At 49.1% G+C, this 135936-nt stretch overlaps 11 protein-coding genes across 24 annotated transcripts; all 11 read right to left on the reverse strand.

Annotated features, from left to right (window-relative positions):
* Positions 1-15816: 15816 nt before the first annotated feature.
* On the reverse strand, positions 15817-20201 carry LOC149919412 (E3 ubiquitin-protein ligase PHF7-like). Of its 2 annotated transcripts, none has more exons than XM_090134401.1 (9): positions 20065-20201; positions 19657-19748; positions 19464-19565; positions 19081-19205; positions 18768-18930; positions 18570-18676; positions 18238-18351; positions 17964-18082; positions 15817-17798 (listed from the first exon to the last, which is right to left on the reverse strand). In XM_090134401.1, the coding sequence occupies exons 1-9, from the start codon at positions 20105-20107 to the stop codon at positions 17155-17157; spliced, it is 1509 nt and encodes a 502-aa protein (XP_089990527.1). In that variant the 5' UTR covers positions 20108-20201; the 3' UTR covers positions 15817-17154. The 2 variants fall into 2 exon arrangements, with proteins under 2 accessions (XP_089990527.1, XP_089990526.1); XM_090134400.1 differs by having other exon boundaries at positions 19657-19751.
* A 3658-nt stretch (positions 20202-23859) lies between these two features.
* LOC149919413 (E3 ubiquitin-protein ligase PHF7-like) lies at positions 23860-27942 on the reverse strand. Its single transcript, XM_090134402.1, has 9 exons — positions 27844-27942; positions 27436-27527; positions 27243-27344; positions 26860-26984; positions 26547-26709; positions 26349-26455; positions 26017-26130; positions 25743-25861; positions 23860-25577 (listed from the first exon to the last, which is right to left on the reverse strand). Exons 1-9 carry the CDS (start codon positions 27884-27886, stop codon positions 24934-24936), a joined length of 1509 nt encoding a protein of 502 aa, XP_089990528.1. The 5' UTR covers positions 27887-27942; the 3' UTR covers positions 23860-24933.
* A 4484-nt stretch (positions 27943-32426) lies between these two features.
* Positions 32427-36384, reverse strand: LOC149919414 (E3 ubiquitin-protein ligase PHF7-like). Of its 2 annotated transcripts, none has more exons than XM_090134404.1 (9): positions 35623-36384; positions 35215-35306; positions 35022-35123; positions 34639-34763; positions 34326-34488; positions 34128-34234; positions 33796-33909; positions 33522-33640; positions 32427-33356 (listed from the first exon to the last, which is right to left on the reverse strand). In XM_090134404.1, the coding sequence occupies exons 1-9, from the start codon at positions 35663-35665 to the stop codon at positions 32713-32715; spliced, it is 1509 nt and encodes a 502-aa protein (XP_089990530.1). In that variant the 5' UTR covers positions 35666-36384; the 3' UTR covers positions 32427-32712. The 2 variants fall into 2 exon arrangements, with proteins under 2 accessions (XP_089990530.1, XP_089990529.1); XM_090134403.1 differs by having other exon boundaries at positions 35215-35309.
* Positions 36385-40110: 3726 nt separating this feature from the next.
* LOC149919415 (E3 ubiquitin-protein ligase PHF7-like) lies at positions 40111-44163 on the reverse strand. 2 transcript variants are annotated; one of them, XM_090134406.1, is made up of 9 exons: positions 43402-44163; positions 42994-43085; positions 42801-42902; positions 42418-42542; positions 42105-42267; positions 41907-42013; positions 41575-41688; positions 41301-41419; positions 40111-41135 (listed from the first exon to the last, which is right to left on the reverse strand). In XM_090134406.1, the coding sequence occupies exons 1-9, from the start codon at positions 43442-43444 to the stop codon at positions 40492-40494; spliced, it is 1509 nt and encodes a 502-aa protein (XP_089990532.1). In that variant the 5' UTR covers positions 43445-44163; the 3' UTR covers positions 40111-40491. The 2 variants fall into 2 exon arrangements, with proteins under 2 accessions (XP_089990532.1, XP_089990531.1); XM_090134405.1 differs by having other exon boundaries at positions 42994-43088.
* Positions 44164-47319: 3156 nt separating this feature from the next.
* LOC149919416 (E3 ubiquitin-protein ligase PHF7-like) lies at positions 47320-51942 on the reverse strand. 2 transcript variants are annotated; one of them, XM_090134408.1, is made up of 9 exons: positions 51181-51942; positions 50773-50864; positions 50580-50681; positions 50197-50321; positions 49884-50046; positions 49686-49792; positions 49354-49467; positions 49080-49198; positions 47320-48914 (listed from the first exon to the last, which is right to left on the reverse strand). In XM_090134408.1, the coding sequence occupies exons 1-9, from the start codon at positions 51221-51223 to the stop codon at positions 48271-48273; spliced, it is 1509 nt and encodes a 502-aa protein (XP_089990534.1). In that variant the 5' UTR covers positions 51224-51942; the 3' UTR covers positions 47320-48270. The 2 variants fall into 2 exon arrangements, with proteins under 2 accessions (XP_089990534.1, XP_089990533.1); XM_090134407.1 differs by having other exon boundaries at positions 50773-50867.
* Positions 51943-55098: 3156 nt separating this feature from the next.
* Positions 55099-59721, reverse strand: LOC149919417 (E3 ubiquitin-protein ligase PHF7-like). 2 transcript variants are annotated; one of them, XM_090134410.1, is made up of 9 exons: positions 58960-59721; positions 58552-58643; positions 58359-58460; positions 57976-58100; positions 57663-57825; positions 57465-57571; positions 57133-57246; positions 56859-56977; positions 55099-56693 (listed from the first exon to the last, which is right to left on the reverse strand). In XM_090134410.1, exons 1-9 carry the CDS (start codon positions 59000-59002, stop codon positions 56050-56052), a joined length of 1509 nt encoding a protein of 502 aa, XP_089990536.1. In that variant the 5' UTR covers positions 59003-59721; the 3' UTR covers positions 55099-56049. The 2 variants fall into 2 exon arrangements, with proteins under 2 accessions (XP_089990536.1, XP_089990535.1); XM_090134409.1 differs by having other exon boundaries at positions 58552-58646.
* A 3156-nt stretch (positions 59722-62877) lies between these two features.
* Positions 62878-67494, reverse strand: LOC149919418 (E3 ubiquitin-protein ligase PHF7-like). Its single transcript, XM_090134411.1, has 9 exons — positions 66739-67494; positions 66331-66422; positions 66138-66239; positions 65755-65879; positions 65442-65604; positions 65244-65350; positions 64912-65025; positions 64638-64756; positions 62878-64472 (listed from the first exon to the last, which is right to left on the reverse strand). Exons 1-9 carry the CDS (start codon positions 66779-66781, stop codon positions 63829-63831), a joined length of 1509 nt encoding a protein of 502 aa, XP_089990537.1. The 5' UTR covers positions 66782-67494; the 3' UTR covers positions 62878-63828.
* A 3439-nt stretch (positions 67495-70933) lies between these two features.
* Positions 70934-75862, reverse strand: LOC149919419 (E3 ubiquitin-protein ligase PHF7-like). 4 transcript variants are annotated; one of them, XM_090136451.1, is made up of 9 exons: positions 74526-75862; positions 74118-74209; positions 73925-74026; positions 73542-73666; positions 73229-73391; positions 73023-73129; positions 72691-72804; positions 72417-72535; positions 70934-72251 (listed from the first exon to the last, which is right to left on the reverse strand). In XM_090136451.1, the coding sequence occupies exons 1-9, from the start codon at positions 74566-74568 to the stop codon at positions 71608-71610; spliced, it is 1509 nt and encodes a 502-aa protein (XP_089992577.1). In that variant the 5' UTR covers positions 74569-75862; the 3' UTR covers positions 70934-71607. The 4 variants fall into 4 exon arrangements, with proteins under 4 accessions (XP_089992577.1, XP_089992576.1, XP_089992573.1 ...); XM_090136450.1 differs by having other exon boundaries at positions 74118-74212; XM_090136447.1 differs by having other exon boundaries at positions 70934-72535.
* Positions 75863-76797: 935 nt separating this feature from the next.
* Positions 76798-83653, reverse strand: LOC149919420 (E3 ubiquitin-protein ligase PHF7-like). Of its 2 annotated transcripts, none has more exons than XM_090136459.1 (9): positions 82317-83653; positions 81909-82000; positions 81716-81817; positions 81333-81457; positions 81020-81182; positions 80814-80920; positions 80482-80595; positions 80208-80326; positions 76798-80042 (listed from the first exon to the last, which is right to left on the reverse strand). In XM_090136459.1, the coding sequence occupies exons 1-9, from the start codon at positions 82357-82359 to the stop codon at positions 79399-79401; spliced, it is 1509 nt and encodes a 502-aa protein (XP_089992585.1). In that variant the 5' UTR covers positions 82360-83653; the 3' UTR covers positions 76798-79398. The 2 variants fall into 2 exon arrangements, with proteins under 2 accessions (XP_089992585.1, XP_089992580.1); XM_090136454.1 differs by having other exon boundaries at positions 81909-82003.
* Positions 83654-85819: 2166 nt separating this feature from the next.
* LOC149919421 (E3 ubiquitin-protein ligase PHF7-like) lies at positions 85820-92258 on the reverse strand. Of its 2 annotated transcripts, none has more exons than XM_090136465.1 (9): positions 90139-92258; positions 89731-89825; positions 89538-89639; positions 89155-89279; positions 88842-89004; positions 88636-88742; positions 88304-88417; positions 88030-88148; positions 85820-87864 (listed from the first exon to the last, which is right to left on the reverse strand). In XM_090136465.1, the coding sequence occupies exons 1-9, from the start codon at positions 90179-90181 to the stop codon at positions 87221-87223; spliced, it is 1512 nt and encodes a 503-aa protein (XP_089992591.1). In that variant the 5' UTR covers positions 90182-92258; the 3' UTR covers positions 85820-87220. The 2 variants fall into 2 exon arrangements, with proteins under 2 accessions (XP_089992591.1, XP_089992595.1); XM_090136469.1 differs by having other exon boundaries at positions 89731-89822; positions 90139-92249.
* Positions 92259-93637: 1379 nt separating this feature from the next.
* LOC149919422 (E3 ubiquitin-protein ligase PHF7-like) lies at positions 93638-98953 on the reverse strand. Of its 4 annotated transcripts, none has more exons than XM_090136488.1 (9): positions 97957-98953; positions 97549-97640; positions 97356-97457; positions 96973-97097; positions 96660-96822; positions 96454-96560; positions 96122-96235; positions 95848-95966; positions 93638-95682 (listed from the first exon to the last, which is right to left on the reverse strand). In XM_090136488.1, exons 1-9 carry the CDS (start codon positions 97997-97999, stop codon positions 95039-95041), a joined length of 1509 nt encoding a protein of 502 aa, XP_089992614.1. In that variant the 5' UTR covers positions 98000-98953; the 3' UTR covers positions 93638-95038. The 4 variants fall into 4 exon arrangements, with proteins under 4 accessions (XP_089992614.1, XP_089992609.1, XP_089992607.1 ...); XM_090136483.1 differs by having other exon boundaries at positions 97549-97643; XM_090136481.1 differs by having other exon boundaries at positions 93638-95966.
* Between the last annotated feature and the right edge of the window lie 36983 nt (positions 98954-135936).

A 135936-nucleotide genomic window follows, 5' to 3' on the forward strand; every position in this document is an offset into this window, starting at 1 on the left:
GTCTCTAGGGAGACCTTATTATGACTTTCCAATACTTAAAAGGAACTTATAAACAGGAGGAAGATTGACTTTTGTCATGGTCTGATGATTATAGTACAAGGAGGAATGGCTTTAAACTAAAAGAGGGGAGATTTAGATTAATTTTTAGGGGGAAATATTTTACTCAGAGAGTTTTTAAGTGGTGGAACAGATTTTCCAGAGAAGCTGTGGATGCTCTATCCCTGGAGGTGTTCAAGACCAGATCTGATGGAAACCTGGCAGCCTGATTTGGTGGGTGGCAACCCTGCCCACAGCGGGGGGATAGGAACTAGACAATCTTCAAGATTCCCTTCAAGCTATGCCATTCTATGATTCTGTGATTATTAAGTAGACAAGGTTGATGACATTTTGTAGGAAAAGGTAGATGTCTGATTATTTTCAAAGAGCTAATAAACACAAACACTCCATAGTTTTTCACAAATGACCTTTTCAAGAAATAGCCAATTCTGCACTTATCGCTGACCAGAGCTGTGTGTTGGAATCAACCTGGCTTTCACTCCCTACCTCTCTGTTTCTGAATTACTTGTGGGTCTTGGTTTGCCAAAACTGTTTGCATGGTCTCAGTAAATGCTCCTGGGCACCAAATCTCCTCCTCCAGAATGATACAGACACATGTATATTACTTTTATGTCCTGAACCTTAGACATAATCATTAAAGAAGTTACATGCAATAAAAGAAAAAGGAAAATACAAAGATTTTAAAATTCAAATGGCATGAAAGTATCAGATAATGTTCATTACATTGTTAGATGACAGGATAGGAAAATAGGTACAACTTATTTTTGTAATTTGAGTTAAAGAACATGAACTGTAAGAACCTAGCTAATTGATTAAGCTCTTCTCATTTGCCTCATGTGTAGTAAGCCTTTCCATCTCTTCAGATTTCCTGCTCCCTGAACAGGAAAATAAAAGTATCAATCTTTTTCTGGACACCTTTTCCAAGGAGAGGTATATTTTCTGAGACAAATAGTTCCTACCAGGCTTCTCTTTATCATACTTGACAACTCTTCTGAATTTAACTGTTTGGGTTGAACCCACTTAAGGATACTTCTCAGGCCAATCTTAAAACTGCTTATTCCACAGAATTCTGTGTAACACTTAGCTTAATATTTTTCAAAGCATCCTATCTTACTGCAGCAACAAACAGCACACAGCATCCTTTCTCTCCATCTGTGAGCTTGTCACTCTGACCACAATTTTTTCAGATTTGTTCTTTGAAAATTTATTTCAGCTAGGAGGAGATACTTTGCCCACATGGTGAAATTGTTCATCTTGAAAGCACTGTCAGGTTGTCCAATCTAGAAGTATGAAGACACTTTTCAGGGATCGGTGGGCTCAAGTCTTGTCTGGTCCACATAGGGGCAGTTGTATGTATAGTAGCTGTCCTAGACCAGATCTTGATAGGATTCAGATGAGAACTGCAAGCAAAAAAAAACCCAAAAACATAGGTGCTGTGAACAGTGAATACATCCTTGCTTTAATGAGAGACAAGTGCTTAGTAACTCATTCTGATTTAGCTCTACAGTAGCAGAATTATTTTAACTTTATTCATAGTGAGGATACATTATATAAACCTTTGAGGTATGTGGATGCTCAAATGATATTAAATTAATCTATATAGAAAAATCAAGTTATTGACTTGAATATTTCTGTGACTGATGGATGAATCTGCAATGCCTTCATTTTCAGATACATTTTTGCATTTAGAAGATAAGCTGCAGACTCAAAGACAGATTAGTTGCATTTTCAGTATTGTGTCCCTGAACTTAGAGGCACCTGCAAATACACGTTTATTTCAGTTGTGTTACTCACATTTTCCTGTTTCTATGCCATTCCATTTAGTACTTCTATCTGAAAAAGGCACTTCGGGGAATTTCATTACAGTATTGGAAAGCCCAATGTACTGGAGCTGAACTATATTCCCAGAACTATTACCAATCTGTCAGTGACAAGGTTTCCTGGAATGATATCAAAACCCCTGCTTTTAATGGCCAAAGGAATGGTGTTAGTCTCTCTCCAGCAGATTGTATTTAAGTATAGTTCACTGGGAAACAATTGTTTAGGAAGCCCACAGGTGTACGTACCTTATTGAAATTATAGACAGCTAGACAGATCCGAAAGCTAAATATTAGGCCTTTCTGGTAGAACTGCAAATATGAAATTTGGGTATAGGAAAGACTGAAATGAGAATTATAGTAAGACTGCATCTCTCCATGTTTCAATATAAGAAAAAATTGGAAATACATTTTTTTTTTCCTGTAAAATTTATAGGCATGAACCTATCATAAATAGAGCAATACAAACATCTGCATTTGTATCTCTTTTTGCTCCAAATTAGAACAAAGAGATCTAATTGAGGCATTTTGAATACAATGAAATTTGCAACAAAAATGGTCACTTTCAATGACTGAAATGATATTGAAGTACTAGAAGACTCAGGCTGGATGTAGCTCTGGGCAGCCTGGTCTGGTGGATGGTGACCCTGCCCATGGCAGGGGGGTTGAGACTAGATGATCTTTGAGGTCCTTTTCAACCCAGGCCATTCCATGATTCTATTATATTCATAATATTAAATGAATATGAAATAATGAACATGAAATAACATATTTTGACATCAGTGAAATGAAAAGTTTCACACTTTCACACTGCTGATGAGAAAGTCAGAAGGTTTCCTTTTGACACTGACTTTGTTAAAAAATATCAATTTCACATTCTTTCAAGACATTTATGTTATGGGAAAACAGCATTTTATACAGCAAACAACAACAACAAAAAGATATATATATGTATATGTGTGTGTATATATATATATTACCACCTCTGGCTTAGAAATTCATAGGTCACTATGGAAGTAACCCATTGTAGCCTCCTATTTACTTACACAGAAACTATAACAGATACAAAGAGCACAATAACACTATTTGATAGAATAAATTCTCAGCTACAAAACAGTGTTTTTCAATGTAGTCACCACCATTAGCCATGCATTTTTGACTGTGATCAACAAAAAACTGCATGCCATGGATGTAAAAATCTGCACCAGTGGAGGTAACCCACTGTTTCATGCAGGGAATAGGAAAGTGTTTCCCAGATAATCCATCTTTCATGGGCCTGAAGAATGGAAGTCAGAAGATGCTAAATCTGGACTATATGATGGGCCTGGTAAAACAGTCCAGTCAAGATAAGCAATGTGCCCCAAGGTCCTTAAACTGGTACAGGGCCTGGTGCTACAGTCTTGCAGGAGAAAATTTTTTTCCTTCTTTGGCCTGGCTTTGGAAGTCGGAGCCATCGCCTTAGTCATTGTCAAAATGTAGCAGGTTGAGTTATTGTTCGTCCTGGTTTCAGGAAATTCAGGGTGATTACCCCTTTCCTTTCCCAAAATCTAGCGCACATCACATTACCCACTAAGGGCTGTGTCTTAAACCTTTTCTTTGATGAGCAATGAAAGTGTCTCCACTCTGTGGACTGCCATTTTGACTCTGACCCGAAGTGGTGACACCATTTCCAAACACCAATCACGATACACTCCAGGAAACAGATATCTTTAGCCTTGTATTGTTTCAATATGTTCTGACAAACTTGCATTGATACTCTTTCTGTTCCTGTGTGAACATCTGTAGGACTCACTTGGCATATACTTTGCAATTCCACCATTATTTCTAATATACTGAAAACAATATTCAGCTCCCCACACAGTTCCCTATTTGTAATCTGCCAGTTCGTTTGGATTCGTGTGATGCTCTTCATTTAGTAGTGAGACAACTGTTATAGGCATCTGGAACACGACTTGTCTTTTATGTCACTGCTGCCATTGCTGAAACACACCTCATTGTGCTCACATTCACTCTTTGGTCTCTATAAACATTCAGCAAATGTTGATGAATGTCAATGAGTAAAATGGTTTTTTTTTTGTTTGCTTGTTTTTTGTTTTTGTTTTCTTTTTTTCCCCTGCATGGAAAAACTGCTTACACACCTTTGCTTCATGTTTGCATCCATGTCAGATGTCATTCGGTCAGCCCGCCCTTCTGTTGCCATCTGTCACATGGCAACAAAACCTAATGGAATATAATTGGGAAGGTTCAACCTCTACCAGCAAGATCTGCTCCCGATTTTGTGGAATAGCATAATAAAATAGTAGAAGGCATTACTTTTCAGAGCAGCTCCTGTATATTTTTTTTTTCTGTAAATAATTATGAAAATTATTCTATTTACCTTATTAATTCCTGAAAAATAATGTTTATGTGCTAAGCACCAAATTAAGTCAACTTTGAGAATGTTGGAGAAGCTTTAAAAAAAAAAAAAAAAACAATGAGAAAAATATGCAAGATAATGCTGGAAGATCGTTGAAAACACAAAGCTGAGTGGTGCAATTGATACAGAAGAAAGAAGGGGTGCTGTCAAAAGGAACCTGGATAAGCTTGAGGAGTTATCCCATGTGAACCTAATGAGATTCAACAAGGCCAAGTGCAAGTTGTTATACTTTGGTCAAGGCAATCCCAGATGTGTTACAGACTGTGAGAAGAGCTCATTGAGAGTGTCCCTGTAGAGAAGGCCTTGTAGGTTCTGTGGGACAAAAAGTTGGAGATGAGCCAGCAGTATGTGCTTGCAGCCATGAAGACCAACTGTATCTAAGGCTTCATCAGTAGATGAGTGGCCAGCAGAGAGTGGGAGGTGGTATTCCCTCTTTGCTTTGCCCTTGTGAGATCCCATCTGTAATACTGTGTCCAGGACTTGACCCCTCAGCCTAGTCACGAGAGCTGTTGGAGGGAGTCCAGAGTAGAATCATGAAGATAATCAGAGGATTGGCGCACCTCTACTACAATGAAAGGCTATTGGAGCTGAGGTAGTATAGACTGGAGAAGAGAAAGCTCTGGGAATACCTCATTGTAATCTTCCAGTACTTAAAGCGAACTTGAAAACAGAAGGGAAATAGACTTTTTATATGGGCAGATCATGAGATGACAAGGGAGATCACTTCTAAACTAAAAAAGGGGATATTTGGATTAGATATCAGGGGAAAGGTAAGGCAGTAGAACAGGCTGCCCAGATATGTTGTGGATGCCCCATCCCTGAAGGTATTCAAGGCCAGATTGGATGAGGCCGTGGCCAGACTGATATAGTGACTAGAAAGGGTTTTGGAGCTAGATGATCTATAAGGTTCCCTCCAACCCAAGCAATTCTATGATTCGGGTTCCGTCAACTCTGTCATTACCTTTGTTTTGCATAATTTAGCTATAGAGATTCATGCCAAAATAAGGATGATGTGCAATGAGTCCAGTAATTGTACTAGTTGCATTTATTTTCATACTTCTAAAGCACAAATTCATTTTGGATGTGATTTTTTTTACACCTTCTTTAACTGCTATGATGGCTCTCACATGGCAGAGTATAATCACACAGAATAAACACAATCTGTGCACCAGTTTGTTTTCTTCATGGAATTTTTTTTTCCTTCTTATTCCTTAGAGGGACATTTTTACTCTTAAGATGTTTAATGTTAAAGTATACCCTCAGGTTCTAAGATACTTGATGCTAGTGACGGTTTTTAGGAGTCAAAATTGCCCATATTAGAGGAATATAAGTTCAAGAATCACTTTAGCAAAATGAGAAGATGCAAGTCCATGGGTCTAGTTGAGATACACCTAGGAGCATTGAGTGATCTTATATAATCATAGAGTGGATTTGCGATTGGAGGGAACCCACAAGAATAATCAAGTTCAGCTCCTCATTCCACACAGGACCACCCAAAAATCAAACCATATTTCTGAGTGCATTGTCGAAATGCTTCTTGAACTCAGGCATACTTGGTGCCATGATTGCTTCCCGGGGGAGCCTGTTTCAGTACCGGTTCTGTACTGAAAAGGAAGAACCCTTTCCAAATACCCAACCTGACCCTTTCCTGATACAGCTCCCTGCTGTTCCCTCAGGTCCTGTCACTATCACCATCACTGGGATGACAGTAGTGTGATATTGACTGGAAGTCAGTTTATAGTGCACACTCACTTCCGTATCATTCTTACTAGTCTTTTCTTTAACCCTTATCCATAAACTCTCAGTTAGCTCATTATCCATTCTAGGCAGAGGAACTAATTCTATGATTCTACAACTCAGCATATGCTTTATATTACACCAACTTTGAACTATGCAACTCTTCCTCAGACACTGGCATGCGATGATGCAGTGAGTTTATTCCCACCCTCCCACTTTTTTTTTTTCTTTTTTTTTTTTTCTTTATGGCTGTTTTCTTCATCAACTTTGTTTCTAAATCCTTCTAAATCCCTCCAAGTAAATTACTTCATTTATTTTTGTCATCTGGTTTCAACTCAACGTTTAACTAATGAAAATGTGTTGTTGACATTGATATAAACTACAACTCAGTGGAAGGAAGAATTGATGCATGTCCTCTGAACCTTGGGTACATCACTTTTATATGTGTAGGTGAATGACCTACCATGTGTAGCAGACTAAGGCTTGGTGAATAAATTACTTTCTGCCATTTATGTTCTTTTGATAGTGAGAACTTCTTGTCATATGTGCCATGGAATTTTATGCATGGAATCCAGAGAAGTTTCAGTTAAATTGTTCTTAAAATAAAAGGCAGCTTTCAGATGAATGTTTGTGGAGTTCCAAATCTCCATCAGAGTGGCATAAAAAAAAATGCCTCAGGACTTCCTAGTTATATTTAACTAGAAAAAACTGACTGATTAATTGAAATGCATATATATTGCTTAATTCCACATTAATCCTTCATTAAATTTTTGTTAGGAGATTATAATTGTTTAAATGCTTTTGTATCTAGATGGCTAGATTAGCAAAGCAACTGGTCGGTCTGACTGACACCTTGGCATCAACATAGACTGAACCCATGATTATTTTGAATTGTAGTCCTAGTCAGACATCTCTTTGTTTCTGAAATCCAGTGAGGGTCCATTTTGTATGAAAGCACTGAATTACAGAATGCGTGATTACCTTTTCAGGTTGCTAACATTGAAATACCAATTGTGCTCAAAATAGTAGACTGTTTAGTTTCCATAACAAAGAATATCATCACCGGGTAGAATGAATCATGGTTATGAGTCTGTGTGCATATGTAGCTGTATATTTATACAAAATCCAAAGCTATGATTTAGCTATATCAAGGGAGAAAGCCAGAAAGAAATATAGGGAATTGTAAAATAACTAATGGAGATATCAAAATGAGTAGTGAATTAAGAAGTCATTTAAATTTGTTCACTCTTAAATGTGATATTGTTTCTATCCTGATACTCTTGTGCCACATTTGTAATTACATGGAATATTCACCAGCGGTTTACTCTTTGACATTTTTGATTGTGCCACAAATTGGCAAACTTACAACTTCTTGCACAAAGATTTGTTTTTATTTTCTGAAAATCACTCTTGAAGCAGAAGTGTTCAATATCATACTTTTTTTTTCTACGTGTAACAATATTCTCAGACATCATCAGCAGTACAATGTGTTTAACCACTTCTCTATATGCAAGGGAACAAGGAAGATAGCAGGAACGTGCAGTGATTTTCTCAAGGTTGCAATAGATGTTCACTGTTTCTGACAGTATCTTAAAATATATAATGCTTCTACTTTTGTTACCTTTTTTTAAAACAGAAATTTTTAAAGAACACCTTTGATTTTAAGCAGCCTATGAGAATAAATGTTTTGATTCAGCATGATATTTACCTGATCGCTGCAATTTAGGCAAATATTTGAAAACTGCTGAAACTGTGTACTTTCAATTTCATTTCATTTTAGATGTAGTACTGTAAAAGAAGAATAAAACAGCAACAAATGAAGCCCTAAATAATAGTAGGCAATTGGCAATATCATTGTAATATGTAAAAAGTAATGTGGTGCTTTCCAAATTGTGCAATAACAAACCATCAGACTAATTAATCTTAAATATGCTCAGTTTCTCAATTTTTGCAAAAAATTCAGATAATGCCAATCCTTCACCAAATGTGAAAGAACATTTTATTAGATCTGCATTTGATTTTAGAAACGTACATCAATCACTAGATAGAAAAAGCACAACAGGTATTCTGGGAATTATAAAACTCCATAGGACTTTCTGAAATTTTAACAAAATATCAGCAACAACACAGTATAGTATTGTCATAACATAACTCATGGTGATTTGTATCCTTCTGTCCCACTTATTCCTCACATGAAACACATGAGTAAATATATACATATATAAATATGTATCTGTTTATAAATTATAAAGATCCCTGCACCCAGATTTTATGATATGAAATCTTGAGGTATTGCAAGTTCATATCATTGAAATTCTGAACTTTGTAGAGAATATTTACTGACCTAATGGGAGGTAATTTTTATATTTGCTATTGTTAATTTGAAGAATAAATTAATAACAGTGCTAATGTGTTAATGAAAATATACTTTAAACAAATAATCTAATGTTATTAGTTTAGTAATTTTAGAATAGTTAATTCTAATATTTTCATAGTGTTGTAAATCTGTTTCAATGGTTTAAGCCATCTGCTTGCAGAAGCTGTTATTTTCAAGCTTTTTTTTTTTTTTTTCTTAGCCTCTCTGGTTGAATTAGTTTTCATTTATTTATTTATTTGTTTGTTTGTTTGTTTGTTTGTTTAAATGTTAGAATATACTTTAGTATCCATCATCTTGTTTATGCCAGTAGATAACATCCATAGTCTCATCTACTACACATATCCATAGCCCATTTGTTTTGCAATTGTACAAAATACATTATTTTATAAAGTAAAGTAAATGAACAGCAATTTCCAAAATTGAATTTGAATTAAGAAATTGCTATGTGAGATCTAGGGAGATTGTTTAAAATTGGGGAAGTAATCATATGTACTTCACATGCATAAGAAATTGTGAGAAAAAACTATGAATACCTGAGTTGATATCAAAGATAGAATCAGAGAGAAAACAAAAAGTCAAAAAGTCAGTGTAAAGATAGAAAGGAGAGATTGAGCAAACAAGCAAACAAAAACAAAAAGACTTGAACTAAAGAGGATGAAAATGAAAAGATTCAATGAACATGATGGAATCAAATCAAGGCTGAGATACACTTGATTTAGCACCTGGAAAATTCAGAACACCATTTGGTTTGAGCTTTTGACTTTTGGGAAGAACACTGTGTGAAGGATGTTTTTCTAAATAAGAGAGAAGTTGAATGAAAGCATCAGCTCAAAGATAAAAATGTTGATTTTAAAAATGTTGTTAAAAACAAAGAAACAAAAAGACCAGTCATTTAGATATACATAATTTACAAGAGCTTAAAATATTTTCTGAGACTGTAGAACAGTGATTTCAGAATCTTACTGTTCAATACTATTGGAATAATTACGTCTTAGGCTATATCTGGGTTTAATATGCCAAATACACAAATTAGGTGATGGTTTGCTATTTCTGTAACAAACACTGAAAGCATCTGTGATTCAGACATCTATATCTGAACAAGTCTACTGAGTTAATATAGTCAATGGTGTTGGGAAATGATACATCTCTTAGTAACATTGGCATTTTAAATAGACTTGATGAATCACAAAAGACAAAAATCCCAAATTTTTCTTCCCCAACTCCAGGGAGAACATAGAGTAACTTTCTGGAAAAGATTAAGGAAGTCATGGATTCAGATAAAAATTTGTAATTAATCACGTATCTAAGTAAAATGATTAAATAATTGTAAGTATGAGATACTGAGTTTAAAATAACATCTCTCTTTAGTGCCTTTAATTCATGGGAAAACCAAAATAGCAAAATGATAATGTATGTTCAGTAGTACATTCTCAAATTTGGTAAAATGAAAGGTGAAAGAAATTACATTCATATGGAGAAAAAAAAAAAAGGTACCAATACCATGATAACCTGGAAGAAGAGTTGCTTTTTCTAATTACTCCTGAAAAATTTCAGTGTTGCAGCATAGCTTTAAGAAACAGATCATTTACTATTTAATATGCTTAAAATGTTAACCTTTTTGTTATATTCAACTCTTGACAAAAATAAATAAATAAATAAATAAATAAATAAAAATCAGTGTAGATATAAAAGGAAAAAATATATTAGACAAATTTTTGTATTAACAGATTTTTTAACTGGGTGCATTTGGGGAAGTTTTGATAATGGGTGAGGGGCTGCAGAACTGACCTCTGAGCAGAAATCAGCAGCTGCTCCGTGTCAGATCAGAGCCAGCTCCAGATGGCTCTGACCCACTGCTGGTCAGAGCTGAGGCAATGAGTGATGCTGGTTGTGCCTCTGGGAGAGAAGATTTAAGAAATGGAAAAGCTGATGTGCAACAATAGATGGGAGAGGGGAGAGAGAACAGGCAGTCCTGCAGACAATAAGGTTACTGCAGAAGGAGGTGTTCCAGGTGAGGACCAGAAGCTCCCCATAGCCTAGAAGAGGACCATGGTGGAGCAGGCTGTCCTCTGAAGCCCATGAGCACTGCATGGAGCAGAGATCCATGGCAGACATGGAGGACACCACAGTGCAGCAGAGGATGTGGCCTGAAGGAGGTACAGCCCATGAAGAACCTCTGCAGCAGCAGGGCCCATTCTGGAGATGTAGCCAGTGAAGAGGAGCCTGTGGTGGAGCTGGAGGTTTAAGGGAGCTGCTGCTCATGGGAGACCCATTCTGCAGCAGTTCATTTCTGAAGGATGGATTCCATGGTGTGGACACATAATAGAGCAACTGATGAAATGATGTATGTGGGAAATTCATGGAGGATCAGTGTAGGAAGGATAGCATCCCATAGGAGGGACCCCATGCTGGAGAATGGCAAGGGTGTGCAGATGAAGGAGCAGAAAAGACAAAGCATTACAAACTGATTACGGCCCCCATTCTCTTGCACTACTTGAGGAGGGATAAGGGAGGATGGAATGAGGGAAGGTGTTTTTAGTGTGTTTTTAGTTTCTCACTGGTATAGTCGATTATCAGTAGCCAATACATTGCTTTATTCAGCCTATGTTGAGTCTGCTTTTCTCATGGTAGTAACTGGTTTGTGACCTCCCTGTCCTTATCTCAACCCTTGAGCCTCATGTTTTCTCCCTTTGTTCTTTTGAGGAGGAGGAGGGGTGAGAGACTAGACACTCTACTGCAGTCTCATTTCCTCTGTAAATTAAGGTATGAAATTTCTTGGATATTATTCCCCAAGTTTATCCATTTTATCTCCACTGATTATACTAGAACCTACTCATATCACTAAACAGTAGTTAGTTGAGAGGTATAGAAAATGGATAAGTAGTGCGCAGCAAATTAGTTGAGCTTAATCTATCTGGAAATAGTAGGAATATTTGGCTAGGATTTTTACCACAATAAATAATCCTAAATGAGAAAAATTATCATTATATACTAATTCCTGATTGTTGCTCCTACATGAGTCACATTATCACAGAATCACAGAATCACTAAGGTTGGAAAAGACCTATAAGATCATCCAGTCCAACCATCCACCTATCACCAATGGTTCTCGCTAAACCATATCCCTCAACACAACATCCAAACGTTCCTTGAACACCTCCAGGGAAGGGGATTCCACCACCTCCCTGGGCAGCCCATTCCAGTGCCTTATATATCTCTAAATATGAAATATCTTGCTTTTAAGCTTTCTCAAGCTGGTAAGAATTAGAAATGCAAGATACCCAAAACATTCAGTAATTACAAGTGGACTCCATCCAGAATACTCTCTGTAGGAAGGCATACACAGTCTGCTGAAATCACAGATTTATTTGTAGCCAGTGGGAGGTTTGATTAGGAGATTTAAACTAAAATTTTCTCTAGATAAAGAACTTGTATTTCATTTCTCAAGTGAAGGCAATAGTTTTACACCATCATCTATTTTCCAGACTCAAAATAATCCATCATGTTAGCTTGCTAACACATCTCATTGCAAATACTGAGAGGACTGAAATTCGTCTGCATCACAAACAAGGACTGACATCTTGCTATGTGTCTCTCATAGTCAAAGGGTTGCAGTATGTCATTTACAAGCGAGTAAAACCCAACCAGCTGGGTGAAGTTGTCATATTTTGTGACACTCTCTAGTTTGACAGAAAGGGGAGTAACCTGAGGTCTTCTTAGAAAATGATCTATTTACAAGTGCTTTTTCTTCTGTTTCGTTCTAGAAACCAAGCTCACTGTGGTCTTCAATGAGGTCTTAATCCAAGTGCTATTCTATTCGTAGAAATAAGGCTGCCTTGAGTGGCAAAGATGAGAGACACAGCGAAGAAAGGCCCTGATGCTTACCTTACTTCCTTCAGTACAGTGAATTATTGAATCCAGACATGAGCGAGACCCACAGCTGGATTCTTTCCTGCAGCACCTCTCCCTTTTAAAATCTAGATTGCAATGAATTTTTCCACGTTTCAAATATTTAAGAAATTATGTGTTCTAGAGTTTAAAGACACATACCAGAGAATGTCATGGAAAAGATACTGTGTGGCATAACTAAGTGTAAAATTCATCTGCACTATCTGCCCTACAAAGCCACTGAAGATGAGTCTTTTTTTCAATGCAAGCAGTGCCCTAATCAGAATCTGTGTGTGGGAAGAGATGATGTAAGAAGAAAGGTGAATCACATCCTTTATCACTTTATACCTGCTTCACATAAGAATATTTTTTTTTGTTTTAATCTAAATTAATTGGTGCCCTTGGATTTTGGATGTTGTAGACAGAATCAGCTAGAGTTTATTAATAATTAGTGATCTTCCAGTGGGACACACCTCTTGTATTGTATGTATAAATAAGCTACTATTGTGAGTCCTGAATATGTTTCATTTCACACCTATCAACTTAATGATATTTATTAGTGTCTCTTGTAATTGCGTTATTGTTCTCAAAATATCATGTCCTTTTCCATCCTGCAAGCTATTTGCCTTTTTACAAAGATGTTTACTTCCTAGGAAATATTTCCTATTGTTTTGTTACAGTCTTGTAAAGGCTCAGATCTCTCCCTGCACCATCACTTGTAGCTGACATTCACAAGAGTTGATAGTAGCAGTCAATAACTTCATCAGAATCTTTGCTCCTTTCAGGATTAATCCTTTTGTTTCCTTTCATCTTATTCCTGCCATTTACTTGCAGCTATAGAGCAGAGAAGGGTCAGCTCTGCCCCCTGCTTATTCTTACTATTCCCAATTTGCCAGGGATAAAAAGTTCTGCAAAAGACAGAAAAAAGAACTGTATAATGCAGGACAATGCTTTTTTATTCCATATGAACCTCCACTTCACCACTTGTAAGATTCTCATCTAAGGGAATGTCTGATCACTGAATACTACCACTTTCTTAGAGGTGAACACTTGTCCTGTAGATGAATGCAGACCAATTAAAAATATCGAGAACTTTAGCATCAGATGATGTAGTCTGATTTGTGATTGGAGCTCGAGAGGAACCACAATTTTTGAAACAGTCTATAAGTATTTTTTGCTTGATTGCAGACATCACACCCTGATCGAGTTTGTGATCTCAAGGACTGTGGACCTGGCAAAGAGTGGAGTCAAGAGCCTGAACTTCAAGAAAGTGAACTTCAGGTTAAATGAAATCTCCTGGGAAGAAGTCATTAGAGACAAAGGAGTGGAATAAAGCTGGCTACTCTTTAAGGATGCCTTTCTGAGAGCACAAGTGTTCTTCATCCCTTGGAATAAGAAAGCAGACAGGGGAGGCAGGAAACCAGCATGGTTTGGAAAGGACCCGTTGGTCAGACTGAGAGAAGGTCAAGTACAGACCGTGGAAGTACAGGCATGTCACCTGGGAAAAAATACAGGGGTTCTGTCTGGACATGCAGAGAATGGGATTAGGAAATCCAAGGCACAGATGAAACTGGTCTTGGTGAAGATTGTTAAAAACAACAAGAAGGGATTCTACAGATACATAGGTCAGAAGAGACAGGCTTAAGAAAGTGTACCTCCTCTGCTAAATGTCTCAGTGTAAAGGCTCTATGTCCAGGTTAGTGGCTGGTAATGAGTAGCGTTCCCTGGGGTCCACCTTGGGTCTGGTACTCTTTAACATCTTTATCAGTGATGTAGATGACAGGATTGAGCACACCCTCAACAAGTTTGCTGATGACACCAAGCTAAGTAGTGCAGCTGATGCAGCAGAAGGAAGAAATGCCATCCAGAAAGACCTTGATGAACTTGAAAGGTGGGCCTTTAAACCTTTGAACTTAATGAGGTTCAACAGAGCAAAGTGACAGGTTTTGCACTTGGATTAAGGCAATCCCAGATTGTATACAAACTGGGAGAAGAACTCTCTGGGAGTAACCTGCTGAGAAGAACTTAGAGGTTCAGGTTATTGAAAAATTTGATATGAGACAGAAATGTGTGCTTGCAGCTCAGGAAGCCAATGGTATCCTGGATTCCATCAGAAGAGATATGGCCAGCAAGGACAGGGAGATTGTTGTCTCCCTCTATTCTTCCCTTGTGAGGACCCATCAGGAGTACTGTGTCAAAATTTGGGGCCCCCAACAAAGGAAAGATGTGAAGTTGTTGGAGTCGGTCCAGAGGAGGGCCACAAAGACAGTCCAAGGGCTGGAGCACCTCTCCTGTGAAGATAGGCTGAAGGAACTGGTCCTGTTCAGCCTGGAAAAGTGGAAGCTTTGGGGACTCTTTGCAGCCTTCCAATATTTAAAGGGAGTTCATAAACACAAGGGAAATAAACTTTTTACAAGGGTAGATTGTAATAGGACAACGGAAATAATTTAAAACTAAAGGAAGGGAGATTTAGATTAGATGTCAGGCCAAGTTTTTTGCTGAGAGGGTGGAGAAATGCTGGAACAGGTTGCCCAGAGAGGCTGTGGATACTCTGTCCGTGGAGGTAGTAGAGAACAGGTTGGATGGGACCCTGGGCAATCTGATCTAGTACTTGACCTAGAGGCTGGAAACCCTGCCTGGTCAGTGGAGCTGGAACTTGATGATCCTTGGGGTCCCTTCCAATCCAAACCATTCTAAGATTCTATGATTCCATGACCACAAGCACATGTGTGAACTCCAACTTACATTAGTATATTTTGTCATTATGTATCTTTTGTCTCTAGGCGTAAGACTCAATTTCGTGTATTTCACATTTTATATTCAATGTATCTCATGGATATTTTAGGAAATTATGATCATGCCTGAGTTTATGGTGGTGTTTTTTGTTTCTTTTTTTTTTCTTTTTTCATTTCACTGCAGTAAGATTTCTTTTTAATTTTTAAAGAACTGAATTATATTGCTGTGTACTCAAAAAAGTGAACGTTTAAAGTTTTCACTCAATATCCAAAAGATTCTTAGCTTTTTCCTTCATTTAAAATACCTGCTGTTGTACACTGTTATGTGAAATTTCCATATTGAGGAACACTAGAGGGAAGACTACCAGCATTTTATTAATCCTGGTTCTGAAACGTGGATTTGTACAAGTGTAATTACCTACTGCTACGAAATATAAATAACATCTTGATGGTATAGATTAGCTGCAAAATTATCAAGACCCTTTCAAAAAGAAGATGCCAAGTTTGTCATACTAATACAGAATTCACCACGATTGTATGCATTATTCTATCTCTTGCAGCTTGGATACCAAAGGCATCCTGGACTTCATCAGAAGAGGAGTGGCCAGCAGGGACAGGGAGATTGTTCCTCTGCCCTGTATCCATGAGAGGCCCCATCTGGAGGCCATCTTGCAACAGCTCCCTGCAGCGTGGGGACTTGTCTCCCTCCAATTTATAGGAGGGAGATGAGGTTCTTTTAATATCTGTATACTCGGCGTGAGATTAAGAAACAACGGTTCATAAGTTAGTCCAACCAGTTTATTATAAATCCTAATCAGGGAGACGGGGAAGGGAAGAAGGGCGATAGAAAAGGTAGGAATGAAGCAAGAATCGCGTAAAACGGGGATAGTCACCACCAGGATCCAGAGCAGTCCCGTTGCATGACGTTTCGAAGGTCGGAGGCAGACGCAGCAGGGGGGGAGAGCAGCAGTGTGGCTGGCCTTGGGCAGCAAGCAGGTGGCAGAAAAAAGTAAGAGAAGCAGCAGGACTCAGGTAGCAGGCCCAGGAGAGTCCAACAGCATGCAGGAATTCCGCAGTGAGGAATCTGATGGCAGACACCTATCCTCATAGTTTTTGATTCCTCTTTTTATCCTACTTCTTCTCCTGCCAACGTGACATCCCTGGGCACTTGAGCAGGAGTCACGTGAGTACCCCGAGATGGCCATCTTTCTCGAGATAAGCCCACACAAAAGACCGTTCCACGACCATTAAGCTGCAGCTTCTCTCTCTCTCTTTGCCCCTGGCCTTGTCCATCTGTGTTCCTCAGACAAAGGATTTCACAACCCTTCCCAAGACTTGCCTGAATTTGTCCATCTGTGTCCTTCAGCCAAAGGATTTGACAATCCTTGCCCAGGACTTGCCAGAACTTGTTCATCTCTGTCCTCAGCAAACATTGAGACAATAATGATGCAAAATAATAACCTCTTACAGGACTGAGGCTGCACCTTGGTGCTACAGAGGAGCAACAGCCTGTCAAGTGATTGCTCTTCTCCAGGGTGACCAGGTGCCACGGGCTGTGCTAACTGTGTGCCTGCACTGACTGCCGTGTCACACCCTTCTGACGTGCCACACTGGTTTTGCCCATCCAGTTTGCTGGGAAGGTGGTGAGGAGGAGAAAACCCTGTGATCCCAGCGCCTAAGTCTGCCCTCCTCAGGACAAGCAGAGAAGAAGAAGCGGACAAAGAAATGTGTGTGGGATGGTGGGGTTTATTGTGTTGACACTAGGGACTAGAGCCAGCAGACGGCGTTGGCACACGGCTGTTTTCATGCCATAGTTTTGGGGGCTGAATGTGTGGGGGGATGCTGTCTTCGACACTGGGCTCAGAAGCGACTTCACGCCTGGGATACCCCCACTGTTGGAACGGCTATCCATGCCATCATTTTTCTGGCTGACCTCGGGGGGATGTTGGCTTTGATGTTGTACCCGGGAGTGACTTCATGCCCGGGATAGCCCCCGCTGTTGAAACTGCTTCCATGCCATCTTTTTTGGGGCTGACTGGAGGGGAAATGCTGGCTTTGATGTTGGACCCGGGAGTCACTTCATGCCTGGAATAGCCCCCGCTGTTGGAATTGTCTCCTGCAGCCTCCTCAGGGCCGGCTGTGGACATCTGGGACTCGATGTGCCACTGAGGAACGGCTTCGCATGCGGGCCTCCCCTGGCTGCGTGGGCCGTTCCCCAGTGTGTGAATGCAGGGGAGCCCTCGAGGACCTCCGTGTCACCGGTCTGGTGGTGCTGTGGGTGCTGTTCTGAGCAGCTGGAGATGGTGTTCGCCTGCTGCCCTGAGGCCTTCTGGTCCGGCTCTGGGAACCCGGGGCCTGACCTTGCAGCGGGGAGCGGCTTCGTGTCCGGCTTGTTCCCCGCTGCCTGGAACGCCTTCTGCGTGCAGCCACTGTGGCTGCTCCGGAGGATCCCGATGTGCCCTGTCTGGTGGATGGGTGTGAGCTGCTTTCAGCTCTTGGGGCTGCTGTGCGTCTGCTGCCACGCTGTGCTCGGTGCAGCTCAGATGCATCCTGATGGTCAGGAAAATGTGAGCGGATTGTCCCATGTTCGGTCCCCAGCTCACTGGTCTGACTGCTGAGCTCTGGCAGCTGGGAACTGTGTGATGGCCCCGATGCTACCTGGCTGCTGGGGCCGGACCTGCTGTCCTCTGGTTCCTGGGGGCCGTGGGATGGTTGCAGGCCCCCCTGGCTGGCAGTGCTGGGCCCAGCAAGCTCCGAGATGGTGCTGGAGGCTGTAAGGGGAGGCGGGAAGGTCAGCAGGATGAAGCTGTCGCCCTGGGTAGGGACAGGCTGCCATCCCTCCTTGGGCAGAGAGACTCTGGCAAAGCTGCCCTGAGCACTTGCTGCCAGGCCTTGCCGGGGCCCAGCGCGCTGCCACGCAGCCGATTGCCTCTTACCGGTACCCAGGCCAGCACAGCTGTTGCACTCCCATGTGGCTGTTGTGTTGCTCAAGTGGGAGCACCGGCGGTGAGTGCCCTCAGCAGCACAGGAGCTGCACAGGATCAGCTGCCAGGGCCTGGGGAAGCAAAGGGGTTGTGGCTGTGAGGACCAGATTCCCAAGCGAGGGAGTGCCCGGCACAGCACATCTCTGGTGCTCTGCCCTCGCTCCCCCAGCCCGTGCTGAGGCTGAGATCCCCCGCGGAACCTCAGCGAGCTGCTGTGGTAACTCACCCCCTTATATCTGCCTGTCGTCTGCCTCTAGGGTAAAGGCACCTGCTGGCATCGCAGCGCTGGTGCCTCTGGAGGAGTGGTGCGTATGCACGGTAGTCGTCCCATGATGGTCTTCTACAAGAGAAGGGAGGGAAACTGATGAGAGCCCAGTGTCCCCAGCATCAGATCCAAGGTTGTCCCATCTCATCCACCCCAACGCCATTTTTAGCTTCTTCACGAAGCTGAGGCACGTGCCCATGAGACAGCAAAGGGCCAGGCCTGCCGAGACAGTGCCTGGGCAGGCCCAGCGCTTGCACCTTGTCATCTGCATGGTTTGGCAGAAAGACACCAACCTGGCTGGGATTTGGATCCCCATGGTAGACATTTCGTCACAGAATACTGCATTGTCTCTGCAACTGGGGCACCGGAAGCACATAGTGCCAGCATTCAATGCCTGTTTCTGCAGAAGAAGCGCAAGCAGGGTGAGCGTGAGCAGTGCCTGGTGTTGCTGAGCACTAAGCATGCCTGCAGGGTGAGGAGAGGGCTCCTACTTGGATGCAACCCCGGTGGAACCAGGCATGTGTGCACGCTGGGCACACCATGGTGTGGTAGGTCAATCTGTCCCCCACGGTCTCCTGGCAAATGACGCAGATGGTGTCTTCTGCTGGAGCTGTCACTGCTGTCTGTCGAGGGCGGTGCTCCCAACAGAAGGACCTGGGGGAAGATGGAAGGGATGGGCACAGTGAGAAGTGCTGTGAGGGCAGTGGAGGAGCAGGAAGGAGCCCCAAGCCCTGGCTCTGGCAGGCTGCTGGGAGGTGACCTTGTGGGTTCCTCCCTGGCTTGGCTGCTGCGGACAGCCCTTACCTGTGCTCTCCAAAATACTGTGTGATGCATTCCCCATCTGCAGCGCAGGGCAGATGGAAGCTGCGTGCACAGCCACTCTCTGCGCATGTGATGGTCGCCCCCCTCTCACCGCAAACACAGCATTGCTGGAAAAAGCAGAACAGCCCCATCAGAGGCAGGCACAGGGCCTCCACAGCTGGCCTCACACCTTTGGGCAGGGCACAGGATGTGGCCACTTCTGGGTCACACTCTACAAAGCAGCTTGGTGGACAGGGCTGATCCCCTATGGGCAGGCCTTCGTCCCGGAGGTGGTTGGAAGGGCTGTGATTGCTTTCCCTGGGTTCAGACTAAGCTGGTGTGAGCCCCTCCTGGCACAGATCTGCCTGCTCCGCTCAGGTCCTCACCTTCTTGTTTGCCTGCTTGACCTTGCGTGCGAGGGCAGCAAGGTCAACGGCCATAGATTGCTCCTCTGGGGGTCTTTCTTCCAAAGTGATGTGGGCAAAAATCTGTAGGAGAGAAAAGAGCAGGAACTCATGAGGACAGGGAGGAAGGGAGTATCCCGTTTGGAAGCAGACAGGATCACCGGGGGGAACTCACCAAGCAGAACTCATGGATAGACGTGAAACTGTCGCCAATAGTGCGCCCAAAGATGTCCGGGTCATCATCTGCCCGGCCACACAGCATGCACACTGCTGAGGAGAGAGCAAACGTGAGCAGCGGTGAGCACCTGGTGAGGCCAGGTGTCCCTGAGGGCTGTCCCCAGGGTCCTGCTCTGTGCCTGCCGTGCTGGCTGGAGGCGGTGGAGGGGAAGGGGCCATGGCAGGCCCAAGGCAGTCACAGCCCAAGCTGGGCCCCCTTTGCCAAGGAGCAGAGGGGCCCTGCTCCATGCCCGCCTGGGAGCTCCTGCCTGCCCCTTCCTCCCCTCTCAGCTCCCAGCCGCAGGCAGAGCCCCAGCACCCCTCTGCCCAGCGTTGGGAGCCGTGCGCAGGGATGCTGTGCTCTCACCTGGCTCCTCTGAGCTGGAGGCCTTCCTCTTCTTATTGGACATGATTGTGCGTTGACGGTGAGCACTACGAGAGTCCCTGTTCTCTCCACGCCTCACCAGGCCGCACTGACACTCGGCCTGAGCCCGACAGCCTTTGCTGTGCTCCAAGCCTCACGCGTCACAATGGCTGCTCCGTGACACCCATTGTGACATCACGGTCACTGCCTCATGGCGACTGTGGGTGCCGGGCCCTTGGCTTCCAAGCAGGAGGGTGGCAGCTCCACAGCTTCTCTGACAGAACTTTCTTCCAACAACCTGTGTCAATCTCCCCTCTTTTTGTCAATATTTTGCATCACACCCAGCACAGCTAATTCTCTCGTTTGCTCGACTTCTTTCTGCGTGGTTGTCCTCTTGCCTGGGTAACATACCAGATCTTCCACGAGGGGATACCTCTTCTTCTCTGCCGACAAGGATCACCCTCACCGTAGAGAATTTCTTCCTAATATCTGGTTTAAATCTGCCCTCTTCCAGTTGAAGGCTGTTTTCCGTCGTCTTGTAGCTACACGCCCTTTAAAAAAGGCAGCTTTCCTGTAGGTCCTTTTCAGGTACTGGAAGGGCTCCGTGAGGTCTCCGCTGTGCCTTCTCTTATCTAGTCTGTACTGCCCCAGCTCCCTCAGCCTGTCTTTGTAGGGGAGCTGCTCCAGCCCCCTGATCAGATGATTTTTGTGGCCCTTCTCTGGACCCTCTCCAACCCTGTCTTTCTTGTACTGGGTGCCCCAGACCTGGATGCCTTAGTCCAGATGGGGCCTCACAAGAGCAGAATAGAGAGGGACAATCCCCTCCCTGTCCCTGCTGGACGGCCCTCTTCTGATGAACCCCACGCTTCCATTTGCTTTCTGAGCTGCAGGAGCACATTGCTGGCTCATGTTCAGGTTTTCATCCATCAGGACGCCCAAGTTCTTCTCTGCAGGGCTACTCCCAAGGATTCTTCCTTCCCGTTTGTATATATGCCTGAGATTCCTCCGGCCCAAGTGCCAAACCTTGCACTTTGGTGTGTTGAACCTCACTGCATTCACCTGGGCCCACCTTTTGAGTTCGTTGGGGTGCCTCCGAATGGCATCCCTTCCTTCCACTGTGTCAACTGCAGCACTCAGCTTGGTGTCATCAGCAAACTTGCTGAGGGTGCACTCAATTCCATCATCGATGACATCGGTAAAGATGTTAAAGAGTAGCGGTGCCAAGACAGACCTCTGGGGGACACAGCTCGTTACCGGCCTCTACCAGGACATAAACCCTCTATCACCACCCTTTGTCTGCAGCCTTTCAAACAATTCCTTTTCATAGAATCATAGAATCACGTGGTTGGAAACGACCTGCAAGATCATCTAGTCAACCGCCTTCCCATTCCTATTAGTACCACAAGCTACTAAACCATATCCCGTAGCTCCTCATCCAGGCGCCTCTTGAACACCGCCAGGGACGGCGACTCCACCACCTCCCTGGGCAGGCCATTCCAGTGCCTGACCATCCTCTGAGAGAAAAAGTTTCTCCTAGTGTCCAACCTAAACCTCCTCTGGTACAACTTCTGGCCATTTCCTCGGGTCCTACTATTTGCCTGGGAGAAGAGGCCAGACCCTTTTTCATCACAACCTCCCTTCAGGAAGCTGTAAAGTGCAATGAGGTCTCCCCTGAGCCTCCTCTTCTCCAGACTAAACAATCCCAGCTCCCTCAGCCGCTCCTCATAAGACTTGTGCTCCAGACCCCTCACCAGTTTCGTTGCCCTTCCCTGGACTCGTTCCAGGGCCTCAATGTCTTTCTTGTAGTGAGGGGCCCGAAACTGAACACAGTACTCGAGGTGCCGCCCTCCCTGCTCCTGCTGGCCACACTATTTCTAATGCAGGCCAGGATGCCATTGGCCCTCATGGCCACCTGGGCACACTGTCGGCTCATGTTCAGCCGAGCATCAACCAACACCCCCAGGTCACTTTCCTCTTCACAGTCATCCAACCACTCATCCCTAAGCCTGTAGCGCTGCATGGGGTTGTTGTGGCCAAAGTGCAGGACCCAACACTTGGCCTTGTTAAACCTCATCCCATTCACCTCAGCCCAGCGACCCAACTTATCTAGATCCCTCTGCAGAGCCTCCCTACCCTCAGGCAGATCGACACCACCTCCCAGCTTGGTGTCATCTGCAAACTTACTCAGGGTACACTCAATCCCTTCATCTAAGTCGTCAGTAAAGATATTAAACAGGATGGGCCGCACGGCCCTCCAGCCAGTTCCTTATCCAACGGAGGGTAAAACTGTCCAAGCCATGGGCAGCCAGTTTCCGCAGAAGGATACTGTGAGAGACCAGGTGGTCTACCACCAGGTGGTCTACCCGTCAAATCCCCATCTCTCCAATTTGGAGATAAGGATGTGGTGGGGGACCATCAGAGGCTTGGCAGAAGTCCAGGTAAATTACATTGGTCACCTTCCTTTTGTTCACCAATGCTGTCGCTCCGTCATGTGGAGTGATGTTCCTAGTGACATGTCACCCAGGCCCTAGGCAGGCAGCAAACCTCCCTGGGGGGGGGATCTGAGCGACATGTGTGACCCTCTGTACCCCTCAGGAGGGAGTCCTCCATGATGACATCTCTTCTTTTTTCTTGATTGATGATGTGGTGACACAGGGCAGTCTGACTTGCCCAGGGCAACCCCTCCAACGTGGAGGGACCTTCATCCACATGTCCCGTCCGTCCAGCTCCAGAGCCTCATACCTATTCATAGAATGGCTGGGGTTGAAAAGGATCATCTAGTTTCAACCTCCCCGCTGTGTGCAGGGTTGCCAGCCACTAAACCACGCTGTCCAGAACCACGTCCAGCCTGGCCTTGAATGCCTCCAGGGATGGGGCATCCACAACCACTCTGGGCAGCCTGTTCCAGTTTGTCACCACCTGCTGTGTGGAAAGCTTCCTCCTAATATGTAACCTAAACCTCCCCTGTCTCAGTTTAAAACCATTCCCCCTTGTCCTACCACTCTCCACCCTCGCAAACAGTCGAGTTTGAGAAGGACCTGGGTGTCCTGACGGATAAAAAACTTAACATGAGCCAGCAGTATGCTCTTGCAGCACGGAAAGCAAATGGTATCCTGGGCTCCATCAGCAGGGAGAACAAGGTGATTGTCCCTCTGTACTGTATCCATGTGAGGCCCCGTCTGGAGTACTGTGTCCTGGTCTGGAGCCCCCAGTACAAGAAATACAGAGAGCTGTTGGAGACGGTCCAGGGGAGGAGCATGAAGATGATCAGAGGGCTGGAGCAGCTCCCCGACAAAGACAGGCTGAGGGAGATGGACTTGTTCAGCCTGGAGAAAAGGAGGCTGCGAGTTGACCTAATTGAAGCCCTTCAGTACCTAACGGGAGCCTATAAACAGGAGGAGGGTCAACTCTTTGAAAGAGTAGATAACAGCAGGACAAGGGGAAATGGTTTTAAGTTGAGGGAGGGAAGATTTAGGTTGGATGTCAGGGGGAAGTTCTTTACTATGGGAGTGGTAAGGTGCTGGAACAGGCTGCCCAGAGAGGCTGGGGATGCCTGGTCTATCCCCGGTGGTGTTCAAGGCCAGGTTGGATGTGGCCCTGGGCAGCCTGGTCTGGTATTAAATGGGGAGGTTTGTGGCCGTGCCTGTGTTGGGGCGCTTGGAGCTTCATGATCCTTGAGATCCCTTCCAACCCAGGCCATTCTGCGATTCTGTGAAACAGTCATACCCCTCCTGTTTATACGCTCCTTTCAAATACCAAAAGGCCACAATGAGCTCTCCCTAGGAGAGCAAAGGGCACCTGGGAAGGTAGGACAGACTGCGAGGCAAACTGCTTGTTGCCCTGAGCAGGCACTCGTTCCCTTCCCTTGCAATCCCTGAGGTCCCCTCCTCATGTCAGACTGCTAGAGGGTAGGTCATCCAGTGCTACTTGTAGAGCGTCTCCTTGTGCCTTTCCTGCTAGGACGGCAGAGTGTGACTCCAGCAATCTATGTCCCTCTCACAATCTCAGATGCTCCCCAACCTCTCCAGCTTTAGCTCCGCCACCATTCTGAGCAGATCATCCACTTGTTCACACGGCACACAGGCGGTATTTCCGTTGCCCTTGTGTAGCAGTGACAGTGTCAGACACTCTTCGCAGCCTGAGACCTGAATCGCTGCATGGACTTAGGTGCTGAGTCACCACGTTCCATCTTGCAACAGCTCCCTGCAGCGTGGGGACTGTGGCTGCACCTTGGTGCTACAGAGGAGCAACAGCCTGTCAAGTGATTGCTCTTCTCCAGGGTGACCAGGTGCCACGGGCTGTGCTAACTGTGTGCCTGCACTGACTGCCGTGTCACACCCTTCTGACGTGCCACACTGGTTTTGCCCATCCAGTTTGCTGGGAAGGTGGTGAGGAGGAGAAAACCCTGTGATCCCAGCGCCTAAGTCTGCCCTCCTCAGGACAAGCAGAGAAGAAGAAGCGGACAAAGAAATGTGTGTGGGATGGTGGGGTTTATTGTGTTGACACTAGGGACTAGAGCCAGCAGACGGCGTTGGCACACGGCTGTTTTCATGCCATAGTTTTGGGGGCTGAATGTGTGGGGGGATGCTGTCTTCGACACTGGGCTCAGAAGCGACTTCACGCCTGGGATACCCCCACTGTTGGAACGGCTATCCATGCCATCATTTTTCTGGCTGACCTCGGGGGGATGTTGGCTTTGATGTTGTACCCGGGAGTGACTTCATGCCCGGGATAGCCCCCGCTGTTGAAACTGCTTCCATGCCATCTTTTTTGGGGCTGACTGGAGGGGAAATGCTGGCTTTGATGTTGGACCCGGGAGTCACTTCATGCCTGGAATAGCCCCCGCTGTTGGAATTGTCTCCTGCAGCCTCCTCAGGGCCGGCTGTGGACATCTGGGACTCGATGTGCCACTGAGGAACGGCTTCGCATGCGGGCCTCCCCTGGCTGCGTGGGCCGTTCCCCAGTGTGTGAATGCAGGGGAGCCCTCGAGGACCTCCGTGTCACCGGTCTGGTGGTGCTGTGGGTGCTGTTCTGAGCAGCTGGAGATGGTGTTCGCCTGCTGCCCTGAGGCCTTCTGGTCCGGCTCTGGGAACCCGGGGCCTGACCTTGCAGCGGGGAGCGGCTTCGTGTCCGGCTTGTTCCCCGCTGCCTGGAACGCCTTCTGCGTGCAGCCACTGTGACTGCTCCGGAGGATCCCGATGTGCCCTGTCTGGTGGATGGGTGTGAGCTGCTTTCAGCTCTTGGGGCTGCTGTGCGTCTGCTGCCACGCTGTGCTCGGTGCAGCTCAGATGCATCCTGATGGTCAGGAAAATGTGAGCGGATTGTCCCATGTTCGGTCCCCAGCTCACTGGTCTGACTGCTGAGCTCTGGCAGCTGGGAACTGTGTGATGGCCCCGATGCTACCTGGCTGCTGGGGCCGGACCTGCTGTCCTCTGGTTCCTGGGGGCCGTGGGATGGTTGCAGGCCCCCCTGGCTGGCAGTGCTGGGCCCAGCGAGCTCCGAGATGGTGCTGGAGGCTGTAAGGGGAGGCGGGAAGGTCAGCAGGATAAAGCTGTCGCCCTGGGTAGGGACAGGCTGCCATCCCTCCTTGGGCAGAGAGACTCTGGCAAAGCTGCCCTGAGCACTTGCTGCCAGGCCTTGCCGGGGCCCAGCGCGCTGCCACGCAGCCGATTGCCTCTTACCGGTACCCAGGCCAGCACAGCTGTCGCACTCCCATGTGGCTGTTGTGTTGCTCAAGTGGGAGCACCGGCGGTGAGTGCCCTCAGCAGCACAGGAGCTGCACAGGATCAGCTGCCAGGGCCTGGGGAAGCAAAGGGGTTGTGGCTGTGAGGACCAGATTCCCAAGCGAGGGAGTGCCCGGCACAGCACATCTCTGGTGCTCTGCCCTCGCTCCCCCAGCCCGTGCTGAGGCTGAGATCCCCCGCGGAACCTCAGCGAGCTGCTGTGGTAACTCACCCCCTTATATCTGCCTGTCGTCTGCCTCTAGGGTAAAGGCACCTGCTGGCATCGCAGCGCTGGTGCCTCTGGAGGAGTGGTGCGTATGCACGGTAGTCGTCCCATGATGGTCTTCTACAAGAGAAGGGAGGGAAACTGATGAGAGCCCAGTGTCCCCAGCATCAGATCCAAGGTTGTCCCATCTCATCCACCCCAACGCCATTTTTAGCTTCTTCACGAAGCTGAGGCACGTGCCCATGAGACAGCAAAGGGCCAGGCCTGCCGAGACAGTGCCTGGGCAGGCCCAGCGCTTGCACCTTGTCATCTGCATGGTTTGGCAGAAAGACACCAACCTGGCTGGGATTTGGATCCCCATGGTAGACATTTCGTCACAGAATACTGCATTGTCTCTGCAACTGGGGCACCGGAAGCACATAGTGCCAGCATTCAATGCCTGTTTCTGCAGAAGAAGCGCAAGCAGGGTGAGCGTGAGCAGTGCCTGGTGTTGCTGAGCACTAAGCATGCCTGCAGGGTGAGGAGAGGGCTCCTACTTGGATGCAACCCCGGTGGAACCAGGCATGTGTGCACGCTGGGCACACCATGGTGTGGTAGGTCAATCTGTCCCCCACGGTCTCCTGGCAAATGACGCAGATGGTGTCTTCTGCTGGAGCTGTCACTGCTGTCTGTCGAGGGCGGTGCTCCCAACAGAAGGACCTGGGGGAAGATGGAAGGGATGGGCACAGTGAGAAGTGCTGTGAGGGCAGTGGAGGAGCAGGAAGGAGCCCCAAGCCCTGGCTCTGGCAGGCTGCTGGGAGGTGACCTTGTGGGTTCCTCCCTGGCTTGGCTGCTGCGGACAGCCCTTACCTGTGCTCTCCAAAATACTGTGTGATGCATTCCCCATCCGCAGCGCAGGGCAGATGGAAGCTGCGTGCACAGCCACTCTCTGCGCATGTGATGGTCGCCCCCCTCTCACCGCAAACACAGCATTGCTGGAAAAAGCAGAACAGCCCCATCAGAGGCAGGCACAGGGCCTCCACAGCTGGCCTCACACCTTTGGGCAGGGCACAGGATGTGGCCACTTCTGGGTCACACTCTACAAAGCAGCTTGGTGGACAGGGCTGATCCCCTATGGGCAGGCCTTCGTCCCGGAGGCGGTTGGAAGGGCTGTGATTGCTTTCCCTGGGTTCAGACTAAGCTGGTGTGAGCCCCTCCTGGCACAGATCTGCCTGCTCCGCTCAGGTCCTCACCTTCTTGTTTGCCTGCTTGACCTTGCGTGCGAGGGCAGCAAGGTCAACGGCCATAGATTGCTCCTCTGGGGGTCTTTCTTCCAAAGTGATGTGGGCAAAAATCTGTAGGAGAGAAAAGAGCAGGAACTCATGAGGACAGGGAGGAAGGGAGTATCCCGTTTGGAAGCAGACAGGATCACCGGGGGGAACTCACCAAGCAGAACTCATGGATAGACGTGAAACTGTCGCCAATAGTGCGCCCAAAGATGTCCGGGTCATCATCTGCCCGGCCACACAGCATGCACACTGCTGAGGAGAGAGCAAACGTGAGCAGCGGTGAGCACCTGGTGAGGCCAGGTGTCCCTGAGGGCTGTCCCCAGGGTCCTGCTCTGTGCCTGCCGTGCTGGCTGGAGGCGGTGGAGGGGAAGGGGCCATGGCAGGCCCAAGGCAGTCACAGCCCAAGCTGGGCCCCCTTTGCCAAGGAGCAGAGGGGCCCTGCTCCATGCCCGCCTGGGAGCTCCTGCCTGCCCCTTCCTCCCCTCTCAGCTCCCAGCCGCAGGCAGAGCCCCAGCACCCCTCTGCCCAGCGTTGGGAGCCGTGCGCAGGGATGCTGTGCTCTCACCTGGCTCCTCTGAGCTGGAGGCCTTCCTCTTCTTATTGGACATGATTGTGCGTTGACGGTGAGCACTACGAGAGTCCCTGTTCTCTCCACGCCTCACCAGGCCGCACTGACACTCGTCCTGAGCCCGACAGCCTTTGCTGTGCTCCAAGCTTCACGCGTCACAATGGCTGCTCCGTGACACCCACTGTGACATCACGGTCACTGCCTCATGGCGACTGTGGGTGCCGGGCCCTTGGCTTCCAAGCAGGAGGGTGGCAGCTCCACAGCTTCTCTGACAGAACTTTCTTCCAACAACCTGTGTCAATCTCCCCTCTTTTTGTCAATATTTTGCATCACACCCAGCACAGCTAATTCTCTCGTTTGCTCGACTTCTTTCTGCGTGGTTGTCCTCTTGCCTGGGTAACATACCAGATCTTCCACGAGGGGATACCTCTTCTTCTCTGCCGACAAGGATCACCCTCACCGTAGAGAATTTCTTCCTAATATCTGGTTTAAATCTGCCCTCTTCCAGTTGAAGGCTGTTTTCCGTCGTCTTGTAGCTACACGCCCTTTAAAAAAGGCAGCTTTCCTGTAGGTCCTTTTCAGGTACTGGAAGGGCTCCGTGAGGTCTCCGCTGTGCCTTCTCTTATCTAGTCTGTACTGCCCCAGCTCCCTCAGCCTGTCTTTGTAGGGGAGCTGCTCCAGCCCCCTGATCAGATGATTTTTGTGGCCCTTCTCTGGACCCTCTCCAACCCTGTCTTTCTTGTACTGGGTGCCCCAGACCTGGATGCCTTAGTCCAGATGGGGCCTCACAAGAGCAGAATAGAGAGGGACAATCCCCTCCCTGTCCCTGCTGGACGGCCCTCTTCTGATGAACCCCACGCTTCCATTTGCTTTCTGAGCTGCAGGAGCACATTGCTGGCTCATGTTCAGGTTTTCATCCATCAGGACGCCCAAGTTCTTCTCTGCAGGGCTACTCCCAAGGATTCTTCCTTCCCGTTTGTATATATGCCTGAGATTCCTCCGGCCCAAGTGCCAAACCTTGCACTTTGGTGTGTTGAACCTCACTGCATTCACCTGGGCCCACCTTTTGAGTTCGTTGGGGTGCCTCCGAATGGCATCCCTTCCTTCCACTGTGTCAACTGCAGCACTCAGCTTGGTGTCATCAGCAAACTTGCTGAGGGTGCACTCAATTCCATCATCGATGACATCGGTAAAGATGTTAAAGAGTAGCGGTGCCAAGACAGACCTCTGGGGGACACAGCTCGTTACCGGCCTCTACCAGGACATAAACCCTCTATCACCACCCTTTGTCTGCAGCCTTTCAAACAATTCCTTTTCATAGAATCATAGAATCACGTGGTTGGAAACGACCTGCAAGATCATCTAGTCAACTGCCTTCCCATTCCTATTAGTACCACAAGCTACTAAACCATATCTCGTAGCTCCTCATCCAGGCGCCTCTTGAACACCGCCAGGGACGGCGACTGCACCACCTCCCTGGGCAGGCCATTCCAGTGCCTGACCATCCTCTGAGAGAAAAAGTTTCTCCTAGTGTCCAACCTAAACCTCCTCTGGTACAACTTCTGGCCATTTCCTCGGGTCCTACTATTTGCCTGGGAGAAGAGGCCAGACCCTTTTTCATCACAACCTCCCTTCAGGAAGCTGTAAAGTGCAATGAGGTCTCCCCTGAGCCTCCTCTTCTCCAGACTAAACAATCCCAGCTCCCTCAGCTGCTCCTCATAAGACTTGTGCTCCAGACCCCTCACCAGTTTCGTTGCCCTTCCCTGGACTCGTTCCAGGGCCTCAATGTCTTTCTTGTAGTGAGGGGCCCGAAACTGAACACAGTACTCGAGGTGCCGCCCTCCCTGCTCCTGCTGGCCACACTATTTCTAATGCAGGCCAGGATGCCATTGGCCCTCATGGCCACCTGGGCACACTGTCGGCTCATGTTCAGCCGAGCATCAACCAACACCCCCAGGTCACTTTCCTCTTCACAGTCATCCAACCACTCATCCCTAAGCCTGTAGCGCTGCATGGGGTTGTTGTGGCCAAAGTGCAGGACCCAACACTTGGCCTTGTTAAACCTCATCCCATTCACCTCAGCCCAGCGACCCAACTTATCTAGATCCCTCTGCAGAGCCTCCCTACCCTCAGGCAGATCGACACCACCTCCCAGCTTGGTGTCATCTGCAAACTTACTCAGGGTACACTCAATCCCTTCATCTAAGTCGTCAATAAAGATATTAAACAGGATGGGCCGCACGGCCCTCCAGCCAGTTCCTTATCCAACGGAGGGTAAAACTGTCCAAGCCATGGGCAGCCAGTTTCCGCAGAAGGATACTGTGAGAGACCAGGTGGTCTACCACCAGGTGGTCTACCCGTCAAATCCCCATCTCTCCAATTTGGAGATAAGGATGTGGTGGGGGACCATCAGAGGCTTGGCAGAAGTCCAGGTAAATTACATTGGTCACCTTCCTTTTGTTCACCAATGCTGTCGCTCCGTCATGTGGAGTGATGTTCCTAGTGACATGTCACCCAGGCCCTAGGCAGGCAGCAAACCTCCCTGGGGGGGGGATCTGAGCGACATGTGTGACCCTCTGTACCCCTCAGGAGGGAGTCCTCCATGATGACATCTCTTCTTTTTTCTTGATTGATGATGTGGTGACACAGGGCAGTCTGACTTGCCCAGGGCAACCCCTCCAACGTGGAGGGACCTTCATCCACATGTCCCGTCCGTCCAGCTCCAGAGCCTCATACCTATTCATAGAATGGCTGGGGTTGAAAAGGATCATCTAGTTTCAACCTCCCCGCTGTGTGCAGGGTTGCCAGCCACTAAACCACGCTGTCCAGAACCACGTCCAGCCTGGCCTTGAATGCCTCCAGGGATGGGGCATCCACAACCACTCTGGGCAGCCTGTTCCAGTTTGTCACCACCTGCTGTGTGGAAAGCTTCCTCCTAATATGTAACCTAAACCTCCCCTGTCTCAGTTTAAAACCATTCCCCCTTGTCCTACCACTCTCCACCCTCGCAAACAGTCGAGTTTGAGAAGGACCTGGGTGTCCTGACGGATAAAAAACTTAACATGAGCCAGCAGTATGCTCTTGCAGCACGGAAAGCAAATGGTATCCTGGGCTCCATCAGCAGGGAGAACAAGGTGATTGTCCCTCTGTACTGTATCCATGTGAGGCCCCGTCTGGAGTACTGTGTCCTGGTCTGGAGCCCCCAGTACAAGAAATACAGAGAGCTGTTGGAGACGGTCCAGGGGAGGAGCATGAAGATGATCAGAGGGCTGGAGCAGCTCCCCGACAAAGACAGGCTGAGGGAGATGGACTTGTTCAGCCTGGAGAAAAGGAGGCTGCGAGTTGACCTAATTGAAGCCCTTCAGTACCTAACGGGAGCCTATAAACAGGAGGAGGGTCAACTCTTTGAAAGAGTAGATAACAGCAGGACAAGGGGAAATGGTTTTAAGTTGAGGGAGGGAAGATTTAGGTTGGATGTCAGGGGGAAGTTCTTTACTATGGGAGTGGTAAGGTGCTGGAACAGGCTGCCCAGAGAGGCTGGGGATGCCTGGTCTATCCCCGGTGGTGTTCAAGGCCAGGTTGGATGTGGCCCTGGGCAGCCTGGTCTGGTATTAAATGGGGAGGTTTGTGGCCGTGCCTGTGTTGGGGCGCTTGGAGCTTCATGATCCTTGAGATCCCTTCCAACCCAGGCCATTCTGCGATTCTGTGAAACAGTCATACCCCTCCTGTTTATACGCTCCTTTCAAATACCAAAAGGCCACAATGAGCTCTCCCTAGGAGAGCAAAGGGCACCTGGGAAGGTAGGACAGACTGCGAGGCAAACTGCTTGTTGCCCTGAGCAGGCACTCGTTCCTTTCCCTTGCAATCCCTGAGGTCCCCTCCTCAAGTCAGACTGCTAGAGGGTAGGTCATCCAGTGCTACTTGTAGAGCGTCTCCTTGTGCCTTTCCTGCTAGGACGGCAGAGTGTGACTCCAGCAATCTATGTCCCTCTCACAATCTCAGATGCTCCCCAACCTCTCCAGCTTTAGCTCCGCCACCATTCTGAGCAGATCATCCACTTGTTCACACGGCACACAGGCGGTATTTCCGTTGCCCTTGTGTAGCAGTGACAGTGTCAGACACTCTTCGCAGCCTGAGACCTGAATCGCTGCATGGACTTAGGTGCTGAGTCACCACGTTCCATCTTGCAACAGCTCCCTGCAGCGTGGGGACTGTGGCTGCACCTTGGTGCTACAGAGGAGCAACAGCCTGTCAAGTGATTGCTCTTCTCCAGGGTGACCAGGTGCCACGGGCTGTGCTAACTGTGTGCCTGCACTGACTGCCGTGTCACACCCTTCTGACGTGCCACACTGGTTTTGCCCATCCAGTTTGCTGGGAAGGTGGTGAGGAGGAGAAAACCCTGTGATCCCAGCGCCTAAGTCTGCCCTCCTCAGGACAAGCAGAGAAGAAGAAGCGGACAAAGAAATGTGTGTGGGATGGTGGGGTTTATTGTGTTGACACTAGGGACTAGAGCCAGCAGACGGCGTTGGCACACGGCTGTTTTCATGCCATAGTTTTGGGGGCTGAATGTGTGAGGGGATGCTGTCTTCGACACTGGGCTCAGAAGCGACTTCACGCCTGGGATACCCCCACTGTTGGAACGGCTATCCATGCCATCATTTTTCTGGCTGACCTCGGGGGGATGTTGGCTTTGATGTTGTACCCGGGAGTGACTTCATGCCCGGGATAGCCCCCGCTGTTGAAACTGCTTCCATGCCATCTTTTTTGGGGCTGACTGGAGGGGAAATGCTGGCTTTGATGTTGGACCCGGGAGTCACTTCATGCCTGGAATAGCCCCCGCTGTTGGAATTGTCTCCTGCAGCCTCCTCAGGGCCGGCTGTGGACATCTGGGACTCGATGTGCCACTGAGGAACGGCTTCGCATGCGGGCCTCCCCTGGCTGCGTGGGCCGTTCCCCAGTGTGTGAATGCAGGGGAGCCCTCGAGGACCTCCGTGTCACCGGTCTGGTGGTGCTGTGGGTGCTGTTCTGAGCAGCTGGAGATGGTGTTCGCCTGCTGCCCTGAGGCCTTCTGGTCCGGCTCTGGGAACCCGGGGCCTGACCTTGCAGCGGGGAGCGGCTTCGTGTCCGGCTTGTTCCCCGCTGCCTGGAACGCCTTCTGCGTGCAGCCACTGTGGCTGCTCCGGAGGATCCCGATGTGCCCTGTCTGGTGGATGGGTGTGAGCTGCTTTCAGCTCTTGGGGCTGCTGTGCGTCTGCTGCCACGCTGTGCTTGGTGCAGCTCAGATGCATCCTGATGGTCAGGAAAATGTGAGCGGATTGTCCCATGTTCGGTCCCCAGCTCACTGGTCTGACTGCTGAGCTCTGGCAGCTGGGAACTGTGTGATGGCCCCGATGCTACCTGGCTGCTGGGGCCGGACCTGCTGTCCTCTGGTTCCTGGGGGCCGTGGGATGGTTGCAGGCCCCCCTGGCTGGCAGTGCTGGGCCCAGCAAGCTCCGAGATGGTGCTGGAGGCTGTAAGGGGAGGCGGGAAGGTCAGCAGGATGAAGCTGTCGCCCTGGGTAGGGACAGGCTGCCATCCCTCCTTGGGCAGAGAGACTCTGGCAAAGCTGCCCTGAGCACTTGCTGCCAGGCCTTGCCGGGGCCCAGCGCGCTGCCACGCAGCCGATTGCCTCTTACCGGTACCCAGGCCAGCACAGCTGTCGCACTCCCATGTGGCTGTTGTGTTGCTCAAGTGGGAGCACCGGCGGTGAGTGCCCTCAGCAGCACAGGAGCTGCACAGGATCAGCTGCCAGGGCCTGGGGAAGCAAAGGGGTTGTGGCTGTGAGGACCAGATTCCCAAGCGAGGGAGTGCCCGGCACAGCACATCTCTGGTGCTCTGCCCTCGCTCCCCCAGCCCGTGCTGAGGCTGAGATCCCCCGCGGAACCTCAGCGAGCTGCTGTGGTAACTCACCCCCTTATATCTGCCTGTCGTCTGCCTCTAGGGTAAAGGCACCTGCTGGCATCGCAGCGCTGGTGCCTCTGGAGGAGTGGTGCGTATGCACGGTAGTCGTCCCATGATGGTCTTCTACAAGAGAAGGGAGGGAAACTGATGAGAGCCCAGTGTCCCCAGCATCAGATCCAAGGTTGTCCCATCTCATCCACCCCAACGCCATTTTTAGCTTCTTCACGAAGCTGAGGCACGTGCCCATGAGACAGCAAAGGGCCAGGCCTGCCGAGACAGTGCCTGGGCAGGCCCAGCGCTTGCACCTTGTCATCTGCATGGTTTGGCAGAAAGACACCAACCTGGCTGGGATTTGGATCCCCATGGTAGACATTTCGTCACAGAATACTGCATTGTCTCTGCAACTGGGGCACCGGAAGCACATAGTGCCAGCATTCAATGCCTGTTTCTGCAGAAGAAGCGCAAGCAGGGTGAGCGTGAGCAGTGCCTGGTGTTGCTGAGCACTAAGCATGCCTGCAGGGTGAGGAGAGGGCTCCTACTTGGATGCAACCCCGGTGGAACCAGGCATGTGTGCACGCTGGGCACACCATGGTGTGGTAGGTCAATCTGTCCCCCACGGTCTCCTGGCAAATGACGCAGATGGTGTCTTCTGCTGGAGCTGTCACTGCTGTCTGTCGAGGGCGGTGCTCCCAACAGAAGGACCTGGGGGAAGATGGAAGGGATGGGCACAGTGAGAAGTGCTGTGAGGGCAGTGGAGGAGCAGGAAGGAGCCCCAAGCCCTGGCTCTGGCAGGCTGCTGGGAGGTGACCTTGTGGGTTCCTCCCTGGCTTGGCTGCTGCGGACAGCCCTTACCTGTGCTCTCCAAAATACTGTGTGATGCATTCCCCATCTGCAGCGCAGGGCAGATGGAAGCTGCGTGCACAGCCACTCTCTGCGCATGTGATGGTCGCCCCCCTCTCACCGCAAACACAGCATTGCTGGAAAAAGCAGAACAGCCCCATCAGAGGCAGGCACAGGGCCTCCACAGCTGGCCTCACACCTTTGGGCAGGGCACAGGATGTGGCCACTTCTGGGTCACACTCTACAAAGCAGCTTGGTGGACAGGGCTGATCCCCTATGGGCAGGCCTTCGTCCCGGAGGCGGTTGGAAGGGCTGTGATTGCTTTCCCTGGGTTCAGACTAAGCTGGTGTGAGCCCCTCCTGGCACAGATCTGCCTGCTCCGCTCAGGTCCTCACCTTCTTGTTTGCCTGCTTGACCTTGCGTGCGAGGGCAGCAAGGTCAACGGCCATAGATTGCTCCTCTGGGGGTCTTTCTTCCAAAGTGATGTGGGCAAAAATCTGTAGGAGAGAAAAGAGCAGGAACTCATGAGGACAGGGAGGAAGGGAGTATCCCGTTTGGAAGCAGACAGGATCACCGGGGGGAACTCACCAAGCAGAACTCATGGATAGACGTGAAACTGTCGCCAATAGTGCGCCCAAAGATGTCCGGGTCATCATCTGCCCGGCCACACAGCATGCACACTGCTGAGGAGAGAGCAAACGTGAGCAGCGGTGAGCACCTGGTGAGGCCAGGTGTCCCTGAGGGCTGTCCCCAGGGTCCTGCTCTGTGCCTGCCGTGCTGGCTGGAGGCGGTGGAGGGGAAGGGGCCATGGCAGGCCCAAGGCAGTCACAGCCCAAGCTGGGCCCCCTTTGCCAAGGAGCAGAGGGGCCCTGCTCCATGCCCGCCTGGGAGCTCCTGCCTGCCCCTTCCTCCCCTCTCAGCTCCCAGCCGCAGGCAGAGCCCCAGCACCCCTCTGCCCAGCGTTGGGAGCCGTGCGCAGGGATGCTGTGCTCTCACCTGGCTCCTCTGAGCTGGAGGCCTTCCTCTTCTTATTGGACATGATTGTGCGTTGACGGTGAGCACTACGAGAGTCCCTGTTCTCTCCACGCCTCACCAGGCCGCACTGACACTCGGCCTGAGCCCGACAGCCTTTGCTGTGCTCCAAGCTTCACGCGTCACAATGGCTGCTCCGTGACACCCACTGTGACATCACGGTCACTGCCTCATGGCGACTGTGGGTGCCGGGCCCTTGGCTTCCAAGCAGGAGGGTGGCAGCTCCACAGCTTCTCTGACAGAACTTTCTTCCAACAACCTGTGTCAATCTCCCCTCTTTTTGTCAATATTTTGCATCACACCCAGCACAGCTAATTCTCTCGTTTGCTCGACTTCTTTCTGCGTGGTTGTCCTCTTGCCTGGGTAACATACCAGATCTTCCACGAGGGGATACCTCTTCTTCTCTGCCGACAAGGATCACCCTCACCGTAGAGAATTTCTTCCTAATATCTGGTTTAAATCTGCCCTCTTCCAGTTGAAGGCTGTTTTCCGTCGTCTTGTAGCTACACGCCCTTTAAAAAAGGCAGCTTTCCTGTAGGTCCTTTTCAGGTACTGGAAGGGCTCCGTGAGGTCTCCGCTGTGCCTTCTCTTATCTAGTCTGTACTGCCCCAGCTCCCTCAGCCTGTCTTTGTAGGGGAGCTGCTCCAGCCCCCTGATCAGATGATTTTTGTGGCCCTTCTCTGGACCCTCTCCAACCCTGTCTTTCTTGTACTGGGTGCCCCAGACCTGGATGCCTTAGTCCAGATGGGGCCTCACAAGAGCAGAATAGAGAGGGACAATCCCCTCCCTGTCCCTGCTGGCCGGCCCTCTTCTGATGAACCCCACGCTTCCATTTGCTTTCTGAGCTGCAGGAGCACATTGCTGGCTCATGTTCAGGTTTTCATCCATCAGGACGCCCAAGTTCTTCTCTGCAGGGCTACTCCCAAGGATTCTTCCTTCCCGTTTGTATATATGCCTGAGATTCCTCCGGCCCAAGTGCCAAACCTTGCACTTTGGTGTGTTGAACCTCACTGCATTCACCTGGGCCCACCTTTTGAGTTCGTTGGGGTGCCTCCGAATGGCATCCCTTCCTTCCACTGTGTCAACTGCAGCACTCAGCTTGGTGTCATCAGCAAACTTGCTGAGGGTGCACTCAATTCCATCATCGATGACATCGGTAAAGATGTTAAAGAGTAGCGGTGCCAAGACAGACCTCTGGGGGACACAGCTCGTTACCGGCCTCTACCAGGACATAAACCCTCTATCACCACCCTTTGTCTGCAGCCTTTCAAACAATTCCTTTTCATAGAATCATAGAATCACGTGGTTGGAAACGACCTGCAAGATCATCTAGTCAACCGCCTTCCCATTCCTATTAGTACCACAAGCTACTAAACCATATCTCGTAGCTCCTCATCCAGGCGCCTCTTGAACACCGCCAGGGACGGCGACTCCACCACCTCCCTGGGCAGGCCATTCCAGTGCCTGACCATCCTCTGAGAGAAAAAGTTTCTCCTAGTGTCCAACCTAAACCTCCTCTGGTACAACTTCTGGCCATTTCCTCGGGTCCTACTATTTGCCTGGGAGAAGAGGCCAGACCCTTTTTCATCACAACCTCCCTTCAGGAAGCTGTAAAGTGCAATGAGGTCTCCCCTGAGCCTCCTCTTCTCCAGACTAAACAATCCCAGCTCCCTCAGCTGCTCCTCATAAGACTTCTGCTCCAGACCCCTCACCAGTTTCGTTGCCCTTCCCTGGACTCGTTCCAGGGCCTCAATGTCTTTCTTGTAGTGAGGGGCCCGAAACTGAACACAGTACTCGAGGTGCCGCCCTCCCTGCTCCTGCTGGCCACACTATTTCTAATGCAGGCCAGGATGCCATTGGCCCTCATGGCCACCTGGGCACACTGTCGGCTCATGTTCAGCCGAGCATCAACCAACACCCCCAGGTCACTTTCCTCTTCACAGTCATCCAACCACTCATCCCTAAGCCTGTAGCGCTGCATGGGGTTGTTGTGGCCAAAGTGCAGGACCCAACACTTGGCCTTGTTAAACCTCATCCCATTCACCTCAGCCCAGCGACCCAACTTATCTAGATCCCTCTGCAGAGCCTCCCTACCCTCAGGCAGATCGACACCACCTCCCAGCTTGGTGTCATCTGCAAACTTACTCAGGGTACACTCAATCCCTTCATCTAAGTCGTCAGTAAAGATATTAAACAGGATGGGCCGCACGGCCCTCCAGCCAGTTCCTTATCCAACGGAGGGTAAAACTGTCCAAGCCATGGGCAGCCAGTTTCCGCAGAAGGATACTGTGAGAGACCAGGTGGTCTACCACCAGGTGGTCTACCCGTCAAATCCCCATCTCTCCAATTTGGAGATAAGGATGTGGTGGGGGACCATCAGAGGCTTGGCAGAAGTCCAGGTAAATTACATTGGTCACCTTCCTTTTGTTCACCAATGCTGTCGCTCCGTCATGTGGAGTGATGTTCCTAGTGACATGTCACCCAGGCCCTAGGCAGGCAGCAAACCTCCCTGGGGGGGGGATCTGAGCGACATGTGTGACCCTCTGTACCCCTCAGGAGGGAGTCCTCCATGATGACATCTCTTCTTTTTTCTTGATTGATGATGTGGTGACACAGGGCAGTCTGACTTGCCCAGGGCAACCCCTCCAACGTGGAGGGACCTTCATCCACATGTCCCGTCCGTCCAGCTCCAGAGCCTCATACCTATTCATAGAATGGCTGGGGTTGAAAAGGATCATCTAGTTTCAACCTCCCCGCTGTGTGCAGGGTTGCCAGCCACTAAACCACGCTGTCCAGAACCACGTCCAGCCTGGCCTTGAATGCCTCCAGGGATGGGGCATCCACAACCACTCTGGGCAGCCTGTTCCAGTTTGTCACCACCTGCTGTGTGGAAAGCTTCCTCCTAATATGTAACCTAAACCTCCCCTGTCTCAGTTTAAAACCATTCCCCCTTGTCCTACCACTCTCCACCCTCGCAAACAGTCGAGTTTGAGAAGGACCTGGGTGTCCTGACGGATAAAAAACTTAACATGAGCCAGCAGTATGCTCTTGCAGCACGGAAAGCAAATGGTATCCTGGGCTCCATCAGCAGGGAGAACAAGGTGATTGTCCCTCTGTACTGTATCCATGTGAGGCCCCGTCTGGAGTACTGTGTCCTGGTCTGGAGCCCCCAGTACAAGAAATACAGAGAGCTGTTGGAGACGGTCCAGGGGAGGAGCATGAAGATGATCAGAGGGCTGGAGCAGCTCCCCGACAAAGACAGGCTGAGGGAGATGGACTTGTTCAGCCTGGAGAAAAGGAGGCTGCGAGTTGACCTAATTGAAGCCCTTCAGTACCTAACGGGAGCCTATAAACAGGAGGAGGGTCAACTCTTTGAAAGAGTAGATAACAGCAGGACAAGGGGAAATGGTTTTAAGTTGAGGGAGGGAAGATTTAGGTTGGATGTCAGGGGGAAGTTCTTTACTATGGGAGTGGTAAGGTGCTGGAACAGGCTGCCCAGAGAGGCTGGGGATGCCTGGTCTATCCCCGGTGGTGTTCAAGGCCAGGTTGGATGTGGCCCTGGGCAGCCTGGTCTGGTATTAAATGGGGAGGTTTGTGGCCGTGCCTGTGTTGGGGCGCTTGGAGCTTCATGATCCTTGAGATCCCTTCCAACCCAGGCCATTCTGCGATTCTGTGAAACAGTCATACCCCTCCTGTTTATACGCTCCTTTCAAATACCAAAAGGCCACAGTGAGCTCTCCCTAGGAGAGCAAAGGGCACCTGGGAAGGTAGGACAGACTGCGAGGCAAACTGCTTGTTGCCCTGAGCAGGCACTCGTTCCTTTCCCTTGCAATCCCTGAGGTCCCCTCCTCAAGTCAGACTGCTAGAGGGTAGGTCATCCAGTGCTACTTGTAGAGCGTCTCCTTGTGCCTTTCCTGCTAGGACGGCAGAGTGTGACTCCAGCAATCTATGTCCCTCTCACAATCTCAGATGCTCCCCAACCTCTCCAGCTTTAGCTCCGCCACCATTCTGAGCAGATCATCCACTTGTTCACACGGCACACAGGCGGTATTTCCGTTGCCCTTGTGTAGCAGTGACAGTGTCAGACACTCTTCGCAGCCTGAGACCTGAATCGCTGCATGGACTTAGGTGCTGACTCACCACGTTCCATCTTGCAACAGCTCCCTGCAGCGTGGGGACTGTGGCTGCACCTTGGTGCTACAGAGGAGCAACAGCCTGTCAAGTGATTGCTCTTCTCCAGGGTGACCAGGTGCCACGGGCTGTGCTAACTGTGTGCCTGCACTGACTGCCGTGTCACACCCTTCTGACGTGCCACACTGGTTTTGCCCATCCAGTTTGCTGGGAAGGTGGTGAGGAGGAGAAAACCCTGTGATCCCAGCGCCTAAGTCTGCCCTCCTCAGGACAAGCAGAGAAGAAGAAGCGGACAAAGAAATGTGTGTGGGATAGTGGGGTTTATTGTGTTGACACTAGGGACTAGAGCCAGCAGACGGCGTTGGCACACGGCTGTTTTCATGCCATAGTTTTGGGGGCTGAATGTGTGGGGGGATGCTGTCTTCGACACTGGGCTCAGAAGCGACTTCACGCCTGGGATACCCCCACTGTTGGAACGGCTATCCATGCCATCATTTTTCTGGCTGACCTCGGGGGGATGTTGGCTTTGATGTTGTACCCGGGAGTGACTTCATGCCCGGGATAGCCCCCGCTGTTGAAACTGCTTCCATGCCATCTTTTTTGGGGCTGACTGGAGGGGAAATGCTGGCTTTGATGTTGGACCCGGGAGTCACTTCATGCCTGGAATAGCCCCCGCTGTTGGAATTGTCTCCTGCAGCCTCCTCAGGGCCGGCTGTGGACATCTGGGACTCGATGTGCCACTGAGGAACGGCTTCGCATGCGGGCCTCCCCTGGCTGCGTGGGCCGTTCCCCAGTGTGTGAATGCAGGGGAGCCCTCGAGGACCTCCGTGTCACCGGTCTGGTGGTGCTGTGGGTGCTGTTCTGAGCAGCTGGAGATGGTGTTCGCCTGCTGCCCTGAGGCCTTCTGGTCCGGCTCTGGGAACCCGGGGCCTGACCTTGCAGCGGGGAGCGGCTTCGTGTCCGGCTTGTTCCCCGCTGCCTGGAACGCCTTCTGCGTGCAGCCACTGTGGCTGCTCCGGAGGATCCCGATGTGCCCTGTCTGGTGGATGGGTGTGAGCTGCTTTCAGCTCTTGGGGCTGCTGTGCGTCTGCTGCCACGCTGTGCTTGGTGCAGCTCAGATGCATCCTGATGGTCAGGAAAATGTGAGCGGATTGTCCCATGTTCGGTCCCCAGCTCACTGGTCTGACTGCTGAGCTCTGGCAGCTGGGAACTGTGTGATGGCCCCGATGCTACCTGGCTGCTGGGGCCGGACCTGCTGTCCTCTGGTTCCTGGGGGCCGTGGGATGGTTGCAGGCCCCCCTGGCTGGCAGTGCTGGGCCCAGCAAGCTCCGAGATGGTGCTGGAGGCTGTAAGGGGAGGCGGGAAGGTCAGCAGGATGAAGCTGTCGCCCTGGGTAGGGACAGGCTGCCGTCCCTCCTTGGGCAGAGAGACTCTGGCAAAGCTGCCCTGAGCACTTGCTGCCAGGCCTTGCCGGGGCCCAGCGCGCTGCCACGCAGCCGATTGCCTCTTACCGGTACCCAGGCCAGCACAGCTGTCGCACTCCCATGTGGCTGTTGTGTTGCTCAAGTGGGAGCACCGGCGGTGAGTGCCCTCAGCAGCACAGGAGCTGCACAGGATCAGCTGCCAGGGCCTGGGGAAGCAAAGGGGTTGTGGCTGTGAGGACCAGATTCCCAAGCGAGGGAGTGCCCGGCACAGCACATCTCTGGTGCTCTGCCCTCGCTCCCCCAGCCCGTGCTGAGGCTGAGATCCCCCGCGGAACCTCAGCGAGCTGCTGTGGTAACTCACCCCCTTATATCTGCCTGTCGTCTGCCTCTAGGGTAAAGGCACCTGCTGGCATCGCAGCGCTGGTGCCTCTGGAGGAGTGGTGCGTATGCACGGTAGTCGTCCCATGATGGTCTTCTACAAGAGAAGGGAGGGAAACTGATGAGAGCCCAGTGTCCCCAGCATCAGATCCAAGGTTGTCCCATCTCATCCACCCCAACGCCATTTTTAGCTTCTTCACGAAGCTGAGGCACGTGCCCATGAGACAGCAAAGGGCCAGGCCTGCCGAGACAGTGCCTGGGCAGGCCCAGCGCTTGCACCTTGTCATCTGCATGGTTTGGCAGAAAGACACCAACCTGGCTGGGATTTGGATCCCCATGGTAGACATTTCGTCACAGAATACTGCATTGTCTCTGCAACTGGGGCACCGGAAGCACATAGTGCCAGCATTCAATGCCTGTTTCTGCAGAAGAAGCGCAAGCAGGGTGAGCGTGAGCAGTGCCTGGTGTTGCTGAGCACTAAGCATGCCTGCAGGGTGAGGAGAGGGCTCCTACTTGGATGCAACCCCGGTGGAACCAGGCATGTGTGCACGCTGGGCGCACCATGGTGTGGTAGGTCAATCTGTCCCCCACGGTCTCCTGGCAAATGACGCAGATGGTGTCTTCTGCTGGAGCTGTCACTGCTGTCTGTCGAGGGCGGTGCTCCCAACAGAAGGACCTGGGGGAAGATGGAAGGGATGGGCACAGTGAGAAGTGCTGTGAGGGCAGTGGAGGAGCAGGAAGGAGCCCCAAGCCCTGGCTCTGGCAGGCTGCTGGGAGGTGACCTTGTGGGTTCCTCCCTGGCTTGGCTGCTGCGGACAGCCCTTACCTGTGCTCTCCAAAATACTGTGTGATGCATTCCCCATCTGCAGCGCAGGGCAGATGGAAGCTGCGTGCACAGCCGCTCTCTGCGCATGTGATGGTCGCCCCCCTCTCACCGCAAACACAGCATTGCTGGAAAAAGCAGAACAGCCCCATCAGAGGCAGGCACAGGGCCTCCACAGCTGGCCTCACACCTTTGGGCAGGGCACAGGATGTGGCCACTTCTGGGTCACACTCTACAAAGCAGCTTGGTGGACAGGGCTGATCCCCTATGGGCAGGCCTTCGTCCCGGAGGCGGTTGGAAGGGCTGTGATTGCTTTCCCTGGGTTCAGACTAAGCTGGTGTGAGCCCCTCCTGGCACAGATCTGCCTGCTCCGCTCAGGTCCTCACCTTCTTGTTTGCCTGCTTGACCTTGCGTGCGAGGGCAGCAAGGTCAACGGCCATAGATTGCTCCTCTGGGGGTCTTTCTTCCAAAGTGATGTGGGCAAAAATCTGTAGGAGAGAAAAGAGCAGGAACTCATGAGGACAGGGAGGAAGGGAGTATCCCGTTTGGAAGCAGACAGGATCACCGGGGGGAACTCACCAAGCAGAACTCATGGATAGACGTGAAACTGTCGCCAATAGTGCGCCCAAAGATGTCCGGGTCATCATCTGCCCGGCCACACAGCATGCACACTGCTGAGGAGAGAGCAAACGTGAGCAGCGGTGAGCACCTGGTGAGGCCAGGTGTCCCTGAGGGCTGTCCCCAGGGTCCTGCTCTGTGCCTGCCGTGCTGGCTGGAGGCGGTGGAGGGGAAGGGGCCATGGCAGGCCCAAGGCAGTCACAGCCCAAGCTGGGCCCCCTTTGCCAAGGAGCAGAGGGGCCCTGCTCCATGCCCGCCTGGGAGCTCCTGCCTGCCCCTTCCTCCCCTCTCAGCTCCCAGCCGCAGGCAGAGCCCCAGCACCCCTCTGCCCAGCGTTGGGAGCCGTGCGCAGGGATGCTGTGCTCTCACCTGGCTCCTCTGAGCTGGAGGCCTTCCTCTTCTTATTGGACATGATTGTGCGTTGACGGTGAGCACTACGAGAGTCCCTGTTCTCTCCACGCCTCACCAGGCCGCACTGACACTCGGCCTGAGCCCGACAGCCTTTGCTGTGCTCCAAGCTTCACGCGTCACAATGGCTGCTCCGTGACACCCACTGTGACATCACGGTCACTGCCTCATGGCGACTGTGGGTGCCGGGCCCTTGGCTTCCAAGCAGGAGGGTGGCAGCTCCACAGCTTCTCTGACAGAACTTTCTTCCAACAACCTGTGTCAATCTCCCCTCTTTTTGTCAATATTTTGCATCACACCCAGCACAGCTAATTCTCTCGTTTGCTCGACTTCTTTCTGCGTGGTTGTCCTCTTGCCTGGGTAACATACCAGATCTTCCACGAGGGGATACCTCTTCTTCTCTGCCGACAAGGATCACCCTCACCGTAGAGAATTTCTTCCTAATATCTGGTTTAAATCTGCCCTCTTCCAGTTGAAGGCTGTTTTCCGTCGTCTTGTAGCTACACGCCCTTTAAAAAAGGCAGCTTTCCTGTAGGTCCTTTTCAGGTACTGGAAGGGCTCCGTGAGGTCTCCGCTGTGCCTTCTCTTATCTAGTCTGTACTGCCCCAGCTCCCTCAGCCTGTCTTTGTAGGGGAGCTGCTCCAGCCCCCTGATCAGATGATTTTTGTGGCCCTTCTCTGGACCCTCTCCAACCCTGTCTTTCTTGTACTGGGTGCCCCAGACCTGGATGCCTTAGTCCAGATGGGGCCTCACAAGAGCAGAATAGAGAGGGACAATCCCCTCCCTGTCCCTGCTGGCCGGCCCTCTTCTGATGAACCCCACGCTTCCATTTGCTTTCTGAGCTGCAGGAGCACATTGCTGGCTCATGTTCAGGTTTTCATCCATCAGGACGCCCAAGTTCTTCTCTGCAGGGCTACTCCCAAGGATTCTTCCTTCCCGTTTGTATATATGCCTGAGATTCCTCCGGCCCAAGTGCCAAACCTTGCACTTTGGTGTGTTGAACCTCACTGCATTCACCTGGGCCCACCTTTTGAGTTCGTTGGGGTGCCTCCGAATGGCATCCCTTCCTTCCACTGTGTCAACTGCAGCACTCAGCTTGGTGTCATCAGCAAACTTGCTGAGGGTGCACTCAATTCCATCATCGATGACATCGGTAAAGATGTTAAAGAGTAGCGGTGCCAAGACAGACCTCTGGGGGACACAGCTCGTTACCGGCCTCTACCAGGACATAAACCCTCTATCACCACCCTTTGTCTGCAGCCTTTCAAACAATTCCTTTTCATAGAATCATAGAATCACGTGGTTGGAAACGACCTGCAAGATCATCTAGTCAACCGCCTTCCCATTCCTATTAGTACCACAAGCTACTAAACCATATCTCGTAGCTCCTCATCCAGGCGCCTCTTGAACACCGCCAGGGACGGCGACTCCACCACCTCCCTGGGCAGGCCATTCCAGTGCCTGACCATCCTCTGAGAGAAAAAGTTTCTCCTAGTGTCCAACCTAAACCTCCTCTGGTACAACTTCTGGCCATTTCCTCGGGTCCTACTATTTGCCTGGGAGAAGAGGCCAGACCCTTTTTCATCACAACCTCCCTTCAGGAAGCTGTAAAGTGCAATGAGGTCTCCCCTGAGCCTCCTCTTCTCCAGACTAAACAATCCCAGCTCCCTCAGCCGCTCCTCATAAGACTTGTGCTCCAGACCCCTCACCAGTTTCGTTGCCCTTCCCTGGACTCGTTCCAGGGCCTCAATGTCTTTCTTGTAGTGAGGGGCCCGAAACTGAACACAGTACTCGAGGTGCCGCCCTCCCTGCTCCTGCTGGCCACACTATTTCTAATGCAGGCCAGGATGCCATTGGCCCTCATGGCCACCTGGGCACACTGTCGGCTCATGTTCAGCCGAGCATCAACCAACACCCCCAGGTCACTTTCCTCTTCACAGTCATCCAACCACTCATCCCTAAGCCTGTAGCGCTGCATGGGGTTGTTGTGGCCAAAGTGCAGGACCCAACACTTGGCCTTGTTAAACCTCATCCCATTCACCTCAGCCCAGCGACCCAACTTATCTAGATCCCTCTGCAGAGCCTCCCTACCCTCAGGCAGATCGACACCACCTCCCAGCTTGGTGTCATCTGCAAACTTACTCAGGGTACACTCAATCCCTTCATCTAAGTCGTCAGTAAAGATATTAAACAGGATGGGCCGCACGGCCCTCCAGCCAGTTCCTTATCCAACGGAGGGTAAAACTGTCCAAGCCATGGGCAGCCAGTTTCCGCAGAAGGATACTGTGAGAGACCAGGTGGTCTACCACCAGGTGGTCTACCCGTCAAATCCCCATCTCTCCAATTTGGAGATAAGGATGTGGTGGGGGACCATCAGAGGCTTGGCAGAAGTCCAGGTAAATTACATTGGTCACCTTCCTTTTGTTCACCAATGCTGTCGCTCCGTCATGTGGAGTGATGTTCCTAGTGACATGTCACCCAGGCCCTAGGCAGGCAGCAAACCTCCCTGGGGGGGGGATCTGAGCGACATGTGTGACCCTCTGTACCCCTCAGGAGGGAGTCCTCCATGATGACATCTCTTCTTTTTTCTTGATTGATGATGTGGTGACACAGGGCAGTCTGACTTGCCCAGGGCAACCCCTCCAACGTGGAGGGACCTTCATCCACATGTCCCGTCCGTCCAGCTCCAGAGCCTCATACCTATTCATAGAATGGCTGGGGTTGAAAAGGATCATCTAGTTTCAACCTCCCCGCTGTGTGCAGGGTTGCCAGCCACTAAACCACGCTGTCCAGAACCACGTCCAGCCTGGCCTTGAATGCCTCCAGGGATGGGGCATCCACAACCACTCTGGGCAGCCTGTTCCAGTTTGTCACCACCTGCTGTGTGGAAAGCTTCCTCCTAATATGTAACCTAAACCTCCCCTGTCTCAGTTTAAAACCATTCCCCCTTGTCCTACCACTCTCCACCCTCGCAAACAGTCGAGTTTGAGAAGGACCTGGGTGTCCTGACGGATAAAAAACTTAACATGAGCCAGCAGTATGCTCTTGCAGCACGGAAAGCAAATGGTATCCTGGGCTCCATCAGCAGGGAGAACAAGGTGATTGTCCCTCTGTACTGTATCCATGTGAGGCCCCGTCTGGAGTACTGTGTCCTGGTCTGGAGCCCCCAGTACAAGAAATACAGAGAGCTGTTGGAGACGGTCCAGGGGAGGAGCATGAAGATGATCAGAGGGCTGGAGCAGCTCCCCGACAAAGACAGGCTGAGGGAGATGGACTTGTTCAGCCTGGAGAAAAGGAGGCTGCGAGTTGACCTAATTGAAGCCCTTCAGTACCTAACGGGAGCCTATAAACAGGAGGAGGGTCAACTCTTTGAAAGAGTAGATAACAGCAGGACAAGGGGAAATGGTTTTAAGTTGAGGGAGGGAAGATTTAGGTTGGATGTCAGGGGGAAGTTCTTTACTATGGGAGTGGTAAGGTGCTGGAACAGGCTGCCCAGAGAGGCTGGGGATGCCTGGTCTATCCCCGGTGGTGTTCAAGGCCAGGTTGGATGTGGCCCTGGGCAGCCTGGTCTGGTATTAAATGGGGAGGTTTGTGGCCGTGCCTGTGTTGGGGCGCTTGGAGCTTCATGATCCTTGAGATCCCTTCCAACCCAGGCCATTCTGCGAATCTGTGAAACAGTCATACCCCTGCTGTTTATACGCTCCTTTCAAATACCGGAAGGCCACAATGAGCTCTCCCTAGGAGAGCAAAGGGCACCTGGGAAGGTAGGACAGACTGCGAGGCAAACTGCTTGTTGCCCTGAGCAGGCACTCGTTCCTTTCCCTTGCAATCCCTGAGGTCCCCTCCTCAAGTCAGACTGCTAGAGGGTAGGTCATCCAGTGCTACTTGTAGAGCGTCTCCTTGTGCCTTTCCTGCTAGGACGGCAGAGTGTGACTCCAGCAATCTATGTCCCTCTCACAATCTCAGATGCTCCCCAACCTCTCCAGCTTTAGCTCCGCCACCATTCTGAGCAGATCATCCACTTGTTCACACGGCACACAGGCGGTATTTCCGTTGCCCTTGTGTAGCAGTGACAGTGTCAGACACTCTTCGCAGCCTGAGACCTGAATCGCTGCATGGACTTAGGTGCTGAGTCACCACGTTCCATCTTGCAACAGCTCCCTGCAGCGTGGGGACTGTGGCTGCACCTTGGTGCTACAGAGGAGCAACAGCCTGTCAAGTGATTGCTCTTCTCCAGGGTGACCAGGTGCCACGGGCTGTGCTAACTGTGTGCCTGCACTGACTGCCGTGTCACACCCTTCTGACGTGCCACACTGGTTTTGCCCATCCAGTTTGCTGGGAAGGTGGTGAGGAGGAGAAAACCCTGTGATCCCAGCGCCTAAGTCTGCCCTCCTCAGGACAAGCAGAGAAGAAGAAGCGGACAAAGAAATGTGTGTGGGATGGTGGGGTTTATTGTGTTGACACTAGGGACTAGAGCCAGCAGACGGCGTTGGCACACGGCTGTTTTCATGCCATAGTTTTGGGGGCTGAATGTGTGGGGGGATGCTGTCTTCGACACTGGGCTCAGAAGCGACTTCACGCCTGGGATACCCCCACTGTTGGAACGGCTATCCATGCCATCATTTTTCTGGCTGACCTCGGGGGGATGTTGGCTTTGATGTTGTACCCGGGAGTGACTTCATGCCCGGGATAGCCCCCGCTGTTGAAACTGCTTCCATGCCATCTTTTTTGGGGCTGACTGGAGGGGAAATGCTGGCTTTGATGTTGGACCCGGGAGTCACTTCATGCCTGGAATAGCCCCCGCTGTTGGAATTGTCTCCTGCAGCCTCCTCAGGGCCGGCTGTGGACATCTGGGACTCGATGTGCCACTGAGGAACGGCTTCGCATGCGGGCCTCCCCTGGCTGCGTGGGCCGTTCCCCAGTGTGTGAATGCAGGGGAGCCCTCGAGGACCTCCGTGTCACCGGTCTGGTGGTGCTGTGGGTGCTGTTCTGAGCAGCTGGAGATGGTGTTCGCCTGCTGCCCTGAGGCCTTCTGGTCCGGCTCTGGGAACCCGGGGCCTGACCTTGCAGCGGGGAGCGGCTTCGTGTCCGGCTTGTTCCCCGCTGCCTGGAACGCCTTCTGCGTGCAGCCACTGTGGCTGCTCCGGAGGATCCCGATGTGCCCTGTCTGGTGGATGGGTGTGAGCTGCTTTCAGCTCTTGGGGCTGCTGTGCGTCTGCTGCCACGCTGTGCTTGGTGCAGCTCAGATGCATCCTGATGGTCAGGAAAATGTGAGCGGATTGTCCCATGTTCGGTCCCCAGCTCACTGGTCTGACTGCTGAGCTCTGGCAGCTGGGAACTGTGTGATGGCCCCGATGCTACCTGGCTGCTGGGGCCGGACCTGCTGTCCTCTGGTTCCTGGGGGCCGTGGGATGGTTGCAGGCCCCCCTGGCTGGCAGTGCTGGGCCCAGCAAGCTCCGAGATGGTGCTGGAGGCTGTAAGGGGAGGCGGGAAGGTCAGCAGGATGAAGCTGTCGCCCTGGGTAGGGACAGGCTGCCATCCCTCCTTGGGCAGAGAGACTCTGGCAAAGCTGCCCTGAGCACTTGCTGCCAGGCCTTGCCGGGGCCCAGCGCGCTGCCACGCAGCCGATTGCCTCTTACCGGTACCCAGGCCAGCACAGCTGTCGCACTCCCATGTGGCTGTTGTGTTGCTCAAGTGGGAGCACCGGCGGTGAGTGCCCTCAGCAGCACAGGAGCTGCACAGGATCAGCTGCCAGGGCCTGGGGAAGCAAAGGGGTTGTGGCTGTGAGGACCAGATTCCCAAGCGAGGGAGTGCCCGGCACAGCACATCTCTGGTGCTCTGCCCTCGCTCCCCCAGCCCGTGCTGAGGCTGAGATCCCCCGCGGAACCTCAGCGAGCTGCTGTGGTAACTCACCCCCTTATATCTGCCTGTCGTCTGCCTCTAGGGTAAAGGCACCTGCTGGCATCGCAGCGCTGGTGCCTCTGGAGGAGTGGTGCGTATGCACGGTAGTCGTCCCATGATGGTCTTCTACAAGAGAAGGGAGGGAAACTGATGAGAGCCCAGTGTCCCCAGCATCAGATCCAAGGTTGTCCCATCTCATCCACCCCAGCGCCATTTTTAGCTTCTTCACGAAGCTGAGGCACGTGCCCATGAGACAGCAAAGGGCCAGGCCTGCCGAGACAGTGCCTGGGCAGGCCCAGCGCTTGCACCTTGTCATCTGCATGGTTTGGCAGAAAGACACCAACCTGGCTGGGATTTGGATCCCCATGGTAGACATTTCGTCACAGAATACTGCATTGTCTCTGCAACTGGGGCACCGGAAGCACATAGTGCCAGCATTCAATGCCTGTTTCTGCAGAAGAAGCGCAAGCAGGGTGAGCGTGAGCAGTGCCTGGTGTTGCTGAGCACTAAGCATGCCTGCAGGGTGAGGAGAGGGCTCCTACTTGGATGCAACCCCGGTGGAACCAGGCATGTGTGCACGCTGGGCACACCATGGTGTGGTAGGTCAATCTGTCCCCCACGGTCTCCTGGCAAATGACGCAGATGGTGTCTTCTGCTGGAGCTGTCACTGCTGTCTGTCGAGGGCGGTGCTCCCAACAGAAGGACCTGGGGGAAGATGGAAGGGATGGGCACAGTGAGAAGTGCTGTGAGGGCAGTGGAGGAGCAGGAAGTAGCCCCAAGCCCTGGCTCTGGCAGGCTGCTGGGAGGTGACCTTGTGGGTTCCTCCCTGGCTTGGCTGCTGCGGACAGCCCTTACCTGTGCTCTCCAAAATACTGTGTGATGCATTCCCCATCTGCAGCACAGGGCAGATGGAAGCTGCGTGCACAGCCGCTCTCTGCGCATGTGATGGTCGCCCCCCTCTCACCGCAAACACAGCATTGCTGGAAAAAGCAGAACAGCCCCATCAGAGGCAGGCACAGGGCCTCCACAGCTGGCCTCACACCTTTGGGCAGGGCACAGGATGTGGCCACTTCTGGGTCACACTCTACAAAGCAGCTTGGTGGACAGGGCTGATCCCCTATGGGCAGGCCTTCGTCCCGGAGGCGGTTGGAAGGGCTGTGATTGCTTTCCCTGGGTTCAGACTAAGCTGGTGTGAGCCCCTCCTGGCACAGATCTGCCTGCTCCGCTCAGGTCCTCACCTTCTTGTTTGCCTGCTTGACCTTGCGTGCGAGGGCAGCAAGGTCAACGGCCATAGATTGCTCCTCTGGGGGTCTTTCTTCCAAAGTGATGTGGGCAAAAATCTGTAGGAGAGAAAAGAGCAGGAACTCATGAGGACAGGGAGGAAGGGAGTATCCCGTTTGGAAGCAGACAGGATCACCGGGGGGAACTCACCAAGCAGAACTCATGGATAGACGTGAAACTGTCGCCAATAGTGCGCCCAAAGATGTCCGGGTCATCATCTGCCCGGCCACACAGCATGCACACTGCTGAGGAGAGAGCAAACGTGAGCAGCGGTGAGCACCTGGTGAGGCCAGGTGTCCCTGAGGGCTGTCCCCAGGGTCCTGCTCTGTGCCTGCCGTGCTGGCTGGAGGCGGTGGAGGGGAAGGGGCCATGGCAGGCCCAAGGCAGTCACAGCCCAACCTGGGCCCCCTTTGCCAAGGAGCAGAGGGGCCCTGCTCCATGCCCGCCTGGGAGCTCCTGCCTGCCCCTTCCTCCCCTCTCAGCTCCCAGCCGCAGGCAGAGCCCCAGCACCCCTCTGCCCAGCGTTGGGAGCCGTGCGCAGGGATGCTGTGCTCTCACCTGGCTCCTCTGAGCTGGAGGCCTTCCTCTTCTTATTGGACATGATTGTGCGTTGACGGTGAGCACTACGAGAGTCCCTGTTCTCTCCACGCCTCACCAGGCCGCACTGACACTCGGCCTGAGCCCGACAGCCTTTGCTGTGCTCCAAGCTTCACGCGTCACAATGGCTGCTCCGTGACACCCACTGTGACATCACGGTCACTGCCTCATGGCGACTGTGGGTGCCGGGCCCTTGGCTTCCAAGCAGGAGGGTGGCAGCTCCACAGCTTCTCTGACAGAACTTTCTTCCAACAACCTGTGTCAATCTCCCCTCTTTTTGTCAATATTTTGCATCACACCCAGCACAGCTAATTCTCTCGTTTGCTCGACTTCTTTCTGCGTGGTTGTCCTCTTGCCTGGGTAACATACCAGATCTTCCACGAGGGGATACCTCTTCTTCTCTGCCGACAAGGATCACCCTCACCGTAGAGAATTTCTTCCTAATATCTGGTTTAAATCTGCCCTCTTCCAGTTGAAGGCTGTTTTCCGTCGTCTTGTAGCTACACGCCCTTTAAAAAAGGCAGCTTTCCTGTAGGTCCTTTTCAGGTACTGGAAGGGCTCCGTGAGGTCTCCGCTGTGCCTTCTCTTATCTAGTCTGTACTGCCCCAGCTCCCTCAGCCTGTCTTTGTAGGGGAGCTGCTCCAGCCCCCTGATCAGATGATTTTTGTGGCCCTTCTCTGGACCCTCTCCAACCCTGTCTTTCTTGTACTGGGTGCCCCAGACCTGGATGCCTTAGTCCAGATGGGGCCTCACAAGAGCAGAATAGAGAGGGACAATCCCCTCCCTGTCCCTGCTGGCCGGCCCTCTTCTGATGAACCCCACGCTTCCATTTGCTTTCTGAGCTGCAGGAGCACATTGCTGGCTCATGTTCAGGTTTTCATCCATCAGGACGCCCAAGTTCTTCTCTGCAGGGCTACTCCCAAGGATTCTTCCTTCCCGTTTGTATATATGCCTGAGATTCCTCCGGCCCAAGTGCCAAACCTTGCACTTTGGTGTGTTGAACCTCACTGCATTCACCTGGGCCCACCTTTTGAGTTCGTTGGGGTGCCTCCGAATGGCATCCCTTCCTTCCACTGTGTCAACTGCAGCACTCAGCTTGGTGTCATCAGCAAACTTGCTGAGGGTGCACTCAATTCCATCATCGATGACATCGGTAAAGATGTTAAAGAGTAGCGGTGCCAAGACAGACCTCTGGGGGACACAGCTCGTTACCGGCCTCTACCAGGACATAAACCCTCTATCACCACCCTTTGTCTGCAGCCTTTCAAACAATTCCTTTTCATAGAATCATAGAATCACGTGGTTGGAAACGACCTGCAAGATCATCTAGTCAACCGCCTTCCCATTCCTATTAGTACCACAAGCTACTAAACCATATCTCGTAGCTCCTCATCCAGGCGCCTCTTGAACACCGCCAGGGACGGCGACTCCACCACCTCCCTGGGCAGGCCATTCCAGTGCCTGACCATCCTCTGAGAGAAAAAGTTTCTCCTAGTGTCCAACCTAAACCTCCTCTGGTACAACTTCTGGCCATTTCCTCGGGTCCTACTATTTGCCTGGGAGAAGAGGCCAGACCCTTTTTCATCACAACCTCCCTTCAGGAAGCTGTAAAGTGCAATGAGGTCTCCCCTGAGCCTCCTCTTCTCCAGACTAAACAATCCCAGCTCCCTCAGCCGCTCCTCATAAGACTTGTGCTCCAGACCCCTCACCAGTTTCGTTGCCCTTCCCTGGACTCGTTCCAGGGCCTCAATGTCTTTCTTGTAGTGAGGGGCCCGAAACTGAACACAGTACTCGAGGTGCCGCCCTCCCTGCTCCTGCTGGCCACACTATTTCTAATGCAGGCCAGGATGCCATTGGCCCTCATGGCCACCTGGGCACACTGTCGGCTCATGTTCAGCCGAGCATCAACCAACACCCCCAGGTCACTTTCCTCTTCACAGTCATCCAACCACTCATCCCTAAGCCTGTAGCGCTGCATGGGGTTGTTGTGGCCAAAGTGCAGGACCCAACACTTGGCCTTGTTAAACCTCATCCCATTCACCTCAGCCCAGCGACCCAACTTATCTAGATCCCTCTGCAGAGCCTCCCTACCCTCAGGCAGATCGACACCACCTCCCAGCTTGGTGTCACCTGCAAACTTACTCAGGGTACACTCAATCCCTTCATCTAAGTCGTCAGTAAAGATATTAAACAGGATGGGCCGCACGGCCCTCCAGCCAGTTCCTTATCCAACGGAGGGTAAAACTGTCCAAGCCATGGGCAGCCAGTTTCCGCAGAAGGATACTGTGAGAGACCAGGTGGTCTACCACCAGGTGGTCTACCCGTCAAATCCCCATCTCTCCAATTTGGAGATAAGGATGTGGTGGGGGACCATCAGAGGCTTGGCAGAAGTCCAGGTAAATTACATTGGTCACCTTCCTTTTGTTCACCAATGCTGTCGCTCCGTCATGTGGAGTGATGTTCCTAGTGACATGTCACCCAGGCCCTAGGCAGGCAGCAAACCTCCCTGGGGGGGGGATCTGAGCGACATGTGTGACCCTCTGTACCCCTCAGGAGGGAGTCCTCCATGATGACATCTCTTCTTTTTTCTTGATTGATGATGTGGTGACACAGGGCAGTCTGACTTGCCCAGGGCAACCCCTCCAACGTGGAGGGACCTTCATCCACATGTCCCGTCCGTCCAGCTCCAGAGCCTCATACCTATTCATAGAATGGCTGGGGTTGAAAAGGATCATCTAGTTTCAACCTCCCCGCTGTGTGCAGGGTTGCCAGCCACTAAACCACGCTGTCCAGAACCACGTCCAGCCTGGCCTTGAATGCCTCCAGGGATGGGGCATCCACAACCACTCTGGGCAGCCTGTTCCAGTTTGTCACCACCTGCTGTGTGGAAAGCTTCCTCCTAATATGTAACCTAAACCTCCCCTGTCTCAGTTTAAAACCATTCCCCCTTGTCCTACCACTCTCCACCCTCGCAAACAGTCGAGTTTGAGAAGGACCTGGGTGTCCTGACGGATAAAAAACTTAACATGAGCCAGCAGTATGCTCTTGCAGCACGGAAAGCAAATGGTATCCTGGGCTCCATCAGCAGGGAGAACAAGGTGATTGTCCCTCTGTACTGTATCCATGTGAGGCCCCGTCTGGAGTACTGTGTCCTGGTCTGGAGCCCCCAGTACAAGAAATACAGAGAGCTGTTGGAGACGGTCCAGGGGAGGAGCATGAAGATGATCAGAGGGCTGGAGCAGCTCCCCGACAAAGACAGGCTGAGGGAGATGGACTTGTTCAGCCTGGAGAAAAGGAGGCTGCGAGTTGACCTAATTGAAGCCCTTCAGTACCTAACGGGAGCCTATAAACAGGAGGAGGGTCAACTCTTTGAAAGAGTAGATAACAGCAGGACAAGGGGAAATGGTTTTAAGTTGAGGGAGGGAAGATTTAGGTTGGATGTCAGGGGGAAGTTCTTTACTATGGGAGTGGTAAGGTGCTGGAACAGGCTGCCCAGAGAGGCTGGGGATGCCTGGTCTATCCCCGGTGGTGTTCAAGGCCAGGTTGGATGTGGCCCTGGGCAGCCTGGTCTGGTATTAAATGGGGAGGTTTGTGGCCGTGCCTGTGTTGGGGCGCTTGGAGCTTCATGATCCTTGAGATCCCTTCCAACCCAGGCCATTCTGCGATTCTGTGAAACAGTCATACCCCTCCTGTTTATACGCTCCTTTCAAATACCAAAAGGCCACAATGAGCTCTCCCTAGGAGAGCAAAGGGCACCTGGGAAGGTAGGACAGACTGCGAGGCAAACTGCTTGTTGCCCTGAGCAGGCACTCGTTCCTTTCCCTTGCAATCCCTGAGGTCCCCTCCTCAAGTCAGACTGCTAGAGGGTAGGTCATCCAGTGCTACTTGTAGAGCGTCTCCTTGTGCCTTTCCTGCTAGGACGGCAGAGTGTGACTCCAGCAATCTATGTCCCTCTCACAATCTCAGATGCTCCCCAACCTCTCCAGCTTTAGCTCCGCCACCATTCTGAGCAGATCATCCACTTGTTCACACGGCACACAGGCGGTATTTCCGTTGCCCTTGTGTAGCAGTGACAGTGTCAGACACTCTTCGCAGCCTGAGACCTGAATCGCTGCATGGACTTAGGTGCTGAGTCACCACGTTCCATCTTGCAACAGCTCCCTGCAGCGTGGGGACTGTGGCTGCACCTTGGTGCTACAGAGGAGCAACAGCCTGTCAAGTGATTGCTCTTCTCCAGGGTGACCAGGTGCCACGGGCTGTGCTAACTGTGTGCCTGCACTGACTGCCGTGTCACACCCTTCTGACGTGCCACACTGGTTTTGCCCATCCAGTTTGCTGGGAAGGTGGTGAGGAGGAGAAAACCCTGTGATCCCAGCGCCTAAGTCTGCCCTCCTCAGGACAAGCAGAGAAGAAGAAGCGGACAAAGAAATGTGTGTGGGATGGTGGGGTTTATTGTGTTGACACTAGGGACTAGAGCCAGCAGACGGCGTTGGCACACGGCTGTTTTCATGCCATAGTTTTGGGGGCTGAATGTGTGGGGGGATGCTGTCTTCGACACTGGGCTCAGAAGCGACTTCACGCCTGGGATACCCCCACTGTTGGAACGGCTATCCATGCCATCATTTTTCTGGCTGACCTCGGGGGGATGTTGGCTTTGATGTTGTACCCGGGAGTGACTTCATGCCCGGGATAGCCCCCGCTGTTGAAACTGCTTCCATGCCATCTTTTTTGGGGCTGACTGGAGGGGAAATGCTGGCTTTGATGTTGGACCCGGGAGTCACTTCATGCCTGGAATAGCCCCCGCTGTTGGAATTGTCTCCTGCAGCCTCCTCAGGGCCGGCTGTGGACATCTGGGACTCGATGTGCCACTGAGGAACGGCTTCGCATGCGGGCCTCCCCTGGCTGCGTGGGCCGTTCCCCAGTGTGTGAATGCAGGGGAGCCCTCGAGGACCTCCGTGTCACCGGTCTGGTGGTGCTGTGGGTGCTGTTCTGAGCAGCTGGAGATGGTGTTCGCCTGCTGCCCTGAGGCCTTCTGGTCCGGCTCTGGGAACCCGGGGCCTGACCTTGCAGCGGGGAGCGGCTTCGTGTCCGGCTTGTTCCCCGCTGCCTGGAACGCCTTCTGCGTGCAGCCACTGTGGCTGCTCCGGAGGATCCCGATGTGCCCTGTCTGGTGGATGGGTGTGAGCTGCTTTCAGCTCTTGGGGCTGCTGTGCGTCTGCTGCCACGCTGTGCTTGGTGCAGCTCAGATGCATCCTGATGGTCAGGAAAATGTGAGCGGATTGTCCCATGTTCGGTCCCCAGCTCACTGGTCTGACTGCTGAGCTCTGGCAGCTGGGAACTGTGTGATGGCCCCGATGCTACCTGGCTGCTGGGGCCGGACCTGCTGTCCTCTGGTTCCTGGGGGCCGTGGGATGGTTGCAGGCCCCCCTGGCTGGCAGTGCTGGGCCCAGCAAGCTCCGAGATGGTGCTGGAGGCTGTAAGGGGAGGCGGGAAGGTCAGCAGGATGAAGCTGTCGCCCTGGGTAGGGACAGGCTGCCATCCCTCCTTGGGCAGAGAGACTCTGGCAAAGCTGCCCTGAGCACTTGCTGCCAGGCCTTGCCGGGGCCCAGCGCGCTGCCACGCAGCCGATTGCCTCTTACCGGTACCCAGGCCAGCACAGCTGTCGCACTCCCATGTGGCTGTTGTGTTGCTCAAGTGGGAGCACCGGCGGTGAGTGCCCTCAGCAGCACAGGAGCTGCACAGGATCAGCTGCCAGGGCCTGGGGAAGCAAAGGGGTTGTGGCTGTGAGGACCAGATTCCCAAGCGAGGGAGTGCCCGGCACAGCACATCTCTGGTGCTCTGCCCTCGCTCCCCCAGCCCGTGCTGAGGCTGAGATCCCCCGCGGAACCTCAGCGAGCTGCTGTGGTAACTCACCCCCTTATATCTGCCTGTCGTCTGCCTCTAGGGTAAAGGCACCTGCTGGCATCGCAGCGCTGGTGCCTCTGGAGGAGTGGTGCGTATGCACGGTAGTCGTCCCATGATGGTCTTCTACAAGAGAAGGGAGGGAAACTGATGAGAGCCCAGTGTCCCCAGCATCAGATCCAAGGTTGTCCCATCTCATCCACCCCAGCGCCATTTTTAGCTTCTTCACGAAGCTGAGGCACGTGCCCATGAGACAGCAAAGGGCCAGGCCTGCCGAGACAGTGCCTGGGCAGGCCCAGCGCTTGCACCTTGTCATCTGCATGGTTTGGCAGAAAGACACCAACCTGGCTGGGATTTGGATCCCCATGGTAGACATTTCGTCACAGAATACTGCATTGTCTCTGCAACTGGGGCACCGGAAGCACATAGTGCCAGCATTCAATGCCTGTTTCTGCAGAAGAAGCGCAAGCAGGGTGAGCGTGAGCAGTGCCTGGTGTTGCTGAGCACTAAGCATGCCTGCAGGGTGAGGAGAGGGCTCCTACTTGGATGCAACCCCGGTGGAACCAGGCATGTGTGCACGCTGGGCACACCATGGTGTGGTAGGTCAATCTGTCCCCCACGGTCTCCTGGCAAATGACGCAGATGGTGTCTTCTGCTGGAGCTGTCACTGCTGTCTGTCGAGGGCGGTGCTCCCAACAGAAGGACCTGGGGGAAGATGGAAGGGATGGGCACAGTGAGAAGTGCTGTGAGGGCAGTGGAGGAGCAGGAAGTAGCCCCAAGCCCTGGCTCTGGCAGGCTGCTGGGAGGTGACCTTGTGGGTTCCTCCCTGGCTTGGCTGCTGCGGACAGCCCTTACCTGTGCTCTCCAAAATACTGTGTGATGCATTCCCCATCTGCAGCACAGGGCAGATGGAAGCTGCGTGCACAGCCGCTCTCTGCGCATGTGATGGTCGCCCCCCTCTCACCGCAAACACAGCATTGCTGGAAAAAGCAGAACAGCCCCATCAGAGGCAGGCACAGGGCCTCCACAGCTGGCCTCACACCTTTGGGCAGGGCACAGGATGTGGCCACTTCTGGGTCACACTCTACAAAGCAGCTTGGTGGACAGGGCTGATCCCCTATGGGCAGGCCTTCGTCCCGGAGGTGGTTGGAAGGGCTGTGATTGCTTTCCCTGGGTTCAGACTAAGCTGGTGTGAGCCCCTCCTGGCACAGATCTGCCTGCTCCGCTCAGGTCCTCACCTTCTTGTTTGCCTGCTTGACCTTGCGTGCGAGGGCAGCAAGGTCAACGGCCATAGATTGCTCCTCTGGGGGTCTTTCTTCCAAAGTGATGTGGGCAAAAATCTGTAGGAGAGAAAAGAGCAGGAACTCATGAGGACAGGGAGGAAGGGAGTATCCCGTTTGGAAGCAGACAGGATCACCGGGGGGAACTCACCAAGCAGAACTCATGGATAGACGTGAAACTGTCGCCAATAGTGCGCCCAAAGATGTCCGGGTCATCATCTGCCCGGCCACACAGCATGCACACTGCTGAGGAGAGAGCAAACGTGAGCAGCGGTGAGCACCTGGTGAGGCCAGGTGTCCCTGAGGGCTGTCCCCAGGGTCCTGCTCTGTGCCTGCCGTGCTGGCTGGAGGCGGTGGAGGGGAAGGGGCCATGGCAGGCCCAAGGCAGTCACAGCCCAAGCTGGGCCCCCTTTGCCAAGGAGCAGAGGGGCCCTGCTCCATGCCCGCCTGGGAGCTCCTGCCTGCCCCTTCCTCCCCTCTCAGCTCCCAGCCGCAGGCAGAGCCCCAGCACCCCTCTGCCCAGCGTTGGGAGCCGTGCGCAGGGATGCTGTGCTCTCACCTGGCTCCTCTGAGCTGGAGGCCTTCCTCTTCTTATTGGACATGATTGTGCGTTGACGGTGAGCACTACGAGAGTCCCTGTTCTCTCCACGCCTCACCAGGCCGCACTGACACTCGGCCTGAGCCCGACAGCCTTTGCTGTGCTCCAAGCTTCACGCGTCACAATGGCTGCTCCGTGACACCCACTGTGACATCACGGTCACTGCCTCATGGCGACTGTGGGTGCCGGGCCCTTGGCTTCCAAGCAGGAGGGTGGCAGCTCCACAGCTTCTCTGACAGAACTTTCTTCCAACAACCTGTGTCAATCTCCCCTCTTTTTGTCAATATTTTGCATCACACCCAGCACAGCTAATTCTCTCGTTTGCTCGACTTCTTTCTGCGTGGTTGTCCTCTTGCCTGGGTAACATACCAGATCTTCCACGAGGGGATACCTCTTCTTCTCTGCCGACAAGGATCACCCTCACCGTAGAGAATTTCTTCCTAATATCTGGTTTAAATCTGCCCTCTTCCAGTTGAAGGCTGTTTTCCGTCGTCTTGTAGCTACACGCCCTTTAAAAAAGGCAGCTTTCCTGTAGGTCCTTTTCAGGTACTGGAAGGGCTCCGTGAGGTCTCCGCTGTGCCTTCTCTTATCTAGTCTGTACTGCCCCAGCTCCCTCAGCCTGTCTTTGTAGGGGAGCTGCTCCAGCCCCCTGATCAGATGATTTTTGTGGCCCTTCTCTGGACCCTCTCCAACCCTGTCTTTCTTGTACTGGGTGCCCCAGACCTGGATGCCTTAGTCCAGATGGGGCCTCACAAGAGCAGAATAGAGAGGGACAATCCCCTCCCTGTCCCTGCTGGCCGGCCCTCTTCTGATGAACCCCACGCTTCCATTTGCTTTCTGAGCTGCAGGAGCACATTGCTGGCTCATGTTCAGGTTTTCATCCATCAGGACGCCCAAGTTCTTCTCTGCAGGGCTACTCCCAAGGATTCTTCCTTCCCGTTTGTATATATGCCTGAGATTCCTCCGGCCCAAGTGCCAAACCTTGCACTTTGGTGTGTTGAACCTCACTGCATTCACCTGGGCCCACCTTTTGAGTTCGTTGGGATGCCTCCGAATGGCATCCCTTCCTTCCACTGTGTCAACTGCAGCACTCAGCTTGGTGTCATCAGCAAACTTGCTGAGGGTGCACTCAATTCCATCATCGATGACATCGGTAAAGATGTTAAAGAGTAGCGGTGCCAAGACAGACCTCTGGGGGACACAGCTCGTTACCGGCCTCTACCAGGACATAAACCCTCTATCACCACCCTTTGTCTGCAGCCTTTCAAACAATTCCTTTTCATAGAATCATAGAATCACGTGGTTGGAAACGACCTGCAAGATCATCTAGTCAACCGCCTTCCCATTCCTATTAGTACCACAAGCTACTAAACCATATCTCGTAGCTCCTCATCCAGGCGCCTCTTGAACACCGCCAGGGACGGCGACTGCACCACCTCCCTGGGCAGGCCATTCCAGTGCCTGACCATCCTCTGAGAGAAAAAGTTTCTCCTAGTGTCCAACCTAAACCTCCTCTGGTACAACTTCTGGCCATTTCCTCGGGTCCTACTATTTGCCTGGGAGAAGAGGCCAGACCCTTTTTCATCACAACCTCCCTTCAGGAAGCTGTAAAGTGCAATGAGGTCTCCCCTGAGCCTCCTCTTCTCCAGACTAAACAATCCCAGCTCCCTCAGCCGCTCCTCATAAGACTTGTGCTCCAGACCCCTCACCAGTTTCGTTGCCCTTCCCTGGACTCGTTCCAGGGCCTCAATGTCTTTCTTGTAGTGAGGGGCCCGAAACTGAACACAGTACTCGAGGTGCCGCCCTCCCTGCTCCTGCTGGCCACACTATTTCTAATGCAGGCCAGGATGCCATTGGCCCTCATGGCCACCTGGGCACACTGTCGGCTCATGTTCAGCCGAGCATCAACCAACACCCCCAGGTCACTTTCCTCTTCACAGTCATCCAACCACTCATCCCTAAGCCTGTAGCGCTGCATGGGGTTGTTGTGGCCAAAGTGCAGGACCCAACACTTGGCCTTGTTAAACCTCATCCCATTCACCTCAGCCCAGCGACCCAACTTATCTAGATCCCTCTGCAGAGCCTCCCTACCCTCAGGCAGATCGACACCACCTCCCAGCTTGGTGTCATCTGCAAACTTACTCAGGGTACACTCAATCCCTTCATCTAAGTCGTCAGTAAAGATATTAAACAGGATGGGCCGCACGGCCCTCCAGCCAGTTCCTTATCCAACGGAGGGTAAAACTGTCCAAGCCATGGGCAGCCAGTTTCCGCAGAAGGATACTGTGAGAGACCAGGTGGTCTACCACCAGGTGGTCTACCCGTCAAATCCCCATCTCTCCAATTTGGAGATAAGGATGTGGTGGGGGACCATCAGAGGCTTGGCAGAAGTCCAGGTAAATTACATTGGTCACCTTCCTTTTGTTCACCAATGCTGTCGCTCCGTCATGTGGAGTGATGTTCCTAGTGACATGTCACCCAGGCCCTAGGCAGGCAGCAAACCTCCCTGGGGGGGGGATCTGAGCGACATGTGTGACCCTCTGTACCCCTCAGGAGGGAGTCCTCCATGATGACATCTCTTCTTTTTTCTTGATTGATGATGTGGTGACACAGGGCAGTCTGACTTGCCCAGGGCAACCCCTCCAACGTGGAGGGACCTTCATCCACATGTCCCGTCCGTCCAGCTCCAGAGCCTCATACCTATTCATAGAATGGCTGGGGTTGAAAAGGATCATCTAGTTTCAACCTCCCCGCTGTGTGCAGGGTTGCCAGCCACTAAACCACGCTGTCCAGAACCACGTCCAGCCTGGCCTTGAATGCCTCCAGGGATGGGGCATCCACAACCACTCTGGGCAGCCTGTTCCAGTTTGTCACCACCTGCTGTGTGGAAAGCTTCCTCCTAATATGTAACCTAAACCTCCCCTGTCTCAGTTTAAAACCATTCCCCCTTGTCCTACCACTCTCCACCCTCGCAAACAGTCGAGTTTGAGAAGGACCTGGGTGTCCTGACGGATAAAAAACTTAACATGAGCCAGCAGTATGCTCTTGCAGCACGGAAAGCAAATGGTATCCTGGGCTCCATCAGCAGGGAGAACAAGGTGATTGTCCCTCTGTACTGTATCCATGTGAGGCCCCGTCTGGAGTACTGTGTCCTGGTCTGGAGCCCCCAGTACAAGAAATACAGAGAGCTGTTGGAGACGGTCCAGGGGAGGAGCATGAAGATGATCAGAGGGCTGGAGCAGCTCCCCGACAAAGACAGGCTGAGGGAGATGGACTTGTTCAGCCTGGAGAAAAGGAGGCTGCGAGTTGACCTAATTGAAGCCCTTCAGTACCTAACGGGAGCCTATAAACAGGAGGAGGGTCAACTCTTTGAAAGAGTAGATAACAGCAGGACAAGGGGAAATGGTTTTAAGTTGAGGGAGGGAAGATTTAGGTTGGATGTCAGGGGGAAGTTCTTTACTATGGGAGTGGTAAGGTGCTGGAACAGGCTGCCCAGAGAGGCTGGGGATGCCTGGTCTATCCCCGGTGGTGTTCAAGGCCAGGTTGGATGTGGCCCTGGGCAGCCTGGTCTGGTATTAAATGGGGAGGTTTGTGGCCGTGCCTGTGTTGGGGCGCTTGGAGCTTCATGATCCTTGAGATCCCTTCCAACCCAGGCCATTCTGCGATTCTGTGAAACAGTCATACCCCTGCTGTTTATACGCTCCTTTCAAATACCGGAAGGCCACAATGAGCTCTCCCTAGGAGAGCAAAGGGCACCTGGGAAGGTAGGACAGACTGCGAGGCAAACTGCTTGTTGCCCTGAGCAGGCACTCGTTCCTTTCCCTTGCAATCCCTGAGGTCCCCTCCTCAAGTCAGACTGCTAGAGGGTAGGTCATCCAGTGCTACTTGTAGAGCGTCTCCTTGTGCCTTTCCTGCTAGGACGGCAGAGTGTGACTCCAGCAATCTATGTCCCTCTCACAATCTCAGATGCTCCCCAACCTCTCCAGCTTTAGCTCCGCCACCATTCTGAGCAGATCATCCACTTGTTCACACGGCACACAGGCGGTATTTCCGTTGCCCTTGTGTAGCAGTGACAGTGTCAGACACTCTTCGCAGCCTGAGACCTGAATCGCTGCATGGACTTAGGTGCTGAGTCACCACGTTCCATCTTGCAACAGCTCCCTGCAGCGTGGGGACTGTGGCTGCACCTTGGTGCTACAGAGGAGCAACAGCCTGTCAAGTGATTGCTCTTCTCCAGGGTGACCAGGTGCCACGGGCTGTGCTAACTGTGTGCCTGCACTGACTGCCGTGTCACACCCTTCTGACGTGCCACACTGGTTTTGCCCATCCAGTTTGCTGGGAAGGTGGTGAGGAGGAGAAAACCCTGTGATCCCAGCGCCTAAGTCTGCCCTCCTCAGGACAAGCAGAGAAGAAGAAGCGGACAAAGAAATGTGTGTGGGATGGTGGGGTTTATTGTGTTGACACTAGGGACTAGAGCCAGCAGACGGCGTTGGCACACGGCTGTTTTCATGCCATAGTTTTGGGGGCTGAATGTGTGGGGGGATGCTGTCTTCGACACTGGGCTCAGAAGCGACTTCACGCCTGGGATACCCCCACTGTTGGAACGGCTATCCATGCCATCATTTTTCTGGCTGACCTCGGGGGGATGTTGGCTTTGATGTTGTACCCGGGAGTGACTTCATGCCCGGGATAGCCCCCGCTGTTGAAACTGCTTCCATGCCATCTTTTTTGGGGCTGACTGGAGGGGAAATGCTGGCTTTGATGTTGGACCCGGGAGTCACTTCATGCCTGGAATAGCCCCCGCTGTTGGAATTGTCTCCTGCAGCCTCCTCAGGGCCGGCTGTGGACATCTGGGACTCGATGTGCCACTGAGGAACGGCTTCGCATGCGGGCCTCCCCTGGCTGCGTGGGCCGTTCCCCAGTGTGTGAATGCAGGGGAGCCCTCGAGGACCTCCATGTCACCGGTCTGGTGGTGCTGTGGGTGCTGTTCTGAGCAGCTGGAGATGGTGTTCGCCTGCTGCCCTGAGGCCTTCTGGTCCGGCTCTGGGAACCCGGGGCCTGACCTTGCAGCGGGGAGCGGCTTCGTGTCCGGCTTGTTCCCCGCTGCCTGGAACGCCTTCTGCGTGCAGCCACTGTGGCTGCTCCGGAGGATCCCGATGTGCCCTGTCTGGTGGATGGGTGTGAGCTGCTTTCAGCTCTTGGGGCTGCTGTGCGTCTGCTGCCACGCTGTGCTTGGTGCAGCTCAGATGCATCCTGATGGTCAGGAAAATGTGAGCGGATTGTCCCATGTTCGGTCCCCAGCTCACTGGTCTGACTGCTGAGCTCTGGCAGCTGGGAACTGTGTGATGGCCCCGATGCTACCTGGCTGCTGGGGCCGGACCTGCTGTCCTCTGGTTCCTGGGGGCCGTGGGATGGTTGCAGGCCCCCCTGGCTGGCAGTGCTGGGCCCAGCAAGCTCCGAGATGGTGCTGGAGGCTGTAAGGGGAGGCGGGAAGGTCAGCAGGATGAAGCTGTCGCCCTGGGTAGGGACAGGCTGCCATCCCTCCTTGGGCAGAGAGACTCTGGCAAAGCTGCCCTGAGCACTTGCTGCCAGGCCTTGCCGGGGCCCAGCGCGCTGCCACGCAGCCGATTGCCTCTTACCGGTACCCAGGCCAGCACAGCTGTCGCACTCCCATGTGGCTGTTGTGTTGCTCAAGTGGGAGCACCGGCGGTGAGTGCCCTCAGCAGCACAGGAGCTGCACAGGATCAGCTGCCAGGGCCTGGGGAAGCAAAGGGGTTGTGGCTGTGAGGACCAGATTCCCAAGCGAGGGAGTGCCCGGCACAGCACATCTCTGGTGCTCTGCCCTCGCTCCCCCAGCCCGTGCTGAGGCTGAGATCCCCCGCGGAACCTCAGCGAGCTGCTGTGGTAACTCACCCCCTTATATCTGCCTGTCGTCTGCCTCTAGGGTAAAGGCACCTGCTGGCATCGCAGCGCTGGTGCCTCTGGAGGAGTGGTGCGTATGCACGGTAGTCGTCCCATGATGGTCTTCTACAAGAGAAGGGAGGGAAACTGATGAGAGCCCAGTGTCCCCAGCATCAGATCCAAGGTTGTCCCATCTCATCCACCCCAGCGCCATTTTTAGCTTCTTCACGAAGCTGAGGCACGTGCCCATGAGACAGCAAAGGGCCAGGCCTGCCGAGACAGTGCCTGGGCAGGCCCAGCGCTTGCACCTTGTCATCTGCATGGTTTGGCAGAAAGACACCAACCTGGCTGGGATTTGGATCCCCATGGTAGACATTTCGTCACAGAATACTGCATTGTCTCTGCAACTGGGGCACCGGAAGCACATAGTGCCAGCATTCAATGCCTGTTTCTGCAGAAGAAGCGCAAGCAGGGTGAGCGTGAGCAGTGCCTGGTGTTGCTGAGCACTAAGCATGCCTGCAGGGTGAGGAGAGGGCTCCTACTTGGATGCAACCCCGGTGGAACCAGGCATGTGTGCACGCTGGGCACACCATGGTGTGGTAGGTCAATCTGTCCCCCACGGTCTCCTGGCAAATGACGCAGATGGTGTCTTCTACTGGAGCTGTCACTGCTGTCTGTCGAGGGCGGTGCTCCCAACAGAAGGACCTGGGGGAAGATGGAAGGGATGGGCACAGTGAGAAGTGCTGTGAGGGCAGTGGAGGAGCAGGAAGTAGCCCCAAGCCCTGGCTCTGGCAGGCTGCTGGGAGGTGACCTTGTGGGTTCCTCCCTGGCTTGGCTGCTGCGGACAGCCCTTACCTGTGCTCTCCAAAATACTGTGTGATGCATTCCCCATCTGCAGCGCAGGGCAGATGGAAGCTGCGTGCACAGCCGCTCTCTGCGCATGTGATGGTCGCCCCCCTCTCACCGCAAACACAGCATTGCTGGAAAAAGCAGAACAGCCCCATCAGAGGCAGGCACAGGGCCTCCACAGCTGGCCTCACACCTTTGGGCAGGGCACAGGATGTGGCCACTTCTGGGTCACACTCTACAAAGCAGCTTGGTGGACAGGGCTGATCCCCTATGGGCAGGCCTTCGTCCCGGAGGTGGTTGGAAGGGCTGTGATTGCTTTCCCTGGGTTCAGACTAAGCTGGTGTGAGCCCCTCCTGGCACAGATCTGCCTGCTCCGCTCAGGTCCTCACCTTCTTGTTTGCCTGCTTGACCTTGCGTGCGAGGGCAGCAAGGTCAACGGCCATAGATTGCTCCTCTGGGGGTCTTTCTTCCAAAGTGATGTGGGCAAAAATCTGTAGGAGAGAAAAGAGCAGGAACTCATGAGGACAGGGAGGAAGGGAGTATCCCGTTTGGAAGCAGACAGGATCACCGGGGGGAACTCACCAAGCAGAACTCATGGATAGACGTGAAACTGTCGCCAATAGTGCGCCCAAAGATGTCCGGGTCATCATCTGCCCGGCCACACAGCATGCACACTGCTGAGGAGAGAGCAAACGTGAGCAGCGGTGAGCACCTGGTGAGGCCAGGTGTCCCTGAGGGCTGTCCCCAGGGTCCTGCTCTGTGCCTGCCGTGCTGGCTGGAGGCGGTGGAGGGGAAGGGGCCATGGCAGGCCCAAGGCAGTCACAGCCCAAGCTGGGCCCCCTTTGCCAAGGAGCAGAGGGGCCCTGCTCCATGCCCGCCTGGGAGCTCCTGCCTGCCCCTTCCTCCCCTCTCAGCTCCCAGCCGCAGGCAGAGCCCCAGCACCCCTCTGCCCAGCGTTGGGAGCCGTGCGCAGGGATGCTGTGCTCTCACCTGGCTCCTCTGAGCTGGAGGCCTTCCTCTTCTTATTGGACATGATTGTGCGTTGACGGTGAGCACTACGAGAGTCCCTGTTCTCTCCACGCCTCACCAGGCCGCACTGACACTCGGCCTGAGCCCGACAGCCTTTGCTGTGCTCCAAGCTTCACGCGTCACAATGGCTGCTCCGTGACACCCACTGTGACATCACGGTCACTGCCTCATGGCGACTGTGGGTGCCGGGCCCTTGGCTTCCAAGCAGGAGGGTGGCAGCTCCACAGCTTCTCTGACAGAACTTTCTTCCAACAACCTGTGTCAATCTCCCCTCTTTTTGTCAATATTTTGCATCACACCCAGCACAGCTAATTCTCTCGTTTGCTCGACTTCTTTCTGCGTGGTTGTCCTCTTGCCTGGGTAACATACCAGATCTTCCACGAGGGGATACCTCTTCTTCTCTGCCGACAAGGATCACCCTCACCGTAGAGAATTTCTTCCTAATATCTGGTTTAAATCTGCCCTCTTCCAGTTGAAGGCTGTTTTCCGTCGTCTTGTAGCTACACGCCCTTTAAAAAAGGCAGCTTTCCTGTAGGTCCTTTTCAGGTACTGGAAGGGCTCCGTGAGGTCTCCGCTGTGCCTTCTCTTATCTAGTCTGTACTGCCCCAGCTCCCTCAGCCTGTCTTTGTAGGGGAGCTGCTCCAGCCCCCTGATCAGATGATTTTTGTGGCCCTTCTCTGGACCCTCTCCAACCCTGTCTTTCTTGTACTGGGTGCCCCAGACCTGGATGCCTTAGTCCAGATGGGGCCTCACAAGAGCAGAATAGAGAGGGACAATCCCCTCCCTGTCCCTGCTGGACGGCCCTCTTCTGATGAACCCCACGCTTCCATTTGCTTTCTGAGCTGCAGGAGCACATTGCTGGCTCATGTTCAGGTTTTCATCCATCAGGACGCCCAAGTTCTTCTCTGCAGGGCTACTCCCAAGGATTCTTCCTTCCCGTTTGTATATATGCCTGAGATTCCTCCGGCCCAAGTGCCAAACCTTGCACTTTGGTGTGTTGAACCTCACTGCATTCACCTGGGCCCACCTTTTGAGTTCGTTGGGATGCCTCCGAATGGCATCCCTTCCTTCCACTGTGTCAACTGCAGCACTCAGCTTGGTGTCATCAGCAAACTTGCTGAGGGTGCACTCAATTCCATCATCGATGACATCGGTAAAGATGTTAAAGAGTAGCGGTGCCAAGACAGACCTCTGGGGGACACAGCTCGTTACCGGCCTCTACCAGGACATAAACCCTCTATCACCACCCTTTGTCTGCAGCCTTTCAAACAATTCCTTTTCATAGAATCATAGAATCACGTGGTTGGAAACGACCTGCAAGATCATCTAGTCAACCGCCTTCCCATTCCTATTAGTACCACAAGCTACTAAACCATATCTCGTAGCTCCTCATCCAGGCGCCTCTTGAACACCGCCAGGGACGGCGACTGCACCACCTCACTGGGCAGGCCATTCCAGTGCCTGACCATCCTCTGAGAGAAAAAGTTTCTCCTAGTGTCCAACCTAAACCTCCTCTGGTACAACTTCTGGCCATTTCCTCGGGTCCTACTATTTGCCTGGGAGAAGAGGCCAGACCCTTTTTCATCACAACCTCCCTTCAGGAAGCTGTAAAGTGCAATGAGGTCTCCCCTGAGCCTCCTCTTCTCCAGACTAAACAATCCCAGCTCCCTCAGCTGCTCCTCATAAGACTTGTGCTCCAGACCCCTCACCAGTTTCGTTGCCCTTCCCTGGACTCGTTCCAGGGCCTCAATGTCTTTCTTGTAGTGAGGGGCCCGAAACTGAACACAGTACTCGAGGTGCCGCCCTCCCTGCTCCTGCTGGCCACACTATTTCTAATGCAGGCCAGGATGCCATTGGCCCTCATGGCCACCTGGGCACACTGTCGGCTCATGTTCAGCCGAGCATCAACCAACACCCCCAGGTCACTTTCCTCTTCACAGTCATCCAACCACTCATCCCTAAGCCTGTAGCGCTGCATGGGGTTGTTGTGGCCAAAGTGCAGGACCCAACACTTGGCCTTGTTAAACCTCATCCCATTCACCTCAGCCCAGCGACCCAACTTATCTAGATCCCTCTGCAGAGCCTCCCTACCCTCAGGCAGATCGACACCACCTCCCAGCTTGGTGTCATCTGCAAACTTACTCAGGGTACACTCAATCCCTTCATCTAAGTCGTCAATAAAGATATTAAACAGGATGGGCCGCACGGCCCTCCAGCCAATTCCTTATCCAACGGAGGGTAAAACTGTCCAAGCCATGGGCAGCCAGTTTCCGCAGAAGGATACTGTGAGAGACCAGGTGGTCTACCACCAGGTGGTCTACCCGTCAAATCCCCATCTCTCCAATTTGGAGATAAGGATGTGGTGGGGGACCATCAGAGGCTTGGCAGAAGTCCAGGTAAATTACATTGGTCACCTTCCTTTTGTTCACCAATGCTGTCGCTCCGTCATGTGGAGTGATGTTCCTAGTGACATGTCACCCAGGCCCTAGGCAGGCAGCAAACCTCCCTGGGGGGGGGATCTGAGCGACATGTGTGACCCTCTGTACCCCTCAGGAGGGAGTCCTCCATGATGACATCTCTTCTTTTTTCTTGATTGATGATGTGGTGACACAGGGCAGTCTGACTTGCCCAGGGCAACCCCTCCAACGTGGAGGGACCTTCATCCACATGTCCCGTCCGTCCAGCTCCAGAGCCTCATACCTATTCATAGAATGGCTGGGGTTGAAAAGGATCATCTAGTTTCAACCTCCCCGCTGTGTGCAGGGTTGCCAGCCACTAAACCACGCTGTCCAGAACCACGTCCAGCCTGGCCTTGAATGCCTCCAGGGATGGGGCATCCACAACCACTCTGGGCAGCCTGTTCCAGTTTGTCACCACCTGCTGTGTGGAAAGCTTCCTCCTAATATGTAACCTAAACCTCCCCTGTCTCAGTTTAAAACCATTCCCCCTTGTCCTACCACTCTCCACCCTCGCAAACAGTCGAGTTTGAGAAGGACCTGGGTGTCCTGACGGATAAAAAACTTAACATGAGCCAGCAGTATGCTCTTGCAGCACGGAAAGCAAATGGTATCCTGGGCTCCATCAGCAGGGAGAACAAGGTGATTGTCCCTCTGTACTGTATCCATGTGAGGCCCCGTCTGGAGTACTGTGTCCTGGTCTGGAGCCCCCAGTACAAGAAATACAGAGAGCTGTTGGAGATGGTCCAGGGGAGGAGCATGAAGATGATCAGAGGGCTGGAGCAGCTCCCCGACAAAGACAGGCTGAGGGAGATGGACTTGTTCAGCCTGGAGAAAAGGAGGCTGCGAGTTGACCTAATTGAAGCCCTTCAGTACCTAACGGGAGCCTATAAACAGGAGGAGGGTCAACTCTTTGAAAGAGTAGATAACAGCAGGACAAGGGGAAATGGTTTTAAGTTGAGGGAGGGAAGATTTAGGTTGGATGTCAGGGGGAAGTTCTTTACTATGGGAGTGGTAAGGTGCTGGAACAGGCTGCCCAGAGAGGCTGGGGATGCCTGGTCTATCCCCGGTGGTGTTCAAGGCCAGGTTGGATGTGGCCCTGGGCAGCCTGGTCTGGTATTAAATGGGGAGGTTTGTGGCCGTGCCTGTGTTGGGGCGCTTGGAGCTTCATGATCCTTGAGATCCCTTCCAACCCAGGCCATTCTGCGATTCTGTGAAACAGTCATACCCCTCCTGTTTATACGCTCCTTTCAAATACCAAAAGGCCACAGTGAGCTCTCCCTAGGAGAGCAAAGGGCACCTGGGAAGGTAGGACAGACTGCGAGGCAAACTGCTTGTTGCCCTGAGCAGGCACTCGTTCCCTTCCCTTGCAATCCCTGAGGTCCCCTCCTCATGTCAGACTGCTAGAGGGTAGGTCATCCAGTGCTACTTGTAGAGCGTCTCCTTGTGCCTTTCCTGCTAGGACGGCAGAGTGTGACTCCAGCAATCTATGTCCCTCTCACAATCTCAGATGCTCCCCAACCTCTCCAGCTTTAGCTCCGCCACCATTCTGAGCAGATCATCCACTTGTTCACACGGCACACAGGCGGTATTTCCGTTGCCCTTGTGTAGCAGTGACAGTGTCAGACACTCTTCGCAGCCTGAGACCTGAATCGCTGCATGGACCTAGGTGCTGAGTCACCACGTTCCATCTTGCAACAGCTCCCTGCAGCGTGGGGACTGTGGCTGCACCTTGGTGCTACAGAGGAGCAACAGCCTGTCAAGTGATTGCTCTTCTCCAGGGTGACCAGGTGCCACGGGCTGTGCTAACTGTGTGCCTGCACTGACTGCCGTGTCACACCCTTCTGACGTGCCACACTGGTTTTGCCCATCCAGTTTGCTGGGAAGGTGGTGAGGAGGAGAAAACCCTGTGATCCCAGCGCCTAAGTCTGCCCTCCTCAGGACAAGCAGAGAAGAAGAAGCGGACAAAGAAATGTGTGTGGGATGGTGGGGTTTATTGTGTTGACACTAGGGACTAGAGCCAGCAGACGGCGTTGGCACACGGCTGTTTTCATGCCATAGTTTTGGGGGCTGAATGTGTGGGGGGATGCTGTCTTCGACACTGGGCTCAGAAGCGACTTCACGCCTGGGATACCCCCACTGTTGGAACGGCTATCCATGCCATCATTTTTCTGGCTGACCTCGGGGGGATGTTGGCTTTGATGTTGTACCCGGGAGTGACTTCATGCCCGGGATAGCCCCCGCTGTTGAAACTGCTTCCATGCCATCTTTTTTGGGGCTGACTGGAGGGGAAATGCTGGCTTTGATGTTGGACCCGGGAGTCACTTCATGCCTGGAATAGCCCCCGCTGTTGGAATTGTCTCCTGCAGCCTCCTCAGGGCCGGCTGTGGACATCTGGGACTCGATGTGCCACTGAGGAACGGCTTCGCATGCGGGCCTCCCCTGGCTGCGTGGGCCGTTCCCCAGTGTGTGAATGCAGGGGAGCCCTCGAGGACCTCCGTGTCACCGGTCTGGTGGTGCTGTGGGTGCTGTTCTGAGCAGCTGGAGATGGTGTTCGCCTGCTGCCCTGAGGCCTTCTGGTCCGGCTCTGGGAACCCGGGGCCTGGCCTTGCAGCGGGGAGCGGCTTCGTGTCCGGCTTGTTCCCCGCTGCCTGGAACGCCTTCTGCGTGCAGCCACTGTGGCTGCTCCGGAGGATCCCGATGTGCCCTGTCTGGTGGATGGGTGTGAGCTGCTTTCAGCTCTTGGGGCTGCTGTGCGTCTGCTGCCACGCTGTGCTCGGTGCAGCTCAGATGCATCCTGATGGTCAGGAAAATGTGAGCGGATTGTCCCATGTTCGGTCCCCAGCTCACTGGTCTGACTGCTGAGCTCTGGCAGCTGGGAACTGTGTGATGGCCCCGATGCTACCTGGCTGCTGGGGCCGGACCTGCTGTCCTCTGGTTCCTGGGGGCCGTGGGATGGTTGCAGGCCCCCCTGGCTGGCAGTGCTGGGCCCAGCAAGCTCCGAGATGGTGCTGGAGGCTGTAAGGGGAGGCGGGAAGGTCAGCAGGATGAAGCTGTCGCCCTGGGTAGGGACAGGCTGCCATCCCTCCTTGGGCAGAGAGACTCTGGCAAAGCTGCCCTGAGCACTTGCTGCCAGGCCTTGCCGGGGCCCAGCGCGCTGCCACGCAGCCGATTGCCTCTTACCGGTACCCAGGCCAGCACAGCTGTCGCACTCCCATGTGGCTGTTGTGTTGCTCAAGTGGGAGCACCGGCGGTGAGTGCCCTCAGCAGCACAGGAGCTGCACAGGATCAGCTGCCAGGGCCTGGGGAAGCAAAGGGGTTGTGGCTGTGAGGACCAGATTCCCAAGCGAGGGAGTGCCCGGCACAGCACATCTCTGGTGCTCTGCCCTCGCTCCCCCAGCCCGTGCTGAGGCTGAGATCCCCCGCGGAACCTCAGCGAGCTGCTGTGGTAACTCACCCCCTTATATCTGCCTGTCGTCTGCCTCTAGGGTAAAGGCACCTGCTGGCATCGCAGCGCTGGTGCCTCTGGAGGAGTGGTGCGTATGCACGGTAGTCGTCCCATGATGGTCTTCTACAAGAGAAGGGAGGGAAACTGATGAGAGCCCAGTGTCCCCAGCATCAGATCCAAGGTTGTCCCATCTCATCCACCCCAACGCCATTTTTAGCTTCTTCACGAAGCTGAGGCACGTGCCCATGAGACAGCAAAGGGCCAGGCCTGCTGAGACAGTGCCTGGGCAGGCCCAGCGCTTGCACCTTGTCATCTGCATGGTTTGGCAGAAAGACACCAACCTGGCTGGGATTTGGATCCCCATGGTAGACATTTCGTCACAGAATACTGCATTGTCTCTGCAACTGGGGCACCGGAAGCACATAGTGCCAGCATTCAATGCCTGTTTCTGCAGAAGAAGCGCAGAAGAAGAAGCAGGGTGAGCGTGAGCAGTGCCTGGTGTTGCTGAGCACTAAGCATGCCTGCAGGGTGAGGAGAGGGCTCCTACTTGGATGCAACCCCGGTGGAACCAGGCATGTGTGCACGCTGGGCACACCATGGTGTGGTAGGTCAATCTGTCCCCCACGGTCTCCTGGCAAATGACGCAGATGGTGTCTTCTGCTGGAGCTGTCACTGCTGTCTGTCGAGGGCGGTGCTCCCAACAGAAGGACCTGGGGGAAGATGGAAGGGATGGGCACAGTGAGAAGTGCTGTGAGGGCAGTGGAGGAGCAGGAAGGAGCCCCAAGCCCTGGCTCTGGCAGGCTGCTGGGAGGTGACCTTGTGGGTTCCTCCCTGGCTTGGCTGCTGCGGACAGCCCTTACCTGTGCTCTCCAAAATACTGTGTGATGCATTCCCCATCTGCAGCGCAGGGCAGATGGAAGCTGCGTGCACAGCCACTCTCTGCGCATGTGATGGTCGCCCCCCTCTCACCGCAAACACAGCATTGCTGGAAAAAGCAGAACAGCCCCATCAGAGGCAGGCACAGGGCCTCCACAGCTGGCCTCACACCTTTGGGCAGGGCACAGGATGTGGCCACTTCTGGGTCACACTCTACAAAGCAGCTTGGTGGACAGGGCTGATCCCCTATGGGCAGGCCTTCGTCCCGGAGGCGGTTGGAAGGGCTGTGATTGCTTTCCCTGGGTTCAGACTAAGCTGGTGTGAGCCCCTCCTGGCACAGATCTGCCTGCTCTGCTCAGGTCCTCACCTTCTTGTTTGCCTGCTTGACCTTGCGTGCGAGGGCAGCAAGGTCAACGGCCATAGATTGCTCCTCTGGGGGTCTTTCTTCCAAAGTGATGTGGGCAAAAATCTGTAGGAGAGAAAAGAGCAGGAACTCATGAGGACAGGGAGGAAGGGAGTATCCCGTTTGGAAGCAGACAGGATCACCGGGGGGAACTCACCAAGCAGAACTCATGGATAGACGTGAAACTGTCGCCAATAGTGCGCCCAAAGATGTCCGGGTCATCATCTGCCCGGCCACACAGCATGCACACTGCTGAGGAGAGAGCAAACGTGAGCAGCGGTGAGCACCTGGTGAGGCCAGGTGTCCCTGAGGGCTGTCCCCAGGGTCCTGCTCTGTGCCTGCCGTGCTGGCTGGAGGCGGTGGAGGGGAAGGGGCCATGGCAGGCCCAAGGCAGTCACAGCCCAAGCTGGGCCCCCTTTGCCAAGGAGCAGAGGGGCCCTGCTCCATGCCCGCCTGGGAGCTCCTGCCTGCCCCTTCCTCCCCTCTCAGCTCCCAGCCGCAGGCAGAGCCCCAGCACCCCTCTGCCCAGCGTTGGGAGCCGTGCGCAGGGATGCTGTGCTCTCACCTGGCTCCTCTGAGCTGGAGGCCTTCCTCTTCTTATTGGACATGATTGTGCGTTGACGGTGAGCACTACGAGAGTCCCTGTTCTCTCCACGCCTCACCAGGCCGCACTGACACTCGGCCTGAGCCCGACAGCCTTTGCTGTGCTCCAAGCTTCACGCGTCACAATGGCTGCTCCGTGACACCCACTGTGACATCACGGTCACTGCCTCATGGCGACTGTGGGTGCCGGGCCCTTGGCTTCCAAGCAGGAGGGTGGCAGCTCCACAGCTTCTCTGACAGAACTTTCTTCCAACAACCTGTGTCAATCTCCCCTCTTTTTGTCAATATTTTGCATCACACCCAGCACAGCTAATTCTCTCGTTTGCTCGACTTCTTTCTGCGTGGTTGTCCTCTTGCCTGGGTAACATACCAGATCTTCCACGAGGGGATACCTCTTCTTCTCTGCCGACAAGGATCACCCTCACCGTAGAGAATTTCTTCCTAATATCTGGTTTAAATCTGCCCTCTTCCAGTTGAAGGCTGTTTTCCGTCGTCTTGTAGCTACACGCCCTTTAAAAAAGGCAGCTTTCCTGTAGGTCCTTTTCAGGTACTGGAAGGGCTCCGTGAGGTCTCCGCTGTGCCTTCTCTTATCTAGTCTGTACTGCCCCAGCTCCCTCAGCCTGTCTTTGTAGGGGAGCTGCTCCAGCCCCCTGATCAGATGATTTTTGTGGCCCTTCTCTGGACCCTCTCCAACCCTGTCTTTCTTGTACTGGGTGCCCCAGACCTGGATGCCTTAGTCCAGATGGGGCCTCACGAGAGCAGAATAGAGAGGGACAATCCCCTCCCTGTCCCTGCTGGCTGGCCGGCGCTCTTCTGATGAACCCCACGCTTCCATTTGCTTTCTGAGCTGCAGGAGCACATTGCTGGCTCATGTTCAGGTTTTCATCCATCAGGACGCCCAAGTTCTTCTCTGCAGGGCTACTCCCAAGGATTCTTCCTTCCCGTTTGTATATATGCCTGAGATTCCTCCGGCCCAAGTGCCAAACCTTGCACTTTGGTGTGTTGAACCTCACTGCATTCACCTGGGCCCACCTTTTGAGTTCGTTGGGGTGCCTCCGAATGGCATCCCTTCCTTCCACTGTGTCAACTGCAGCACTCAGCTTGGTGTCATCAGCAAACTTGCTGAGGGTGCACTCAATTCCATCATCGATGACATCGGTAAAGATGTTAAAGAGTAGCGGTGCCAAGACAGACCTCTGGGGGACACAGCTCGTTACCGGCCTCTACCAGGACATAAACCCTCTATCACCACCCTTTGTCTGCAGCCTTTCAAACAATTCCTTTTCATAGAATCATAGAATCACGTGGTTGGAAACAACCTGCAAGATCATCTAGTCAACCGCCTTCCCATTCCTATTAGTACCACAAGCTACTAAACCATATCTCGTAGCTCCTCATCCAGGCGCCTCTTGAACACCGCCAGGGACGGCGACTCCACCACCTCCCTGGGCAGGCCATTCCAGTGCCTGACCATCCTCTGAGAGAAAAAGTTTCTCCTAGTGTCCAACCTAAACCTCCTCTGGTACAACTTCTGGCCATTTCCTCGGGTCCTACTATTTGCCTGGGAGAAGAGGCCAGACCCTTTTTCATCACAACCTCCCTTCAGGAAGCTGTAAAGTGCAATGAGGTCTCCCCTGAGCCTCCTCTTCTCCAGACTAAACAATCCCAGCTCCCTCAGCCGCTCCTCATAAGACTTGTGCTCCAGACCCCTCACCAGTTTCGTTGCCCTTCCCTGGACTCGTTCCAGGGCCTCAATGTCTTTCTTGTAGTGAGGGGCCCGAAACTGAACACAGTACTCGAGGTGCCGCCCTCCCTGCTCCTGCTGGCCACACTATTTCTAATGCAGGCCAGGATGCCATTGGCCCTCATGGCCACCTGGGCACACTGTCGGCTCATGTTCAGCCGAGCATCAACCAACACCCCCAGGTCACTTTCCTCTTCACAGTCATCCAACCACTCATCCCTAAGCCTGTAGCGCTGCATGGGGTTGTTGTGGCCAAAGTGCAGGACCCAACACTTGGCCTTGTTAAACCTCATCCCATTCACCTCAGCCCAGCGACCCAACTTATCTAGATCCCTCTGCAGAGCCTCCCTACCCTCAGGCAGATCGACACCACCTCCCAGCTTGGTGTCATCTGCAAACTTACTCAGGGTACACTCAATCCCTTCATCTAAGTCGTCAATAAAGATATTAAACAGGATGGGCCGCACAGCCCTCCAGCCAGTTCCTTATCCAACGGAGGGTAAAACTGTCCAAGCCATGGGCAGCCAGTTTCCGCAGAAGGATACTGTGAGAGACCAGGTGGTCTACCACCAGGTGGTCTACCCGTCAAATCCCCATCTCTCCAATTTGGAGATAAGGATGTGGTGGGGGACCATCAGAGGCTTGGCAGAAGTCCAGGTAAATTACATTGGTCACCTTCCTTTTGTTCACCAATGCTGTCGCTCCGTCATGTGGAGTGATGTTCCTAGTGACATGTCACCCAGGCCCTAGGCAGGCAGCAAACCTCCCTGGGGGGGGGATCTGAGCGACATGTGTGACCCTCTGTACCCCTCAGGAGGGAGTCCTCCATGATGACATCTCTTCTTTTTTCTTGATTGATGATGTGGTGACACAGGGCAGTCTGACTTGCCCAGGGCAACCCCTCCAACGTGGAGGGACCTTCATCCACATGTCCCGTCCGTCCAGCTCCAGAGCCTCATACCTATTCATAGAATGGCTGGGGTTGAAAAGGATCATCTAGTTTCAACCTCCCCGCTGTGTGCAGGGTTGCCAGCCACTAAACCACGCTGTCCAGAACCACGTCCAGCCTGGCCTTGAATGCCTCCAGGGATGGGGCATCCACAACCACTCTGGGCAGCCTGTTCCAGTTTGTCACCACCTGCTGTGTGGAAAGCTTCCTCCTAATATGTAACCTAAACCTCCCCTGTCTCAGTTTAAAACCATTCCCCCTTGTCCTACCACTCTCCACCCTCGCAAACAGTCGAGTTTGAGAAGGACCTGGGTGTCCTGACGGATAAAAAACTTAACATGAGCCAGCAGTATGCTCTTGCAGCACGGAAAGCAAATGGTATCCTGGGCTCCATCAGCAGGGAGAACAAGGTGATTGTCCCTCTGTACTGTATCCATGTGAGGCCCCGTCTGGAGTACTGTGTCCTGGTCTGGAGCCCCCAGTACAAGAAATACAGAGAGCTGTTGGAGACGGTCCAGGGGAGGAGCATGAAGATGATCAGAGGGCTGGAGCAGCTCCCCGACAAAGACAGGCTGAGGGAGATGGACTTGTTCAGCCTGGAGAAAAGGAGGCTGCGAGTTGACCTAACTGAAGCCTTTCAGTACCTAACGGGAGCCTATAAACAGGAGGAGGGTCAACTCTTTGAAAGAGTAGATAACAGCAGGACAAGGGGAAATGGTTATAAGTTGAGGGAGGGAAGATTTAAGTTGGATGTCAGGGGGAAGTTCTTTACTATGGGAGTGGTAAGGTGCTGGAACAGGCTGCCCAGAGAGGCTGGGGATGCCTGGTCTATCCCCGGTGGTGTTCAAGGCCAGGTTGGATGTGGCCCTGGGCAGCCTGGTCTGGTATTAAATGGGGAGGTTTGTGGCCGTGCCTGTGTTGGGGCGCTTGGAGCTTCATGATCCTTGAGATCCCTTCCAACCCAGGCCATTCTGCGATTCTGTGAAACAGTCATACCCCTGCTGTTTATACGCTCCTTTCAAATACCGGAAGGCCACAATGAGCTCTCCCTAGGAGAGCAAAGGGCACCTGGGAAGGTAGGACAGACTGCGAGGCAAACTGCTTGTTGCCCTGAGCAGGCACTCGTTCCCTTCCCTTGCAATCCCTGAGGTCCCCTCCTCATGTCAGACTGCTAGAGGGTAGGTCATCCAGTGCTACTTGTAGAGCGTCTCCTTGTGCCTTTCCTGCTAGGACGGCAGAGTGTGACTCCAGCAATCTATGTCCCTCTCACAATCTCAGATGCTCCCCAACCTCTCCAGCTTTAGCTCCGCCACCATTCTGAGCAGATCATCCACTTGTTCACACGGCACACAGGCGGTATTTCCGTTGCCCTTGTGTAGCAGTGACAGTGTCAGACACTCTTCGCAGCCTGAGACCTGAATCGCTGCATGGACTTAGGTGCTGAGTCACCACGTTCCATCTTGCAACAGCTCCCTGCAGCGTGGGGACTGTGGCTGCACCTTGGTGCTACAGAGGAGCAACAGCCTGTCAAGTGATTGCTCTTCTCCAGGGTGACCAGGTGCCACGGGCTGTGCTAACTGTGTGCCTGCACTGACTGCCGTGTCACACCCTTCTGACGTGCCACACTGGTTTTGCCCATCCAGTTTGCTGGGAAGGTGGTGAGGAGGAGAAAACCCTGTGATCCCAGCGCCTAAGTCTGCCCTCCTCAGGACAAGCAGAGAAGAAGAAGCGGACAAAGAAATGTGTGTGGGATGGTGGGGTTTATTGTGTTGACACTAGGGACTAGAGCCAGCAGACGGCGTTGGCACACGGCTGTTTTCATGCCATAGTTTTGGGGGCTGAATGTGTGGGGGGATGCTGTCTTCGACACTGGGCTCAGAAGCGACTTCACGCCTGGGATACCCCCACTGTTGGAACGGCTATCCATGCCATCATTTTTCTGGCTGACCTCGGGGGGATGTTGGCTTTGATGTTGTACCCGGGAGTGACTTCATGCCCGGGATAGCCCCCGCTGTTGAAACTGCTTCCATGCCATCTTTTTTGGGGCTGACTGGAGGGGAAATGCTGGCTTTGATGTTGGACCCGGGAGTCACTTCATGCCTGGAATAGCCCCCGCTGTTGGAATTGTCTCCTGCAGCCTCCTCAGGGCCGGCTGTGGACATCTGGGACTCGATGTGCCACTGAGGAACGGCTTCGCATGCGGGCCTCCCCTGGCTGCGTGGGCCGTTCCCCAGTGTGTGAATGCAGGGGAGCCCTCGAGGACCTCCGTGTCACTGGTCTGGTGGTGCTGTGGGTGCTGTTCTGAGCAGCTGGAGATGGTGTTCGCCTGCTGCCCTGAGGCCTTCTGGTCCGGCTCTGGGAACCCGGGGCCTGACCTTGCAGCGGGGAGCGGCTTCGTGTCCGGCTTGTTCCCCGCTGCCTGGAACGCCTTCTGCGTGCAGCCACTGTGGCTGCTCCGGAGGATCCCGATGTGCCCTGTCTGGTGGATGGGTGTGAGCTGCTTTCAGCTCTTGGGGCTGCTGTGCGTCTGCTGCCACGCTGTGCTCGGTGCAGCTCAGATGCATCCTGATGGTCAGGAAAATGTGAGCGGATTGTCCCATGTTCGGTCCCCAGCTCACTGGTCTGACTGCTGAGCTCTGGCAGCTGGGAACTGTGTGATGGCCCCGATGCTACCTGGCTGCTGGGGCCGGACCTGCTGTCCTCTGGTTCCTGGGGGCCGTGGGATGGTTGCAGGCCCCCCTGGCTGGCAGTGCTGGGCCCAGCAAGCTCCGAGATGGTGCTGGAGGCTGTAAGGGGAGGCGGGAAGGTCAGCAGGATGAAGCTGTCGCCCTGGGTAGGGACAGGCTGCCATCCCTCCTTGGGCAGAGAGACTCTGGCAAAGCTGCCCTGAGCACTTGCTGCCAGGCCTTGCCGGGGCCCAGCGCGCTGCCACGCAGCCGATTGCCTCTTACCGGTACCCAGGCCAGCACAGCTGTCGCACTCCCATGTGGCTGTTGTGTTGCTCAAGTGGGAGCACCGGCGGTGAGTGCCCTCAGCAGCACAGGAGCTGCACAGGATCAGCTGCCAGGGCCTGGGGAAGCAAAGGGGTTGTGGCTGTGAGGACCAGATTCCCAAGCGAGGGAGTGCCCGGCACAGCACATCTCTGGTGCTCTGCCCTCGCTCCCCCAGCCCGTGCTGAGGCTGAGATCCCCCGCGGAACCTCAGCGAGCTGCTGTGGTAACTCACCCCCTTATATCTGCCTGTCGTCTGCCTCTAGGGTAAAGGCACCTGCTGGCATCGCAGCGCTGGTGCCTCTGGAGGAGTGGTGCGTATGCACGGTAGTCGTCCCATGATGGTCTTCTACAAGAGAAGGGAGGGAAACTGATGAGAGCCCAGTGTCCCCAGCATCAGATCCAAGGTTGTCCCATCTCATCCACCCCAACGCCATTTTTAGCTTCTTCATGAAGCTGAGGCACGTGCCCATGAGACAGCAAAGGGCCAGGCCTGCTGAGACAGTGCCTGGGCAGGCCCAGCGCTTGCACCTTGTCATCTGCATGGTTTGGCAGAAAGACACCAACCTGGCTGGGATTTGGATCCCCATGGTAGACATTTCGTCACAGAATACTGCATTGTCTCTGCAACTGGGGCACCGGAAGCACATAGTGCCAGCATTCAATGCCTGTTTCTGCAGAAGAAGCGCAGAAGAAGAAGCAGGGTGAGCGTGAGCAGTGCCTGGTGTTGCTGAGCACTAAGCATGCCTGCAGGGTGAGGAGAGGGCTCCTACTTGGATGCAACCCCGGTGGAACCAGGCATGTGTGCACGCTGGGCACACCATGGTGTGGTAGGTCAATCTGTCCCCCACGGTCTCCTGGCAAATGACGCAGATGGTGTCTTCTGCTGGAGCTGTCACTGCTGTCTGTCGAGGGCGGTGCTCCCAACAGAAGGACCTGGGGGAAGATGGAAGGGATGGGCACAGTGAGAAGTGCTGTGAGGGCAGTGGAGGAGCAGGAAGGAGCCCCAAGCCCTGGCTCTGGCAGGCTGCTGGGAGGTGACCTTGTGGGTTCCTCCCTGGCTTGGCTGCTGCGGACAGCCCTTACCTGTGCTCTCCAAAATACTGTGTGATGCATTCCCCATCTGCAGCGCAGGGCAGATGGAAGCTGCGTGCACAGCCACTCTCTGCGCATGTGATGGTCGCCCCCCTCTCACCGCAAACACAGCATTGCTGGAAAAAGCAGAACAGCCCCATCAGAGGCAGGCACAGGGCCTCCACAGCTGGCCTCGCACCTTTGGGCAGGGCACAGGATGTGGCCACTTCTGGGTCACACTTTACAAAGCAGCTTGGTGGACAGGGCTGATCCCCTATGGGCAGGCCTTCGTCCCGGAGGCGGTTGGAAGGGCTGTGATTGCTTTCCCTGGGTTCAGACTAAGCTGGTGTGAGCCCCTCCTGGCACAGATCTGCCTGCTCCGCTCAGGTCCTCACCTTCTTGTTTGCCTGCTTGACCTTGCGTGCGAGGGCAGCAAGGTCAACGGCCATAGATTGCTCCTCTGGGGGTCTTTCTTCCAAAGTGATGTGGGCAAAAATCTGTAGGAGAGAAAAGAGCAGGAACTCATGAGGACAGGGAGGAAGGGAGTATCCCGTTTGGAAGCAGACAGGATCACCGGGGGGAACTCACCAAGCAGAACTCATGGATAGACGTGAAACTGTCGCCAATAGTGCGCCCAAAGATGTCCGGGTCATCATCTGCCCGGCCACACAGCATGCACACTGCTGAGGAGAGAGCAAACGTGAGCAGCGGTGAGCACCTGGTGAGGCCAGGTGTCCCTGAGGGCTGTCCCCAGGGTCCTGCTCTGTGCCTGCCGTGCTGGCTGGAGGCGGTGGAGGGGAAGGGGCCATGGCAGGCCCAAGGCAGTCACAGCCCAAGCTGGGCCCCCTTTGCCAAGGAGCAGAGGGGCCCTGCTCCATGCCCGCCTGGGAGCTCCTGCCTGCCCCTTCCTCCCCTCTCAGCTCCCAGCCGCAGGCAGAGCCCCAGCACCCCTCTGCCCAGCGTTGGGAGCCGTGCGCAGGGATGCTGTGCTCTCACCTGGCTCCTCTGAGCTGGAGGCCTTCCTCTTCTTATTGGACATGATTGTGCGTTGACGGTGAGCACTACGAGAGTCCCTGTTCTCTCCACGCCTCACCAGGCCGCACTGACACTCGGCCTGAGCCCGACAGCCTTTGCTGTGCTCCAAGCTTCACGCGTCACAATGGCTGCTCCGTGACACCCACTGTGACATCACGGTCACTGCCTCATGGCGACTGTGGGTGCCGGGCCCTTGGCTTCCAAGCAGGAGGGTGGCAGCTCCACAGCTTCTCTGACAGAACTTTCTTCCAACAACCTGTGTCAATCTCCCCTCTTTTTGTCAATATTTTGCATCACACCCAGCACAGCTAATTCTCTCGTTTGCTCGACTTCTTTCTGCGTGGTTGTCCTCTTGCCTGGGTAACATACCAGATCTTCCACGAGGGGATACCTCTTCTTCTCTGCCGACAAGGATCACCCTCACCGTAGAGAATTTCTTCCTAATATCTGGTTTAAATCTGCCCTCTTCCAGTTGAAGGCTGTTTTCCGTCGTCTTGTAGCTACACGCCCTTTAAAAAAGGCAGCTTTCCTGTAGGTCCTTTTCAGGTACTGGAAGGGCTCCGTGAGGTCTCCGCTGTGCCTTCTCTTATCTAGTCTGTACTGCCCCAGCTCCCTCAGCCTGTCTTTGTAGGGGAGCTGCTCCAGCCCCCTGATCAGATGATTTTTGTGGCCCTTCTCTGGACCCTCTCCAACCCTGTCTTTCTTGTACTGGGTGCCCCAGACCTGGATGCCTTAGTCCAGATGGGGCCTCACGAGAGCAGAATAGAGAGGGACAATCCCCTCCCTGTCCCTGCTGGCTGGCCGGCGCTCTTCTGATGAACCCCACGCTTCCATTTGCTTTCTGAGCTGCAGGAGCACATTGCTGGCTCATGTTCAGGTTTTCATCCATCAGGACGCCCAAGTTCTTCTCTGCAGGGCTACTCCCAAGGATTCTTCCTTCCCGTTTGTATATATGCCTGAGATTCCTCCGGCCCAAGTGCCAAACCTTGCACTTTGGTGTGTTGAACCTCACTGCATTCACCTGGGCCCACCTTTTGAGTTCGTTGGGGTGCCTCCGAATGGCATCCCTTCCTTCCACTGTGTCAACTGCAGCACTCAGCTTGGTGTCATCAGCAAACTTGCTGAGGGTGCACTCAATTCCATCATCGATGACATCGGTAAAGATGTTAAAGAGTAGCGGTGCCAAGACAGACCTCTGGGGGACACAGCTCGTTACCGGCCTCTACCAGGACATAAACCCTCTATCACCACCCTTTGTCTGCAGCCTTTCAAACAATTCCTTTTCATAGAATCATAGAATCACGTGGTTGGAAACAACCTGCAAGATCATCTAGTCAACCGCCTTCCCATTCCTATTAGTACCACAAGCTACTAAACCATATCTCGTAGCTCCTCATCCAGGCGCCTCTTGAACACCGCCAGGGACGGCGACTCCACCACCTCCCTGGGCAGGCCATTCCAGTGCCTGACCATCCTCTGAGAGAAAAAGTTTCTCCTAGTGTCCAACCTAAACCTCCTCTGGTACAACTTCTGGCCATTTCCTCGGGTCCTACTATTTGCCTGGGAGAAGAGGCCAGACCCTTTTTCATCACAACCTCCCTTCAGGAAGCTGTAAAGTGCAATGAGGTCTCCCCTGAGCCTCCTCTTCTCCAGACTAAACAATCCCAGCTCCCTCAGCCGCTCCTCATAAGACTTGTGCTCCAGACCCCTCACCAGTTTCGTTGCCCTTCCCTGGACTCGTTCCAGGGCCTCAATGTCTTTCTTGTAGTGAGGGGCCCGAAACTGAACACAGTACTCGAGGTGCCGCCTCACCAGTGCTGAGTACAGGGGGATGATTACCTCCCTGCTCCTGCTGGCCACACTATTTCTAATGCAGGCCAGGATGCCATTGGCCCTCATGGCCACCTGGGCACACTGTCGGCTCATGTTCAGCCGAGCATCAACCAACACCCCCAGGTCACTTTCCTCTTCACAGTCATCCAACCACTCATCCCGAAGCCTGTAGCGCTGCATGGGGTTGTTGTGGCCAAAGTGCAGGACCCGACACTTGGCCTTGTTAAACCTCATCCCATTCACCTCAGCCCAGCGACCCAACTTATCTAGATCCCTCTGCAGAGCCTCCCTACCCTCAGGCAGATCAACACCACCTCCCAGCTTGGTGTCATCTGCAAACTTACTCAGGGTACACTCAATCCCTTCATCTAAGTCGTCAATAAAGATATTAAACAGGATGGGCCGCACGGCCCTCCAGCCAGTTCCTTATCCAACGGAGGGTAAAACTGTCCAAGCCATGGGCAGCCAGTTTCCGCAGAAGGATACTGTGAGAGACCAGGTGGTCTACCACCAGGTGGTCTACCCGTCAAATCCCCATCTCTCCAATTTGGAGATAAGGATGTGGTGGGGGACCATCAGAGGCTTGGCAGAAGTCCAGGTAAATTACATTGGTCACCTTCCTTTTGTTCACCAATGCTGTCGCTCCGTCATGTGGAGTGATGTTCCTAGTGACATGTCACCCAGGCCCTAGGCAGGCAGCAAACCTCCCTGGGGGGGGGATCTGAGCGACATGTGTGACCCTCTGTACCCCTCAGGAGGGAGTCCTCCATGATGACATCTCTTCTTTTTTCTTGATTGATGATGTGGTGACACAGGGCAGTCTGACTTGCCCAGGGCAACCCCTCCAACGTGGAGGGACCTTCATCCACATGTCCCGTCCGTCCAGCTCCAGAGCCTCATACCTATTCATAGAATGGCTGGGGTTGAAAAGGATCATCTAGTTTCAACCTCCCCGCTGTGTGCAGGGTTGCCAGCCACTAAACCACGCTGTCCAGAACCACGTCCAGCCTGGCCTTGAATGCCTCCAGGGATGGGGCATCCACAACCACTCTGGGCAGCCTGTTCCAGTTTGTCACCACCTGCTGTGTGGAAAGCTTCCTCCTAATATGTAACCTAAACCTCCCCTGTCTCAGTTTAAAACCATTCCCCCTTGTCCTACCACTCTCCACCCTCGCAAACAGTCGAGTTTGAGAAGGACCTGGGTGTCCTGACGGATAAAAAACTTAACATGAGCCAGCAGTATGCTCTTGCAGCACGGAAAGCAAATGGTATCCTGGGCTCCATCAGCAGGGAGAACAAGGTGATTGTCCCTCTGTACTGTATCCATGTGAGGCCCCGTCTGGAGTACTGTGTCCTGGTCTGGAGCCCCCAGTACAAGAAATACAGAGAGCTGTTGGAGACGGTCCAGGGGAGGAGCATGAAGATGATCAGAGGGCTGGAGCAGCTCCCCGACAAAGACAGGCTGAGGGAGATGGACTTGTTCAGCCTGGAGAAAAGGAGGCTGCGAGTTGACCTAATTGAAGCCCTTCAGTACCTAACGGGAGCCTATAAACAGGAGGAGGGTCAACTCTTTGAAAGAGTAGATAACAGCAGGACAAGGGGAAATGGTTATAAGTTGAGGGAGGGAAGATTTAGGTTGGATGTCAGGGGGAAGTTCTTTACTATGGGAGTGGTAAGGTGCTGGAACAGGCTGCCCAGAGAGGCTGGGGATGCCTGGTCTATCCCCGGTGGTGTTCAAGGCCAGGTTGGATGTGGCCCTGGGCAGCCTGGTCTGGTATTAAATGGGGAGGTTTGTGGCCGTGCCTGTGTTGGGGCGCTTGGAGCTTCATGATCCTTGAGATCCCTTCCAACCCAGGCCATTCTGCGATTCTGTGAAACAGTCATACCCCTGCTGTTTATACGCTCCTTTCAAATACCGGAAGGCCACAATGAGCTCTCCCTAGGAGAGCAAAGGGCACCTGGGAAGGTAGGACAGACTGCGAGGCAAACTGCTTGTTGCCCTGAGCAGGCACTCGTTCCCTTCCCTTGCAATCCCTGAGGTCCCCTCCTCATGTCAGACTGCTAGAGGGTAGGTCATCCAGTGCTACTTGTAGAGCGTCTCCTTGTGCCTTTCCTGCTAGGACGGCAGAGTGTGACTCCAGCAATCTATGTCCCTCTCACAATCTCAGATGCTCCCCAACCTCTCCAGCTTTAGCTCCGCCACCATTCTGAGCAGATCATCCACTTGTTCACACGGCACACAGGCGGTATTTCCGTTGCCCTTGTGTAGCAGTGACAGTGTCAGACACTCTTCGCAGCCTGAGACCTGAATCGCTGCATGGACTTAGGTGCTGAGTCACCACGTTCCATCTTGCAACAGCTCCCTGCAGCGTGGGGACTGTGGCTGCACCTTGGTGCTACAGAGGAGCAACAGCCTGTCAAGTGATTGCTCTTCTCCAGGGTGACCAGGTGCCACGGGCTGTGCTAACTGTGTGCCTGCACTGACTGCCGTGTCACACCCTTCTGACGTGCCACACTGGTTTTGCCCATCCAGTTTGCTGGGAAGGTGGTGAGGAGGAGAAAACCCTGTGATCCCAGCGCCTAAGTCTGCCCTCCTCAGGACAAGCAGAGAAGAAGAAGCGGACAAAGAAATGTGTGTGGGATGGTGGGGTTTATTGTGTTGACACTAGGGACTAGAGCCAGCAGACGGCGTTGGCACACGGCTGTTTTCATGCCATAGTTTTGGGGGCTGAATGTGTGGGGGGATGCTGTCTTCGACACTGGGCTCAGAAGCGACTTCACGCCTGGGATACCCCCACTGTTGGAACGGCTATCCATGCCATCATTTTTCTGGCTGACCTCGGGGGGATGTTGGCTTTGATGTTGTACCCGGGAGTGACTTCATGCCCGGGATAGCCCCCGCTGTTGAAACTGCTTCCATGCCATCTTTTTTGGGGCTGACTGGAGGGGAAATGCTGGCTTTGATGTTGGACCCGGGAGTCACTTCATGCCTGGAATAGCCCCCGCTGTTGGAATTGTCTCCTGCAGCCTCCTCAGGGCCGGCTGTGGACATCTGGGACTCGATGTGCCACTGAGGAACGGCTTCGCATGCGGGCCTCCCCTGGCTGCGTGGGCCGTTCCCCAGTGTGTGAATGCAGGGGAGCCCTCGAGGACCTCCGTGTCACCGGTCTGGTGGTGCTGTGGGTGCTGTTCTGAGCAGCTGGAGATGGTGTTCGCCTGCTGCCCTGAGGCCTTCTGGTCCGGCTCTGGGAACCCGGGGCCTGACCTTGCAGCGGGGAGCGGCTTCGTGTCCGGCTTGTTCCCCGCTGCCTGGAACGCCTTCTGCGTGCAGCCACTGTGGCTGCTCCGGAGGATCCCGATGTGCCCTGTCTGGTGGATGGGTGTGAGCTGCTTTCAGCTCTTGGGGCTGCTGTGCGTCTGCTGCCACGCTGTGCTTGGTGCAGCTCAGATGCATCCTGATGGTCAGGAAAATGTGAGCGGATTGTCCCATGTTCGGTCCCCAGCTCACTGGTCTGACTGCTGAGCTCTGGCAGCTGGGAACTGTGTGATGGCCCCGATGCTACCTGGCTGCTGGGGCCGGACCTGCTGTCCTCTGGTTCCTGGGGGCCGTGGGATGGTTGCAGGCCCCCCTGGCTGGCAGTGCTGGGCCCAGCAAGCTCCGAGATGGTGCTGGAGGCTGTAAGGGGAGGCGGGAAGGTCAGCAGGATGAAGCTGTCGCCCTGGGTAGGGACAGGCTGCCATCCCTCCTTGGGCAGAGAGACTCTGGCAAAGCTGCCCTGAGCACTTGCTGCCAGGCCTTGCCGGGGCCCAGCGCGCTGCCACGCAGCCGATTGCCTCTTACCGGTACCCAGGCCAGCACAGCTGTCGCACTCCCATGTGGCTGTTGTGTTGCTCAAGTGGGAGCACCGGCGGTGAGTGCCCTCAGCAGCACAGGAGCTGCACAGGATCAGCTGCCAGGGCCTGGGGAAGCAAAGGGGTTGTGGCTGTGAGGACCAGATTCCCAAGCGAGGGAGTGCCCGGCACAGCACATCTCTGGTGCTCTGCCCTCGCTCCCCCAGCCCGTGCTGAGGCTGAGATCCCCCGCGGAACCTCAGCGAGCTGCTGTGGTAACTCACCCCCTTATATCTGCCTGTCGTCTGCCTCTAGGGTAAAGGCACCTGCTGGCATCGCAGCGCTGGTGCCTCTGGAGGAGTGGTGCGTATGCACGGTAGTCGTCCCATGATGGTCTTCTACAAGAGAAGGGAGGGAAACTGATGAGAGCCCAGTGTCCCCAGCATCAGATCCAAGGTTGTCCCATCTCATCCACCCCAGCGCCATTTTTAGCTTCTTCACGAAGCTGAGGCACGTGCCCATGAGACAGCAAAGGGCCAGGCCTGCTGAGACAGTGCCTGGGCAGGCCCAGCGCTTGCACCTTGTCATCTGCATGGTTTGGCAGAAAGACACCAACCTGGCTGGGATTTGGATCCCCATGGTAGACATTTCGTCACAGAATACTGCATTGTCTCTGCAACTGGGGCACCGGAAGCACATAGTGCCAGCATTCAATGCCTGTTTCTGCAGAAGAAGCGCAGAAGAAGAAGCAGGGTGAGCGTGAGCAGTGCCTGGTGTTGCTGAGCACTAAGCATGCCTGCAGGGTGAGGAGAGGGCTCCTACTTGGATGCAACCCCGGTGGAACCAGGCATGTGTGCACGCTGGGCACACCATGGTGTGGTAGGTCAATCTGTCCCCCACGGTCTCCTGGCAAATGACGCAGATGGTGTCTTCTGCTGGAGCTGTCACTGCTGTCTGTCGAGGGCGGTGCTCCCAACAGAAGGACCTGGGGGAAGATGGAAGGGATGGGCACAGTGAGAAGTGCTGTGAGGGCAGTGGAGGAGCAGGAAGGAGCCCCAAGCCCTGGCTCTGGCAGGCTGCTGGGAGGTGACCTTGTGGGTTCCTCCCTGGCTTGGCTGCTGCGGACAGCCCTTACCTGTGCTCTCCAAAATACTGTGTGATGCATTCCCCATCTGCAGCGCAGGGCAGATGGAAGCTGCGTGCACAGCCACTCTCTGCGCATGTGATGGTCGCCCCCCTCTCACCGCAAACACAGCATTGCTGGAAAAAGCAGAACAGCCCCATCAGAGGCAGGCACAGGGCCTCCACAGCTGGCCTCACACCTTTGGGCAGGGCACAGGATGTGGCCACTTCTGGGTCACACTCTACAAAGCAGCTTGGTGGACAGGGCTGATCCCCTATGGGCAGGCCTTCGTCCCGGAGGCGGTTGGAAGGGCTGTGATTGCTTTCCCTGGGTTCAGACTAAGCTGGTGTGAGCCCCTCCTGGCACAGATCTGCCTGCTCCGCTCAGGTCCTCACCTTCTTGTTTGCCTGCTTGACCTTGCGTGCGAGGGCAGCAAGGTCAACGGCCATAGATTGCTCCTCTGGGGGTCTTTCTTCCAAAGTGATGTGGGCAAAAATCTGTAGGAGAGAAAAGAGCAGGAACTCATGAGGACAGGGAGGAAGGGAGTATCCCGTTTGGAAGCAGACAGGATCACCGGGGGGAACTCACCAAGCAGAACTCATGGATAGACGTGAAACTGTCGCCAATAGTGCGCCCAAAGATGTCCGGGTCATCATCTGCCCGGCCACACAGCATGCACACTGCTGAGGAGAGAGCAAACGTGAGCAGCGGTGAGCACCTGGTGAGGCCAGGTGTCCCTGAGGGCTGTCCCCAGGGTCCTGCTCTGTGCCTGCCGTGCTGGCTGGAGGCGGTGGAGGGGAAGGGGCCATGGCAGGCCCAAGGCAGTCACAGCCCAAGCTGGGCCCCCTTTGCCAAGGAGCAGAGGGGCCCTGCTCCATGCCCGCCTGGGAGCTCCTGCCTGCCCCTTCCTCCCCTCTCAGCTCCCAGCCGCAGGCAGAGCCCCAGCACCCCTCTGCCCAGCGTTGGGAGCCGTGCGCAGGGATGCTGTGCTCTCACCTGGCTCCTCTGAGCTGGAGGCCTTCCTCTTCTTATTGGACATGATTGTGCGTTGACGGTGAGCACTACGAGAGTCCCTGTTCTCTCCACGCCTCACCAGGCCGCACTGACACTCGGCCTGAGCCCGACAGCCTTTGCTGTGCTCCAAGCTTCACGCGTCACAATGGCTGCTCCGTGACACCCACTGTGACATCACGGTCACTGCCTCATGGCGACTGTGGGTGCCGGGCCCTTGGCTTCCAAGCAGGAGGGTGGCAGCTCCACAGCTTCTCTGACAGAACTTTCTTCCAACAACCTGTGTCAATCTCCCCTCTTTTTGTCAATATTTTGCATCACACCCAGCACAGCTAATTCTCTCGTTTGCTCGACTTCTTTCTGCGTGGTTGTCCTCTTGCCTGGGTAACATACCAGATCTTCCACGAGGGGATACCTCTTCTTCTCTGCCGACAAGGATCACCCTCACCGTAGAGAATTTCTTCCTAATATCTGGTTTAAATCTGCCCTCTTCCAGTTGAAGGCTGTTTTCCGTCGTCTTGTAGCTACACGCCCTTTAAAAAAGGCAGCTTTCCTGTAGGTCCTTTTCAGGTACTGGAAGGGCTCCGTGAGGTCTCCGCTGTGCCTTCTCTTATCTAGTCTGTACTGCCCCAGCTCCCTCAGCCTGTCTTTGTAGGGGAGCTGCTCCAGCCCCCTGATCAGATGATTTTTGTGGCCCTTCTCTGGACCCTCTCCAACCCTGTCTTTCTTGTACTGGGTGCCCCAGACCTGGATGCCTTAGTCCAGATGGGGCCTCACGAGAGCAGAATAGAGAGGGACAATCCCCTCCCTGTCCCTGCTGGCCGGCCCTCTTCTGATGAACCCCACGCTTCCATTTGCTTTCTGAGCTGCAGGAGCACATTGCTGGCTCATGTTCAGGTTTTCATCCATCAGGACGCCCAAGTTCTTCTCTGCAGGGCTACTCCCAAGGATTCTTCCTTCCCGTTTGTATATATGCCTGAGATTCCTCCGGCCCAAGTGCCAAACCTTGCACTTTGGTGTGTTGAACCTCACTGCATTCACCTGGGCCCACCTTTTGAGTTCGTTGGGGTGCCTCCGAATGGCATCCCTTCCTTCCACTGTGTCAACTGCAGCACTCAGCTTGGTGTCATCAGCAAACTTGCTGAGGGTGCACTCAATTCCATCATCGATGACATCGGTAAAGATGTTAAAGAGTAGCGGTGCCAAGACAGACCTCTGGGGGACACAGCTCGTTACCGGCCTCTACCAGGACATAAACCCTCTATCACCACCCTTTGTCTGCAGCCTTTCAAACAATTCCTTTTCATAGAATCATAGAATCACGTGGTTGGAAACGACCTGCAAGATCATCTAGTCAACCGCCTTCCCATTCCTATTAGTACCACAAGCTACTAAACCATATCTCGTAGCTCCTCATCCAGGCGCCTCTTGAACACCGCCAGGGACGGCGACTCCACCACCTCCCTGGGCAGGCCATTCCAGTGCCTGACCATCCTCTGAGAGAAAAAGTTTCTCCTAGTGTCCAACCTAAACCTCCTCTGGTACAACTTCTGGCCATTTCCTCGGGTCCTACTATTTGCCTGGGAGAAGAGGCCAGACCCTTTTTCATCACAACCTCCCTTCAGGAAGCTGTAAAGTGCAATGAGGTCTCCCCTGAGCCTCCTCTTCTCCAGACTAAACAATCCCAGCTCCCTCAGCCGCTCCTCATAAGACTTGTGCTCCAGACCCCTCACCAGTTTCGTTGCCCTTCCCTGGACTCGTTCCAGGGCCTCAATGTCTTTCTTGTAGTGAGGGGCCCGAAACTGAACACAGTACTCGAGGTGCCGCCTCACCAGTGCTGAGTACAGGGGGATGATTACCTCCCTGCTCCTGCTGGCCACACTATTTCTAATGCAGGCCAGGATGCCATTGGCCCTCATGGCCACCTGGGCACACTGTCGGCTCATGTTCAGCCGAGCATCAACCAACACCCCCAGGTCACTTTCCTCTTCACAGTCATCCAACCACTCATCCCGAAGCCTGTAGCGCTGCATGGGGTTGTTGTGGCCAAAGTGCAGGACCCGACACTTGGCCTTGTTAAACCTCATCCCATTCACCTCAGCCCAGCGACCCAACTTATCTAGATCCCTCTGCAGAGCCTCCCTACCCTCAGGCAGATCAACACCACCTCCCAGCTTGGTGTCATCTGCAAACTTACTCAGGGTACACTCAATCCCTTCATCTAAGTCGTCAATAAAGATATTAAACAGGATGGGCCGCACGGCCCTCCAGCCAGTTCCTTATCCAACGGAGGGTAAAACTGTCCAAGCCATGGGCAGCCAGTTTCCGCAGAAGGATACTGTGAGAGACCAGGTGGTCTACCACCAGGTGGTCTACCCGTCAAATCCCCATCTCTCCAATTTGGAGATAAGGATGTGGTGGGGGACCATCAGAGGCTTGGCAGAAGTCCAGGTAAATTACATTGGTCACCTTCCTTTTGTTCACCAATGCTGTCGCTCCGTCATGTGGAGTGATGTTCCTAGTGACATGTCACCCAGGCCCTAGGCAGGCAGCAAACCTCCCTGGGGGGGGGATCTGAGCGACATGTGTGACCCTCTGTACCCCTCAGGAGGGAGTCCTCCATGATGACATCTCTTCTTTTTTCTTGATTGATGATGTGGTGACACAGGGCAGTCTGACTTGCCCAGGGCAACCCCTCCAACGTGGAGGGACCTTCATCCACATGTCCCGTCCGTCCAGCTCCAGAGCCTCATACCTATTCATAGAATGGCTGGGGTTGAAAAGGATCATCTAGTTTCAACCTCCCCGCTGTGTGCAGGGTTGCCAGCCACTAAACCACGCTGTCCAGAACCACGTCCAGCCTGGCCTTGAATGCCTCCAGGGATGGGGCATCCACAACCACTCTGGGCAGCCTGTTCCAGTTTGTCACCACCTGCTGTGTGGAAAGCTTCCTCCTAATATGTAACCTAAACCTCCCCTGTCTCAGTTTAAAACCATTCCCCCTTGTCCTACCACTCTCCACCCTCGCAAACAGTCGAGTTTGAGAAGGACCTGGGTGTCCTGACGGATAAAAAACTTAACATGAGCCAGCAGTATGCTCTTGCAGCACGGAAAGCAAATGGTATCCTGGGCTCCATCAGCAGGGAGAACAAGGTGATTGTCCCTCTGTACTGTATCCATGTGAGGCCCCGTCTGGAGTACTGTGTCCTGGTCTGGAGCCCCCAGTACAAGAAATACAGAGAGCTGTTGGAGACGGTCCAGGGGAGGAGCATGAAGATGATCAGAGGGCTGGAGCAGCTCCCCGACAAAGACAGGCTGAGGGAGATGGACTTGTTCAGCCTGGAGAAAAGGAGGCTGCGAGTTGACCTAATTGAAGCCCTTCAGTACCTAACGGGAGCCTATAAACAGGAGGAGGGTCAACTCTTTGAAAGAGTAGATAACAGCAGGACAAGGGGAAATGGTTATAAGTTGAGGGAGGGAAGATTTAGGTTGGATGTCAGGGGGAAGTTCTTTACTATGGGAGTGGTAAGGTGCTGGAACAGGCTGCCCAGAGAGGCTGGGGATGCCTGGTCTATCCCCGGTGGTGTTCAAGGCCAGGTTGGATGTGGCCCTGGGCAGCCTGGTCTGGTATTAAATGGGGAGGTTTGTGGCCGTGCCTGTGTTGGGGCGCTTGGAGCTTCATGATCCTTGAGATCCCTTCCAACCCAGGCCATTCTGCGATTCTGTGAAACAGTCATACCCCTGCTGTTTATACGCTCCTTTCAAATACCGGAAGGCCACAATGAGCTCTCCCTAGGAGAGCAAAGGGCACCTGGGAAGGTAGGACAGACTGCGAGGCAAACTGCTTGTTGCCCTGAGCAGGCACTCGTTCCCTTCCCTTGCAATCCCTGAGGTCCCCTCCTCATGTCAGACTGCTAGAGGGTAGGTCATCCAGTGCTACTTGTAGAGCGTCTCCTTGTGCCTTTCCTGCTAGGACGGCAGAGTGTGACTCCAGCAATCTATGTCCCTCTCACAATCTCAGATGCTCCCCAACCTCTCCAGCTTTAGCTCCGCCACCATTCTGAGCAGATCATCCACTTGTTCACACGGCACACAGGCGGTATTTCCGTTGCCCTTGTGTAGCAGTGACAGTGTCAGACACTCTTCGCAGCCTGAGACCTGAATCGCTGCATGGACTTAGGTGCTGAGTCACCACGTTCCATCTTGCAACAGCTCCCTGCAGCGTGGGGACTGTGGCTGCACCTTGGTGCTACAGAGGAGCAACAGCCTGTCAAGTGATTGCTCTTCTCCAGGGTGACCAGGTGCCACGGGCTGTGCTAACTGTGTGCCTGCACTGACTGCCGTGTCACACCCTTCTGACGTGCCACACTGGTTTTGCCCATCCAGTTTGCTGGGAAGGTGGTGAGGAGGAGAAAACCCTGTGATCCCAGCGCCTAAGTCTGCCCTCCTCAGGACAAGCAGAGAAGAAGAAGCGGACAAAGAAATGTGTGTGGGATGGTGGGGTTTATTGTGTTGACACTAGGGACTAGAGCCAGCAGACGGCGTTGGCACACGGCTGTTTTCATGCCATAGTTTTGGGGGCTGAATGTGTGGGGGGATGCTGTCTTCGACACTGGGCTCAGAAGCGACTTCACGCCTGGGATACCCCCACTGTTGGAACGGCTATCCATGCCATCATTTTTCTGGCTGACCTCGGGGGGATGTTGGCTTTGATGTTGTACCCGGGAGTGACTTCATGCCCGGGATAGCCCCCGCTGTTGAAACTGCTTCCATGCCATCTTTTTTGGGGCTGACTGGAGGGGAAATGCTGGCTTTGATGTTGGACCCGGGAGTCACTTCATGCCTGGAATAGCCCCCGCTGTTGGAATTGTCTCCTGCAGCCTCCTCAGGGCCGGCTGTGGACATCTGGGACTCGATGTGCCACTGAGGAACGGCTTCGCATGCGGGCCTCCCCTGGCTGCGTGGGCCGTTCCCCAGTGTGTGAATGCAGGGGAGCCCTCGAGGACCTCCGTGTCACCGGTCTGGTGGTGCTGTGGGTGCTGTTCTGAGCAGCTGGAGATGGTGTTCGCCTGCTGCCCTGAGGCCTTCTGGTCCGGCTCTGGGAACCCGGGGCCTGACCTTGCAGCGGGGAGCGGCTTCGTGTCCGGCTTGTTCCCCGCTGCCTGGAACGCCTTCTGCGTGCAGCCACTGTGGCTGCTCCGGAGGATCCCGATGTGCCCTGTCTGGTGGATGGGTGTGAGCTGCTTTCAGCTCTTGGGGCTGCTGTGCGTCTGCTGCCACGCTGTGCTCGGTGCAGCTCAGATGCATCCTGATGGTCAGGAAAATGTGAGCGGATTGTCCCATGTTCGGTCCCCAGCTCACTGGTCTGACTGCTGAGCTCTGGCAGCTGGGAACTGTGTGATGGCCCCGATGCTACCTGGCTGCTGGGGCCGGACCTGCTGTCCTCTGGTTCCTGGGGGCCGTGGGATGGTTGCAGGCCCCCCTGGCTGGCAGTGCTGGGCCCAGCAAGCTCCGAGATGGTGCTGGAGGCTGTAAGGGGAGGCGGGAAGGTCAGCAGGATGAAGCTGTCGCCCTGGGTAGGGACAGGCTGCCATCCCTCCTTGGGCAGAGAGACTCTGGCAAAGCTGCCCTGAGCACTTGCTGCCAGGCCTTGCCGGGGCCCAGCGCGCTGCCACGCAGCCGATTGCCTCTTACCGGTACCCAGGCCAGCACAGCTGTCGCACTCCCATGTGGCTGTTGTGTTGCTCAAGTGGGAGCACCGGCGGTGAGTGCCCTCAGCAGCACAGGAGCTGCACAGGATCAGCTGCCAGGGCCTGGGGAAGCAAAGGGGTTGTGGCTGTGAGGACCAGATTCCCAAGCGAGGGAGTGCCCGGCACAGCACATCTCTGGTGCTCTGCCCTCGCTCCCCCAGCCCGTGCTGAGGCTGAGATCCCCCGCGGAACCTCAGCGAGCTGCTGTGGTAACTCACCCCCTTATATCTGCCTGTCGTCTGCCTCTAGGGTAAAGGCACCTGCTGGCATCGCAGCGCTGGTGCCTCTGGAGGAGTGGTGCGTATGCACGGTAGTCGTCCCATGATGGTCTTCTACAAGAGAAGGGAGGGAAACTGATGAGAGCCCAGTGTCCCCAGCATCAGATCCAAGGTTGTCCCATCTCATCCACCCCAACGCCATTTTTAGCTTCTTCACGAAGCTGAGGCACGTGCCCATGAGACAGCAAAGGGCCAGGCCTGCTGAGACAGTGCCTGGGCAGGCCCAGCGCTTGCACCTTGTCATCTGCATGGTTTGGCAGAAAGACACCAACCTGGCTGGGATTTGGATCCCCATGGTAGACATTTCGTCACAGAATACTGCATTGTCTCTGCAACTGGGGCACCGGAAGCACATAGTGCCAGCATTCAATGCCTGTTTCTGCAGAAGAAGCGCAGAAGAAGAAGCAGGGTGAGCGTGAGCAGTGCCTGGTGTTGCTGAGCACTAAGCATGCCTGCAGGGTGAGGAGAGGGCTCCTACTTGGATGCAACCCCGGTGGAACCAGGCATGTGTGCACGCTGGGCACACCATGGTGTGGTAGGTCAATCTGTCCCCCACGGTCTCCTGGCAAATGACGCAGATGGTGTCTTCTGCTGGAGCTGTCACTGCTGTCTGTCGAGGGCGGTGCTCCCAACAGAAGGACCTGGGGGAAGATGGAAGGGATGGGCACAGTGAGAAGTGCTGTGAGGGCAGTGGAGGAGCAGGAAGGAGCCCCAAGCCCTGGCTCTGGCAGGCTGCTGGGAGGTGACCTTGTGGGTTCCTCCCTGGCTTGGCTGCTGCGGACAGCCCTTACCTGTGCTCTCCAAAATACTGTGTGATGCATTCCCCATCTGCAGCGCAGGGCAGATGGAAGCTGCGTGCACAGCCACTCTCTGCGCATGTGATGGTCGCCCCCCTCTCACCGCAAACACAGCATTGCTGGAAAAAGCAGAACAGCCCCATCAGAGGCAGGCACAGGGCCTCCACAGCTGGCCTCACACCTTTGGGCAGGGCACAGGATGTGGCCACTTCTGGGTCACACTCTACAAAGCAGCTTGGTGGACAGGGCTGATCCCCTATGGGCAGGCCTTCGTCCCGGAGGCGGTTGGAAGGGCTGTGATTGCTTTCCCTGGGTTCAGACTAAGCTGGTGTGAGCCCCTCCTGGCACAGATCTGCCTGCTCCGCTCAGGTCCTCACCTTCTTGTTTGCCTGCTTGACCTTGCGTGCGAGGGCAGCAAGGTCAACGGCCATAGATTGCTCCTCTGGGGGTCTTTCTTCCAAAGTGATGTGGGCAAAAATCTGTAGGAGAGAAAAGAGCAGGAACTCATGAGGACAGGGAGGAAGGGAGTATCCCGTTTGGAAGCAGACAGGATCACCGGGGGGAACTCACCAAGCAGAACTCATGGATAGACGTGAAACTGTCGCCAATAGTGCGCCCAAAGATGTCCGGGTCATCATCTGCCCGGCCACACAGCATGCACACTGCTGAGGAGAGAGCAAACGTGAGCAGCGGTGAGCACCTGGTGAGGCCAGGTGTCCCTGAGGGCTGTCCCCAGGGTCCTGCTCTGTGCCTGCCGTGCTGGCTGGAGGCGGTGGAGGGGAAGGGGCCATGGCAGGCCCAAGGCAGTCACAGCCCAAGCTGGGCCCCCTTTGCCAAGGAGCAGAGGGGCCCTGCTCCATGCCCGCCTGGGAGCTCCTGCCTGCCCCTTCCTCCCCTCTCAGCTCCCAGCCGCAGGCAGAGCCCCAGCACCCCTCTGCCCAGCGTTGGGAGCCGTGCGCAGGGATGCTGTGCTCTCACCTGGCTCCTCTGAGCTGGAGGCCTTCCTCTTCTTATTGGACATGATTGTGCGTTGACGGTGAGCACTACGAGAGTCCCTGTTCTCTCCACGCCTCACCAGGCCGCACTGACACTCGGCCTGAGCCCGACAGCCTTTGCTGTGCTCCAAGCTTCACGCGTCACAATGGCTGCTCCGTGACACCCACTGTGACATCACGGTCACTGCCTCATGGCGACTGTGGGTGCCGGGCCCTTGGCTTCCAAGCAGGAGGGTGGCAGCTCCACAGCTTCTCTGACAGAACTTTCTTCCAACAACCTGTGTCAATCTCCCCTCTTTTTGTCAATATTTTGCATCACACCCAGCACAGCTAATTCTCTCGTTTGCTCGACTTCTTTCTGCGTGGTTGTCCTCTTGCCTGGGTAACATACCAGATCTTCCACGAGGGGATACCTCTTCTTCTCTGCCGACAAGGATCACCCTCACCGTAGAGAATTTCTTCCTAATATCTGGTTTAAATCTGCCCTCTTCCAGTTGAAGGCTGTTTTCCGTCGTCTTGTAGCTACACGCCCTTTAAAAAAGGCAGCTTTCCTGTAGGTCCTTTTCAGGTACTGGAAGGGCTCCGTGAGGTCTCCGCTGTGCCTTCTCTTATCTAGTCTGTACTGCCCCAGCTCCCTCAGCCTGTCTTTGTAGGGGAGCTGCTCCAGCCCCCTGATCAGATGATTTTTGTGGCCCTTCTCTGGACCCTCTCCAACCCTGTCTTTCTTGTACTGGGTGCCCCAGACCTGGATGCCTTAGTCCAGATGGGGCCTCACGAGAGCAGAATAGAGAGGGACAATCCCCTCCCTGTCCCTGCTGGCCGGCCCTCTTCTGATGAACCCCACGCTTCCATTTGCTTTCTGAGCTGCAGGAGCACATTGCTGGCTCATGTTCAGGTTTTCATCCATCAGGACGCCCAAGTTCTTCTCTGCAGGGCTACTCCCAAGGATTCTTCCTTCCCGTTTGTATATATGCCTGAGATTCCTCTGGCCCAAGTGCCAAACCTTGCACTTTGGTGTGTTGAACCTCACTGCATTCACCTGGGCCCACCTTTTGAGTTCGTTGGGGTGCCTCCGAATGGCATCCCTTCCTTCCACTGTGTCAACTGCAGCACTCAGCTTGGTGTCATCAGCAAACTTGCTGAGGGTGCACTCAATTCCATCATCGATGACATCGGTAAAGATGTTAAAGAGTAGCGGTGCCAAGACAGACCTCTGGGGGACACAGCTCGTTACCGGCCTCTACCAGGACATAAACCCTCTATCACCACCCTTTGTCTGCAGCCTTTCAAACAATTCCTTTTCATAGAATCATAGAATCACGTGGTTGGAAACAACCTGCAAGATCATCTAGTCAACCGCCTTCCCATTCCTATTAGTACCACAAGCTACTAAACCATATCTCGTAGCTCCTCATCCAGGCGCCTCTTGAACACCGCCAGGGACGGCGACTCCACCACCTCCCTGGGCAGGCCATTCCAGTGCCTGACCATCCTCTGAGAGAAAAAGTTTCTCCTAGTGTCCAACCTAAACCTCCTCTGGTACAACTTCTGGCCATTTCCTCGGGTCCTACTATTTGCCTGGGAGAAGAGGCCAGACCCTTTTTCATTACAACCTCCCTTCAGGAAGCTGTAAAGTGCAATGAGGTCTCCCCTGAGCCTCCTCTTCTCCAGACTAAACAATCCCAGCTCCCTCAGCCGCTCCTCATAAGACTTGTGCTCCAGACCCCTCACCAGTTTCGTTGCCCTTCCCTGGACTCGTTCCAGGGCCTCAATGTCTTTCTTGTAGTGAGGGGCCCGAAACTGAACACAGTACTCGAGGTGCCGCCTCACCAGTGCTGAGTACAGGGGGATGATTACCTCCCTGCTCCTGCTGGCCACACTATTTCTAATGCAGGCCAGGATGCCATTGGCCCTCATGGCCACCTGGGCACACTGTCGGCTCATGTTCAGCCGAGCATCAACCAACACCCCCAGGTCACTTTCCTCTTCACAGTCATCCAACCACTCATCTCGAAGCCTGTAGCGCTGCATGAGGTTGTTGTGGCCAAAGTGCAGGACCCGACACTTGGCCTTGTTAAACCTCATCCCATTCACCTCAGCCCAGCGACCCAACTTATCTAGATCCCTCTGCAGAGCCTCCCTACCCTCAGGCAGATCGACACCACCTCCCAGCTTGGTGTCATCTGCAAACTTACTCAGGGTACACTCAATCCCTTCATCTAAGTCGTCAATAAAGATATTAAACAGGATGGGCCGCACGGCCCTCCAGCCAGTTCCTTATCCAACGGAGGGTAAAACTGTCCAAGCCATGGGCAGCCAGTTTCCGCAGAAGGATACTGTGAGAGACCAGGTGGTCTACCACCAGGTGGTCTACCCGTCAAATCCCTTTTCCTGTGCTCTCCAAAATACTGTGTGATGCATTCCCCATCTGCAGCGCAGGGTAGATGGAAGCTGCGTGCACAGCCGCTCTCTGCGCATGTGATGGTCGCCCCCCTCTCACCGCAAACACAGCATTGGCTCTGGGCAGCCTGGTCCAGTACCAGATCTGGAGGTTTGTGGCCCTGCCTGTAGAGTTTTGGTACTTTATGATCCTCGGAATCCCTTCCAACCACTCTATGATTCTCTGTTTCTCTGATTCTCTGATTCTATGCTTAAGATAGTTGGTCAGTCTTTAAGTAGAAGAGTATCAGTGCCAGCGCCTCAGAATGGTTTTGAATTGCTTATGAATATATTTCAAAGACAAAAAAAAAACCACGGTTATTTGATATTTCTGTTATCTCTTTATTATATGTTCACATACTTTGTTTGCCTTTTTTGGAGAACTAATTCTTTATGTGCAATAGCTCAAACTAAATGAGTAGATTTTCACTGTCTTCTGTTTTTCTTTGCTGTCTTTACTTTCATGTAGCTAGGTGAAGCGGCACACAGAAAATCTGTTTTGAAATCTACAGTAACTGCACAATTAGATATTTGCATGATATTTTCCTTATTTGCACATTCAGCTTTGACCTTTTTCAGTTACTGAGTACATAATTCTCTGTCTTAAAATGAAACACCCAAGGGATTGAAAGAGAGTTCCAACGACTTGCAGGTATGACTTATCTAGAAAGACAGCGAGGTAAACAATCTTCTTTTTTTTCTTTTCTTTTCTTTTCTTTTCTTTTCTTTTCTTTTCTTTTCTTTTCTTTTTTTCTTTTCTTTTCTTTTCTTTTCTTTTCTTTTCTTTTCTTTTCTTTTCTTTTCTTTTCTTTTCTTTTCTTTTCTTTTCTTTTCTTTTCTTTTCTTTTCTTTTCTTTTCTTTTCTTTTCTTTTCTTTCTTTTCTTTTCTTTTCTTTTCTTTTTTTCTTTTCTTTTCTTTTCTTTTCTTTTCTTTTCTTTTCTTTTCTTTTCTTTTCTTTTCTTTTCTTTTCTTTTCTTTTCTTTTCTTTTCTTTTCTTTTCTTTTCTTTTCTTTTCTTTTCTTTTCTTTTCTTTTCTTTTCTTTTCTTTTCTTTTCTTTTCTTTTTTTCCTTTGTGGACTTTTTCTCTCTTCTGATTTGTTTTAGTTAATATTCACCTGAAAACTGTAAAAATGAAGATTTGTTGCTCATGGTCCAAGCATAGTTCAAAGCCATATATGAACTTTTGAATTTTATATATCTTTCAAAACATCCCAACATCCTTCCTCAGCTCTTCATCATTTTCTTCCAAAGAATGAGGCTATTCATATCTATTTTTAAATTTCTGTAGGATGTTCTGACTGCAGAGTGACAACTATATTTCAGTTGAACAGACACAACAGAGGAATAATGTACAGGCTATTTTAATAAAGCTTATCCTTTGTCTTCTGCAGTTCTTTTTTATTTTATTCCCCAACTTTATACAGGAGGAATGTGTGGCAGTGTATTTTTAAGTTTAATTCTCAGAGCAGAGGAAATTGAATACTTGTGATATCAAAATTTGTGATATCAAAAAAGAAATTGACAATTTCTCCTTGGGTAGTGAGGCCTCAGCTTTTTATGATCATCTTAAAAATCAATTGGAAATTAATGCAGGTCATTAAAACATAGGCATAATATGCTATCTGCATGAAATATTGTCAAAATAAATAGGCATAACTGCTTTGGTTTTCTGCAGATTTAAGATATACACAGTGCACATAGTACATTAAACTTCTGTAATGAAGTCAAATACAGGCGAAGTAAAATGTAAATTTGAAGGCACTGGTCACCTTTTAAGTACCACTCGTAAGTGCACAAATGCAGGCAAATCCAAAACATCAGAAGTCAGGCAGGCTGAGTGGAAGGCCAACTTGTCTGACAGGGATCTTCTTCTATAGCTTAGGTGGAAAAAGTATGTCTACTGCAAGCAAGGTCAGGCAACATGGGAGGACTGTAGGGATATTGTGTCTCTCAGTATAAAGAACATCTGTTCATCCAAAGCTCAGTTAGAGGTGAAGATGGCCAAAATTGTGGGGTACAATTAGAAAATTTTCACATGTGTTAACAGCAAAATGTAGACCAGAGAGAACATTGGTCTATTACTTGATGAGAATAGTCACCTTACAAACAGAGACATAGACAAAGCAGAGGCAGTTAATGCCTTCTTTGCATCTGCTGATTACAAGCTTTGGGATGCCAGGTGCTCTGGGTTGGAGGACAGTGATTGTGTTAACAGTAAACTTCCGGCCAAGTCTGAACATGTGCTGAGTTTGCTGCTCTACCTGGGTGCATATAAGCTCATGGGGCACTATGGGGTCCATTCCAGAATACTCAGAGAGCTAGCTGATGTCATTGAAAGACTTCTCTCAATTATTTTTCAGTGGTCTTGGGAAACCGGAAATTTCCCAATTGACTGGCAGCTGGCAAACATTGTTCCAATTTTCAGGAAGGACAAGAAAGAAGACCCTGGTAATTACAGGCCTGTCAGTCCCACTTCATTGTCTGTTAAAATTACATAGAAAATTATGTTGGAAGTTCCTGAAAAACACATGAAGGGCAATGTGGTCATTGGTTAAAGCCAGTGTTCACAAGGGGAATGTCCTTTCTAACTAACTTAATTCCTTTTTATGGCAAGGTCACCCATGTAGTTGAACAAGGGATACTAGTTGATGTCGTCTTTTTGGATTTCAGAGGAGCTTTCAATACTGTTTCTCACAGTATTCTCCTGGACAAAATGTCCAACATACAGCCGGACAAAACCATACTGCGATGGGTGAGCAACTGACTGAGGGGTTGGGCTCAAATTTTGATAATCACTTGTATTTTCCCAACCACTTCATCTGTTTGAAACATGACATTCAAACTGTTGCAATGTGGTACTACTGTGGAAGATATTATTGCTAGCATTGTTAATTATTTTGGCTTAAAATAGGTTATACAACAGACAGTAGATTGTCACAAAGTTAACTAGATCAATCTATGCTCATGACAGGGGAGCAGTATGCCCCTGGGACCCCCCTGGTTCCACAAAATGGAAAGGGAAAGGGAAGGGATAGGGAGATAGGAGCTGGGCTCAAGGAAGGAAAAAAATAAACAGTGGCAACGATCTATGGAGGAAAACTTATTTTACTATGATATAGGAATGCAAAATAACACATAATATAATACAATCTAATTGAAATTGAGACTAATAAATCAAATAAAATAGAAGAGAGAGAGAGAGTTCCTGAGACTGTCAAACCTGAAAAGCTTGGTATGGGTAGAAAAGCACCCTTCAGCACCTACTGCAATGCAGTAAGAGCCCACCCAACCTGGAAGGGCCAGATCCCACGACTTCCGTGATGTACAGGGACAAGTACTCGGAACTGGAGCATTAACACTTTAACTCCCAGTGCACTACATGATGTTCTGATGTGGAATACCGAAAACCAAAAAACACAAAACCGACATACACATTACCTGTAAATTATCATACAGGATGTTGAAAAATATTATTTTTCTTTCTAAGAAATATTGATATGGATACACTGCATTGTAGTAATGCATTTCTTACTGTAAAGAGTTTTTATGTTATCACTACCGAATTTTCATTCTGTTGTTGCTACATTTGAAACCACGAAAGTAATCCTTCTGTCATATTTCAATTTGAACTCATGTCTTCAAAATTACAGAGTCTACCACATTAGATGAACCAAATATGCCAATCTTCAGTTTCAAACTTATATACACAGATGTGTATTTGTTGAAGAAATGTATTGGTAGCTAAGACTCAAATATTGACATCCAATACTTAAGTATTGATATACTGACTCAAATAATAATAATTTCTTTACTCTGAGATAGATAGCATTTTCACTCAGAAATACAAAACAGATAGCTAAGAAATATGTCCTAACGTTATTTTCAAAGAATTGTCCTCAGGATTCACACAAACATTGAAAGTACGTAAACAGATTCATGAATTTTGAGGATGCTGATCAAATGTTTGAACTGAAGCATCAAAAGAAATATTGCTAAAGAGTTAGGGAAACTCAGGGGAAAAGTTCACTGAGAAGAGAGACTATTCACAGATTTCAACAAAAAGAGCCCTCCTCAAAATCCCAGCCTGAGTGGAGAATGCGCAATAGTCAGTATTTACAAGAGCTTCTCCAAAAGTAATGCCTCCTATTTTACTATGTTGGCCCACTACATCAGAAGCAATGTTGGTGGAGTGACGGTAGAACTCAAGCTTCCCACCACAATCCCATTACATTTTGTTGCCGTGCGACAGATGACAGCAGAGGGGCAGTCTGACAAAATGGCATCTGACATGGAAGTGCAGATGAAACAAAAGTGTGTAACTGAATTTCTCCATGTCAAAAAAATTGCACCCATTGACACTGATCAATGCTTGCTGAATGTTTCTGGAGGTCAAACAGTGGATGTTAGCACAGTGAAGCCATGGATGGTGTATTTCAGCAGAGGCTACAGTATGTCACCTCCACCGGTGCAGTTTTTTTCTGAGCACAGCATGCAATCTCTTGTTCATTGCTGGTGAAAATGCATGGCTAAATGTTGGCAATGTTGAAAAATAGTGTTTTGTAGCTGCAAATTTGCTCTTTCAAATAGTGTTATTGTGCTCTTTGGTCTACTTTCCATGGAAATAAATATGGAGCATTACTTTTCAGAGCAAGTTACTTCTAATTTCCATGTTTGTATTCCTCTACACAGGAGACCATAGGCTATTGTGTCTGTTTTGCAAGAAAACCCACTTCTAACAGGATCATTTTATCATCTCCATTCATAATGTGTTCAGTTTTCTCCACATCTCTCTCAAACTGATATATTTGCAACCTGGTTCTTGTCTCTCTTCACCCCCATTTTATCAACATATTTCCAGTAGGACATACTGAATAATTTTACACAGAAATAATTTTAGGAAACTCACTGCTTGTTGCCTTTCATTTCACAAAGGAGAGGACTCTGAGCCATAGCAGTATGAGTTTCATATGAGTGACAGCTTTTCCTAGCAAAGAGCTAATGCTGGAGCATCCAGAGTCTTAAAATATCTAGGTCTGATTCTCTTGCAAGAATCTTATATAATCTGAATTAAAAGTGTGTAATATGTGTATGGTTCCCTACAGGCAGAGATAACTGCAGAAAGGCATATGGGATTAAATGAATCTAATAAAAATAAACATTCTTCCTGGAGAGCTATTGACTAGTAACTATCAGATTACAACCATACTTTCTAGTGTTCAAGCAAAAATGGGAAAATATGTTAGATCTCTTTGGGTAGTTTTGTAGTTTTCAGAATTAGAAGCTTAATTTTAAGTTTTAATTAAATATTTCCTATCAAAATTGTTGGACATCAAATTTTCTGTCAGATTCCCATCTAACCTTGGTAGTTTAGCACCTGCTGAGCACGTTCAGTTCATTTGGTCATGGGAAGAGCATCATTTGAAGCTAAATTTGACTACTAAAAATAAAATAATTTTAAAATATACATGAAGGCAGAAATGAATGAAATCTTGAATTACGCAGTCATTGTAGATACTGTAGCCTAAGTAAATACAATCCTACCATCAGAGTTTTATTGCAAGTAACAGATTCTTCTTTTGTATATAAAAGTCTACAAACCCAACCTAAGACAATGTACATTGTGTAATACTTGGAAAACTTTATTATGCCAGCTGGGGCTACTAACATAAAATAAGTTTTCTAATAAAGACAATCAGGGATTTCAAAAAGTAATGCAGCTAAAAATGAGGATTTTTATTTCTTGTAATTGTTCAAAAATGCAAGGATAATGGAATTGAAAGATAATCCCGAATATTACATGTATCCCAACATCCTATCTTCCTTTACAGAGCTAAGCACTGTGCTATCTCTTTTGTATGTGGCATTGGTCAAAAATTTTCTATGGATGTTGTATTCCTTCATCATTTGCGATAGTAGCCCACTATTTTCCTGCTCTTAAATTTAAGTAATGTTTAATCATGGGCTATTGTCTTTGTCTCAAATTTAATTAAACTCGCCATATCAGATTTCTCTTTCTAAGTAGTTGAATATGCACTGAAATACAGAAAGAACAGTTCTGATGAACTACGCAAAAGTGATAATTGTCCCTTCTCACCCTCAGGAACTGATGCAGTAAGCACAGCAAAGCCAGATAGCCAAGAGAGGTGATTCTCTCACTACATTTAGCATTTGTGCAGCTTCACCTTGAATATTCTCTGCAGTTCTGGACTCTGCAATCTGAAAAGGATATTAAGGAACTTGAAAGCATTCAGAAGAAGGCAACAGAGCTGGAAGGCATACTCTATACAGAGACGCTGAGGACGCTCAGATTGTCTAGTCTGGAGGGAAGGAGACTGATAGATGACCTTATTGCCCTCTACAACTTCCTGAGAAGTGCAGAGAGAGGTGCTAGGCTCTTCCCCCGGTAACTGACAGGACACACAGGAATAGCACAAAGTTGTGTCAGGGGATGTTCAGACTGGACAATAGGAAACATTTCTTTACCATGAGTATGATCAAGCTTTGGAACAGGCTTTCTAGAGAGGTGGTTGTTGTCATATGCTGTCCCATCTCACTCAGTGGATAATTGTAAGGTAACTTTAATTCTCTGTGTGGTCACTAGGAATAACAACAATTATTCCAGAGTTTTAAACAAATTACAAATTTACTTAATACTTAGTGGAATGACAACACATTAGCCTGGCTAAACTTGCAATATTACTTTTTTTATGTGCCAGCAACAAAGTCAGAGAAAGGCAGAGAGAGGTGAGAATCCAGTGGATTGGATCCAGTGATGGTTTCTGCTCATAGTGGTGGTCCTCCAGTGCTGGGCACTCACCCAAGAAAACTTGGGTTTATGTCTTATATAAGCCAATTCACAGACACTTAGTCCATTTTCTAGGAACTTCCAGAAGGGAGTGGACACTACTTCTGTGCTCTCCCCTCTCTCTCACCATAAGTTAGTCCCTGAAAAGTGCTATCTGGCCTTCACAAACTAACTGCAAAATCTTTCTTCTTCTGCTGAGTGTTTCAGACATTAAAGCTGTTTTAGCGATTCAATCTCTTATTCATGCCTGTCAGTGTTCACAGAACATGTGGACAATGCTCTGATTAATATGCTCTAAATTTTGGTTAGCCCTGAACTAGTCACGAAGTTGAACTAGATAGTCTTTGAATGTTCTTTCCAACTGAAACCTTCTTTTCTCTACATCTTATCCTATCCCATCCCATTCTGCTCATTGGCTTCTCAGAGAACTGCTGTATGAGTCATTGCAGTAAATACCCACTCACTCTCTGCTGAGGGTACAGTAAGAATAAATAAAACTCCATGATCACAGTGAAAACCCAGGCTTAGCTACAGAATGGGTGACTCTGGCTTATGTTTTCTCCTTCTGGACCTTCCTGTTACACTGCAACAAAAAGACTACTGAGCAGTCATACTCAAATCTGTTCTGCAGGGAGACTGATCCTACCTACAGATCTGTCAGGCATGGTGGCTATTACTGTCTCTCTTCACAGCTAGCGAATGCAATTTTGTACTTCAGTTGCTGCCCAAGAGAACTGTACAAAACACAGAATCTCCCACAGTAATCTGAGACTTGTCTGAGCTGTGTTAGGCAAAATTTACTTATGGACTAAATCTGGGTTACATTTTGCCAAAATCCACATTATTTGAGAGTTTGAATAGGTGTCTGAGCATTTCTGAATAAACAAAATAATATTTTGTGCAGTCTGTGTCATCTTTCTAACTTTCCAATCAAACATGTCCCCATGACAAACGTTTTTTAGGAGTCCTTTTTGGGAGTATAAGAGCAGTGCAAGAGATGTATTAAAATGAAAGGAAGAGTAAAATATATTAGTCTAGCTATACAGCTGCTTTCATTTCATTAAACTCTCTCTCCCTGTTTTGGCTGCATAACTTCACTTAACCAGGAAGTGCACTAAATGTAAGAGATGCTATTGCAGTGACATTTTGCAGTGTCATCTGTACCCAAAAAACAATCCTATAAGATACTAAATAAAGGTCTACCATTTAAAAGGAAATGGCAATTGGAAATGAAAATGAAAAGTATACCATAAAGATCAAATTGAAGAACATTTTGGAGTGCTAGTTTATACAGAAGAGACTCTTTAGAAAGCCATGGGTCAAAATCAATCAATTTTAAGAAGATTAGTACTGGCATATTTGAGGGATTGTATAACCACAAGTCATTGAATTCAGAAAATTATTGTGATATATTTTTGGTGCCTATATGTCGCAAATTCTCAACCATTTCAATGTTGAAATACAAGGGAAACATCATGCTATATTACTGCAGTGATCCATACCTTTAAATCATTAATTTGATCATTACAGAGGCAACTGAGAATTTGTTGCTGAAGATAAATATAGGTCACTGAAATCTGCTGTGCAGGTAAAATGCCAGGGTCTATTTCTACCGTATATTTTTTTCTGCTTGTTTGAGAGTCATTCCTTTGATGCAAAGCAAAATGTATTAGGGCTGCAGAATTTACAGGAGAGCTGTTTTGGCTTAAACCAATGGTTTAATTGGTGCAACTTCCTTTTCAGAAAAATAAGTAATAGCCAGTTCTTTTGAGAAGAACTGACTAGGGGAAAAAATTATTACTTACTTCAGGCAGTTTTGTGTTTGGCTTATGCCCTAAAGCATAAACATCTGCATGCTGTATATATTTTGATTTGTTTTATGAAGAAGTTGCTAATTTTAATATAGCTATACATTTTAAAACATTTTTAATCCCAATTTTTTTGACATCCTGGTATGTGCCTAGGTAGTGTTTAAGAGTTCAAGTGAGACAATACTCAGATCCCACTATTGACTCTGTTTATACATGAGTACTTTAAAACTTTGAACCCTACAAAAATATAGGTACATACATATAATTTCTGTTCTTTGAGCAGGTTGGAATATGGAGATGTGTAACATCATTGTTTTATAATACTGATATCTTCTATTAGATGGATTTCATTTTCTGTTTCAAATTTCAGAGTGTGATGTGTCAGACAGATTGGAGCAAGTGATATCCAGATCTGCGAGCTGCCAAAATACTCTTCAACTGTGCTAGAAACACTCAAGGCAGCTCTTAAGAAGGAGAATAAAGAGAATGCAGAGGACAGGTATATGCAAGTGAGTCTTAAAAACCCATTAAAGAAACTTCTAGGAAACTTCTGTGAAAGATGTACAAATATACCATGTATACCTGTGACAAAAATGTTCAAAAAGATAAAAAGCCGAGGAAAAAGTGGAAGTATTGGAAAAAAAATAGAGGTAGATTACAAAATACCAATTCATGCTACTGAACTTATACACAGCTTCTCTGATATTGTGCATGGCTGCATATGAACTGTTTTTACCGAAAATATTTTATTAAGCTACATGACGAGTGGCTTATTTCTTGAAATTAAGGACAACCTTTGCCCTTAATCATTTGATTTCTAAATTCTGTGAAACTGTCATGATTAGAAATGAAAGATATTCATTCCACTATTTTATGTCCAAAATAAAAATCAAACAAATAAACAATCCCATCTAATTCCATCATCAGATATTTCCTTAAAATACATTAGTGGATGAAGTTGTGAGAGGAATATGCAGCCTGAACTGAAGAGAACTTAAATTCAAGGTCTTACAGCATTTCAAATTCTTTTGATTAGAGGAGGGAAAAAAAAGGTCATTTGTGAGTCCACAGAACTAGTGAAGGCAATTATAGGAAAATTAATATATGCTTCTTCCTCTCAGAAAATAATAGCTTCTTTCAAAAGCATTAGAGTAAAATAGAAAATAGTTAGGTAATCCTGTACACAGCGTACCCACTAAATAATATATAGGAGCAACTGAGATGAACTCTTAGATAAATTCAAGTAGATGAAGAGATCTTTCAGACACTGATTGGATGACCCTTACTGAACTCCATTCAATAAATTCTGTTAAAAGGTCTTTTCATTTTCTCTGCAATACCAAAAAATATGATATCTTCCTCCTGAATAAAACCTACCACTTGAAGAAGATGCATGACTTTTGGAAAGCAGAGTTGCAAGCAATTTCTCCCTTACATTTGTCAACTGATTTCACAAATACCTAAATATGGTAATATCTTCTGTATGTGAATATTCTACCCATATGAATGGCTTTTCTTTTGAATTCCATACATGAATGAATGTACATACAAAAAAATTCTAAAAATCTTGAATCTCATTTATTTTATTTGTTTGCCTGTTTGCTTGCTTATTTAAGCAAATAAGCTTGAACTGTGTACATGTTTAGATAATCATAAGGAAACTATGATAAAGTTATAATTGGTTCACAAAAGGAATAAGAACTATATTCTTCAAACACACTGTAACAACAGTATCAAACCATGCATTTTGTATTATTCCCATAGAATAGCTGTATTTTCTGTATTTTGAGTCAGTCATGAATATAGTCCAACTGACAGAAAGCTGATATATAATGAATAAAACAGTGGTAAAACAGATGTGGTAATAAAATGAAAATAACATGACAGGACATGTGTATTTTACAGTTTGTGTTCTGTAACAGAGAAAGCCATTAAAGCATCCTATATACTAATGGAGAGATTTCAGTACAATCATTGGAGCCTAGAATATGATTATCCTTAAACAAAGGTAGAATTTTGCTGAAAGGGTGTTAATGATTAAGCAAATGAACAATTCATAAGTGAAATACTCCTAGATTAATTTACAATTTTATATTCTAAGGCAATAGTAAATACAAAGCAAAACAAAACAACAAAGAAGAAACAAGAAATAAACAGACTAGATATAATTATACTACATGATCTACAAGTTCTGGCCTTGAACATGACTAGGAATGGGGCATCCACATCTTCTCTGGGCAAACTGTTACAGAGCCTCACCACAATCATAGTGAAGAATTTCTACTGTTTCTAAATCTACTTTCTTTCCATTTAAAACCATTACTGTTTATCCTACCACTACACGCCCTTGCAAAAAGTCCCTCTTCAGCTTTCTTATAGGATCCACTTAGAATCATAGAATCATAGAATCGCAAGGTTGGAAACAACCTGGAAGATCATCTAGTCCAACTATTCTCCCACTACCGTTCTACCACAAGCCTCTAACCATATCTCGTAGCTCCTCATCCAGACGCCTCTTGAACACTGCCAGCGATGACGACTTTAGGTACTGGAAAGTTGCTATAACGTATAAGGAATCTCCAGAGTCTGTTGCAAAGGTAAGTCTGAAAGTAATGCTTCCTATTTATTTCCCTGAAACTACAACAAAGAGCACAACAACATTATTCATTATAAGAAATAATCAGCTATTAAACACTATCTTTCAACACAGTCACCACCATTAGCTATGCATTTTTTACTAGAGATCAATAAGAACTTGCATGCCTTCCTAGTAAAAATCTGCAGCAGTGGAGGTCACCTAATGTTTCACAGCTGCTTTGATGGTGTAGTTGCTAGGAAAATGTTGCTAAGACAGTCCATCTTTCAAGGACCTGAAGAGATGGATGTCAGAAGGTGCCAAAGCTGCACTGAACTCTTGGTGTGGTAGGACGTCCAGTCAAGATTGGCAGTGTGTTCCATGTTCTTCAGGCTGGTGTGGAGCCTGGTATTATTAAGGTGTAAGAGAAAGTCATTTTCTTCTCTGTTCTCATTCTGGAAGTTGTAGTCTTCAGCTTAGTCAGTGTCACGATGTAGAGTTCAGAACTGATGATTTGTTGAGGTTCCAGGAAATCCAGAAGGATCACCCCTTTCCTGTCCAAAGGGCAGTGCAAATCACTTTACCCACAGAGGGCTGTGCCTTAAATATTTTCTTTGATAGAGAATTAACATATTGCTGTTCCATGTACTACTAGTTTTACTTCAACTCATAGTAGTGATATTACATCTGGTCACTGGTAATGGTGCAATCCAGGAAATTGTCACCTTCAGTCTTTTAATGGTGCAATAGTTCCTGAGAAGCTTGCATGCAGTGCTCTTTCAGTTCCTGTGTGAGCGTTCAGGGGATCCACCTGGCATGAACTTTGGAATGTTCTAGTGCTGCCACTATTGTTTCCAATGGACTGAAGCTGATAATCCACACACAGTTCCCTCGATGCAATCTGTTGATTTGCATGAATGTGGTGATTAAGACACTCTTCATTTCATGCACAGGCATCCAAATTACAGCCAGTCTTTCATGCTGCTGTCACCACTGCTGAAATACCCATTCCCTCTCTGTGCTGACATCCACTGTTTGGTCCCCATAAACGTTCAGCAAATGTTGATGAATGTCCATGGCTGCCATTTTTTCTTCATCAAGAAATTCAGTTCCACACCTTTGCTTCATATGCATTTTCACATCAGGTGTCATTTTATAAGACTGTTGTGCTGCCATCAGTCAAACAGCAAAAATGCAATGGAATATTGGCAGGAAAATTCAACATCTACTACAGTATTACAAACACCTGATTCTGACATTATGGACCAAAATAATAAAATAAGACTTAAGCTTTCAGAATAGCCCTCATCATAGCCCCATCTCACTAAGCCTGTATTCTCATCATTTTTTAGCAGTCATAAAACCTGTATTGGATTCAACAAGAATTCCCAAAGCAAAATTTACTAATCCATAACATAAGTTGTTCCTACATGCTATAATTATTACAATCTCTCCACTTTTTCAATCAGGCATGGAGTATAGTGCTTAATTTTGGGGGGTTGTAACTATCAAATAAGAGGAAGCACAGTTCTGGGTTTGAATTTGCAGTACTGCTTCTTCACAAAGCAAAATTTATTGGAGTATAGAAATTTTCATCTTTGCTTAATGATTAATTGCCAATTTTTTTGAAAAAAAATTAGTTCTTCTAATGGAGGGCACTGGAAAGAAAGTATGTACACTGCAGAAAAAGGACACATGTACATATATATTTTCCTTCTATTTCAGTTTAATACATACATTTTTTTTATCTTATGTCTCTGGATCAAACAGAAATCAAAATCTAAAACCTTACTGAATTTGTTCATGATTAGTCATGTGAATCTGCACACAGTAAAATATGTAGATCTTTATTTGTATAGACGCACATAAATTAGTCCAATTTCTGTTAAAGTGTTGCTTCATCAATCAGTAACACCCCAGAGGCCAGTTATGACTTACAGAAATTCATCTTTAGAGCTGAGTAATGTTTCATCATTATGTTTGTGTCATGATTTCTCTGACAGGCTAATTTCAAAGATAAGTTATTGAGCATTCAGGCATATTTGTCAAACAGACAAATGAAAATATTCTGTATATTCATTTTCTGAAACAACAAAACAGAACAATTTTAGAGTTGGCAAGAACTAAAGTTGAAAACTTCTACTGCATTGTGCACCAGGAATTTCTTAACATTCATTCATGGAAAAAAAAAAAAAAGTAAAACAGCTTTTGCTGAAATCAGTAACCAAAGTTCTGTGGAATTCCCAAGGCCAGGAATATACTTGTGCAATTCCAGCTCTTTGAGTTACAGAAAATTCATCAAAATCCAAATACAACTTCCTTTTGCTTTCAAGCCTTTTAGAAAAAGAATTTTTGCCTTCACGCTTTTCACGTTGGTACAATAATCTTCAAATCTTTTAGCTAAAGGATTGATATACAACATTTTTCAAATGTACATCCAAGATGGCATTCCACTGTGTTTTTGGTAGGGAACAGTTAAACAAAATCATTTTGTGTCAGGACAAGAGGGAGTAACTAGACCATTTTTCTATGTGCACTCATTTCCTCTTTTTTTAGAAGGCCTGTGCAAAATGAGTGGTCATGTACATTTTCACTAGTCACAAACACAAAAAGGAACCAGAAGGCATTCTACAAACCGAAGAGAGCGTACCTCTTTTAATAAGAGAGCCAGCAGTGTGTTCTTGAAGCTCAGAATGCCAACTATATTCTGAGCTGTATCAAAGGAGTGGCCAGCAGAGAGAGGGAGGGTATTGTCCCACTCTACTCTGCCCTTGTGAGGTCCCATCTGAAGTACCGTGTCCAGGCCTGCGGCCCCCAGCACAAAAAAAGATGAGGAACTTTTGGAGTTGGTCTATCAAAGGGTGAGGAAGATGATTAGAAAGCTGCAGCACCTCTCATACAAAGACAAGCTGAGGTAGCTGGGCTCTTTCAGTCTGAAGAAGACTTTGGGGAAAGCTCTTTGTGATTTTCCAGTATTTAAAAGCAGCTTATAAACAGGAAAAAAGATACAACTTTTTACACAGGTAGGTAGTGATAGAATAAGAGAAAATGGTTTTAAACTAAAAAAGAAAGGATTTAGATGACATGTCATGGGAAATTCTTCATTGAGAAGGTGCTGAGGCACTGGCACAGGCTGCCCAGAGAAATTGTGGATGCCTGGAGGTGCTTAAGACCAAGATAGCCGTATATTTTTGATTGTTTCCCCCCTTATAATAATATGAAATATATAACCATCTAGGTTGAAAAATACCATCAAGAGCACCAAGTCCAACCTTGAATTTGAACCACCAAGTTCCGTCTGTAAATCCCATCTCTTAAGTACTTTCAGGGAGTGGGAATCCACCACTTCCCCAGGTAGCCCATTCCAATGCTTGGCCTCTCTAGCTGTGGAGTTCTTGCTGTTACCCAATTTAAACTTCTGGTGCAAATTGAAGCTGTTTCCCCATGCCTTATCATTTTCCACTTGTGAAAGAGATTGACACTCTCCTCACTGCAACATTCTTTCAGATGATTACAGAGAGGACTCTGCATTTAAATTTGATGCTTGATTTGAGTGACTTGCCTTGAACTAGTTCAAGACATGCTATCTAGAATGCCAGAACAGCAAGCTCTGCTAGTTGGGTTATCCTTTCATTCAACATGTTTGTGGAAGGTCTTACATTTTACTGCTAAATTCAACTGAATTTCCCTAAGTGCAATTTTATTTAGCAAGATTTTTGGCATGTGATAAAAACAGTATATAAACACTTTTAAATGATTACTTCAAAATAAATCAAGCATTGTGTAACACTGTCTTGTTTCCAATTCCATTGATGCTATCATGAAAGAAAGAGAACTTTTCTCAGAAATGTGTCCTTTGATAGTCAAGTATATCAATGCAGATGTGTTGTATGCTCTGTTCCCATCACAAAACTTATGCATGTGCTGTAATCAGCAAGTGGTGTAACAACACATTCTGTTCCTGCTTGGAAAAGCAGAAAAGTGGATTCCACAGCATATTAATGCAGTATGCCCTGAAGAGTCTTATAGTAGGAAGTAGGTGTTATATTCATACAGCAGTATGTCTGTTCCCTCATTCTTTATCATTACTTATAGATCTAACAGAATCCCTGTTAATCTATTTGGTCTCCTTACCCCTACCTATCATTATACATATGTATTTTACACTAATTCCATGGTTAATGAGACAATCAGCTGTCTTTTGTGTTCACCGAATAACTGCAGAAAGCAAGATGCATAGGCTTTAGCAAAGTATTAATAATTGGATGAGTGTTTTTTTTCCATGTCCTTTCTTATTTGGATCAATATTCAAAATAGATTTTTCTAAAGCATTTTCAGATCAGTGAGCAAAAGCTTTCCTCTTTGAAATACAGAAGGAACTTTTCCATTTCCTGTAATTTATATAGATCTTTATGATGAAGAAACTGCTGAATGTCTTCAGTGGGACAGAATAATTGCATTTGAAGAAATTTCTTACATGATAAGAAACAAATTGGACTAATTTGAGGAAACTATATGGAAAACTTTAGAAATATATACTTTGGAATGTGATAGATTTGGGGTTGTACACTGATTATTTCTGTATCTGATGTATATACATTTGTCTGAATTTTGCAAAGGGATTGACATACTTAGGGTGATGTTCAGTTACATCATTTACAGAATTAATTCAGGAAAAGTCTGTTCATGTGCAGATGGGTAAGTGGGCCCAGAGAACAACTTACCAGCAAGAAGAACTGCTGCTGTAGTGTTCTTACCTGTGGCGTCCTCTAAAAATTATCTGTGATGATGTAATCAGGCTCAGAAAAATACCAGGTTTTAGGCTAACATCAGCACATTCTCTGAGAGAGGGGAATGAAGGTTATATCATTCATCAGACACTGGGGGGTCTGCAGAAATTCATACATGTTTCTATGAACTCATTAACATTTTAAGTACTATAAAGGATCAAATCTGGCTGATGTACAACACCAACAACAAAAACAGGACACTATTGGCCAAGATATATGCAGAAGGAATTATTTTTTTGCTCTTCCTCTCTGTACCTCAGAACAGCAGGTGATGACAAGAGTAATCTTGCCTTCATTCTCCATATGGTATTAGCTTCAGGCTCTGTCAATATACTTTATACACCACACATATGTAATGAATAGTACCAAGGCATGCTTCTTTCTCAGCATTTCTTCTTCCTCTCAAGTCGTTCACTCTTTCTTTCAGAAATACAGCTCTGACAATGCTACAGGCTTCCTCCTGTTCCCCTTCCTTTTTTTTCTCTTCGTTGTGCAACAACACAGTTCTGATTTTGTTTTACAGAGGAAAAGAATTTCATCCATAGTTGCCTCATAAACAGTGTCTTTGTCTTCAGAAAAGAAAAATTAATGCAGGTTAAATTAACCCTCTTGCACACCAGACTGAGTGCCACCTTAAATGATATTTTTAAAAAGAGCTTTAAAGGCTATTGTATTCACTTATTGTGATGAATGGTACATATCTGAATTTGTTCTCCATACTGCAGGAAATGCATCTGATCTGCCTTCTGACTAAGAATGAGAGAATCACAGGAATCTATTCTAAGAAGGATAAAGGCTTAGTGAGTACATGTGTATGTATTTATGGAGGGCAAGGTGGAGAGGGAGAAAGGGATTCACTCAACTAGAAGTGGAAACCTTTGAGGAACAATCACTTCAAGCCAGTGTCATCTCTCAAAGTATTCATTTATTTTTTTCTTTCTTTTGTCCACTGATTTAATTTGGTGGTAATTACCACTTCCAAATGTCATTTTTCCAAATAGCCATAATCATCTTTTATGCAATATAATATTTAATATTAATATTGATTTATTATTAGTAGATTAGCAAATAATGCTAACCATATAGATGACTTCTCTGTGATTCACTGAAGCAATTGCAAGTAACAATGATTTATGCCAGCTGAGAATGTGAGTGTAAATCAGGGAGTTACATATTACAGTCAACTAAAATCAGAGGAAAATGTAAGGTACTTAAAAAAAAGAAAAAAAAAAAAACAACTTTTAGCTTCAATGTCAGCCAATGAGACATTTCATCATTTCAGTAAATATGAAATTAGCCACCAGGAAGGGTGCATGACTGTTATTAATCCATAATTTGTCTTGGAAAGTGATTCATAGAAGGGTTTAGGGATCACCATAGCTAATCACCTAAACATGAGCTTTTAGTGCAAGATTGAGGTGAAAGGGCCTAATGCAACTTTCATAAGTATGAAGTGAGTAATAACAAGAAGAAAAAAAGAATGTTGCCCCTCTCTGCAACACTGACAACATTGTTCCCGGGGTATAATTCTCCATTTTTGTGTGCTCACAGCAAATGGGAGAGTAATCTTGAACACTGTGTGAACAAGATAAGCCTCAGGGATATAAAATTGTTTTTACTGATATAAAAAGTAGTACTGTAATTCCATAATTACAATATTATTACTTTACAACCCATAAGTAATATGATATTTCATAATTTCCTATCAGTACTGACTTGTGCTGATCATAACCAAGGAAGACCTTGTTGGGGATATGAAAGCAAATGGCAATCTTGGCTCTAGTGACTACTAAATTAGAGTTCAAGGTCTTGAGGAGTTGAAGAAAGGACAGCAGTAGAATACAAATCCTGGACTTGTGGCAAATTATGCATGTATACATGGAGGCAGGGGAATCCTATAAAATGGGGGAAATTACATTGATCCAATGAGCAGCATTTGTTTCCGAACACAGGATGAACATGGTGATGAACAATCTGCTTTGTACAGGGCAAAATGTGACAAAGATGCGTGTGTTAATACTTGTCAGATTTCTAAACCTGGATCACCTTAAGAAGACAGTGTTTTCTTTATGTCTTCTAAAATTACATAGAACTCTAAAAAAAAAAAAAAGGAATAGATAAATAAAAAACTCCTCCCTCCAGAATTCAGTATTTGATCACTAAGAGAACACTTTTTCATAGTTTATATTTTTAATGATCAGAAAGTGAAGTAAAACAAGATATACTAGCAAAGGATTTTTAAACATTTACGAACTATATCAAATTATCTTGAAGTGAACATATCAAAGTATTGTGTAATATTTATATAAACTTTATTTTGTTAAAAATTACAGGAAGCATTTTTTTCCTTGAAGTGAAATGCCAATTCCTTGTCACAAGCAGAAACAGATTTCATCTTCAGATCTTGGAGTTAATGATAATAGTTTTAAGAATATATATGTTTTAAACATTTCTATTTATTCTTACATCAAATTTTCAAGTATTTCATCTGTGTATTAAAACAAATTCAGCAGAATAGTTGATAGTCCCAACTTTCTAATCAAATGAGTATACTATTTTTTAAAAAAGCACAAATATATCACAGTAGAATCACAGAATCACAGAATGGCCCGGGTTGGAGGGGTCCTCAAGGATCATGAATCTCCAACCCTCCTGCCACAGGCAGGGCCAGATTGCAATGACTGCAGAAAAAAAAAAAAAAAAAAAAAAAAAAAAAGCATAAGTTTTGCATTCAGAACAGCAATGCTGGAAAAGAAAGTGCTGATGAAAAATAAAAATATACTATTACATCAGTATTTGAAGAAAAAATGTGCTAATGATTTAAATAGGTATTTTTCTAAAAGATTATAAGCATTTAAACATAAAGACATCTTAAAATATTTTTTCCAGGTATCTTGTGTTTCTTTCAGAGCAGAGAATTAGAAACTGTGATAATTTCTGAGTCAGTGGAATATTATGACATGCATATGACATCAAGCATTAAGCATAGAGACTAGCAGAGGCAGCTTTGAATTGCCTATGTATTATTATTATTATTATTTTTATTTTTTTATTTTTTTTTTTTTTAACAAAAAATTATCTTTGCCAGCTAGAACTAAATGAATTGACCCCAGTCAGGCAGGATGAATCCAGGCTTCAGTCCTGGTCTTCTTATGCCAAATGTGAACTTTTAAAAATATATTAGAAATTGCTTGTTCTTAAATAATTTATTCTTTTGATGACAAACTATTAAACTGAAACTCTCAAAGTGAGTTTTAAGTTGACAGAAAATAAACGAAAAACAAAACTTAAAACCAATTCATCTTTTTGACCTCAGTATAATGCTTAAGCAATGAGATATGACAAGGTGTGAATAATGAAACTGTAATTCACACCTTGTCCAAGAGTCAGTACAACACTGGAGTCTGAGTGTTGTTAAATTCACAAGGTGTGATATATTATACCATAATTCAACCACCAGTCAGATCTTAATTTAAGAGGGGGAAAAAAAAAAATCAACACATAATTGGAACTTAGTACAAGAAGCACGACTTCATATTATCACCTTAGTAATTCTGTGTAATAATGCACCAAAAAAAAAGGAGTTTTTAGGTATGCATTACTCAAATGAAACAGATAATCAACACTTTTTCCTGTAGGTTTTCAGAAGATTCGGAAATGTATCTACATGCTGCCAGACCAGGTGAGCTCTGAGTGATGCATGCAGTTTATTCTCAGCTGCTTGTCAGCTCCTGTGGGATGTGGTGGTTATTGCTCCAGCAGTAGCTGGGGAGTAAAGCTACCCTGACTCTAAGAACCAGGTCATTCATGCAGAGATAGGAAAACACAGAGGGGAAGATTTTAGAATTCTAAATTCTGAGGATATGAGTTACAGGTGCTGTAGGTAACCAGAGGGTCTGCCTTCTCATGCCTTTGTCTGTGTATTGTGTTTATAAATAGCTTCCTAGTCAGGTTACTGACTGAAATTCAGCAGCTGGTGTATATTCATCTTTTTGAATTTTCTCAAAAGTTTGTTTAGCTAACTGTTCATTCAGCCTTCAGATCAGAGAAAGAATGAAAATCTGTAGAAATTATTGTTTCTTTGGTTTGTTTATCATATCTTCCCAATTACATTGTTTAACTACTTCTCAGCAATTAGTCCAGTCTAAAACTGTATTTTCTTAGAGAATTGTGCGTAAGAAAAATTATTATATGGTAACACTGCTTGTTTATTCTTTTGATGAGTTTTTTATGCAACTTTTTCCCCAGAAATTTAATAATTATATTTTACTTTTTTCTCATCGTAATAATGAAGAAACTGGAACGAAAGTGAGACCTGAGTTTAGAATATAAAATCAAGGTTCAGAGACACTGAGAAATTCCATTAGTCAATTAGCCAGCCAGGAGGTTATTTTCTTCTATTACAGTGAAAATAGTGAAATATAACTAGAATTCTGGGCCATGATACAGATTCTGTCATTGTCTTTTCCATTCTCTACGAAGTTTAAAATCTGGGATTTTTTATTTACTTTTTACTAGAAATGTATCTGTCTGAGGAACACCAATACTTCCTATGTATCCACAGACTGAAAAAGTTATCCTTCATTTCTTTCATACCCAAGATAAATTCAGTAATTACAGTAATTCAGTAATTAAATCAAGGGACTTTATTCATAGTCAGCTTTAATCAATCATTAATTCTGAAGCTTTCATTAATTATTGAATTTAATTATTACTTGTCTTCAATCAATGATTGTAAGTGGTCTTCTTTGCCAAAAGGACACATCAATGGTTCATGGTCAAACTGCCCATCAGGACCTCCCAGTCCCTCTCTGAAGAACTACTTTCAAACTGACTGAACAATAATGTGCATTGTTGCATCGAGTTATTGTACCCAAGGTGCAGGACTTGGCATTTCACTTTCCCTGAATTTCTTGATGTTCCTGTTTACCCATTTCTACAGGCTGTTTGGCAGTACTCACATCTAGTCTATTAGCCACTCCCTCTCAGTTTTGTTTGACATGTAATGAGAAGAATGTAATCTTTGCTATTATGCAGCTCTTTAGAGAAGACCTTAAACAGTGCTGTTCCCTGGGACACGCCGGTGGATATCACACTGCTAATTACACCACTCTGTGAGCCACACTGCAACTGGTTTTCAGTTTGCCTCACTGTGCACTTGGCTTATACTTCATCAGTATCTCAAGAGTGACATTATAATAGACAGTAATGGAAGCCTTGCTAAAATATCCCTTTATGCAGCAAGCCAGATTTTTCATTGTAAGAGGTTTTCAGGTCAGTCAGGCTAGGTTTCATATTTAGAAACTACATGATGTTGATCGACTCCTAGTCACTTTTTGTTCTTCATAATTTTAGAAGTTTTCAGGATGATTTTCTCTACCTCTGTCTCAGGCATTGAGATGAGTTTCACTAGGCTGTAGCTTGACAGATCCTCCTTTATGACCCTTTTGAAGGTAAGAGCGATATTTTCTTTCATCTTGTCCTTTGGAACCCTCCCTGATAACAAGACCTTTCAAAGATGACCCTTAAAAACAGTAGCCTCACAGAGATATTGGCAAGTCCATCAGCCCTCCTGATTCCATATTTTTACCTCCCATGGACTTGTGTCTGTCCTTTTTTTTTTTTTTTTTCAAATGCTCCCAAATTTAAACATCCGCCACTGAAATACTTTTCTGCTGATCTCAGAGCCTGGGATTTCTGAAGGAAAATCTTATGAGTAAAGAACTAAGACAGAATGCACTGAATATCCTGACTTTTTCTGGGTCTATTTCAACAGCCGCCATGCTTCATTCAAAGTTTGGTACACATTTTCCCTACTCTTTCTCTTACTTGCCCTTTATATTCCAAGCCAGATTCAACTCCAGATGGACTTTTGCTTTTCTAACTTTCTTTTCCATTTGGATATTCATGCAGTTTTTTTAAAAAACTTTTTTCTCAGGTCATCTGTTCCTGCTTCCTGCTCTTGCATGTGTCCTTTTCATGCTTGGTTTTTGTCAGAAGACACTTTTTCATCCATGTAGGCTTCCAATTACCTAAGCTTTATTTCCTGCTTATTTCAAATAGCATCTCTTCAGTTTGTCTTGTTTCCTTCTCTAGAGATCCTGAACTCCACCATCTAATGGTCACTGCAGCCAAGGTTGTCACCATATCTTCACATTCCTCCAAGTTCTTCCTTGTTAGTAAGTACTAAGTCCACCAGAGGAGACCTCTCCTCTTTCCGTATCCAGATCAATATTTACATTCCTCCATCTCAGCTTTCCAGTTACATGAGCTTTTCTACCACATTTCCATGATCTTATCTGCAACTGCCCTGTATCTGTGCACAAGCCTCTAACCCCCTGTGTGTGTGTGTCATTAATGCTTACTGCATCAATGTAGAGGCATTTTGGAGTGTCATTCATTCATGCCCAGTAAAATAATGAGAGTTTTCCCTTACAATCTTGTCTTAACACCTCTTAATTTGTGGGCACTCATGCGGTGTGGAATCCCTTCTTCCCTCTGCTTTGTTGATTATGGAGTCTTGCCCACATAACCCTGCTCCATTTGCTTCTCAACCTGTTTCATTACTTTCTCACTTGTTTGTGAGTTGCCATCTCCCTTCACCCATCAATCTTAGTTTAAAACTTTCCTAACCAGATTGGCCAGTGTGTTGGTTAAGCTTTTCTTAAACTCAAGACTCAGGATATATACAGACACAGTAACAGTGGCCATAAATGGCATAATTCCTGTATCCTACAAAATTTTCAATTTATTTCTCTTCCTGTTCTTTCCCAATATCTTAGCTTTATCTGACTTATATATAAGCAGTTAGATAATATGAGGTTACAAAACATATAAATTCAATATCAAGATGTTAACTACAAGCTGCTCTGCTCCTTGAAAAAGTAGCAAGGTTTAGCCATCTAGATGGCAGTTATGATTGTGAAATGTCTAAATCTTAGCTGCCATTCTTTCTCTTTAGACAATATAATAAAATGTCATGATAGGGCTCTTAAATATTTTTTCAATTCACCCACAGAAAAACTTCACTGTACAAGAAAGAATATATTTAAAGCAAGACAAATTTAATGTACCTCAAAATAAGGAAAGATCTGTTATTTATATCTTTTGTCATTCATGGAACTGTAAGATAATTCAGGTTGGAAGGCTTCTCTGGAAGACTGCAGAACAACCTCAGTACCAAAGCACAGTCAGCCATTGTTGTTCAGAGCTTCAACCCATCAAATCTTGAAAGTGTCCAAGAGACTGGAAAACTTCCTCCAATAATTTATTGGCTTCATGATTAAAGTTTCCTCTTATACCCTCTTGGAAGCTCTCTGGTTTCAATCTGTTTGATTTTCTCTCATCTTCTCAGAATGCACCTTTTAAAAGAGTTTGGCTCCATCTTCTTGAGAACTTCTTTGCAGATAGTGGAGTTACTGTTAGGTCTGCCCAAAGTCTAACTCCTCTCCAGGTTGGGCAAAACTGAATCCCTCATATGTTTCTCTCAGGACAGATGTCAGTGATTATTAAAATTGCCCAATGCAGAAGGCACTCCAGTTTACCAATGTCTTCCACTTGCTGGAGGCCTAATGTGGATGCTGTATCATTCCAATAATGGATTTCAACTAAGTAACAGATATTTTATTAACTAACCCAACACACGTAGTACTTGCAAACACAATTACTAATATTTTCACTTAACTACTTTCCCTAATATATTTCCACAATGCAGATAAGGAAAGTGTGGCAAGTTGCTGGAACTGGAGAATGGGACCTCCCAAAGAACACAGGTTGCAGGAAAATGAGGGCATCTAGTAATTCTCTGTAAACTAAAAAGTAGTAGAAGAAATACAAGAGAAATATAAAAGAGAAAAATTCATCCAAAAAGACTCAGTATGAATGTAATACCTCTGGTTTAAGAAATTGTTAAGCGAGAAATCCTTGGAGTTAATAAGGATACACCAGTCTTATGTTTTAACTGTTCTCTACTCCTTTTTTTTAGCACCAATAAAAAGTAGGATAAATGGCTATATAAACTTTAGTCAGACTGAGGTATCAGTCTGTCCTTATGAACTAAAAGAGAAAGCTCAGGATCATAGCTGTTCTAAAAGGTAACGTCTTCTTCTTTGAAAAGTGCTGTTAGTATCTATTTCCAAGGACAGAGGCAATATTTGAGCACAAGCAAATTACAAAGTCAATGCATTTAGGAATCAAAGGACACGTTGTCCTCTCTCATTTCAGATAAGTGGTCTGGAAGAAGTCATTACTGCAAGGTTGTGAAAGAAGAGTGATTTATCATGCAGTTAGGTAATCAACAATGCATTATCAGTGACGAATAACAGAACAGTTCATCTTGTATCTTTTATATGTAATATTACAAATTACTGTATAAATGCTTTCCTTTTGACAGGTCTCCTGATGGTTACTTAGGTGATCTTTGGGGACTGTCAACAGATTTGAGAACCAGAGGTAGCACCAGCAAATGAGTTCACCTCAGTAAGAACTGCTTGAGGGAATGAAGATGTCCAGATAAGACTCAAAATGTCTAATTTTACTACATACCTGGAATCTTCCCCAAGTGAAAGCATAAGCAATAACATATGCTATATTTTGTAGTCTGTTAAATAGCACACTGATCATAGCAGTAATTATGATATGTCTTCTAAATAATGACAACTTGTGTCTGGAAGACAGTGAAATAGTGATTTTTTTTTTTTTTTTTTTTTTGAATTAACAAACAAGCAAAAACAATTTAAGAACTAAGAATAATCTATAAAAATATGATTGCTCATTTATTTTGACATTAAATTTCTAGTATTTTTGATATTTTGTAACATGATACACACTATAATGAGCTTTTCAGAAAAATAATAGTTTTATCATTAGAACTGTCATTAAAGCACTGTAATATTTAATCTTTATTGAGAGATGGAAAGTGATAACACAACAAGCAGATTAATGAAGTTAAAGGGGTTATGCTGTATTTCAAATGACTATTACTATTATACTTGTATTATATTCAGCTAGTTTGTATCTTCCTTCCTTCCTTCCTTCCTTCCTTCCTTCCTTCCTTCCTTCCTTCCTTCCTTCCTTCCTTCCTTCCTTCCTTCCTTCCTTCCTTCCTTCCTTCCTTCCTTCCTTCCTTCCTTCCTTCCTTCCTTCCTTCCTCCCTCCCTCCCTCCCTCCCTCCCTCCCTCCCTCCCTCCCTTCCTTCCTTTCTCCCTCCCTCCCTCCATTGCTTTTGGTTTTTTTTTTTTCTTTCTGTTTCTTGTATTTGTTCTCAGGAGGCACTTACTTGATCTGAGTGGAGAAAATGATGATGAATCCTAGTGGATCATGTTATCTCAGGGTTGCACTTTCCCTGCCATTTAGCTTTACAACAGCTTTTTACTCCTGTTTCCAAGAAGAAAGAGCAAATACAGGAGTGGGAAACACATGACACTGAGAAGAGGTCAATCAGACAGACTCAATCTTCACTTTTAAAGCATGAAGCTTTCTTGTGGCTGTGCATACTAGCAACTAGTATCTATGCTTTTGAACTCTCAAAGTAAGGCTGTTACATCATCATCTGTATGGGCTATATGTGCAACATGTATGAAAACTTTGGCCAAAATGTAGTGGTTCACTCATTATAGAAGGTATACAGAAGATGTAAAAGTCATTTTCCTAGAAAATAAAAGAGCTAAGCACAATGCATCTTTCATTTGGAAATAATTTGGAAACAAGAAGATGAACAGCCAATCTGTAGAAAACAACAGGTAGTATATGGAAAGTAAATAAAAAATATATATTTTAAACTTTTACTATAAAAAGATATGTCAACTTGTATTTCTGGGTATAGATTTAGCATTGCCTGAACTGGAAAAATGTGCTACTATGGGCAGTATGTTTTCAGTTATTTCTTGTACCTGAATTTTTCTGATATACTGCTAGCCTACCATAACTGCTACCATTGCCTACCATTCAGTAGCCTAATAATGACACACTGTACCAGACACCAGTGAGCAAATTTTAGTCCAAGCCTCTACACCTGATTGAAACTTTACATCAGAGCCCTGAAATTATATTGAAAGAGTTAGACTTGTCTTTAAAGCATACTTATTCCTACCCCAACTAAGGAAGCTCTCTCTTCACAATTGTGTGGAGTTCAGCATGTATTTGATGTGCTTTTATTTTTCAGACAATTCATTAACTTTTTACTTAATTTCAGGTGATAAGTTTGTCTATCCTCTGGAACTTTGGCTGCATCTGTGAGTCAGAAAGAACATAACATAAGAAAATAGATTTCTTGAAGGTATATACTATAAAATACTAAAAAATGCTTGCATTGACTGGCTGTTCCTGCTTACTTTACAAATAGAAGTGAAGCACAAATCAGTTCTCCATTCATGTAAGAAAGGCATAACAATATGCAATATGATATCTAACAGAATTGACTAACTTATCTGAAGTTTTAAGCTATGAAATTTAAGTATGAAATCCTTGGAAAATTTTTGAGATGTTGTGTATGATTAAAACCAAATAAATGAAGCAAAGATATTCAGATAGGGTATTGCTGCTGAGTGCATTGGTAATGCTGTGGTTTTTAGTTTGTTAGTTAGTTAGTTTGTTTTTGTCTATACAAAATACTTTTTAAGCAAATACCTTAAGAACAGTAATAAAGGTTCATAAACAAAGAACTATACTGACTTGACACATTATCTTTAGTCTAATCTTGATAGAATATAATTGGGAGAAGTCATGCCAAGTCCCACCAACTGTATCAAACTGAGGGCTACTTACAAGAATAATTTTACCCTGCAGCTGGATGAATGTATGTATGTGACAATTTGAGCTAAGATGAAGCATCCTTCACTTCATCTATAAGACAAATGGAAATAACAGGTACAAACTCTATACTATGTGACAGAAGTAAATTTACTTGAAGAACTGCACTTAGTACTGATACAGCAGTGCAAGGAATATATCCTCAATACAGACTTAAGTAATAAGCTGCAAAAGAAATAGGAGGAAGATAGTTATCACAAAAATAGCAGTGCAACAAGGAAAAGACACTCCCTTTTTTTTTTTTTTTCATCTACTGAATTCATTGTTTAGTAACACTTACAGATCCCAACGACCTTAATGTATGAGATTTATAACTTAGGAATGTATTTATAGTTAAACTTTAGGAAGATAGATAGTGAAAATATCATCCTGAATTCCCAGAGTAACAAGGAGAGACAGGTGCCTATGAAGACCTCTACGTGGACAGTGTGTCTGCTTTACTTAAGTGTTTAAACATGAGCAGACATCCATTTTCTGTAGATTTCCCAAAGACCTTCTATTCATGACCATCAACATTCTATCTCAGAGAACATCTTTTCTCCACTTCTATGCATTTTAAGAGAATTGATGGAATCACAAAGACTAGTTGAGCAAACTCACTATAGATCATTAGTAGAACTAAACCCAGTACATTATTGCAGAGAGATACGTTTTGTATCTATTCTAGAATTAACAAAATTATTTTTTATTAACTAAATGATTTTACCATATTTAAAAGTTGGAATCTAAATATTGAATCCTAAGAATGTGGAATTCAAAACTTAGTGCTCCTTCACTTTGAAAAGATCTAAATGGAATAGAATAATGGGGAAAAGAATTATGGAAGAACTCATCAGATTGATATAATCAATGGAACTGCATAAAGAATAGGTATTATTTACTGTGTGGAACAGTGGAACAATCAGGTCTTCAGACTTTTCAGTCGGTAGTCTATTAAACCGTTCTCGTTGGAATGAATTTGTTCAAGTAGGATTTTTGTTTCCTAATAAAGTTATTTATTTGAAGAATATAATGTACGACAGAGATCAGGTTTTATTCTTCTCATGAAACATATAGCAGTAGAAGTACACTGGCCTGAAGCGTAACTATGTATAAGCATCAAGAGACATCTGACCCTGCATCTTAGAATCATAGAATCATAGAATTGTTCAGGTTGGAAAAGACCTTAAAGATCAAGTCCAACCAGAACCTAACCATACTACCCTAACAATCCTCCGCTAAATCATGTCCCTGAGCACTACATCCAAACGATTTTTAAACTCAACCACGTCCCTGGGGAGCCTATTCCAGTGCTTAATAACCCTTTCTGTAAATAAGTTTTCCCTGATATCCACCTAAACTTACCCTGGCACAAACTTAAGGCCATTTCCCCTCATCCTGTCACCTGTTATCAGTGAGAAGAGACCAACCCTGCTCTCGCTGTAAGCACCTTTCAGATATTGGAAGAGAGCAACAAGGTCTCCCCTCAGCCTCCTGTTCCCCAAACTAAACAGACCCAGTTCCTTCAGTCGCTCCTTGTGGGGCATATTCTCCAAGCCCTTCACAAGCCTTGTTGCTCTTCTTTGGATCTGCTCCAGCACCTCAGTGCTCTTTCTGAATACGTACAATATGACATATTTAGAAGTCCTTAATGTGAAACAACTGCTTTTGAATCAGTTACATATTTTCAATACTGAAAACAGCATTTTGGATATTTATCTACCAAATGTTAAGACTTTGTTAGAGAGAGGAAGAATCTTAATGCTTCCCAAAATTCATTTCAGTTCTCGCTGTGCATAGAGGAGTAGAAGAGTTAACCCTGTAATCGAGATTGTCTAATTTGTCTGCAAGGATGTAAATGGCCAAAAGTATTGGTCAGTTGGAAGCGAGAAACTGGGAGAGTACTTTTCATTTACAAACCCCAGGCTACAAAAACAACCGTTGCAAATGGTAAACAAATAAAGCTTTAGAACACCTTAATATTCTCTGAATTCCAGAAAATTCTGGGAACCAAACTCTTATACTGAGAAAAAGATAAATTGATTCAGTCATATATTTTATTCTAATTCGTAGTAGCAGCTCAGAAATGCTTTATGACCTTAAAATTCCACTTCCTGCGGGTCAACTAACTAGCTTTCTACTCTTCCACTGTGTAAAAATTATACTTCTAATTAAATCTACCATCTCCTGTTTAATCCTCTTAATCCATTTTGCTTCCCTTTGAATGAGAAAGTTCTTCCTGACTAAACCATAAAATATGTCACCTTCAGAGACTCATAGTGTTTGATTTTTTTTTTTTTTTGCTAGAAGTTATCATTTCAATTCATTTCAGAAGACAAGCAAAAAGTAACTCAGATTGATTCTACTTGTTGGTATTTGCTACCAAGAATTTATGGAGCTTGGAGAGGGCAAAAATGTCCACTTAGTTCTAAACTCTTGTGTATGTTTGAGGCAATTACTTCATGAACGGTTTGTGCAGGAACTATTGCTGAAGTGGAAAGAGACTTGAAATGGAAAGTAAATCATTCAAAGATAAAATCAGAGGTGACTGGCATATGTCTTATCCAGCTGAGTTTATCAACCTATTTTTGCTAACTTAATTACAAATAACATTTTTATGACTTACTAGGAAGCATTGAATGAAGAGGTGGTTTATATTTAAATGAAATAAAACCAAACAGTATATAGTAAGAAGGAACTGGGGCTGTTAAGTCAGGGGAAAAGGAGGCTGAAGGGAGACCTTATTGCAAGTTAGGGTAGTATGGTTAGGTTGTGGCTGGACTCGATGATCTGTTAGGTATTTTCCAACCTGAGCAATTCTGTGATTCTACAATATTAAGGAACTCCCTATCTTTTTATAGGATGACAAGTGTGGGAAAAATCTAAGTTATAACTCTGTTCTTTCACAAATGAGACTTGTGTGTATTCAGCCATCTGAAATTGAACTCTGCCTAACAAAATCTGTGTACAATGCATGTGATGTCTGCTTTGACTAACAGAGGTGATATATTTTATCTACTATTTTCTTCTGCCAAGAAGAAAATGTAATCCCTTAGATTACTATGTCAGTAGAGCTTGAGAGAAGCAAAGAAGTAAGACGAGGAGTCTAGACATAACACTCTCAATGCAGCTACTAAGGTAAGCAAGTAGGTTTTTTTCTTCAGAAAAATCTCTGCGAATTCCATGTAGGAAACATGAAAAAAGTTCACTTGAAGGAAGAAATGTAAAGAAAACAGTAAGAAAATGCATTACCAGTCTCTGAAAGAAATCAGCAGTGTATGTTTCTTGAGAAGGCACCAGTTTTCTGCAATTATGCCTTCAATTCTTGTTCAGAACATTTTGCTGGAAATAAATAAACCAGGATTACAAAGGTGTACAATTAATCATATTTTAGCTGAAGAAGAATATATTCTTTCTGAATTATCTTAACTGAAGACTAGTAGCTGTAAATTCAGTTTACCTCAGCAGCTGTTCAGAAGAAATAATTCTCAAAGGCTGCAATATGACAAGTTGGATTTGAATGCTATAAACTGTCTAAATCATCCTCATGTTTTCCTCTGTATAATGGAACTTACATTTTCCAATGTGACATTATATTTAGGGAAGATGAAACAATGGTAGTTGATGATTCTTAAAATAACAGTGATGACAAAGTAGTGAACTTAAACTACAAATAAACTGCCAGTCTGGCTTTCTGAAAAGAAGCACTTCGTCTTACTTCATTGCTTAGTATATTATGATAGAGAATATATCTAATATACCAGTATTCCATAGGTTCTACGTTCATTAATGAGATGTTAGAATGAAGTGAGAGACTTCATAAGGTCAGCCATGAAGGAGGTTTTTCCATTTTCTAGCCTCTCTCTAATAGTAAGTGTGTAATAGAGTTTTCATACAAAGAAAGTTATCATCTCAGAAGCTTTTTTTTTTTTTTTAATACATATTGCAACTATGATGCCCTCACTGAACTGTGCTGCAGTTACATGTAGGCTAATCCATACTGAATTCCAGTCTTCTGCAGAATAAATTGATTAGTTTCATATTAGACTAAGTGCATCTTCACAGTGACTGCAATTAAAAACTTGACAGGGATCTATTCTTTCTTTCATCATCAATAGAACATGAATCACAATTAGATTTAGAATTGCAGTGGAATCAGAAATCATTGAGAAAGAATCTGAAAGGAGTTCTGAGTCTTCAGATCTTTTTCCTCTGTTGTTGCAGTTGTGGAGTTATGGGGCAAATCATCTTGAGTGAGATCACACGGCATGTGCATGGTGTCCAGGGGATCAGGCCCAGCCAGTATGGGTTCATGAAAGGCAGATCATGCTTGACCAACCTCATCTCTTTCTATGATTGGGTGACCAGACTGGTAGATGAGGGAAAGGCTGTTGATATAGTCTACGTAGACTTCAGCAAAGCCTTTGACACGGTTTTCTGGGGAAACTGGCTACCTGTGGCCTGGACAGGTATACACTCCTTTGGGTAAGAAACTGGCTAGAGGGCCGTGCCCAACGGGTGGTGGTTAATGGAGTTAAGTCCAGCTGGCGACCTGTTTCAAGTAGTGTCCCCCAGGGGTCAGTACTGGGGCCAATCTTGTTTAATATCTTTATTGATTACCTAGATGAAAGGATTGAGTGTACCCTGAGTAAGTTTGCAGATGACACCAAGTTGGGAGATGGTGTCGATCTGCCTGAGGGTAGGGAGGCTCTGCAGAGGGATCTAGATAAGCTGGGTCGCTGGGCTGAGGTGAATGGGATGAGGTTTAACAAGGCCAAGTGTTGGGTCCTGCACTTTGGCCACAACAACCCCATGCAGCGCTACAGGCTTAGGGATGAGTGGTTGGATGACTGTGAAGAGGAAAGTGACCTGGGGGTGTTGGTTGATGCTCGGCTGAACATGAGCCGACAGTGTGCCCAGGTGGCCATGAGGGCCAATGGCATCCTGGCCTGCATTAGAAATAGTGTGGCCAGCAGGAGCAGGGAGGTAATCATCCCCCTGTACTCAGCACTGGTGAGGCTGCACCTTGAGTACTGTGTTCAGTTTTGGGGCCCTCGCTACAGGCAAAACATTGAGGCCCTGGAACGAGTCCAGGGAAGGGCAATGAAACTGGTGAGGGGTCTGGAGCACAAGTCTTATGAGGAGCGGCTGAGGGAGCTGGGATTGTTTAGTCTGGAGAAGAGGAGGCTCAGGGGAGACCTCATTGCACTTTACAGCTTCCTGAAGGGAGGTTGTGATGAAAAAGGGTCTGGCCTCTTCTCCCAGGCAAATAGTAGGACCCGAGGAAATGGCCAGAAGTTGTACCAGAGGAGGTTTAGTTTGGACATTAGAAGAAACTTTTTCCCTCAGAGGGTGGTCAGGCACTGGAATGGCTGCCCAGGGAGGTGGTGGAGTCGCCATCCCTGGCGGTGTTCAAGAGGCGTCTGGATGAGGAGCTGCAAGATATGGTTTAGTAGCTTGTGGTAGCAGTGGTAATGTGAAGACTGTTGGACTTAATGATCTTATAGGTCGTTTCCAACCTTGTGATTCTATGATTCTATGATTCTATGTGGTAATTATAAAAGAGAGGTCTTGTTTGAGCTAAAAAATGTAGTATCATGAAAAGAATCATGAGGGCTTTGGAAGAAAATGAAGACAGTTTTCAATTCAAAATTCATTTGGATTAGTTTATCCCGGTTATATTGCTGTGATTTAACCTAGCAACAGCTCAGCACCACACAGTTGCTTGCTCACTCCCTCCTCTCAGTTGGATGTGGAAGAGAATTGGCAAAAAAGTAGAACCCATGGACTGGGGCAAAAAAATCTTCACTAAGAAAAGGGAGAGAAAAGGAAAATAATAATAGTAACATTAATAGTACAATATGTATTTACAAAAGAAGTGACGCACAACACACCTGCTTAACACACACTGGCTGATTCCTACTTAGTCTCCAAGCAGTTGCTGCCCCACACCAGCCAACTCTCCACAGCTGTCAAACTTTACCTCACATGATGTCATATGGTATGGAACATCCTTTTGGCCAGTTTGTGTCAGCTGTCTTGGCTCTGTCCCTCTCACAACTTCTTATGTCCCCATAGTCTTCCTCACTGTCAGGACAGCACAAGAAGTTGAAATGTTCTTGGCTCTGCACAGCACTGTTCAGCAATATTGGTGTGTTATCAGCATTGTTTTTCTGCCAAGGTCAAAACGTATCATATCAGTCACATGAAGTCAAAAAAATCTACTCTGTCCCAGCTGAAACCTGGGCATATGTATTTTCATTTGTAATTGTCTTTCTCAAAATTACAAATGATTGGCATAGGAAAATTAGACCTGTGTTATATTATTCTGAGATAAAATATTTTTGATTGTAGAAGCTATTCTACAAATGGATAAGGCATTAAAGGACATAAATAAGAAATAAAACCAACCAACCAAACAAAAACCTAGGAAGCAAAGGCATCTTTTAGCAATACATAATCTATACATGAAAACATCTATAATACTAAAGCTGAAGTTTTCTTCAAACATAAATAATATTTTGAATATTTTAATAAAATATTTAGTGAATATTTTAGTAATGTAACACTAGTTAAAATAACGTACTGTCTTCTGAGTAAGCAATATTAACCTGCTCTAACCTATGCAGTGAACAACCAGAGTCATTTCTTTTTATGTATGACCTATGTACCAGTTTTATTTGTTATTCATTTTGCTTTAATTGCACTCTGATTTTAAATTTACAAAAAATAAATCTTCCTCATACATTAGAGTCCTTATTTTCATAAAAGCCCATAGTAATATTTAATAAGACAGGATTTATTAAATGAGCAGATTATATCTCTGAACATCTGGGTACTTCTGAAATTATAGTTAATTGACCTGATCAAAAGCACTATTCTCCATGCATGCAGAGAGCAAATTACTAAAGATACAAACCTTTACACAAATTTGAGTGTAAAAGTTTGACTTGAACTTATATTTTCTATTTTTCTTTTCCAGTTCAGAAGAAATGTAAAATAAACAACGATCTTAATACTTAATCCTTCCAGATAAGAGCTGTAAGAAATTTTAAGTAGCCTAAAATACACACAACTGGACAGAAAAGAGAACATAGTCAGAAAGTAACTGTAAATGTAAGTTTGAAATAGGGCAAGATTTTATTTTCAGGTCTTTACAAGTCTCTTGCCCTTAAACTTTTGTAAAATTGTATATCTATAGTTACCAATTTCATTAAAATCTTCTAAGACAATGTATGTATGCAGACTCCCTTTATGTTTTGAAATGAAGAATAGAAAAGATTACTATCTTTGTATTCACCTTCAAAACAAAAATCAAACTTTCTAAATCGTATGGTTTTTTAAAAAATTATTTCTAGTTAAATCAAGATGGAACATTTACTGTAAGTTATGCTCTATCTCTTTGATTTATGATCACCAATATAACAAATGTATTTTGCATCTGAAATAGTGTGTGTTATCAAAGATTTCTTTAAAATAGGCAAGCAGCTTTTCTCTGGTCATTCTCATATCTTTATAAAATATATTCCCCCCTATGAAAACTGCGTATTTAGAAATGGCACTTTTAATGAATAAATCCACAAAGTTTCCACAAAACTATACTATAAATCACTTTGACATTTAAGTATCAGATTCATTCCTTATTCCTTTGTGAACAGAGTCCAAAGATTTGCTTTCAGCTTGTGTGAGATAAAAAGCATCTGTTAGCCTTTTTAATAGTTGTACAGACACACACATAACAGAGGTTTTCAGTTTTTTATGATACTGCAATCTAGACTGTGTAAAACTTTGAAAACCCACAGTTTCTTCTGCAAGTATATTCATCTTAGTTTTATAATGCCATCGGTGTCACATAGTTAATTCATGTATTTAATGTAGATGACATGGAGCATGGTGTCTTGAATGAGTTCACTGGATTTATTTTCTACAAAGTCTTAGACTGGATTAATGTAATAAGCTCATCTTCAAATTTAAATAAAGCTATGACAGATCTATATTTGCAAAACTGTTGTGATGAGCTCACTTTAAGTAGTGGTTATTAAAGCAAATTTAAGAAATGTTCCTTTCAACAGCTTCATGCAAATCACAGAATAGAGATCAGTAAGGTTAAAAAAGAAGATGCCACAAAGTCCCTTTAACAGGAGCGAAGGAACATTTAATTTATTTTTACTCTACATACTCTGTTCCTTTCTCATCCTAATGTACAACAGAGACTCTGGAGCATTTCTCTTAGATTGCACTTCCACCTGGAGGGATTGGAAATAACTCAAATCCTCAGAGCTCCTAAACATTTTGTCACTGTTAAAATTTACTTCTCAGTTTGAGATAATAAGCAAAGTCCACTCTGACTCAAGAGCTCTTGATCTTGATGTGGATCAAGATGTAGATTTTAATACAGAAATGCTCTTACATTAGGTCTGAATTTTAGTGAAATTGTTTTCCTGGTGACTGAGAGGTTTCCCACTCTTTGATTTTGTTAGAGGAAAAAAAAAAAAAAGGAAAAGGAAAATGGTAATGGTAATGGAAAGGAAAAAAAAAAAAGGGGGGGGGGGTAAAGATTATCAAGTTCTTGCAATAATTTTTAGTGTCCTTCCTGAAGAGTCTATGGAGCTGTATGAAATGATAACATTCTCCACAATGTATTCAGAAAGATAACATGACATGTAAAAGACGTAATTTGAATTATCAACTTTTCTTCCTTTTATTCTTGTGAATATGTACATACATCTTCATCTTGCTCCCTCTTGTTTAGAC

Source organism: Phasianus colchicus, chromosome 1, assembly GCF_987193195.1.
Source record: "Phasianus colchicus chromosome 1, bPhaCol1.hap1.1, whole genome shotgun sequence".
Classification (NCBI taxonomy): Eukaryota; Metazoa; Chordata; class Aves; order Galliformes; family Phasianidae; genus Phasianus; species Phasianus colchicus.

Bases quoted from the DNA above. Each gene is read 5' to 3' on its own strand.
- LOC149919412 (XM_090134400.1), bottom strand. From the start codon at position 20,107: ATGTCCAATAAGAAGAGGAAGGCCTCCAGCTCAGAGGAGCCAG. The intron at 18,352-18,569 runs GTTGGTGTCTTT...CTTCTCTTGTAG, and splicing joins GGGATCCAAATCCCAGCCAG to AAGACCATCATGGGACGACT. The intron at 18,083-18,237 runs GTGAGTTACCAC...TTGCTTCCCCAG, and splicing joins CGACAGGCAGATATAAGGGG to GCCCTGGCAGCTGATCCTGT.
- LOC149919413 (XM_090134402.1), bottom strand. From the start codon at position 27,886: ATGTCCAATAAGAAGAGGAAGGCCTCCAGCTCAGAGGAGCCAG. The intron at 26,710-26,859 runs GTAAGGGCTGTC...ATCTTCCCCCAG, and splicing joins CAGTATTTTGGAGAGCACAG to GTCCTTCTGTTGGGAGCACC. The intron at 25,578-25,742 runs GTAAGAGGCAAT...CTCCCCTTACAG, and splicing joins CTGTGCTGGCCTGGGTACCG to CCTCCAGCACCATCTCGGAG.
- LOC149919414 (XM_090134403.1), bottom strand. From the start codon at position 35,665: ATGTCCAATAAGAAGAGGAAGGCCTCCAGCTCAGAGGAGCCAG. The intron at 34,235-34,325 runs GTAGGAGCCCTC...CTTCTTCTGCAG, and splicing joins TCCACCGGGGTTGCATCCAA to AAACAGGCATTGAATGCTGG. The intron at 33,357-33,521 runs GTAAGAGGCAAT...CTCCCCTTACAG, and splicing joins CTGTGCTGGCCTGGGTACCG to CCTCCAGCACCATCTCGGAG.
- LOC149919415 (XM_090134405.1), bottom strand. From the start codon at position 43,444: ATGTCCAATAAGAAGAGGAAGGCCTCCAGCTCAGAGGAGCCAG. The intron at 43,089-43,401 runs GTGAGAGCACAG...CTCTCTCCTCAG, and splicing joins CTCCAGCTCAGAGGAGCCAG to CAGTGTGCATGCTGTGTGGC. The intron at 41,136-41,300 runs GTAAGAGGCAAT...CTCCCCTTACAG, and splicing joins CTGTGCTGGCCTGGGTACCG to CCTCCAGCACCATCTCGGAG.
- LOC149919416 (XM_090134407.1), bottom strand. From the start codon at position 51,223: ATGTCCAATAAGAAGAGGAAGGCCTCCAGCTCAGAGGAGCCAG. The intron at 50,682-50,772 runs GTGAGTTCCCCC...TCTCTCCTACAG, and splicing joins CTATCCATGAGTTCTGCTTG to ATTTTTGCCCACATCACTTT. The intron at 49,468-49,685 runs GTTGGTGTCTTT...CTTCTCTTGTAG, and splicing joins GGGATCCAAATCCCAGCCAG to AAGACCATCATGGGACGACT.
- LOC149919417 (XM_090134409.1), bottom strand. From the start codon at position 59,002: ATGTCCAATAAGAAGAGGAAGGCCTCCAGCTCAGAGGAGCCAG. The intron at 58,647-58,959 runs GTGAGAGCACAG...CTCTCTCCTCAG, and splicing joins CTCCAGCTCAGAGGAGCCAG to CAGTGTGCATGCTGTGTGGC. The intron at 56,978-57,132 runs GTGAGTTACCAC...TTGCTTCCCCAG, and splicing joins CGACAGGCAGATATAAGGGG to GCCCTGGCAGCTGATCCTGT.
- LOC149919418 (XM_090134411.1), bottom strand. From the start codon at position 66,781: ATGTCCAATAAGAAGAGGAAGGCCTCCAGCTCAGAGGAGCCAG. The intron at 65,605-65,754 runs GTAAGGGCTGTC...ATCTTCCCCCAG, and splicing joins CAGTATTTTGGAGAGCACAG to GTCCTTCTGTTGGGAGCACC. The intron at 64,757-64,911 runs GTGAGTTACCAC...TTGCTTCCCCAG, and splicing joins CGACAGGCAGATATAAGGGG to GCCCTGGCAGCTGATCCTGT.
- LOC149919419 (XM_090136442.1), bottom strand. From the start codon at position 74,568: ATGTCCAATAAGAAGAGGAAGGCCTCCAGCTCAGAGGAGCCAG. The intron at 72,805-73,022 runs GTTGGTGTCTTT...CTTCTCTTGTAG, and splicing joins GGGATCCAAATCCCAGCCAG to AAGACCATCATGGGACGACT. The intron at 72,536-72,690 runs GTGAGTTACCAC...TTGCTTCCCCAG, and splicing joins CGACAGGCAGATATAAGGGG to GCCCTGGCAGCTGATCCTGT.
- LOC149919420 (XM_090136454.1), bottom strand. From the start codon at position 82,359: ATGTCCAATAAGAAGAGGAAGGCCTCCAGCTCAGAGGAGCCAG. The intron at 82,004-82,316 runs GTGAGAGCACAG...CTCTCTCCTCAG, and splicing joins CTCCAGCTCAGAGGAGCCAG to CAGTGTGCATGCTGTGTGGC. The intron at 80,921-81,019 runs GTAGGAGCCCTC...CTTCTTCTGCAG, and splicing joins TCCACCGGGGTTGCATCCAA to AAACAGGCATTGAATGCTGG.
- LOC149919421 (XM_090136465.1), bottom strand. From the start codon at position 90,181: ATGTCCAATAAGAAGAGGAAGGCCTCCAGCTCAGAGGAGCCAG. The intron at 89,826-90,138 runs GTGAGAGCACAG...CTCTCTCCTCAG, and splicing joins CTCCAGCTCAGAGGAGCCAG to CAGTGTGCATGCTGTGTGGC. The intron at 89,005-89,154 runs GTAAGGGCTGTC...ATCTTCCCCCAG, and splicing joins CAGTATTTTGGAGAGCACAG to GTCCTTCTGTTGGGAGCACC.
- LOC149919422 (XM_090136477.1), bottom strand. From the start codon at position 97,999: ATGTCCAATAAGAAGAGGAAGGCCTCCAGCTCAGAGGAGCCAG. The intron at 96,823-96,972 runs GTAAGGGCTGTC...ATCTTCCCCCAG, and splicing joins CAGTATTTTGGAGAGCACAG to GTCCTTCTGTTGGGAGCACC. The intron at 95,967-96,121 runs GTGAGTTACCAC...TTGCTTCCCCAG, and splicing joins CGACAGGCAGATATAAGGGG to GCCCTGGCAGCTGATCCTGT.